This window comes from Nerophis ophidion, linkage group LG10 (genome assembly GCF_033978795.1).
Source record: "Nerophis ophidion isolate RoL-2023_Sa linkage group LG10, RoL_Noph_v1.0, whole genome shotgun sequence".
In the NCBI taxonomy this organism is placed as follows: domain Eukaryota; kingdom Metazoa; phylum Chordata; class Actinopteri; order Syngnathiformes; family Syngnathidae; genus Nerophis; species Nerophis ophidion.
The window spans coordinates 707,654-851,832 of NC_084620.1; the positions used below are offsets into that span (position 1 = coordinate 707,654).

General features: G+C 42.0%; 3 protein-coding genes across 20 annotated transcripts in view; all 3 read right to left on the bottom strand.

Moving 5' to 3' along the window:
• The window catches only part of kdm7aa (lysine (K)-specific demethylase 7Aa), a 36,090-nt gene extending 3,292 nt beyond the window's left edge, over window positions 1-32,798 (bottom strand). The window contains exons 1-17 of the mRNA XM_061911978.1: window positions 32,642-32,798; window positions 19,645-19,730; window positions 19,438-19,555; window positions 16,492-16,652; window positions 15,187-15,328; window positions 14,921-15,107; window positions 14,677-14,839; window positions 14,089-14,176; window positions 13,069-13,175; window positions 12,767-12,942; window positions 12,407-12,694; window positions 7,923-8,056; window positions 7,708-7,850; window positions 7,538-7,635; window positions 7,104-7,237; window positions 6,433-6,773; window positions 1-1,481 (exon numbers count right to left, since the gene is read on the bottom strand). The exon at window positions 1-1,481 is cut by the window's left edge and continues 3,292 nt beyond it. Of these exons, the coding sequence (XP_061767962.1) occupies window positions 1,393-1,481; window positions 6,433-6,773; window positions 7,104-7,237; window positions 7,538-7,635; window positions 7,708-7,850; window positions 7,923-8,056; window positions 12,407-12,694; window positions 12,767-12,942; window positions 13,069-13,175; window positions 14,089-14,176; window positions 14,677-14,839; window positions 14,921-15,107; window positions 15,187-15,328; window positions 16,492-16,652; window positions 19,438-19,555; window positions 19,645-19,730; window positions 32,642-32,739 (2,553 nt within the window). The 5' untranslated portion in view covers window positions 32,740-32,798 and the 3' untranslated portion in view covers window positions 1-1,392. The remainder of the gene's footprint in view (window positions 1,482-6,432; window positions 6,774-7,103; window positions 7,238-7,537; window positions 7,636-7,707; window positions 7,851-7,922; window positions 8,057-12,406; window positions 12,695-12,766; window positions 12,943-13,068; window positions 13,176-14,088; window positions 14,177-14,676; window positions 14,840-14,920; window positions 15,108-15,186; window positions 15,329-16,491; window positions 16,653-19,437; window positions 19,556-19,644; window positions 19,731-32,641) is intronic.
• A 10,335-nt stretch (window positions 32,799-43,133) lies between these two features.
• On the bottom strand, window positions 43,134-103,884 carry si:dkey-97m3.1 (fatty acyl-CoA reductase 1). Of its 9 annotated transcripts, none has more exons than XR_009808364.1 (13): window positions 103,719-103,884; window positions 80,075-80,326; window positions 69,519-69,694; window positions 65,124-65,303; window positions 64,857-65,034; window positions 60,321-60,365; window positions 60,071-60,257; window positions 56,170-56,341; window positions 55,979-56,108; window positions 51,046-51,173; window positions 49,380-49,610; window positions 48,591-48,629; window positions 43,134-43,238 (listed from the first exon to the last, which is right to left on the bottom strand). XR_009808364.1 is itself a non-coding variant. In XM_061911984.1 (13 exons), the coding sequence occupies exons 1-12, from the start codon at window positions 103,725-103,727 to the stop codon at window positions 48,626-48,628; spliced, it is 1,554 nt and encodes a 517-aa protein (XP_061767968.1). In that variant the 5' UTR covers window positions 103,728-103,884; the 3' UTR covers window positions 43,134-43,238; window positions 48,591-48,625. The 9 variants fall into 9 exon arrangements, 6 of the variants coding, with proteins under 6 accessions (XP_061767968.1, XP_061767967.1, XP_061767966.1 ...); XR_009808363.1 differs by having other exon boundaries at window positions 43,134-43,241; XM_061911984.1 differs by having other exon boundaries at window positions 49,518-49,610.
• Window positions 103,885-113,509: 9,625 nt separating this feature from the next.
• magi2a (membrane associated guanylate kinase, WW and PDZ domain containing 2a) overlaps window positions 113,510-144,179 on the bottom strand; it is a 500,346-nt gene continuing 469,676 nt past the window's right edge. For 2 of the 10 annotated variants that reach the window (XM_061911998.1, XM_061912003.1), the window contains 12 exons: window positions 141,832-142,045; window positions 137,047-137,100; window positions 135,307-135,422; window positions 133,694-133,889; window positions 132,202-132,429; window positions 131,953-132,138; window positions 129,869-130,079; window positions 129,530-129,737; window positions 129,299-129,451; window positions 121,760-121,898; window positions 121,504-121,592; window positions 114,546-114,751 (listed from right to left, as the gene is read on the bottom strand). In XM_061911998.1, the coding sequence (XP_061767982.1) occupies window positions 114,695-114,751; window positions 121,504-121,592; window positions 121,760-121,898; window positions 129,299-129,451; window positions 129,530-129,737; window positions 129,869-130,079; window positions 131,953-132,138; window positions 132,202-132,429; window positions 133,694-133,889; window positions 135,307-135,422; window positions 137,047-137,100; window positions 141,832-142,045 (1,851 nt within the window). In that variant the 3' untranslated portion in view covers window positions 114,546-114,694. Of the gene's footprint in view, window positions 114,752-121,503; window positions 121,642-121,759; window positions 121,899-129,298; window positions 129,452-129,529; window positions 129,738-129,868; window positions 130,080-131,952; window positions 132,139-132,201; window positions 132,430-133,693; window positions 133,890-135,306; window positions 135,423-137,046; window positions 137,101-141,831; window positions 142,046-144,179 lie in introns of all 10 variants that reach the window. The other 8 variants (XM_061911995.1, XM_061912001.1, XM_061911999.1 and 5 more) reach the window with 7 other exon arrangements.

Genomic DNA, 144,179 nt, shown 5'->3' on the forward strand with positions numbered 1-144,179 from the left:
CAAAACGCCAAAAAGAGAGCTGCTTAGCAAAAAAGGTGGCAAAGGATGGAACAAACCCCGCCTGCGGGCCGGCTCGCGTTTTGTGTGTTTGTTTTAAAACAAGTCGACATGCAAAGGGGTTTAAAAGTGTTAGGAAAAGGACTCCAAATGGAGGACATGAAAGTCACTTGCAGGTTACGTGCACTTAAACCTGAGCAAAGCTTCCAGAGAAAGAGAGCGCGTGGTCTTAAAGCTACTTGGCATCGCTAGTCAAGTTGGATCATCTCATTAACACTGAGCAGGAAGTGTGATCGAATAGAACCAGGAAGTTGATGTAAAAAAATGGAGAGCGTTCTTTCTGCGTTCACGATGTGGCCGGTGCTTTGTCAAAGGTTCTGTTCATGGCATCATTCCCTGAGAGTGAACAACTGCAAAACACACAGCAGCACTAAACAAAACAAGAACCTCATCACTGAAGTTCCTTTGCGACCTCGGGATGCATCGACCACATGGGCTCAGAATACTAAGTGGCACAAGCTCAGGTGCGCGTTGAGGAAGCCGACGCTTGTCTGTGTTGTTAAATAACGAAAAAAAAAAAAGACCCGTTCTAGTCGCACGCTGCACCAAACCACCGGCTCAAGAGAAGAAAACTAACAAGAAAAAAGATTTTTGCTACATGACAGATGACCAGCACACCAACGCAAACACTTTTCACATTTACAGAAAACAAAAGCAAAGAAACCCCCTTGGGAAAGGAGAAACCTCAGAGGAGCTCAGGCTTGGGGTCCTAAATATAATAAAATTGTATCTCTTCATTAATAAATACATCAGGTTCCATAAAAATAACATTACAAAAAACAAGAACAAAAATCACCGAAAAAAAAAATAAATTAAAATCAATGATTCCTATGTCAAACCAACAGGGGGCAGCAACCTTGGACTAAAGTATTCAAAAAAAGAATAGCGAAGAAAAAGAGAATAGGGGTTCATTATTGCTGGTGTAATCAAGTCTTTTTGGAGATTGGGGCGGGGGGGTTAAAGTACAAACAATGAGCACCATTTTGAAATTTCCGTTCCACCTCCTGGAAGATGGTCACCAGGCAAGCGGCTGAAAATAAAAGCATGACGGATGTGACTCAGTTTCAAAAGGAGTCTGGATCTGATTGAGTAAACCTCCACTCTCCCTAATGCCCACAGGAGCGTCTGGTGCTCCCTGGTGAAGAAGGTCTTCCTCCACCCTACTTGTTCCTGGTGTGCTTGTGAAGTGGTGCATGTGCTTACGTGGAATCCATTACCCTGTCTCCCAAGCATGCACAGGCAACAATGTTGAGCCTCCGTCGGTGGGAGAAATAAAATTAAAAAAAGAAAGAAAAATAGTGAGACGAATTAGCGCCTTATTGTTTTTTGGAGCGTTCAGACAAACACCCGATTGTGTCTGTTGAGTTTTAAAATCTTGCCCAGTCTCTGCTTGGCGGTGGCCATGCCTTTTTTAGGACGCTTGCCTGAAAACAAAGAAAGAAAAGGCACAGGATGAAATTCCACCAGGGGGTTCTCAAACACCCCAAGAAAAAACATTCTAACTAGAAAAGCACTCGGAGAGCACAGACAGGTGCGATCCATCAGTAATAAAATAGGCCTGAATTCACCCCCAAAGTGGCATCACTTGTACACCTCATCAATCAATGCATTATTTTTCAATATAAAACCAAAATAAAAAAAACCCCGACATATTTCAATTTTTTTAAACAAAAACAGTAATAGTTCTTAGTATTTTCGCTTTTGTCCACAGTTGGAAAATGGTCATATTCACTTATTTTTTGCACATCTGTTTGAGACACAAAGTTTACCAGCAAGTAGTTTTATGTGGACTTGGGCTGCAGGTAAACAAACGTAGAAGACAGGACGACCGATGGGTCAAAACCTTTTTTTTCTTAACAACTGTTGGGCTGCCAAAATGATCGGTTTCTCAGCTGTGGTCTGTATGGGCCGCAGCAGTACTCAGTTGTAATACACTTTTCCACCACTTGTGGCAGTAATGGCAATCTCAAACGAACCGAGGAAGTGTGGAGCTAAAGTCATTGAGATTTTTAAGTGCAAAAACTATGATTAAAGGGGTGAAGCTGTATTTTCACTTACACTTTATTTTATTTACGGTTTAGAAATATTAATGTATTTTTTCTTTTTAGGACAATAGAATTGTATTGACATTTATATTTGTCACTTATTCATGAGTTCCTTCCTAATGCAGTACATTTGATTAGTATTTATTTTTCTAATCCGCCTGATCTAAGCCTATGCTTTATGTGTTAAATATATAATATTTGTGATTAACACATGCTTTCATATTATTTGACAAGGTTGTAAACTCTAAGTACCATCCATCCATCCATTCTCTACCGCTTATTCCCTTTGGGGTTGCAGGGGGAACTCTTAAGTACCTTCAATATAAATATTGTGTACCATTAAAATCAAGAGTTAGATTATTCATTTAATGTTAACATATGAGTGGGACCTGTGCCCCTCTGTAGTGGAAGAGTTTGGCCCCTCTGGTCTTTATTAAACCAAGTTACAGTTCTGGTTTGTCTTAGTTTTAAACTGCCAAGCATTGAATATATAGTATAAATACTAAACTGGATAACTTGATTAGTTATGTCAGGCTTAGTAGAAACCACGTAAGGCGAGGGTCTTGTAATAACTATGTTTCTTCCAGGGCGCATCAATAGGCTACTGACCGGTACTTTTATTTAATTGACATTTTTAAAGAACTTTGTTTTGTTCTGGCTAACTTGAAAGTGCACAGCTGTGTGAGCAAGCCACACAGGGAGGAGGAAGGCATTGGGAAAGTGTCCATGCTGCTTATTTACACACTGGTATAAAAGTTACATGGGACTCCAGTCCTGGCACTAATACATGTTCCCTTTCATTGATTTATCTTCATGTCAAAATGGAGTTAGTTGACTACAATTTCCAAGTAGCTTGCCCATTACTGCTATATCTTATTGGCGTAGTGGACCATTTTGCTTTTATTCTTTCAAATTCAGGGTACCGCGCACTTGTGTGCTGTGACAGATACTAACGTGAGCAGTATGAATTTTGCAGAGAAAAAAAAAAAAAAGTCAGATTTCACAATTAAGTCCAATTGTATGTGGCTGTAGATCAGAGACTGCACAATCAGACCCCTTATGTTTTTTCAGCAGGGTACGCAGAATTTAATGAACACAGTATTAAAATTACCTTAGTTTTAATAACTTAAAAACAAAATGTGCCGGCCACGCAAGCTTTCAAAAAAGACTGAGCTACCTTGGCTTGAATATTACAAGAAATATTATATTTGACGTGCATACAAGACTACTGCAATTGTAAAAGGTATTATAGTCAAATGTTCTTTACACTGTACAATACAGTTGACAAATGTTTCTATAAAATTAATCGAACAACAGGCTTCACGGTGGCAGAGGGGTTAGTGCGTCTGCCTCACAATACAAAGGTCCTGCAGTCCTGGGTTCAAATCCAGGCTCGGGATCTTTCTGTGTGGAGTTTGCATGTTCTCCCCGTGAATGCGTGGGTTCCCTCCGGGTAATCCGGCTTCCTCCCACTTCCAAAGACATGCACCTGGGGATAGGTTGATTGGCAACACTAAATTGGCCCTAGAGTGTGAATGTTGTCTGTCTATCTGTGTTGGCCCTGCGATGAGGTGGCGACTTGTCCAGGGTGTACCCTGCCTTCCGCCCGATTGTAGCTGAGATGGGCGCCAGCGCCCCCCGCGACCCCAAAAAAAAGGGAATAAGCGGTGGAAATGGATGGATAATCGAACAACATGATTCAGGTTCGATACCCACGTGCCTACCACCATCCATCTTTTGTATCTATAGCCACTAGTTTAGAAAATAGGTGGCGCTGTAGCAAAAAAGACAAAGCGGTCCTCAAGTGTGGGTCTGCAAACACATGCTTGTCAGTAAGTCTATGTTGACGGCTTGTGTCTTTGAGTGCACTAAACCTGCCACTAAACGTCAGCAGGTAGCTAATGACATGTACTGTACCATCATTAGCAGGTAGCTAATTCCGACCTTTGTAGTCACGCGATATAATTAGTGAATTTAGAATCACTGAGGTAGCAGAGACAAATATGGATAAATATCTGGGAAAAAAATCCTAAAAATTGTAAATTGGGCCGCAAAAAAAACCTGTTTATTTGCAACAGTATGTCTTGTTTCGCACAGTATCACAGCTATCTTTGTACCGCTTCTACATGTTCAATGTTTGACAAGTGGACTTAAAGATTTAGACTCCTTCTCTCCTCCTTTCTTCTCTGCCTTGTTTTTAACTTTGCAAACCCAAGTTTACTTTAAACTACTTCCGGGGAAACTTGGTCTCTCAAATGGATTCGCAAAAATATGTTCGTATGCCCATTATCTGTTTTCCAATTGTGCACAAAGTCTGTTTTTAAATTTTAGGTCAGGAAACAGATATTTTTGGGGAAAAAAAGGTACTTAGTTTTTTTAAAGTTTGGTTTTATATTGAAAAATGAATAAACGAACAATACACAAATGATTGCATTGTGGATATTTCTTTCAGTTTGATGAACCGCCGCCAATAACTTTTTGAGGTATCTTTAGTGGAATGAAAAACAGAATGAACAATCTTGTCTGTCTCCACTGTCTTTGTCCTTGTGCGCCGCTACAAGAAACATAAACTAACACGCACGCATGGTAACTTAGTAGAAAATATTCTGATTAAGCCCAAGATCTAATCACTTATCCCATTTCAGACATTTCCTGAAAGTTACATAAAAAACGGCTACAACTTTTTCATTATTTGTTTTAATTTATTGACACACAAACTAACGCAAACGATTACCGTATTTTTCGGACTATAAGTCGCAGTCTTCTCCACAGTGCAGCGGGGGTGAGATCCAGCCAAACCCCCCCCAAAAAAAAATGTGGTTTTTTTTTTATAGTTTGGCCAAGTCTTACCCCCGGCCAAACTACAAAAAAAAACGCGACTTATAGTCCGAAAAATACGGTACCTAATCTCTGGTAGAGGTAACATTTATTTTTTGGAAAACAACTATTGTGAATTTAATGTACCGGTACAGTATTTTCCGGACTATACGGTGCACTTAAAATCCTTTCCAACATTGTGCCTCATAACGTGGTGGGCCTGATGTACGTATAAATTCTGGTGGTGCTTACCAACCTTAAAGCAATTATATTTGGTTCATAGTGTAATGATAAGTTTGACCAGTAGATGGCAGTCACACATAAGAGATGTGTGGGCTGCAAGTTGACGCCTGTTCAATAAATGATGCTGGCAAGCAACCGTAAGCAACTAACACCAAATCTTTGATGTTTCATTCACAATATAGAACATTACACAGCGCTCAAAAATCAGTCAAAATGTTTTAGTACGACTTTGGTAAACTACGACGCTGCACCAGATTGTTGGAGCATTACGGCTACCGTAGTCAGATGTACTGTGCTTCAACAGACAAGTTTTATTACGGTGTGACCCCAAAATGGCACCAATTAGGAGACTTTATCTGCTTGTTTTGTTTTACAATATTATGCAAAGCCAACTTTTCTTACCTAATGTTACCTGCTGTTGTGTATTTGGGATGTGAGTAAGTCTTAAAAATGTGGGCGTGTCCGCCATTGGAGTCCATGCCACAGTTAATAGCTCCTTTTTCTCTATCCTCTTGGTCCCCCGCTGTTGTCATTTCTAATATAAAGTAGTGTACAGGTCTAACTTATGTAAGCACTAAAAACTACCCGTATAACAATAATGCTGAGGAAAAGACATTGTCCGAGTGGAGCCACATAAATAAGAGCCGCCCACAAAAGTCAGAAAGCGGTTTGAAGATGGTCTGTAAAATAGTCTATGCAACATTTTGACCGCAGAACCACCATTATGTACATGTTATGTCCACCACAAGGAAGTGTTTTAAATGTAGAAAAATAAAATCATAATATGACTCCTTTATGTGCATTCTAATACAGTGCACCTTTTGTATGAAAATAGACCTGACATGACACGCTTGTCGGCAGTGCGCCTCATAATGTGGTCCACAAAATCTGGTAAATATATTTCCTATTAGGAATTACTTCTGTTTCTATTCACCGTCTTGGTTTTAGTACAATTATTCACACGGTAATGCTTATTTAATGTAATTATTCTCTATAAAAAAGTGTTTTGTGTTCATATTTTTGAGTGTCTGGAATGTGTTACTTGGATTTTCATTTTTTCTTGCCTTGGTATTTTACTTGGAACTTTTGGGATTTTTTTTGGACCTTTTTAAACTATGTTAATGAACTTTCTCACTGGGGCTACTAAAAAAAAACTTCCAAAAAGGACCATTTGAACGAAAAGTGAACATGAACTAAACAGAAAAGAATGGCAACCAGTGGATTATAGAATCTCCCTGGTGGAGGTGATAAAAATAATGAAAGTACAGACCTTTAGTGGCTTGATTGCTGATGGGCGGAGGGTTGGGGGCGTGTCTCTTGGAAGGGTGCAGAGGGGGCGACATGGAAGGGTCACAGTATTGGTAGTCGGGCTCGGGGCTGGGGAGCCCATGATTGTCCCAGGCCTCGCTGCTGTTGCCTTGGCTGTCCATAGGGCTGGCGTCCCCCTGGTGCTGGTGTGCCGGCCCCCTTTGCTGCCCCTCCTGGCTGGGGACAGACCACCAGAGCTCCTGGGAGGCGGCCTCCTTCTCCGACTTGGTGGAGCAGAGCAGGCCAGCCATGGACAACATCCCCTGAATGGCTTCTTCTGTGCTGGGTGAGGTAGGACGTTCTCTGCGGACAAGACACACATTTTGTAAATGGGTTATACCTGTGTAAGGACTTTCAACCTTCAATGTACTCAAAGCGCTTCAACTATTTTCACATTCACCCATTCACACACACATTTATAGCTGTCATGCAAGGCCATAATCACGACCCATCAGGAGCAAGGGTGATGGGTCAAGGACAAAATGGACGTGACTATGATGGCGGGAGCCGGGGATCGAACCAGGCACAGCCGCTCCACCAACCGAGCCACGCCGCTCCTATCCCGTCTAATTGTTTTTTTTACCACTTGTGACGCCCTTATACGGTCATCTTCCCCCCATCATTCCCACTTACCGTTTGAGTGGTTTGTGGTGGTGAGATTGGTCCAGCTCGATGGTGTGTCCCGAAGCTTTCTGCCGCGCCGCCTCTTCCTCCTGGGAACTCTCGGAATCTTCATCAGAGGATGATGACAACGGGGACACTTTGCGCTACAATACATTTTAAGTTAGCAATAAAAGGGAAGCGTATTATTTATTTTTTGCTTATTTAATTGATGTATTTGTAGATGCTACTTTGTTTTTGTTTTTCTCTGTTTTTCTTTTTTTGGGGGGTTGGGTGGTATGATGGGTATATAAACAAAAAATACTTTTGACATTTAGGGCAGACAACAGCTATACGATGTATGTGAGTATAATTTAATGGATAGAAATGTCTGATGCTGGATGTCAATAAAAATAAAATGAAAAAAAAAGGGAAGCGGATATTCTTCTAATTCCAAATAAACATACCCGCGTAAGTGCATCGCTGTCCGAATCCACATCTGACATAGAGTCTGAATGTCCTGACGTCTCTTCCCTGAGTTCAGTCTTCACCCTCTGCAGACCCACTGGACCACACAGAGCAGAAGATGAGATGAAGATGGTGATGTCACACTTTGAGAGCAAAGTATGAAACTCACAGAAGAGATTGGCCGTATGAGCCTCGCCGTGCTGCCCTCGATGGACCTGCATCTTCTCAGACTTGTCTGTGGTTTTTGCCTGACCGGTGGCTTGTCTGTCAGTCTCTGTCTTCATTGGGCTAGTGCCGGGCCGCCTCATGACCCTACACAAGCGACGCAGCATTAGTCACGTTCCCCGGTAACATGGAGTACGTGTGTTTCCGTTTCGTGCTTACTTGATGATCCTGCCGTTGACCAGCGTGAGTCGAAGGTGGTTCTCTTCCAAAGACTCGGTGGCGGCGGCGGCGGCTGCTGAGGCCGTCGACACTTTGTTGAGCTTGCCGTGAACCTTCGCACAGAACGCCGGATCCTGTGGAGAGGCAGTCGGTCAGTCCAAAAGTGGAGTTGGGCATATTTACGTTTGTTGTTCCATCATTTTGGATCACAGTTAAAAGGAACTATCCAAACAAGTGATGTGTGGCACTGCACTGATACTGTGTTGGGGTTTCATAATGGTCATTTGCGATCTAGAGGGGTGAAAAAAGTATTGTTTTTAACAGATAGCTGCACAGAAAGGAATATGAGACACGCAACTTTTGTCAATGAGCCAAATAGTAAACAGAAAAAGAAGAAGCGGTTCCCAGTGTATCAATTCCTTGGAATTGCTTGCCATTTTGTCAAGCGATGATCTTATAAATGCTTCCAAGTGGGGATGAAGTCATTACGTAACGTGATTACTGCATAGTGACATCAAGATGGCGATGCCTGCTTGAAACAAACACTAATATTTTACAAGAAAAGACTGCAATAGCGCATTTTATACTGATTATAAGGATGCTATTTCATGAAGAGGACATGCGAGCAATATGTCGAAACATTTGAACAAACTGCAAGCAATAATTATAATTGAAAGTCACGTTTTTAAACACCTATCTAATCCCAGCAGCAGTAATGCTAGCATGTCATCTGAATACAGCAGGTATTAACTCACTACCAATCGTGTTAGCACTATTATTTATTCAATTAAAATTAATTCCTTCTCACTTAGATGAGCATGAGAGACAGATTTTGACTGGCTTTGACGCGGGCAGCCCCAGTTCATGTCTGCCGCTAGACAAATGTCACCAGGCGGCGACTAGGTTTGTGGTCTATTTGCTACAGTAGACATTCCTAATTTTCAGTAGGTGAATGTTCAATTCAGAGAAAAGTGGAACATTTTAGTCCAACCGGATTTTCTCTCAGTCACATTTATACAGCTGAAACTCCAAAAATTTGAATATCGTGTACAAGTCCATTCATGTCAGCAACTAACTTTAAATGTGAAACTAGTAAGTGATATTAACTCACTACATGCAGACAGATATGTCAAGCCTTTATTATCACTTTGATGACCTTGCTTACACTGAAACCCCACATTTTCTGAGATTTTCAATTCAAGGTTTTCCTAAACTGTAAGCCACAATCATCAAAATTATAACCAATAAAGGCTTGACATATCTTACTTTGCATGTAATTAAGTTAATATTACATGTTACTAAATGTTACATTCTTGTGTATTTTCCACATGATTTATTTTGTGAAATTCTACAGAATAATATTAAATGTAATTTTTAAAAAGTACCTTTTTTTCTTCTATTCTATGTATGTGACCTCACTGTAGGCTTTCTAATATGTTACATCTAAATTAAACAAAATTTAGGCTAATTCACTTGTTTTCCCCAAATAACAATCGATAACAAATTGATATGTTGAAGAACTGAATCGAAAGTGGAATTGGAACTTAAAGTTGCCATATGTAGAAATGTCATGTCATCATTAAATGGCCCTGATATGTCAAAATACATGAATAAATATTGTTCTGTTTAAATACCTCAGAAACTAATACAGGTAGTTCAGCAAAGATATTCTCATTGCAAAATTAGATTTACAGCCCCGAAATCTTGCTGTTATTTTTATTTCGATGTCCCGCTCTCTATATCGTTTACCCAATTAGAAAGTCTGTGAGTGTGTCACATCCAGGTAGCCAGTCACCTTCGTCTAGTTACTGGCAATGGTAAAGTTATTAAATATGTCAGACCTTAGTAAATCTAAAATGCTTCGTTACGATTCTCAATCTATTAACGATAAAGCCAGGAACAAAACAAGGATTTGTATCGGGGATGCCTTTGAAAGATGGAGACGATTGAAGGCAGAGATTTTTTCATCCAATGCCAAACTTGCATATTTCTTAGGTAAATAAAACATTTACCTTTTTATTATTATTTGTAATAATAAAAAGGACATTTCATATTTAAACTATATTGTCTAATACAGTCTATGACCTTGTCTAACAAAGCTTGTATGTTCGTGCAACGAATGCTTAGCAAGCTGGCCCGGTCAATGACACATCGACATATAGGCTAACGGGGGAAATATATGCCCGTTAGCCTATATGTCGATGTGTCATCTAAATGACAGGGAAAAGTATATTTTCGATAAATAAAACGTATGTGGATATGGGTACAGCAAATCAGCATTCTCAAAATGCTGATTTGTTGAGAAAATTAGTTCCAATTAAAGTTTCTGGTACTGTATTTGCATCTGGCACATATGGGGTGGTATTTGCTTGGCACATTATAATAATGCATTACATGTAAGGATTATCTACTTTGTGTATTGACATGGTAGTAGGCTATAGTATTTATGCAAAACGTGGTTTTTGCGTAACGTGGGTTGACTCATAGAATCACACTCTGCACTGAAAGTTGGTGACGTGCGTAAATGGAAGAGAATGCAGTGCGTCAGGTTGGATGCAACGTGGAGTTATGCTGAGGGTTGCCATCAAAGTAGGCCTATGCGACATATGATATCCATCCATTTTCTACCGCTTGTTCCTTTTGGGGCCGCGGGGGGTGCTGGAGCCTATCTCAGCTCCATTCGGGCGAAAGGCGGTGTACACCCTGGACAAGTCGCCACCTCATCACAGGGCCTTCACAGATAGACAGACAACGTTCACACACTAGGGCCAATTTAGTGTTGCTCATCAACCTATCCCCAAGCGCATGTTTTTGGCAGTGGGAGGGCTAATATATTTTAATGGTGGTCCGTGCGGTCAAACTAGATATTTTAGCAGGGTAATGCCAACAATCTGTCCCAACTCCTGACTAAAAAATATTGCTGCGTAACTTTACAAATACATTTGGCTAATCGACATCAGTAAAATGTTGAATAATTACTTAGTAAACCATCTTGGAAGAAGCATAAAAAAGAGAAACCTACAGGTTAGAACTCATCGATTGCCATTTGAAGTTCCTTGGAGTAGGATTCGGATTCAGCTGCGTATCTGGCAACCTCAGTCATAAAGAGAGGGAGGGCACTAGAGAATTTTGACTGTGTTTGCAGAACCTTAAGATGTGACTTTAAGGTTTTACTACTTACGAATAAAATACTACACGGTCTAGCTCCATCCTATCTTGCCGATTGTATTGTACCATATGTCCCGGCAAGAAATCTGCGTTCAAAGGACTCCGGCTTATTAGTGATTCCCAAAGCCCCCAAAAAGTCTGTGGGTTAAGAGCGTTTTCATTTCGGGCTCCAGTACTCTGGAATGCCCTCCCGGTAACAGTTCGAGATGCCACCTCAGTAGAAGCATTTAAGTCTCACCTTAAAACTAATTTGTTTACTCTAGCCTTTAAATAGACTCCCTTTTTAGACCAGTTGATCTGCCGTTTCTTTTCTTTTTCTCCTATGTCCCACTCTCCCTTGTGGAGGGGGTCCGGTCCGATCCAGTGGCCATGTACTGCTCGCCTGTGTATCGGCTGGGGACATCTCTGCGCTGCTGATCCGCCTCCGCTTGGGATGTTTTCCTGCTGGCTCCGCTGTGAACGTGACTCTCGCTGCTGTGTTGGATCCGCTTTGGACTGGACTCTTGCGACTGTGTTGGATCCATTATGGATTGAACTTTCACAGTATCATGTTAGACCCGCTCGACATCCATTGCTTTCCTCCTCTCCAAGGTTCTCATAGTCATCATTGTCACCGACGTCCCACTGGGTGTGAGTTTTCCTTGCCCTTATGTGGGCCTACCGAGGATGTCGTAGTGGTTTGTGCAGCCCTTTGAGACACTAGTGATTTAGGGCTATATAAGTAAACATTGATTGATTGATTTCTGGACACATTATTACATCCATCCATTTTCTACCACTTATTCCCTTTGGGGTGGCGGGGGGCGCTGGTGCCTATCTCAGCTACAATCGGGCGGAAGGTGGGGTACACACTGGACAAGTCGCCACCTCCTCGCAGGGCCAATGGCTCCTTAAATGTATTATAGATTGAGGATGGTGACAAAAACAGGCACGCCACTCCTTGACTTTTAGTAGGAGCAGTAACTTCCAGATTAACACATTTTGGCGCTTCTCAGTCAAATGACGAAGTTGCTGTATCAGTCACGTTTTTTTTCTTAAAATGACATACACATCGAAGTACACAGTCTCACTTGTGTTTTTTACAAAGCAGGGATACTTCAATATTGTTTGACCCATCACTAATCCAAACTTTGCATGTTGTTGCCAGTTACCCCACCTAACATTGGTTAGAGTTGATTTTAGGCACTAATAAAACAGACAGTAAGAAGGCTTAATATCAAGCCAAATTATAATTTTCTCTTTGGAAAATTAACTTCAGGCCATCCCTGATGACCAGTCAGCATTAATTATTGTGCTGTGTGTTTCATGTTGCTCACCTCCTCCAGCGGTCCCACCTCCAGTCTCCTCAGCACTTCCCTGGTGTGTTGCTCCAGTATGTCCAGGTTGGACGGCGCTTTGGGCGTGTGCCGCTGCTGCTCCTTTAAACGCCTGGCGGCACGTCTCGCCTGTCGGGCCTGGCATAGACGGTCTAGCGTGGCACGAGTGGAGGAGCATGCATTGGACCCGGTGGGACCTCCGGGGACACTTCCCTGAGATTTGACAGGCTTGGCAACAGCGCTGCTGCTGCTGCTATTGTTGCAGCCACTACCATTGCTCGGTTCTTCCTGAAGAAGAAAGACACACTTTTTTAGAGGAAATCCTCGCCTGCGTTGCGTTCAAAGGTTATGCAAGCTCACCTCCAAATGGCGTATTTCCTTGGTTAGCTCTTTAATGAGATGGTTGGGCCTGATGTCTGGGACCTCGCTGTTGGGCTGCGTCACCTCTCTTTTCAACCAGGTCTTCAGTGCAAAGATTAAAGCCTTCACTCCCTCTGTCAGATAGGTTGGCGGTGGACATGTATCTTCTCGGAGCTCTGATGGGGAACATGATAAATTCACAATCACGACAAGTTAGTATAAATGTAATTCTATTTCTTGAAAAGGAGAAATGCATATAGTTTTTCTAATCCTAATGTCGTCATATTCAACCTTTTCTTTACCTTTCAGAGTTTTTAAGAGGTTCTTGGCCACATACCAAGAGATGGCCTCAAAGTACGGGAACTTAAAGAGGTCTGGCGTTTTCAGACGACGCTCCATTTCGTAACACCTGCAAGCAACAAATGTACTCTTAGTATTCAACCCTATGAAATTGAGTGTTTTTCATTTTAAAACATAAATAGTGTTATGAATTATTCTGCTATTGAAGCTGAACTTAACCTCAAATATTCCACAACTAAATTTTTGGAAAATATTGCAAACAGGGGTTCCGATGTTAAAGATATTAAGAAATTAAAAAGACACTCTTCACTTAGATAAGAAGTTAAGAAAATATTTGAAGTATATATTTCAACCCTTTTCCTGAGCATGTCCATTGGCATTTGAATGTTCAACCAATTGAAAAGGTTCCTTACAGGTTAAAGAATAAAAATTCCAATAATCAATATGTAAATGATAAAACATGAGTTGAGGCAGAAAGTAACAATAGATATTTGTCCGCCGATCTGTGTTTAACACATTTTCTCTATGATCCCAATTCTACAACTGTTTTCAGTAAAAAAACATAAAAACTCTGAATGTGTGTATTTGCCGATTGTTATCAGTGGTCCCTCGTTGTAGCCTCACAATGTCACAATTTTTTGACTGAACATTTTATGTTTATCTGGCCCAAATTAGGTATTTTTTACATCTTATATTTATTAAAGTACAGCATTTGTCTTATTTTCTATTCAGATGTTGTGGCGATCACAGCAGATACTGTATATTCAGCAAACAGAACTTTCGTTTCCAGGTTAAGGGGAACTTCCGTTTCCAAGCTGATGTTAAGTCATGTTAAGCGGAGAGTAAAAGTGTTAATGCCAGTGATCTTTGATGCCTGCCTATCAATAACACATTACAACATTTGGGAGTCGGCAATGACGACATCACTATTGCTGATCAAAATGGTGACAGACAGTTCTCTGCTGCACCTGAAGGGGGACTCACCAGACCTGAGCCGCTGGTTTGAATATAAATGTGTGTACCTGAGTTGCATGCTGATGTTGAGATTGTGCAGGAAATTTCCCCCAAATGCCATGCAATCCTGAGAGGTGAGAACGCCATGGATCCAGCCTGCAGAGGGCACCGCAGCATTGAAATTTTACGCCACCAGTGACATTTTATACAGCAAAAAGTTGACCACAAGAATGACGATGCAGTTATCTTATCCAAACAAATTCCACTCTAGATTAGGTCCAGTACCACAATTACCACTCTCTGAACCAACATCAGGATAAACACTGTTTTTTGAACAACTCAAAGTGAGAGAAAGCAGATTCTAGTGGGGGATGGGGAGTCTGTGATAGAAAGGCCTGATAAATACTGCTTGGCCGATCGCTGAGCTCTCTGACCCCCCCGCCCACCTAATTCCAACCTCTCCACGCCCTCTCAGCTTACTTGGGACAAAGTCCCCCCTGACGCCTGAAAGAGCAATGGAGGAGGACATCCAGGAGTTGACAGGCTGGAATGAAGCTTAGAGCTCATTGACAGTTAGCACTCTAGCATGATGGTGCTATGTGGGGAGCTAAAGATGAGTCATCGTTGGACCCACATTGTGTGTGTACACCACATACCTGTGGGGATGAGCAGGGTGGTCCCCTGGGGCACGACGCACTTGTAACACTTGTCCACTTTGTCCCCAAAGAACACTTCACTCTGATTGGGCGAGGAACTCCATGCCTCATATAGTGCAAGGTTGGCTGGCGTAGGCTTGATCAAGTAGAAGATCTTCTCACCCTGTAGAGCGCGTGAAGATGTTTAACTACATGTTTTCCATTTTCATTTCCTGCAACAAAACAATACTTTATTCTCACGTACCCAGAGAACGTGGTACCAGACGGATGTGCCACCAAAATCGATGTGGAAATCCGTGTAGCTGTCCTTAACGCCCATGAGGCAGTACTTCTGGACAAAAGGCTTAGGGAAGAAGGAGTCGTCCGGCCAGTAGTTCTCCACCCAGGACATCTTCTGGGCCACATCAGGAACCACCACCAGTTCTGACATCCTAAGCAGAAATGACCATGTTAACAACCCTTTCCCAAGAAATGACAAAAAAAGGGCATGCCGAGGCTGACGGGACTCACTTTGTGTCCGAGAACTCCAGGCTGATGAGGTTGAGGACTTTGGGCCGGTGGGGGTTGGTGAAATACTTGATAAACTGGCTGAGCTTCATCTTGCTGTCGGCCTGCCGCGCCACGTCAATCACATCAATCATTTTGTCCCCACCTAAATCGAACGTGAGGCATTACACCACCATTCATTTACTTCCTGTTGCAGAAGTACATGTGACAACGGCTCTTCAGTGAGAGGCCGACAGTGGTAACGGAGTGCTGAGGGGGTGTCGGGGTCACTAGGGTGTTGGTTTTAGACACTGAGCCCTAAGGGGGCACTGAAATGGCAGTCTGTGGGGGAGGGAAGACTTGACTATCAAGTGTGTTCAGAAGCTCCCAAAGGAGGCTTGGGTGGAGGTGCCTAACAGCATGGAGGAAAATACAGATGTGTGTGTGTGTTGAGGGGGCATTGTCAGGCACCACAATAAATGTTAAAATAAAGAACTTGGAAATATCTGTGACATCTGAAGTTACAAGAGTAGGACAGCCGTGCTTTCTTTCTTTCTGCAGGCTTTTCCCCAAATACACATTTTATTGGCCCCCTTTAGGTTCTGCAACACACACAAACATGCACACACATTCGTACACACCCCAGCTGGCCAGCATCTGATGACAGACAACAGCTGGACCAGCAGTTTAAACAAACGCCTCGCTACACGTCTTGCAGGCACTTGAGGTCTTGATGCCAAAATCTCTCCAATACAAACCAAACAAGGCTTCTTGAAAGTGATGTCTTCAAAGACATCACTTTCAAGAATGCTCAACAAGGGTTGAAGATTTAGGTCTTTTTTGGGTTGACGAGACTTCTGCTAGTACATTAGCCAGACATGAGGCAGTTGTGTTGGAAGAAATGTAATCTGACACCGAGTGGCTGCTCACAACACCTGTGCTTGGCTAAGTTTTCAATAGCTGAAGGGTGTTTGTGTTTAGTAGGTGGGAAAGGGGAGTGTTTGTAATCTAAACTTAATGATCAAAACAGCGGCAGGCTTGGTAAATGGGCTTGTAACAGGAGCCGGGAAGTGGCGGTGGGCTGTGGTCAAAAAGAGGGCAGAGAAAGCCTATCAGAGTGTCTTATCAGCTAAGGCCTGATGACTAAGGCGTCGGTTTAGAGCCCCCACCAGCTTGGAAATGTACTCTTATTGATACGCAGATGGCCACTTAGCTGGGTGATGTTAAGTGTTTTTTCGAGAATCACAGCCAATCGAGAAACACAGGAGTGCCTTCTGTCATTTGACACAACATTTGGTGGTGCATTAAGCTTTAGGATGCGTTCCTTACCCACATACTGCTCCACGTCTCTGACATTGAACGCCTGGGGCGGCAGCTTGAGTCCCAGGCCCTCCATCTCCGTGACCATGATGGGATAGTTGAAGCCGTGGCGCTCCAGGTACTTGGGGGTCACCTGCTCGCCTTTCATTCTCATCAGAATCTCTTCACCACTAAAAATATGTTATAGCTGGGTCAGGGCCAGTGATTCAGATTTTTTTAAAAGGTCCAACTCGAGCACTTTCTGATGTTGTAGTCACACAAGGCCAATCGTACCGCGTGTCAGGACACTTTACACTTAAGATCTAAGACATGGGTCCCCAAACTACAGCCCACCAGCATCCAAAATCCGGCCCACGGGAAGTCCCAAGTAAAAAAAAAAAAAAAAAAAAAAAGTTTTCTTTTTATCATAATTTTTTTAAAATCTGTCTATAGTAATCCATTTTCTACCGCTTGTTTCTCTGTCTCCTAGCTGCTCAGGCAAATCACATTGTATAAAAACGCATTTTCCCATCGATACTGTGACATCATCGCGCTCGCGCCACAGTTGGTCGGAGACAGTGATTCAATTAGTGCATACAATTAGTGCGTGAGGAATATATGCAATGCGCCCCCCAACCGCCCGAGTCCAAAAGTTTGGGGACCCCTGATCAAAGACCTTGGCTAGTATAAGTGCTCTTTGGCACAATTGGAAAAGGTGGGCCAGGGCACAGCCAAGTGATAGAATGACTTAAATGTCATTTCCCCTTCCAAGGTTTTTATGGCAACTGACACATTTCATGAGAGAAATAAAACCCGAACACTTTAAGTAATCCACAGTCAAAAATAGACAGTACACTGCAAAAAGAGCTGAAAAAATATAAATAAATAAAAAGCCTAGATTTTAGGTAAAAATACAAAAGACTAGTGAAGTTAAATAGCTGCATGGACAGATGATTGTACTTGAGAATACATCCCAAAGCAAGATTTAGATATTTTTAAAATAGCAGGTCTTTTGACTATTTTATGCTGAAAACAAGCAAGATTCAACTTTTAATTCTTAAATTAAGCGACCTCAAGATGTTGCAGAATCTTTAAACACAATTTTCCATGTGGGGGGGAACTAAATTATCTTATTTGAAAAGTTGTATTCTCAGTTTTAAAATTTTAAACTAACAAAATAAATACAATCAAATTAAGATTAGTCAGTGACTAAAAATAAGTAAATAGCTCTAAACCAGGGACATGTCTATACATTTTTTTAAAGGGGAACTACACTTTTTTGGGAATGTGGAATTGTTATGAAAGACATGACAGCTGGATTTTTAAAAATGCATTCTAAATAACGTAAATAAACTTTAATAAAAGTCTGCTTACAGCAGAGCCAATGGAAGGTTCTCTATTCCGCTTATTACATCCAGTAAATAACAATAAATAAATAAAACCTACCAACAATATTCCATTTACATTTCATGACTTGAATATTAACCAAGTATTAGTGATATTGTTATTATAATCACTAATGCAGATTAAGTAATTTATAGCGACGTCATTATCACGCGCTTCTGTGCCTCTTTTGCTTGGCCAGCTGTTTTCTCGCTTCCTTGCTCGTGGACGTTTATTCTACCTCTTACTTGGATAGAAAAAGGATGAAGACATATTCCAACGACTTCATACACTGTGACAGCCAATTTAGACACAGAATTGGCAAGAAGATATGAAAATAATTGCTTGTTCCACCCCCATTTTCTTCACAAGGATTATGAGTCATTCTACATCTAAATGGGACTATAACAAGATTCTATCGGTCGGCATCCAAATGAGAGTAGACTTAGTACAGTAAGTGACGTTTTATTATGTTTGTTGGCTCCAATGAAGTCTGCATTGAGTAATAATCAGTGATGTAGCCGAAAATAAAGCGAACGTTGTGATGCGTTTTTGAAATTCATGTTCCGAAAATGCTTAAAATGAGCAAAATACGTACATATTAAATGATAACATAAATATGCCTGTTACTACATTACATATATACTTACAGTATGGATTTCAAATCTTAATGGAGGGTTTTGGATGTTTTTGAAGGGCTTTATAGGCAGAATAGTGTGACTCCCATAGGCTCCATTGTAAGGAGACTTTTGATTGCATTTATTCAATATTCAAAATGCATAAAAAAAGAAAAACATGTGTGTTTGTCTTACATAGGGATTGTGAATGACAGGGAAATTTGCCCAAAAAGTGCAGTTCCACTTTATAAATGGACAGGTGGCAAATAATTTGCAGTGCAATACAGAATAGAGGTAACACAAAAGCTTAGTGAGTAAGTCAGCAGGGGCTGGGAGAGTGAGATAGAATAGCACCCAAGTTCATCACAGTGCAAGTGGCCTTGAGCGAGTACGCTTTAAATAATTAATTCCCAACCAATGTGCTGCGGTAAATGATCCATTTCACTTACGTGATCCAAAAATGATGATTTACTCCAAATAATCGATATTTGTTCATCTATCCTTGCCATGACATACAGTAGTTACAGTTTTATTTTTGCCTCATTCCTGTGAGAATCCTGTATGTAACTGAACCATTAGGGAGTGGGACTATCAGGGATTAGCTGCAGTGTGCTCAAGCAACCACCAGGTAGCATCTGTGAGCAAATTATTCTCTATCATCTCTTTTGGATTTATCCGGTAGATAGGGCATTTTTCACACATTCTTAACTCAAACTTAAAGTGAAAGATGTGGCAAAAGTACAACCTTGCCCACAGTACAGTAATCGGCAGATCATTTCAATGCTCTCCCACAAGAGGGGAAAAGGTACATAATTAACCAAATCATTATTTCAGGATATGTAATTTCTGTGCCATTTTGTTTGGTGGCGTGCCACAGGATGTAAAATATGCGCCTTATCTTAATAAAATGTTCAGAAACACTGCTTTGAGTAACTTAAACATCATTACAGTTATTAGAGTCCGACTTGACGTCTACCTTGGAAATGTCCGACTCTGCAGCTCCTTGACGAAGACGGGGGTGCCAGCTTGCACCGGCTTAGCTCCATCATTAGGTTCTGTGTAATCATGGCGGTGCCAGTTGTGGCGCCTTTTCACTGCAGGTGGAAGAAAAAAAAAAGAAAGACACGTTGGAGCCTTCCCTGCGTCACACTTGGACGTATGCAAGATAAGCTGCTATACTCACTCAGGGAGGGTCCGTGTATGATGTCACAGTTGGGACAGTGGTAAACGTCGATGTCCACAGCATGGTGCTCTTCCACCTGAACACAGCTGGACACGACATAGAGAACATTCAGAACAGGATGATTCATGATAGGACGTGAGCACGTTCCAGATTAGATAACGTGCTCTAATATGAGTACAGTGTATTATACGTCAGGTCAACCATTAAAAGGGTCCATTGAGGTCACATACAAAGAAGTGCCTGTGCTCCATATGCCGAATAATTATGTTTAAAATCCATTTCTAAAGGGCTTCACTACACCCGGGGGGTGGGGGGGTGTTTGTCCCCGCTTGACCTAAAATAGCTAGCGAAATTGCCTGCCTACAAGTCAGTTATCTGCAAGGCATTGTGATGAGTGGTAAAAAAAAAATATCAGAACAGTGTCAAACTTGTCCTAGATGTGTTGGCATGTGGTTCATGTTGGGGGATATTCGTAGTCTGCTATCAGCTTTGATCTACTTGGAATGGCAGGAAACTGTAAAAAGGAAATAAAAGTCGAGGGCCGTTAAGTCCACAGGAAGTTGAAGGCTCCTGCGAATTTTTTGCATTTATGCATGCACGCAAGCATCTACAGTTTCCACACTGTGCGAGAGACATGTCCCTAAATGACTCCTAAAAATGTCTTAGGAACAAAACTATTAAATCAACAACATGCGGACTCTTACTGAAGTTTTTTTTTTACTTTTTTAGGGGCTGTATAACAACCAGATGTTGCCTCCCTCCCTCTCCTGCACGTGAGCAAGCAGATGACATAGAACAACAGCAAAGCGCTGTTTGGCAGTAGTAGTGGGTCTAGCTCATGTTTCAGGATTTCCAAAATGTGCTCCTTTAATGGGGGAAAAAGCATGACTCACTGCCTCTGTCCGGAGGTGACCTCGCCGCGCTTTTCTTGACGTAAGGGCACGTCATGGGGGTGGCGTGAGGACACCGAGCCACAAGCGCGGGCATGCTCAGCTGATGCGTCACATGCGACAAAGATTACTTCCAGTAACGACTCGGAGGCGCCATTACTTGTGAAGGGAAGCAGGAGGGAAAGAAATTGAGCGCGAGCTGACGAAGTGAGGGGGAGGCCAAGAATTTCCTGCCTCCCTCACTCTCTCTTAAGATGACGATGTGTTGCATCAGACCTTGGTAAGCCATGTGACGATGTAATCACAAAATCTCAATGTAGTGTGAGACGATTATCTCGTATGTTTATTGTTAGACAATCTGCAAAGCACAAAACATACATTATGTTTTGAAGACCGTCTGTTTGCATATTTGACCATGACGTTTGTGCATGCACATAGTAAAAGACAAATCTTTGTTATTAATTTATCAACATTTCATTTTTTTCTTTTTTTGTTTACATTCCCCTTAACCACCACCACCACCACTAATGACAGTTTTTGTGAGGCACAACAAAGACTACTTTAGTACAAATGATGACCCGGAATATTAGTGACAAAGTCGTTAAATTGGCAGCACTAATCTCTCCCACTACGCCTTTTTATGGCGGTCAGACCAGCTGCGTATGGGCTGATTTAAGATTGTTATGATGAAATATAACACCTAACAAGTAGTGCTAAATCTATCTGTTGGGTGCCGCTTTAAAGGGGAAGTGCATTTTTGGGGAGAATTTTGCCTATCGTTCACAATCTTTATGTGCGACTAAAGCACATATGTATTTTGGGGGAGATTGTAATTTGTAGTACTCTGCTTGTTCTAGTTGGCTATCAATGTACTGTAGCTAACCGGAACAACATATTCTGCCCCTAAATCACTTAAAAATGTATCCAAAAACTACCAGCAATACTTAATTTATGTTCCTTAACCTGTAAAATAACAAAGCTGTAGAAATGTTATTGTTAGAACACTGAGGTACCATTTTTCTAGCATGGTGACACGTCACCTTGCTACGACATTAGCCATATGCTATCTTCTATATCAGCAGCTGAATGGCTTTTGAGTTTGTAATGCACAACACAATGTGTGATAGCACACCCATATGTACTGACTGAAAAATGTGAATAATCACAATTACAGTATCCGTAAAGTATGTATCCACAATTAATGTTCTGTTTATAAAAAGCTAGCTTGACAGTGTATGTAGTAGTAACAACTAGCACGATGTGCTGCATGTATCATGATCAATATTATAGCGACTTACTCGATGGACACTTGTCCGTTTGGTCTAGCTGGCCGGAGAAGTTTTCCAGTTGATTTTGGGTAAGCACGTCATTAATGTCGGCATAGCTTGGCTCTAAGCTCCACATTTAGACTGTCCAATCACATCGGTCCTGACTCTCGAGGCTTCACTCTGCTCTAACGTTTCACCCTCTTTTCGTGCTAGCTTCTATAACCAGTAGTTCCTTCGCCGTACAGTCTGGTTAAAAAATGTAAGGTTTTAAATAACCATCTTCGTTTTCCATTACAAAGTCTGCCATGATTAGAACACGTGTGTGTGTTTTCCGAACACACATTTTTTGATGTAAGTCAACAGTGCGTTGCTATGGGCACGAAAATAAATGCGCCGAAGAAAGAGGTTCTGTTAATGCTTAAAATTTCCAAAATATTGTACATATTAAATATTATGAACTTGTCTGTTATTACACTACCTAAATGTAATTGCAGTGTGTATATAATAAGTTAATAGAGGGTTTTGAAGTTGTTTTAGAGGGCTTTGAAGACTCCAATGGTTACTCCCATTAGCCGCATCTCGCAAACCATGTTATGTCTTCAGAATTCCCTCCCAAAAAAAGACATGTAATTTTGCTCTGTCTCAATCTCGCAGGATTGTGAACGATGCCAACACTCCCAAAAAAATGCAGTCCCCTTTAAATACATTAATGTAATTGGGTGAGAATGGCAACAGCATCTTCAATGGCATGCAAAGAAGTCCTGGACAGCTCATTTTGACTTGAATCCAAAATGTTCGAGGTGGCTGTAGTGGACTCCTGGCCTAGAGGGATATGTTCAGGAATATTTGGCACTGCCGAAAGCCATTCTAGATCTCGTTAAGAGACCTGTGAGCAGAACTTTCCTTCCTTAGAGCGCTTGGATCAACGCCGAGCGTCAGCCGCCTCTTTCCTTCTACTTCCTCTCATCAAGGGCCTCCTTCCTGTGTGGCTGAGTGGGCTTATTCATTAGCCAGTGGCACTGTGAGAAGGGCTTCATTGTCCTCAGTGATCAGTCAAACTACACAAAAGGCTGGAGGCCGGCATGGCCATTATTTTAAGCACGCGGCACAGCCCACATTAGGGACCCTGGTGTACAATGTAGAAAAGATGAGGACAGGCTAGCGTTACGTGACCCAGAGGCCTCCCATTCCTAAAGACACTGCTTACACAAACAGTCCAGCTCGAGGCACTGATTCATGTCACATGGGTTTGGAATATGTGGTTTGATCCACACGCCGGTGACATCACAGCTTGGAGGAGGCTGTTAAAACAACAAAAGCAGATGGCTTTGTTGTTTACAAGGCACTTGGAGAGTCTTAACAGCTTAACTGTTTTTACTGCAGGTTGGGTTACGTCCAAGCCCAGAGCGTTCGAACACACGTCTTCTTCTCAAGGTCTCAGGTTCCCGTAAAAAAAAAAAAAAAAATTACTGCTACATTGTTCGTCTTGTGGCTGTCAACAAACTCACTGGCTTTAGGAAACTGACAGTTGGTTGTTGGACAACTTAACAAGAGCATCACATAAGTACAACAAAGTAACTACTATGCACTGCTTTGTTCATATATATTTGCAGTCAAACTTGTTTATAGCAACCACTCAAGGAAAAACAGCAAAAATGGCCACTAGACAGGTGGCCACTGTTGGAAGGCATTTTGAAAAAGGTTTTGTAGTGGTTAGAGCCACAACGGACTTACACATTGAAGATGGTGACAACAGGAAGCTTTGGATTAGTAAACAAAAGGAGGGACGAGACGTTAGTAAAGACGATGATTCGTTGAGGCTCTATTTGTCTGGCAGTGAGGAAAAAGGAAATGCTGACCTCAAATCAACACCCATCAACCTAAAAATAAGTCATACCGCTGCCGTGCTAAGGAAGGTAAACACAGCTTTTAACAGCAGCCTGACACCTAAATGGACAAACCCGAACTAGTGGTCAACAGTGAGGCTTCCTCTCATCCACTTAACGTAAACACTAAAAAGGCACTCTGCACTGCCAATCCATCTCGCTTTAGTGCGCGACATTGACGGATTACACAATGAACTTGGATGCGCGTTGCGCCCATCAATCACCTCCTCTGTCCCGTCACCGACCCCAATGGACGACACCTAAATCAAGAAGGCCCGCTGAGGGAAGCCCCCGCCTGTGATCCCGCTGATGATTCCCACAACATGCAAATGAACTTTTGAGGGGGAAGAAACTAGGAACAATATGGTTATGTATTGTAATAAAGCAAGCGGGTTTTTGTATTTGTTAGATCAGTGGTTCTCAAATGGGGGTACGCGTACCCCTGGGGGTACTTGAAGGTAAGCCAAGGGGTAGGTGAGATTTTTCAAAAATGTTCTAAAAATAGCAACATTTCAATAATCCTTTATAAATATATTTATTGAATAATACTTCAACAAAATATGTATGTAAGTTCATAAACTAGTGTTGACAGCTAGATTTTTTTGTGGACATGTTCCATAAATATTGATGTGAAAGATTTTTTTTTTGTGAAGAAATATTTAGAATTAAGTTGATGAATCCAGATGGATCTCTATTACAATCCCCAAAGAGGGCACTTTAAGTTAATGATTACTTCTATGTGTAGATTTTTATTTATTTATAACTGAATCACTTGTTCATTTTTCAACAAGTTTTTAGTTATTTTTATATATTTTTTTCCAAATAGTTCAAGAAAGACCACTACAAATGAGCAATATTTTGCACTGTTATACAATTTAATAAATCAGAAACTGATGACATAGTGCTGTATTTTACTTCTTTATCTCTTTTTTTTTCAACCAAAAATGCTCTGCTCAGATTAGGGGGTACTTGAATTAATAAAATGTTCACAGGGGGTACATCACTGAAAAAAGGTTGAGAACCACTGTGTTAGATAAACAAAATAAATAATATCAGCACAGACACAAGCAGCAGTAAGCTTACAAACTTTATTACATCATTAAAGGAATGGGCTTAAAATTGTCCCATTGCTACTATTTTCCATCCATCCATCCATTTTCTACCGCTTATTCCCTTTCGGTGTCGCGGGGGGCGCTGGCGCCTATCTCAGCTACAATCGGGCGGAAGGCGGGGTACACCCTGGACAAGTCATTTTGAATTACTAAGCAGAGGTGCCATAGTATTTTTGATTGAATTATTTTATCATTATTTTAGTCCTGGTGCCCAGTTTAAACATGGGGTGTCAAAACTTTTTCCACCAAGGGCCCATACTGAAAAGTGACAGCATGCAAGGGCCGAGCATTTTTTTTAATTCTCGAAAAAAAAAAAAAAAAAAAAAATCTGAAAATAGCTATTATATATATTCAAACGGTGCTTTAGTTGACAGTTATTGTTTGCATGCTGAAAAAACATTCACACACATACAACTCCACACTAAAAGGTCTTATTTAAAAATGATTCCTAATATTCCGCCATTTTTGGTCCGTCTTCTTCTCCCTAAGTTTTCACCTGATTGATTCAAGTAACTTTTTACTTGTTAGTAGGCAAACGTTTTTAGCCAATTTTGCAGCCGTACGCCTCGGTCTCATAAATCGGTACTTGACAAGTGCTCACTGTTAGCAAGGTAACGTTAACATGCCAACTTTTTGTAGAAATGTTGTATGCGTGTTAGCCTCAGAGTCATTTGGCTTGCTAATTGACTCCTTTGAACTGTTACCTTTAAGTTTGGCTTGTGCACATTCAGCATTCACACCCAATTTCTCCCAAAATCGCATATTCCAGTTAGTTATTAGTATTAAAATATCAGATTTTTTTCATTACATTACATCAATTTACTCTTATCTCTTACTGTTTTTTGTTTGATTTTATTTTGACAATACACTGCGGGCCAACAAAACTTGAACAGCTGGCCAGAAACGGACACACACTTCGGACACCTGTAGTTTAAACGTACATGCTGTAAGCCCTGCTGGGATCACGCCGTTTTGCGTGTTTGTAGCTTTAATGCTAATGAGCGGTGTTTGTCCATGCCTCTCTATGACAAGAGGCATTATGTACACTTTAGCCACCTATTACATAAACAATGTAACAGTCTATATGTAATAAAGGCCTTATGTTACAGACAACAACACAACATTAATACGTACAACAGGAGAACAAACATTGACAGAATTAAATATTAAGATGTGCAGCAAAGCCTGCTCTTATTTTTTAACCAAGTGTTATATTTTTGGACCAAAATACATCCATATCAGGTCATGCTGAATACGTGTGAGGATACAGACAGTAGCACGTTCTCCCCTTCTCTTATCAGAGCACACAACTGCACGTACTTCAAACATGTACACCGTAACAAAATCTGATTAGGAAGCCAAACTGATTACTCGGTGTGACCCAATAGGCTTCACACCAGTTGTGACCTGAAAGCCTGGAATAAACTTGCCTGATATGTGTGTGCCAGTGAACCTAATAATGAAATCCACACACACAATTATATTGCGTAACCACACACGCAATGAGTCACGAAATGGAGGACTTAACAGCACGGGCACGCTCACTCAAAATGACTAACAAGAGAGGTTGGGTGTGAAATTCTTATGGATACTAAAAAAGGACAATAGCGCTAGTGAAAATGTGTATAATATAGCTGCTTGATAATGAGTAAGTGCTATGATATTCCAATAATACCACAAATTAGGGCCGGGCTGATAAAATTATATCAATATATATATTGTGATAGACACGTTATTGATATCAGTAAAAATGCTTGCGATAGGACGTGTATTTTTTTGGGTCGAAAGAAACCAGAGAAAAATAAGTATGGTTGGTTGCATGAACAAAGGCACTTGCAATCTGGTAACCGAGTAAAAACAGGAAGTGATCAGTGAGCAATGAGGGACATGCTGAAAAGCCAATCGCTTAACGGTATCAACTGTCTTTTTGGTTACACGATCTTGCTGTCTCGCTGTGTATTCTCTGCATGGAGTGAAACGAAAAACAAATGCCTCAGAGAGCCAAGAAATTGTGAATAAAACAGGAACTTCACCTCGACATTATGGCAGTGTTTTTTTTACATTTTTTCAAAATGGACAGTAGTCATTTGCCATGCTCATCTTTTTTTTTAAACCCTCGCCCATTTCCTATTTGGATGTACAGAAACAAGTAGGAACTAAAAGTGCAGGCCTGTATAAAATACAAAACAAATAAACAGGCTTCCTAAAAATAACCATTTGGTCCAATTAAATTAAAATAGTAATTACTGCATCGCATAAATTCAATTAGAATAGAATAGAAAGTACTTTATTGATCCCTGGGGGAAAATCAGCATTTCCATTTCCATACCTAAATAGGACTAAATGACCACATTAATAGCTACCTTTAATTGGTAACATTAGTTGTTCTTATTGGGTTTCTCTTTCATACTTTACACTATTTTGTTACATTTTACTAAAGCATGTCTTACATATTCCTTTTGGCACCTTAATTTAAAGACGTTAATAGGTGTTTATTGTGATTTTAGAATTGTGTTTACATTGATTGTTTTCTATGGTTATGGTGACATTTATTTTCCCTTCTGCCTTGATAGTTGAGGGGATTATAATCTGAGGCAGGTTACATTTGAACTACAAATGTTAACATTTACTATATTTTTATTCTAGTCTATATTTTCAATAGGTCATAAAAATACAAATAATTATCAATAAACCGATACAAAACACAGACACTGTAATAGTTATCAGCCATATCGCCCAGCCCGACCACAAATTTACTTTTGACTTTGTAGCATAAATTATTTCAAAACAAGAGTAGTATGAGATGAGCACATATACCGTATTTCCCTGAATTGCCACCGGGCATATAGTATGCGCCTGCCTTGAATTACTGCCGGGTCAAACTCGCTTCCAAAAATAATTAGCGTATGCTTAGTATTACCGCCAGGTCAAACTTGTGACACTTCCCCTGTCATCATTTTCAAAATGGAGGAGGCTGATTTCAATACCGGTAATTTGAAATCGCATAAAGGGAAGAAGATTAAGAGCTATTCATTAGGATTTAAGGTCCAAGCTATTAATTACCGGTATGCTAAAAAGAACAGTAAGCAGTTATGTTTTATTAATATACCTTTGGAGCAGACAGTCCGACAGACAGGCAGGGCACGCTCGAGCCTGGCCCAAGATGGCGGCGAGGAGACCGCGAGCGATCGGAGAGGAGGAGCGAAAGAGGGACCTGGACTGAGGTTTTACTGAAAAATAAACAAAGTCAAACTGCTCAAGCCATGCCCTTCCTTGGTGGTCCTGGGAACTCACAAGACGACGGCTTGAGACCGTCACAATACCGTAGCTGCGTCTGTCAAATATGAGTCATTAAATGACTCCTACCTCCTGGTGGTAGAGGGCGCTAGTGATCCTTTTTGCGACTACTGGGCTGCAGAAGAAGTGAAATGAGTGACGTGATATGTGCTGGAGGAGGTAATAAAGGAAGATCTCCATCGAGACAGAGAGACTTTTAAAACTGAAGAAAGATAAGGAAGACTTCTATAAACAAGTTATCGATGCTTTTGATCAGAAGGAGCTGGCATGGACTATATTTATAAGTAAAAGTAACACCATAATAATGTTTTTATTTATTAAATGTGATTTTCATGATGGTATTATTACATCACACTCAAATTTTTACTGCATGCCTTTGGTAAGTGCCAGAGTGGGAGGAGGTTTTAAAATAATTAGCGCATGCTTACTTTTTCCGCATGCCTTTGGTAAGCGCAGGAGTGAGAAGAGGTTTTAAATTAATTAGCGCCCCGGTGGCAATTCAAGGAAATATGGTATACTCGAACAAAAGGCATAAAACATGTTTGGGAATGTTTTTCCACTCGACTCATAAAGAACAGAACAAAAACCAATACGCAGATCATATTTGGACCAGAGGAGGCGCCTTCAGCCATGTGCATGGCAAGAAGGGGGATTTAAATTTCTCAAGCTGTCAATCAAAAGGGCGACAATAACAAGGTCCTTGTTCTCAAACGTTACCTTTCAAGTCGAAACCAAACAAAACATTATTGACCTATTGTTTTACGAATTGCTACAAAATAACACGCTTTGAGAGGACGTTTGAAGCGCATAAAAAAAAAGATTTGAGTGTAAAAAAAACCTACTGTTTTCATTTAAAAAACTAATCAATGTAAAAAAAAACCTTTTTCTGCAAGTAAAAATATGATTTGAAAGCATAAGAACACATTTTCTCAATTAAAAATAGCGATTGGCAAGTATAATAATTATTTTCAATTAAAAAAAAACGCCCTCTTTGGGGATTGTAAAAGAGATCCATCTGGATTCATGAACTTAATTCTAAACATCCATCCATCCATCCATTTTCTACCGCTTATTCCCTTTCGGGATTTTTCCACAAAAAAAGAAATCTTTAACATCAATATTCACGGAACATGTCCACAAAAAATCTACCTGTCAATACTGAATTTTGCATTGTCGTATTTTTTTTCACAGTTTATGAACTTACATTCATATTTTGTTAAGGTATTATTCAATAAATATATTTATAAAGGATTTTTGAATTGTTGCTATTTTTAGAATACTTTGAAAAATTCTCACGTACCCCTTGGCATACCTTCAAGTACCCCCAGAGGTACGCGTACCCCCATTTGAGAACCACTGCTATAAAACAGCTTCACGGTGGCAGAGGGGTTAGTGCGTCTGCCTCACAATACGAATGTCCTGCAGTCCTGGGTTCAATCCCAGGCTCGGGATCTTTCTGTGTGGAGTTTGCATGTTCTCCCCGTGAATGCGTGGGTTCCCTCCGGGTACTCCGGCTTCCTCCCACTTCCAAAGACATGCACCTGGGGATAGGTTGATTGGCAACACTAAATTGGCCCTAGTGTGAATGTGAGTGTGAATGTTGTCTGTCTATCTGTGTTGGCCCTGCGATGAGGCGGCGACTTGTCCAGGGTGTACCCTGCCTTCCGCCCGATTGTAGCTGAGATAGGCACCAGGGCCCCCCGCGACCCCAAAAGGGAATAAGCGGTAGAAAATGGATGGATGGATGCTATAAAACAGTTGTGTTGGATCCACTATGGATTGAATTTTCACAGTATCATGTTAGATCCGCTCGACATCCATTGCTTTCGGTTCCTCTAGAGGAGGAGGGGGTTGGGGGGTGCCCACATATGCGGTACTCTCCAAGGTTCTCATAGTCATCATTGTCAACGACGTCCCACTGGGTGAGTATTCCTTGCCCTTATGTGGGCCTACCGAGGATGTCGTGGTGGTTTGTACAGCCCTTTGAGACACTAGTGATTTAGGGCTATATAAATAATCATTGATTGATTGATTGAACCCAGGACTGCAGGGCCTCATAATACGAAGGTCCTGAAGTCCTGGGTTCAATCCCAGGCTCGGGATCTTTCTGTGTGGAGTTTGCATGTTCTCCCCGTGAATGCGTGGGTTCCCTCCGGGTACTCCGGCTTCCTCCCACTTCCAAAGACATGCACCTGGGGATAGGTTGATTGGCAACACTAAATTGGCCCTAGTGTGAATGTGAGTGTGAATGTTGTCTGTCTATCTGTGTTGGCCCTGCGATGAGGAGGCGACTTGTCCAGGGTGTACCCTGCCTTCCGCCCGATTGTAGCTGAGATAGGCACCAGGGCCCCCCGCGACCCCGAAAGGGAATAAGCGGTAGAAAATGGATGGATGGATGCTATAAAACAGTTGTGTTGGATCCACTATGGATTGAATTTTCACAGTATCATGTTAGATCCGCTCGACATCCATTGCTTTCGGTTCCTCTAGAGGAGGAGGGGGTTGGGGGGTGCCCACATATGCGGTACTCTCCAAGGTTCTCATAGTCATCATTGTCAACGACGTCCCACTGGGTGAGTATTCCTTGCCCTTATGTGGGCCTACCGAGGATGTCGTGGTGGTTTGTACAGCCCTTTGAGACACTAGTGATTTAGGGCTATATAAATAATCATTGATTGATTGATTGAACCCAGGACTGCAGGGCCTCATAATACGAAGGTCCTGAAGTCCTGGGTTCAATCCCAGGCTCGGGATCTTTCTGTGTGGAGTTTGCATGTTCTCCCCGTGAATGCGTGGGTTCCCTCCGGGTACTCCGGCTTCCTTCCACCTCCAAAGACATGCACCTGGGGATAGGTTGATTCCATCCATCCATCCATCCATCATCTTCCGCTTATCCGAGGTCGGGTCGCGGGGGCAGCAGCCTAAGCAGGGAAGCCCAGACTTCCCTATCTCCAGCCACTTCGTCTAGCTCTTCCCGGGGGATCCCGAGGCGTTCCCAGGCCAGCCGGGAGACATAGTCTTCCCAACGTGTCCTGGGTCTTCCCCGTGGCCTCCTACCAGCTGGACGTGCCCTAAACACATCCCTAGGGAGGCGTTCGGGTGGCATCCTGACCAGATGCCCGAACCACCTCATCTGGCTCCTCTCGATGTGGAGGAGCAGCGGCTTTACGTTGAGCTCCTCCCGGATGGCAGAGCTTCTCACCCTATCTCTAAGGGAGAGCCCCGCCACCAGGCGGAGGAGTGCCATCTCCGGGTTGGGGAGGAGACCCTGCCCCAAGTGGAGGAGTTCAAGTACCTAGGAGTCTTGTTCACGAGTGGGGGAAGAGTGGATCGTGAGATCGACAGGCGGATCGGTGCGGCGTCTTCAGTAATGCGGACGTTGTATCGATCCGTTGTGGTGAAGAAGGAGCTGAGCCGGAAGGCAAAGCTCTCAATTTACCGGTCGATCTACGTTCCCATCCTCACCTACGGTCATGAGCTTTGGGTCATGACCGAAAGGATAAGATCACGGGTACAAGCGGCCGAAATGAGTTTCCTCCGCCGGGTGGCGAAGGGAGAGAAAGAGAAAGGATAGGTTGATTGGCAACACTAAATTGGCCCTAGTGTGTGAATGTTGTCTTGTCTATCTGTGTTGGCCCTGCGATGAGGTGGCGACTTGTCCAGGGTGTACAACGCCTTCCGCCCGATTGTAGCTGAGATAGGCGCCAACGCCCCCCGCGACCCCAAAAAGGGAATAAGCGGTAGGAAATGGATGGATGGATGGATTGATATAAAGAACAGAACAAAAACTAACACGCAGTTCATATTTGGACCAGAGGGGGCGCCTTCAGCCATGTGCATGGCAAGAAGGGGGGATTTAAATTTCGCAAGCTGTCAATCAAAAGGGCGACAATAACAAGGTCCTTGTTCTCAAACGTTGCCTTTCAAGTCGAAACCACACAAAACATTATCGCCCTATTGTTTTACAAATTGCTACAAAATAAGACGCTTTGAGAGCACGTTTGAAGCGCATTAACGAGCCATCCTTAACAATGCGTCAGTAAGTAGGAGAAGTTGCTTGAGGAGGGGAAATACATTTTTTAAGTACAACCACAGCACCTTAATACAATCGGTGTCAGAAAAAGGGTCATGTTTAAATGAGTTCGACATATTAAATGTGAATATAATAATATAAGCTAAACACGCCGCCTTTGTATATGACGAGCACTTACATTACACTGACATCAGCTCGACGAGACAGAATCGGCTCACAAAACTAGTTACTTTCTGTGAAATGTATCTCATTTACAGGCAAACACATAATGAACGCGCACTGTCGTTTCGGTAGAGATTCATTCTGTAGAAATTCAAGGCGGTTTGTCGGAAAAGAAGCCCGCTGTGTGAGATAAAGTGGCGTCAACAGAAGGTTTAAAGACCCCGTCGCCAGTTGTTAGCCGAGCTAACCTAGCCACCGCTCCACAGCCGCCGAGAACCGTCGCCTTTCTCACACAAACCCTGAATGTTTATGGTCTCGAAAACGACCTCCCGGACCCCTCCCGACATACCTGCCGTGGAACCAGTCCTTGCAGATGTCGCACTCGATCATAAACCGGCTCACGTCGTAGGGCTGCCGGCAGACACAGTACAGCGGGGCCGCCGCCATCTTGCTACTGTCCCCAAACAACGCAGGGACGACGAGGGGCGGAGATCGGAGCCCGCTGGCCGGAAATAGCCGGAAATAGCCGAAGTGGAGCCGAGCGCTCGCCAAGCTCCCGGGCCATCTGAGGCAACCCCTCATCTTACGTCACTCTCCGAATGTCTTTTTTGCGCAATAGCCACAAGCTTTTTCCAACGTAGGACTGACACAATGATTAATGCATACACGTATTATAAAATATGACTACCGTATTTCCTTGAATTGCCCCCAGACGCTAAGTAATTTAAAACCTCTTCTCACTCCGGCACTTACCAAAGGCATGCAGTAAAAATTTGAGTGTGATGTAAGCGTAGACCTTAAAGGCCTACTGAAATGAGATTTTCTTATTGAAACGGGGATAGCAGGTCCATTCTATGTGTCATACTTGATCATTTCGCGATATTGCCATATTTTTGCTGAAAAGATTTAGTTGACAACATCCACGATAAAGTTTGCAACTGTCGGTGTTAAGAGAGTTTGGAGTTTGGGAGTTTGCCCAACCAGTCTACATGTGCTTTGTGGACTTGAAGAAGGCATTCGACCGTGTCCCTCGGGAAGTGTTCAGAGGGTATGGGGTACCGGACTGTCTTATCATGGCGGTCCGCTCCCTGTATGATCAGTGTCAGAGCTTGGTCCGCATTGCTGGCAGTAAGTCGGACTCATTTCCAGTGAGGGTTGGACTCCGCCAAGGCTGTCCTTTGTCACAGATTCTGTTCATAACTTTTATGGACAGAATTTCTAGGCGCAGTCAAGGCGTTGAGGGGATCCGGTTTGGTGGCTGCAGGATTAGGTCTCTGCTTTTTGCAGATGATGTGGTCCTGATGGCTTCATCTGGCCAGGATCTTCAGCTCTCACTGGATCGGTTCGCAGCCGAGTGTGAAGCGAACGGAATGAGAATCAGCACCTCCAAGTCCGAGTCCATGGTTCTCGCCCGGAAAAGGGTGGAATGCCATCTCCAGGTTGGGGAGGAGACCCTGCCCCAAGTGGAAGAGTTCAAGTACCTAGGAGTCTTGTTCACGAGTGAGGGAAGAGTGGATCGTGAGATCGACAGGCGGATCGGTGCGGCGTCTTCAGTAATGCGGACGTTGTATCGATCCGTTGTGGTGAAGAAGGAGCTGAGCCGGAAGGCAAAGCTCTCAATTTACCGGTCGATCTACGTTCCCATCCTCACCTATGGTCATGAGCTTTGGGTCATGACCGAAAGGATAAGATCACGGGTACAAGCGGCCGAAATGAGTTTCCTCCGCCGGGTGGCGGGGCTCTCCCTTAGAGATAGGGTGAGAAGTTCTGCCATCCGGGAGGAACTCAAAGTAAAGCCGCTGCTCCTCCACATCGAGAGGAGCCAGATGAGGTGGTTCGGGCATCTGGTCAGGATGCCACCCGAACGCCTCCCTCGGGAGGTATTTAGGGCACATCCAACCGGTAGGAGGCCACGGGGAAGACCCAGGACACGTTGGGAAGACTATGTCTCCCGGCTGGCCTGGGAACGCCTCGGGATCCCCCGGGAAGAGCTAGACGAAGTGGCTGGAGAGAGGGAAGTCTGGGTTTCCCTGCTTAGGCTGCTGCCCCCGCGACCCAACCTCGCATAAGTGGAAGATGATGGATGGATGGATGGATGGTGTTAAGAGAAAAGCCCTGCCTCTACCAGAAGTCGCAGACAATGACGTCGCAAGTGTGGGGGCTCCTCACATCCTCACATTGTCTTTAATGGGAGCCTCCAACAAAAAGTGCTATTCAGACCGAGAAAACGCCAATTTCCCTACTAATTTGAGCTAGGATGAAAGATTCGTGTTTGAGGATATTAATAGCGACGGACTAGAAAAAAAAAAAGATTACAAAAAAATTTAAAAAAAAAATGTTTTTAGAGACATTTACTAGGATAATTCTGGGAAATCCCTTATCTTTCTATTGTGTTGCTAGTGTTTTAGTGAGTTTAATAGTACCTGATAGTCAGAAGGGTGTGTCCACGGGTGTGTTGAAGCCAGTGTCTGATGGAAGTCGACGGCAGCTGTATGGACAACACAAGCTCAGCTGATCTCCGGTAAGTGGCGACTTTTTACCACAATTTTCTCACCGAAAACTGCTGGTTGACATTTGGTCAGGATCCATGTTCGCTTGACCGCTCTGATCCATAGTAAAGCTTCACCGCCGGGAATTTTAAACAAGGAATCACCGTGTGTTTGTGTGGCTAAAGGCTAAAGCTTCCCAACTCCATCTTTCTACTTTGACTTCTCCAATATTAATTGAACAAATTGCAAAAGATTCAGCGATACAGATGTCCAAAATACTGAGGAATATGTGGTTAAAGCGGACGACTTTTAGCTGTGTGTGTGTGCAGCGCTCATATTTCCTAACAGTCTGTGACGTCACGCGTACACGTCATCATTCCAGGACATTTTCAACAAGAAACTCCCAGGAAATTTAAAATTGTAATTTAGTAAACTAAAAAGGCCGTATTGGCATGTGTTGCAATGTTAATATTTCATCATTGATATATAAACTATCAGACTGTGTGGTCGGTAGTAGTGGGTTTCTCTAGGCCTTTAACAGAAATGTGTTTGAATTAAACAAGTTGTTTATTTTCTTGTTATGTCCCGTTACGCCCAAGCAAACAAGGCAACAAGCCCATAAAGACCCCCGAGCACAACAATGTCTCTCCCCGCCCCCCCTTGCTACGTCACCACGGAGCGTGTCTGTCATGCATGCCCTACGTCAGGAGTGTCAAACTCAAATACAGAGTGGGCCAACATTTTAAACTGAACAAAGCCGCGGGCCAAGGTTGAACAAATTAACCTTTTAATAGGGACCCAAACAAGTTTTGCATTGAATATTAAACAAGCGAGACTTATATAACTTTATAGTGACATGCAAAATCGAGTTTCAAATAATACTATCCATCCATCCATCCATTTTCTACCGCTTATTCCCTTTCGGGGTCGCGGGGGGCGCTGGTGCCTATCTCAGCTACAATCGGGCGGAGGGCAGGGTACACCCTGGACAAGTCGCCACCTCATCGCAGGGCCAACACAGATAGACAGACAACATTCACACTCACATTCACACACTAGGGCCAATTTAGTGTTGCCAATCAACCTATCCCCAGGTGCATGTCTTTGGAAGTGGGAGGAAGCCGGAGTACCCGGAGGGAACCCACGCATTCACGGGGAGAACATGCAAACTCCACACAGAAAGATCCCGAGCCTGGATTTGAACCCAGGACTACAGGAACTTCGTATTGTGAGGCAGACGCACTAACCCCTCTGCCACCGTGAAATAATACTAATAATTTAAAAATAGCAATGGCATATCAAATCAAATTTAAATAGAAATTGAATGCTTCTTTTCTATTTGCAGCCTTCTCAGGTAAATATCAAAATCAACTTTTCCCACAGGTTAATAATACATGTTTATATTGTAGCGCCCAGAAAGAGGTAGTACTGCAAGGGGTTCTGTGTATTTGTTCTGTTGTGTTTATGTTGTGTTACAGTGCGGATGTTCTCCCGAAATTTGCTTGTCATTCTCGTTTAGTGTTGGTTCACAGTGTGGCGCATATTTGTAACGGTCTTAAAGTTGTTTTATACGGCCACCCTCAGTGTGACCTGTATGGCTGTTGACCAAGCTTGCATTGCATTAGCGCGTGTGTGTGTGTAAAAGCCACATATATCATGTGACTAGGCCGACACGCTGTTTCTACCTAGTAAAAGCGGACGTGACGAAAGGTTTCAGAGGACGCTTGAGGCAGTGTCTTTAAGGCACGCCCCCAATATTGTTGACCAGGTGGGAATCGGGAGAAATTTGGGAGAAGGGTTGCCCCCTGTGATTTTCGTGAGGGGCACTGAATTTTGGGAGTCTCCTTGGAAAATCGTGGGGGTGGGGGGGGATTAGCAAGTATGAGTATTAACACAGCTCTGTGTTCTTTTATATCCTTCATTTGTGTTCTTTAAGGTTTCCCTCTTGTTTTTATGTGCTTTTACCTTTTGGGTTACCCGTTGGGACATAATTTACACATGATTTCAACTAACTGCTGATTATTCACCGCAGGGCTTCACGGTGGCAGAGGGGTTAGTGCGTCTGCCTCACAATACGAAGGTCCTGCAGTCCTGAGTTCAAATCCAGGCTCGGGATCTTTCTGTGTGGAGTTTGCATGTTCTCCCCGTGAATGCGTGGGTTCCCTCCGGGTACTCCGGCTTCCTCCCACCTCCAAAGACATGCACCTGGGGATAGGTTGATTGGCAACACTAAATTGGCCCTAGTGTGTGAATGTTGTCTGTCTATCTGTGTTGGCCCTGTGATGAGGTTGTAGACTTGTCCAGGGTGTACCCTGCCTTCCGCCCGATTGTAGCTGAGATAGGCGCCAGCGCCCCCCGCGACCCCACAAGGGAATAAGCGGTAGAAAATGGATGGATGGATGGAGTATTAGCGGTGAATGTGGTGTTACAGCGACACCGCCGCTGTATAATGTTAATTTGATATTACCTCAGCTACAATCGGGCGGAAGGCGGGGTACGCCTTGGACAAGTCGCCACCTCATCGCAGGGCCAACACAAATAGACAGACAACATTCACACACTAGGGCCAATTTAGTGTTGCCAATCAACCTATCCCCAGGTGCATGTCTTTGGAAGTGGGAGGAAGCCCGATTCCCACCTGGTCAACAATATTGGGGGCGTGCCTTAAAGGCACTGCCTCAAGCGTCCTCTGAAACCTTTCGTCACGTCCGCTTTTACTAGGTAGAAACAGCGAAACCCACGCATTCACGGGGAGAACATGCAAACTCCACACAGAAAGATCCCGAGCCTGGATTTGAACCCAGGACTGCAGGAGCTTCGTATTGTGAGGCAGACGCACTAACCCCTCTGCCACCGTGAAGCCCTGCGGTGAATAATCAGCAGTTAGTTGAAATCATGTGTAAATGATGTCCCAACGGGTAACCCAAAAGGTAAAAGCACATAAAAACAAGAGGGAAACCTTAAAGAACACAAATGAAGGATGTAAAAGAACACAGAGCTGTGTTAATACTCATACTTGCTAATCCCCCCCACCCCCACGATTTTCCAAGGAGACTCCCAAAATTCAGTGCCCCTCACGAAAATCACAGGGGGCAACCATTCTCCCAAATTTCTCCCGATTCCCACCTGGTCAACAATATTGGCGGCGTGCCTTAAAGGCACTGCTTCAAGCGTCCTCTGAAACCTTTCGTCACGTCCGCTTTTACTAGGTAGAAACAGCGTGTCGGCCTAGTCACATGATATATGTGGCTTTTACACACACAAGCGCTAATGCAATGCAAGCTTGGTCAACAGCCATACAGGTCACACTGAGGGTGGCCGTATAAACAACTTTAAGCCTGTTACAAATATGCGCCACACTGTGAACCAACACTAAACGAGAATGACAAGCACATTTCGGGAGAACATCCGCACTGTAACGCAACATAAACACAACAGAACAAATACACAGAACCCCTTGCAGTACTACCTCTTTCTGGACGCTACAATATAAACATGTATTATTAACCTGTGGGAAAAGTTGATTTTGATATTTACCTGAGAAGGCTGCAAATAGAAAAGAAGCATTCAATTTCTATTTAAATTTGATTTGATATGCCATTGCTATTTTTAAATTATTAGTATTATTTGAAACTCGATTTTACATGTCACTATAAAGTTATATAAGTCTCGCTTGTTCAATGTTCAATGCAAAACTTGTTTGGGTCCCTATTAAAAGGTTCATTTGTTCAACCTTGGCCCGCGGCTTTGTTCAGTTTAAAATTTTGGCCCACTCTGTATTTGAGTTTGACACTCCTGACGTAGGGCATGCATGACAGACACGCTCCGTGGTGACGTAGCAAGGGGGGGCGGGGAGAGACATTGTTGTGCTCGGGGGTCTTTATGGGCTTGTTGCCTTGTTTGCTTGGGCGTAATGGGACATAACAAGAAAATAAACAACTTGTTTGATTCAAACACATTTCTGTTAAAGGCCTGCAGAAACCCACTACTACCGACCACACAGTCTGATAGTTTATATATCAATGATGAAATATTAACATTGCAACACATACCAATACGGCCTTTTTAGTTTACTAAATTGCAATTTAGCTGAGATAGGCGCCAGCGCCCCCCGCAACCCCGTAAGGGACAAGCGGTAGAAAATGGATGGATGGATGGATATTACCTCAAGGGCCAAATGAAAATTTGGCCAGAGTTTGACACCCATGCCCTACGTGCTTGTGCAGGGAATAGCAATGGGGACCACCGTGAACCCACAGCTTGGTCTAAAAAAAAAAAGTGACAGCACCCCCATCCCCCATTCACCAATCTGCGTAGCCCTGCACGGGCGTGCATGCAAGCAAGCTGACTGCATTCATGCATCGCTGCACAGAGAAGACATGTTTATATTTGATGTGATTCTTATATTCACTGTTGCTTCCGGGCCTGCAAACAACCAAAGGCTGCAGTTGTTCAATAATAAGTGACACCCTGGTGCAACTTTTTTAGCTTTGTGTGCACAACCACAGGCCTTTACACACTTTTCAAGATGGTATACATTTGAAAACGCACTTTCGATGACCTGAAAGCAAAGACTTACATCTGCATTAGAAAAACAGTTTTTTTGGTTGTTGTTGCACAACAATCACTTTTTCGCATTCATTAATGCACTTCCTGGCTGCTACGTTCCTTTAAAACAACCCGACTCTCTTTAAAAGGCAAACTAAGCACAATTGGACACGCATGGCATCGCATTCTTTCCAATTGCATCATCGGAGAAAATCGCCTCGGTGTGGCAGCGCCATCTAGGGGGTGAGCTGCAGAACGCTTTTTAATTTGTTTTATTTTCCATCCATCCATCCATTTTTCTACCGCCTATTCCCTTTCGGGGTCGCGGGGGGCGCTGGCGCCTATCTCAGCTACAATCAGGCGGAAGGCGGGGTACACCCTGGACAAGTCGCCACCTCATCGCAGGGCCAACACAGATAGACAGACAACATTCACACACTAGGGCCAATTTAGTGTTGCCAGTCAACCTATCCCCAGGTGCATGTCTTTGGAAGTGGGAGGAAGCCGGAGTTAATTTTTAAAATTTTATAAACCTCTATTTATATTAGGGGCTTCACGGTGGCAGAGGGGTTAGTGCGTCTGCCTCACAATACGAAGGTCCTGCAGTCCTGGGTTCAAATCCAGGCTCGGGATCTTTCTGTGTGGATTTTGCATGTTCTCCCCGTGAATGCGTGGGTTCCCTCCGGGTACTCCGGCTTCCTCCCACTTCCAAAGACATGCACCTGGGGATAGGTTGATTGGCAACACTAAATTGGCCCTAGTGTGTGAATGTTGTCTGTCTATCTGTGTTGGCCCTGCGATGAGGTGGCGACTTGTCCAGGGTGTACCCCGCCTTACGCCCGATTGTAGCTGAGATAGGCGCCAGCGCCCCCCGCGACCCCGAAAGGGAATAAGCGGTAGAAAATGGATGGATGGATATTTATAAATTGCAACATTTACAAACAATTGAGAAAAAATAAAAACCAAAACAAGTACAAAAAAAGCACCAGGGGTTGTAAACTCTAAGTAACTAAAATAGAATGCAACATATATACAAACTCCGTTTCCATATGAGTTGGGAAATTGTGTTCGATGTAAATATAAACAGAATACAATGAAATGCAAACATTTTCAACCCATATTCAGTTGAATATGCTACAAAGACAACACATTTGATGTTCAAACTGATAAATAATTTTTTTTTGTGCAAATAATCATTAACTTTAGAAATTGATGCCAGCCACACGTGACAAAGAAGTTAGGAAAGGTGGCAATAAATACTGATAAAGTTGAAGAATGCTCATCAAACACTTATTTGGAACATCCCACAGGTGTGCAGGCTAATTGGGAACAGGTGGGTGCCATGATTGGGTATAAAAGCAGCTTCCATGAAATGCTAAGTAATACACAAACAAGGATGGGGCGAGGGTCACCAATTTGTAAGCAAATTGTCGAGCAGTTTTAGAACAACATTTCTCAACGAGCTATTGCAAGGAATTTAGGGATTTTACCATATATGGTCCGTAAAATCATCAAAAGGTTCAGAGAATCTGGAGAAATCACTGCACGTACGCGATGATACTACGGACTTTTGAACCCTACTGCATCAAAAACTGACATCAGTGTGTAAAGGATATCACCACATGGGCTCAGGAACACTTCATAAAACCACTGTCAGGTATCCGCTTTCATAAAAACGTTATCATAATGATATTATATGATAAATGGGTACAAAAACTATTTGATGAAGTTGTTATTAAATACTTTTTGGCCCCATTTGCTTTTAACAAAATAAATCAATTATTGTGAGTGTATCTTACCTTTCTGTATTTGCAGCTGAAGCAGCAATAGCTATCCTCCATGAAAACGTACTTCGTATGATCGCATTCATTTTGTCTTAAAGTCCAGTTTAGAGAAGTATTTCATCTTGGATACAGTATATAATCCTCCATATTGGCAGAAACATTCATTTAATTCAATTTCATTCCAAGAAATTAAACAATATATATTTGTATCTGACAAAAACACCCACAAACGCTGGCTTACTCTAATAAAAACGCCATGTTTGTTATAAATACAGTTAAAAAAAGAAAGAAAAAAGGCTGGCTTCCGCTGGAGAGAACTGCGCCTGCTAGCTTGAGCGCCCCCACTGCTCCCCGTGTGGCGAGTCAGAGTACTGCTGAAACATTGAACTGCCAGTTGAAAATATATCGCCCCTACCTTGAGGCAGAGGTACTTGGTGCCTCAAGACCTGCCTTTTCCGCGTGGCAACAAGCATGTGCCCCCTCTCACGCACGCCTAATACACACTACGTGTAGCCGTGGAGGCACCGCCTGTGTCTGCCTCACTTCTCATCTGCTGCATTGTTTTGATCAGGAAACATGAAATTTCCGCGATTTTGACCATGAAAATGATCAAAATATACAGGAACCACACCAAAATCACATAAAAAGCATGAACTAAAAGAGAAATGTTAAAACTTATTTTATTTTATTACTTCGTTTTGGAACATCTCATGGTTAAGCCACCTGGTGGCAGGTGAGGCACTGCCTCACTTGCCTCCCCTGACAGCACGTCACTGCACTTTAGGGAGTTTTGATTGATTTATTAGTAGATTGCACAGTTCACTATATCTTCCGTACAATTGACCACTAAATGGTAACACCCAAATAAGTTTTTCAACTTGTTTAAGTCGGGGTTCACGTTAATCAATTCATGGTGAGTTCCGTCCACTACACCGCCCACCATCACGGAGCATAAATAGTTGCGCGATTGAATTTGGATTTGGTTTAATAAGATGTTAATAACTCGGTAAATGCTTTTGTGACTGTGGTGGAGTAGCATGGGAATAAAGGCTAGTTTTATGTATTTTTGAAACAAAACACAGTTTTATGGTGGACAGCAAACATACATTATAGATACTGAGTGAACTTCACTCAAAGAAAAAAAATGGGTGCTTTATGTTTTTATTTGGAATACTATTAAAAAAATAAAAAAGGTGGCCATTAAATGTCGCCAAAACAATTTAAACTAAACTTCAATTTAAAGAAAGCATAAATACAATACAATTACCATCAATTGATTAACGTGGACCCCGACTTAAACAAGTTGAAAAACTTATTGGGGTGTTACCATTTAGTGGTCAATTGTACGGAATATGTACTGAACTGTGCAATCTACTAATAAAAGTATCAATCAATCAAAAAAAAAAAAAAATGTTAATGTTTTTAATACCTACCATTGTTCTTTGTTTAAGTCCCTCGATATTTTCCACCATTCCAATACCGGTATCGGCCAATACTCAAGACTCCAATATCGGTATCGTATTGCTACTAGTAGCGTAGTAGTGCTAACCATTAGGTGAATATCAAAATGTGGTGCTGTGCAGTTCTACAACGTGTCCGCATTACTTTAGTAGGTTTTGTAAATATTTGGACATTTTAATAATGATTGGTACTTTTTGGGGTACAGATATCCAATTTCAATTAAATACAGGTTGAGTCAAAAGTAGGTACAAACGCTCTGAATCAGACAATATTTTTTTAGAATTATGTTTGATGTTATTTCAATAGTTGATATTAAAATTCCAGTGCCTTGTTAAAATAAAATCTTACACATTTTTAAAGAAATTGTGAATTTAAAACAAATATTTGAAATGTTTTTTTAGATCTTAATTTTGCCTGAAATGTATATCTTACAATTTTGAAGTATTTAACTATTATACACATCCATACATTATTTTTTATTTTAGGTAAAAAAAAAATATTTATAAAGCCCTTAATCACATGTGCCTTGAAGGGCTGCAACAAATACAAATTGTCGACATTTTTGGTATATATTCCATTTTAATGTAAGAGATGTAATATACAGTTTATAATCTGGCCCCCTCAGTGCTGACCGCCATGCAGGTTGGGACCACTCTGCGTTGCCCTGCTGGATGAAAGAAAAAAACTGACTACTTGCAGAATATTGCAAATAATAGGTGTATGAATGAACATTTCATCATAAATTCTGCCGAGCAACAAGTGGCAAACAAGTCCACCCATAAACGTGCGCGTTCTGGATGCAAGAACTTGTGTGATGACCGTATTATGCTGATAGTATATATTTGTACCATGAATTGATTAACGTGGACCCCGAAATAAAGAAGTTGAAAAACTTATTCGGGTGTTACCATTTAGGGATCAATTGTACGGAATATGTGCAATCTACTAATAAAAGGTTCAATCAATCAAAAGAAAAAAAACACTTGTTGACGCATGTCCCTTCTTTGAACACAAGAGGGCAGCATTTCTCCATGTTGCTCGCTACTGCCAAGGCTGACTAATTTTGTCCTTGCAGTAAACATTTGACGTGTTTTTGTCAGATTTTTTATTGTTAATCCATCCATCCATCCATTTTCTACCGCTTATTCCCTTTCGGAGTCGCGGGGGGCGCTGGCGCCAATCTCAGCTACAATCGGGCGGAAGGCGGGGTACACCCTGGACAAGTCGCCACCTCATCGCAGGGCCAACACAGATAGACAGACAACATTCACACTCACATTCACACACTAGGGCCAATTTAGTGTTGCCAATCAACCTATCCCCAGGTGCATGTCTTTGGAAGTGGGAGGAAGCCGGAGTACCCGGAGGGAACCCACGCATTCACGGGGAGAACATGCAAACTCCACACAGAAAGATCCCGAGCCTGGATTTGAACCCAGGACTGCAGGAACTTCGTATTGTGAGGCAGATGCACTAACCCCTCTGCCACCGTGAAGCCCTTGTTAATCCATTATACATTATTTTTCCCAATATGTTTTTTTATATATTAAAACATTTCTTTTGTAGGTATAGGATACACTGACAGTTATTCAACATTACTGCAAAGTCCAACAGGACATGTAAGTCCTTCATTTTTCAAAGGGAAGAAAAAACAATTTGAATTCATATTTATTTAGATATTTTCTGACTATTTTTTTTTTTTTTGCTCAAATTTCCTAAACAAAAATACCAAACATGCAATGTTTTTTTTTGCATGTTAACAATTTGAAGGACTTTTGATCAAATTACTTTTAATTAGTATAACATTCATGCATTTAGAATTTAAACCTGGTTTATTTGTTTAGGACTGAAATTTCAGCAAAAAAAACCCAAACAAACAATACTCAATGTTTTTACACCCTTACCTTACAGTCTTTTGTGTCTTATTTGGCATTAAAGATGATAAAAATTAAATATCACCACGTTTACATGAATTGGACTACAATAAAATTAAAAAAAATAAAAACTTGTAGAAAAATAGAGTATAAAACACTTTAACAGAATGTAGTACAACTACAATAGTTTTATGATGTAATGTAATAATAGTTTAGAACATTTACCTTGGAGAGCAAACTCCTACAGTACATCCTTGCAGCTACTTCTCTTTATTTTTATGGATAAACATTCTTGGTTAGTGCTATTGATTACAAATGACCAAGTTGGCTAGCGACACACTCTGTCATGGTTCTGATGATTTCTTTTTTTGAATTCAGTGAATGGTAACCATTTCTTCTTCCCAGCACTATTCTTCACTCCCTTTCTTCCTTCCAATGCTTGGAAAAACAAAGTTATGTCCATCCCTAGCTATAAACTAATGCTAGTAAGATCAGATGTTCTGCTCGGATCTTACTGGGTTTAATGCGACATTTGTTACACATTCAACTTTTGTAAGGAGGCTCATTATAGTGCAAACAACTTGTAAGATGGCACCCGTGTCATCTTAGTGGTGCCAAATTACCACGATGTATGCAAATTAGCGTGGTAAAATATTTACCTAAAAATATTCAAATAAAATATATGCATTTGTAATATTATTTATAACTTTGTGGATATGTTTTACTTCTCAGAACAATGCAATTAACTTCTACTTGAGTGTTCTTGTGAAGAGGAAACCCTACTTTTACTCGCTACATTTATGTCATCGTCACATTTGTTTATAATTGATAATTGCTTGCAAAGACAAATTCAGTTGGCTTGTTAAAAATGTCTTCCAGCAGACACAATGGAGTGAAATTACTGCCAAAACCCCACAAGCACACACAAAAAAATGGTTCTACTGGGGCCGATTTACAAGTTAAAAAACACATTTTTTCAATTAAAAACAGATTTGCAAGTAAGAAAAAATATATATATTTTCTGAAATTAAAAAAACAATTCACACGTAATTTTTTTTCTTCAATAAAAAACCCCAACTAATTTCAAGTAAAAAAAAAACAATTTTCTGCAAGGAAAAAAGAAAGATTTGAGAGTAAAAAAAACATTTTTTTTTCAATTAAAAATCTAATCAATGTAAAAAACAAAATTTTGTGCAAGTAAAAATATGATTTGCAAGTATAAGAGCGCATTTGCTCAATTAAAAAAAGCGATTGGCAAGTACAATAATAATCTTCAATTAAAAAAACGCTTCGCAGGTATAAAAACAATTTTTCTTCAAATAAAAAAAACTTAGTCTGTAAAAAAACAGTTTTCTTCAATTAAAAAAAGATTCTCAAGTATAAAAACAGTTTCCTTCACTTAAGAAAAGGTTCAAAAGTATTAAAAACTGTTTTATTTAATTAAAAAAAACAACAATTCGCAGGTACAGAAACTGTTTTCCCCTTAAAAAAACGATTCAAGTGTAAAAATTGTTTCTCCATAAAAAAAAAAAACAATTCCTCTTTTAAAAAAAATTCGCAGGTACAAACACTGTTTTCCCCTTAAAAAACAATTCAAGTGTAAAAATTGTTTCTCCATTAAAAAAAAACAAAACGACTCCTCATTTAAGAAAAGGTTCAAAAGAAGTAAAAACTGTTTTATTTATTTACAAAAAAAAAAAAAAATTCGCAGGTACAAAAACTGTTTTCCCCTTAAAAAAACAATTCAAGTGTAAAAATTGTTTCTCCATCAAAAAAAAACAAAACGACTCCTCATTTAAGAAAAGGTTCAAAAGAAGTAAAAACTGTTTTATTTATTTACAAAAAAAAAAAAAAAATTCGCAGGTACAAAAACTGTTTTCCCCTTAAAAAAACAATTCAAGTGTAAAAATAGTTTCTCCATTAAAAAAAAAAAAAACGATTCCTCATTTAAGAAAAGGTTCGAAAGTTTTAAAAACTGTCTTATTTAATTAAAAAAAAAAAAAAAAAATCGCAGGTACAAAAACTGTTTTCCCCTTAAAAAACAATTCAAGTGTAAAAATTGTTTCTCCATTAAAAAAAAAACGATTCCTCATTTAAGAAAAAGTTCAAAAGTATTAAAAACTGTTTTAATAAAATAAAAAAAAAAACAATTCGCAGGTACAAAAACTGTTTTCTCCTTAAAAAATAATTCAAGTGTAAAAATAGTTTCTCCATTAAAAAAAAAAAAAAACTATTTGCAGGTATATTAACAGTTTTCTTCAATTAAAAAAAAGTATAAAAACAACTTTTAATTAAAACAATTTGCTAGTAAAAAATAAATAAAAAAATTCTTCAAGTTAAATATTTTTCCAGTAATATTCCACTCTGCACGATCCACACATTTTCACTTAGAGCACCCGTAATTAGCACAATACGACCACAGGTGGTGCTGCTGAATCAATCTACGGGTGTCAGAGCTACTGTTTTTTGCGCATGGTGCCGTCTGCCGAAAATAACAAACAAGTAGCAGGGTGGGGAGTAAAATGGCGACAGAAAATAGGGGAAACAAGCTCCACCTGTAAGTTAACACATTTATCTTACTACCCCCTCTAAAAATCATGCAAGGTTTTTTTTTTATGAAGGCCTCCATGTTATGCTGTCTGGTTAACTGCCAAGACAAGAGAGATGGCCTTAAATTGACGCAGCAGCACCACCTGTCGTTGTATAGAGTGCTAATTACAGGTGATCTGCGCACAAGTGTGTGGATCTGTGCGCAGGGTGGAATATTACTGCCAAAAGTTTCAACCTGAAGAAAATTGCTTTTATACTTGTGAATTGTTGGGCACGAGTGAAAAAATATTTTGTGTGTTTGTGGACTTTTCGGCTGTCATTCCACTATAGGGACACGGTCACATGACTCTTTCACCAATCCCATGTAAGCAAGAGTGACATTTGACTCCATTTCACCGATCAAAACTGCTGTCATACTTCACACTGTAAAAAGTGCCCAGATGCTAAAAATAATAATAATAAAAAATAAAAAAAAAACATTTATATCATGCGCTGTCATCTGTAGCATAATACATTTTCACATTTAATTAAGCCGACAAGACATCCACTTCCAATAGTAGAAAACATGTTGCAGTAAGTTGTATATTTTTACTTTTGCATATGCTAACATTAGCAGCGTTATAACAGGACTGTAAAAATAATGTAGTAGTAGTCCATGCTTTAGTAAGATTTGAAAGACTACATTTTACTTTTACTAGAGTGACACTACTCTTTAAACATGGCTGTCCAGTATTTTTGAGTTGGGGGCCGAAAGCCGACTGCATGTAAAGTAACTATTATATATATATATATATACATGTATATATATATATATATACACACACATTGCCTAGACATATACAGTATGTGTATGAAAGTATATATAAATATACACATACGTGTATATATATGCTCAAAGTTTCTGTGGTTTATCAGTTATACAGTGCTCAATACCGGGGTAGAGCAGAATATACGTTAGGTCAGGTAAAAACACAGAGGCTATATCATCCCTACAAGTCTGTTTCGCAGGTTTCCCTGCTCGTCAGGAAAAAAACAGAGGCTATATCATCCCTACAAGGCTGTTTTGTAGGTTTCCCTGCTCATCAGGGGATTTATTCAATTTTATTGAATTTATTCAATAAAATTGAAAAGGGGAAACCCGCAAAACAGGCTTGTAGGGATGATATAGCCTCTGTGTTTTTTCCTGACCTAATATGTAAAATAAAATTAACACGATTCACTTTAGCCACCAGATGGCAGTAGAGTGCTGGCTATCTTAAAATGTGTTTTCTTTTGTAGGCCAAATGCATCCCTTCCCTACTGGAGTGGGGGTCCCCCCCCCAAAAAAAAGGGTGGTGGACAGCAGACATGCACGCTCTGGTCTGGTTTATTTCACACTTGAATGAAGCATGGAGCAGACGCACTCAAACATCAGATGGAATGAGATAAAGTCATTGGTCGCGTTTGTCGCAGTCGACGACGCTAACGAGGTGTTTGGCCATCAGCACACGAGATCACCGCAGCTGCGAGCTCGGGATCCAAACACACACCACCGGTGGTGACAATTAAGAGGGCGAGCCCTCGGAAATAGACTTTGCATAAATATTTTGTACCTCTTTTTTTTTTTTCTGAATGGCTCATCACTGTTTTACCTATGAAAGAGAAAGAAATGCAGGTTAGACGCCTTCAGAGCAAACTCCCTTTTTTGAACGAACGCTCAACTATTTACACAGCTTCCAAATCAAGAACACGTCAGAAGCAGGTCCTGGCCAACGAGTAGTACAAATAAGTTAATAGAGGCGTCCCTCAGGGATGTGTACTTAGCCCCTTTGCTCTTCCTCAATACTGATCAGCTCATGATGATTGGGCGTTGAAATGATCGTGTGCTTAATTTAGGCGGGGGAGGGGGGGAACAGGAAGTAGTTGTCAGAAAAAGGTGGCCTCGCTCGGTTATTGACACGAACTGTCGCGGCACTGAGCTTTGAGCCAAGTACAAAGATGAAAAAGTAGTAAACGCAGTGTCAGTACAAACCGCTGCACAAAGAGCGGCGGGGTCGGCATCCGCGCGGCCGATGCTTCCATCTTGAAAAAAGGCAGTAGAGTACGAGCACAAGAAGACGTGCAGATATCCAAATCACCTGAAAGATAACTTGGGTATCCTCTGGTTTAAAAAAAAAAAAAAAAAAAAAAAAAAGTCCTCAGTTGACGCGTTTCAAGTAAAAGAAGCAGAAGGCAAGTATGTAGTTACCATGACGACGGCGAGGAATAGTTGCATATCTTAAGAGAGGGAAACAGGGTATCGAATCGATAACACTTTTTTTTTTCTTTGTTGACGACATTTGGTGCTTCTGTGTCATCCTGACGGCCCCCCCCCTCTCCTCTCCTCCTCCGTACACGCCCACCTCCCTTCCTGAGCTCCTCCCCCGCTTGTCCACCTTTCACGCGAAAAGTCCGGCGGCAGGAAGACTCGTCAGTTGGTCAAGGTGCTGGAAGCGCGGAAGTAGGAGAGGAACTTGAAGCACAGGCTGACCACAAAGTACCAGATGTTCCTGGCCATCTCCGAGCGGGCGATGAAGACCCTCCAGATGAAGACCACCAGCACGGTGTTGAAGGTGTAGCGGATGTTCCTCAGCCTGTAGGACGCCATCAAAGAAGCACACGTGAAAACCCCAACAAAGATATGTCAAAGTTGAAGTGTCAGCGATTTGGTGAGACATTTCGAATAAATAAACTTTTCTACATATACAGTGGGGCAAGTAAGTGTTTAGTCAGCCACCGATTGTGCAAGTTCTCCCACTTAAAATGATGACAGAGGTCTGTAATTTTCATCATAGGTACACTTCAACTGTGAGAGACAGAATGTGAAAAAAAAATCCAGGAATTCACATTGTAGGAATTTTAAAGAATTTATTTGTAAATTACGGTGGAAAATAAGTATTTGGTCAACCATTCAAAGCTCTCACTGATGGAAGGAGGTTTTGGCTCAAAATCTCACGATACATGGCCCCATTCATTTTTTCCTTAACACGGATCAATCGTCCTGTCCCCTTAGCAGAAAAACAGCCCCAAAGCATGATGTTTCCACCCCATGCTTCACAGTAGGTGTGGTGTTCTTGGGATGCAACTCAGTATTCTTCTTCCTCCAAACACGACGATTTGAGTTTATACCAAAAAGTTCTATTTTGGTTTCATCTGACCAAATGACATTCTCACAATCCTCTGCTGTATCATCCATGTATCCATTTTGATATAAACTCAACTCATCGTGTTTGGAGGAAGAAGAATACTGAGTTGCATCCCAAGAACACCATACCTACTGTGAAGCATGGGGGTGGAAACATCATGCTTTGGGGCTGTTTTTCTGCTAAGGGGACAGGACGATTGATCCGTGTTAAGGAAAGAATGAATGGGGCCATGTATTGTGAGATTTTGGGCCAAATCCTCCTTCCGTCAGTGAGAGCTTTGAATGGTTGACCAAATACTTATTTTCCACCATAATTTACAAATAAATTCTTTAAAATTCCTACAATGTGAATTCCTGGATTTTTTTCCCCACATTCTGTCTCTCACAGTTGAAGTGTACCTATGATGAAAATTACAAACCTACGTCATCATTTTAAGTGGGAGAACTTGCACAATCGGTGGCTGACTAAATACTTTTTTGCCCCACTGTATATATGTATGTATATACACACACACACACACACACACACACACAATGTTTCACAGGTTAAATTGCAGCAATTACATTATGAGACATTGATGGCAGACTAGAGTTTACGACTTGTTAGTGGCCAGCAGAGGGCGGAGTTAAGTCAGACTACTTTAAAATAGTCGACAGAAAAATGCTTACACAATTATTAATTTTATGTTAAACATGTCACTACATTATATTCCTACTGTTTTTTTTTAAAGAAGATAGTTACTGTTTAATTATTTGGGGGAAATGTCATTTAAAAATCTTTATATTTTTAAATGACCATTATTGTACTCTAATCTGACCAAAAAGTGCAATGCATATTGAATATTATTCTTTTTCTACGTGACAAACTTTCTTCGCCAACTTACTTCCTGAGGTGCTGCCTGGCGGCAGGAATGTCAGACATGTCCTCGTTCAGGACATACTTCTTGGTGCCGATGCAGTAGTTCTCGATGTACTCGGGCCAGTTGAGCTGGCGTACGTCAAAGTTGAACGTCTGCGAAACACGACAAACAAACAACAAGACGGTTGACGCTTGAGAAGATCATCCTTTTGGAACAAAGCCAAAACATTTCACTTGAATTCACAAGGTGGGGCAAGACACTCGCAGTGCCTAGACCAGGGGTGGGCAAACTTTTTGCCAGGAGGGCCACATTGGGTTCTAAGATTTGACAGGGGGGCCGGGCCAGGAACAGATGGATAGAGCGTTTGTGGGAAATAATATAAATGACATGTAAAAGCCAGTACGTGAGAGGATTTGGCCTACAAACATGTAACATATTATGAGTAGGCAGCAAGGCTCATTGTACAGTTTTTTTTTTTTCAAATGCATTAATTTCATTTGATTAAGAATAAACACAGTAGAGAAATTCACAGTATACATTGGATTTACTTGAATTACTTACATGTGATTATCACAGAATAACAGCAGAGAAACTCACGGTTTCAGTGGGAACAATGTTGTTGATCTCCCTTTTTGGCCAATGCATCAACGTCTGGAGTGAGTTTGTTTGTGGCAATTCTCAGAATAGCTCCGAGATGCTGGTCAGTTAAGCTGGATCTGTGACGGGATTTGTTGATGTTCATGACGCTGAATGTCTGCTCACAGACTTAGGTCGAGCCAAACAAAGTTAGCATCTTCTTGAGCAAAGTGGCGGCTGATATTGTACTCTTTGTAAACCGCGACAGTTTCTTGGCATATCGGACACAACCTTTAATCGGACTTCAGTAAAAAAATATTTCGTTGTCCACTCTGCATTAAATACTCGGCACTCATTGTCCACTTTTCTTTGCTTTGATAAGCTCATTTTTACAGAGGGGCTCACAGAACAAAGCTAAAGAGAAGAAGGGAGTAATATCCCACAGGCTAAGAAGGTCAATGAGCGCCATGTAGTGGGGAAACGCTGTATTACAGGGATATGGTGAAACGAACAAGGTTTACCGACGATAATAATATGAAATGTAATTTAATAATAGAATTTAATGGGTGGCTCCTCCTTAATGATAGTCAAGCGCTGAAGACGCATACGGGAGGCAGAAGCCTGAACATTGATAAGAGTTTTTTTTTAAATAATTTGGACAAGTTCCGCGGGCCGGATTAAAACGTTCAACAGGCCGTATACGGCCCGCGGGCCGTAGTTTGGCCATGTCTGGCCTAGACACTCGCGGTGCCTGGACACTCGCGGTGCCTGGACACTCGCGGTGCCTGGACACTCGCGGTGCCTGGACACTCGCGGTGCCAGGACACTCGCGGTGCCAGGACACTCGCGGTGCCAGGACACTCGCGGTGCCAGGACACTCGCGGTGCCAGGACACTCGCGGTGCCTGGACACTCGCGGTGCCTGGACACTCGCGGTGCCTGGACACTCGCGGTGCCTAGACACTCGCGGTGCCTAGACACTCGCGGTGCCTAGACACTCGCGGTGCCTAGACACTCGCGGTGCCTAGACACTCGCGGTGCCAAGCCACTCGCGGTGCCTAGACACTCGCGGTGCCTAGACACTCGCGGTGCCTAGACACTCGCGGTGCCAAGACACTCGCGGTGCCAAGACACTCGCGGTGCCTAGACACTCGCGGTGCCTAGACACTCGCGGTGCCTAGACACTCGCGGTGCCTAGACACTCGCGGTGCCTAGACACTCGCGGTGCCAAGACACTCGCGGTGCCTAGACACTCGCGGTGCCAAGACACTCGCGGTGCCTAGACACTCGCGGTGCCTAGACACTCGCGGTGCCTAGACACTCGCGGTGCCAAGACACTCGCGGTGCCTAGACACTCGCGGTGCCAAGACACTCGCGGTGCCTAGACACTCGCGGTGCCTAGACACTCGCGGTGCCAAGACACTCGCGGTGCCAAGACACTCGCGGTGCCAAGACACTCGCGGTGCCAAGACACTCGCGGTGCCAAGACACTCGCGGTACCAAGACACTCGCAGTGCCAAGACACTCGCAGTGCCTAGACACTCGCAGTGCCTAAACACTCGCAGTGCCTAGACACTCGCAGTGCCTAGACACTCGCAGTGCCTAAACACTCGCAGTGCCTAGACACTCGCAGAGTCAAGACACTTACAGTGTCAAATTTGAGGGTGGAAAACACCCTGAATATTCACTATAATTATAACAATTTAAGATAACTGAATAAACAAACTATTTGTGAGGACTGCTTACTGAAGCATCTTAGGGCCGCCTCTGAGTTTTTTTAGTGTTTTTATCAACATTTCAACTTTCACATTAGTAAATGTAAAAGAAAAAAAAAAAAAAAGGATCCCAGGTTTCACATTGGGCACCCCTGGTTTAAAGTATTGGTTTTTAAGTAATAATGTAAAATAACTTATTTTGTTTGTACATATTTGTATAGATTAAATCATATATATATCATATAAATCATATATGATATATATTTATATATATACACACACACACGCACACACACAAAAGAACCTATTATATTGACATAATGAATATATAATTGGATATTAAGGGTATGTGAAAGTTGGACTACTAACTTGTTTACTTCCATGACAACCTCAAAGTTTTGTAATCAATCAGAAATATCAAGCAGCTAAAATGCACCAATCATAGGTAAGGGTAGAGAGAGTGTTTTGCATTTTTTCCATCATGATTTGTAGGGAATGAGTGTGATTTTGATTTTTTTTTTTTTTATGGTGCTTGGACGTTTTTGTGTAAAATCCTCAAATTGTGTTATTTTGTGTTATGTGTGACCATGTCTGTAGGCATTTTGCATTGTTTTGATAATTTGATTTATTTTTTTGCACCATGACTAGGGAAGATGGGTTCCATTAGGTCAGGGGTCGGCAACCGTTTGTATCTGAAAAGCCATTCGGGCCAGTTTCCACCAAATCAAAAGCCCCTTGGCGCTAGAAAATCTATTTGATCACTATAATGAAGGTAATGCTACATATACGGTGCCCTTTAATGTATTGTCACATTTTTTTCCTGTCCTGTTCTTCTTTCCCCCCATACTTTGCATGTTCTTTTGTTACTGGTTTCTTTTGTAGTTTTCCCCCTTTAGTTTCCCTGTAGGTAAAGACCAACATCTGTCGCCACCTGAGAATTAGCCAAGATCCAACTTTGCTGGATTTTTGTTTTAGGTTATAACCAGTTTTAAGCAAATTACTTTGAATAATAAATTATAGTTAATACCCTAATTCCCCTTGAGGGGTCATCTCCAAGGGTTCTCATAGTCATTCACATTGACATCCCACTGGGTTGTGAGCTTTTCCTTGCTCTTATGTGGGCTCTGAAATGTCGTTGTGGCTTGTGCAGCCCTATGAGACACTTGGATTTAGGGCTTTATAAATAAACATTGATTGACTGATAATACAGCGATTGACTATGCTTTGGTGGCTGTATCTCTTGCGGACCCCTGCATTAGGTTAAATGATGTAAATACTGCGCTGAGTTTCATTCAAAGCATACTGGTTATTGACCTGAATCACTCATTCTGTCCACAAGATGGCGACATAGCAGCATATAAAATGTCTATTACAATCAAATCTCCTTGCAGCTGGATTCCTTATTATATTCATGTGGTCTCGTGGGCCAAATTGAAGACGCCGGCGGGCCATGGTTTGGACAGCCCTGCTCTACGTGATCCGTGAGGGACCCCGTTTTTCGTGAAGAAGCGCATGTAAAATGTCAATTGATCAATCAATCAATCAATGTTTATTTATATAGCCCCAAATCACAAATGTCTCAAAGGACTGCACAAATCATTACGACTACAACATCCTCGGAAGAACCCACAAAAGGGCAAGGAAAACTCACACCCAGTGGGCAGGGAGAATTCACATCCAGTGGGACGCCAGTGACAATGCTGACTATGAGAAACCTTGGAGAGGACCTCAGATGTGGGCAACCCCCCCTCTCTAGGGGACCGAAAGCAATGGATGTCGAGCGGGTCTAACATGATACTGTGAAAGTTCAATCCATAGTGGCTCCAACACAGCCGCGAGAGTTCAGTTCAAGCGGATCCAAGACCGCAGCGAGAGTCCCGTCCACAGGAAACCATCTCAATTGATGAGTGACTCATGTCAAATTTTAACAGCAAACAAATTCGTAGCTGCTTCCTGCTCTCTGACTGATAAGAATATGACAAATGTCCCCACACAGTCCGACTGGTTACTGAGCAAAGACTGAAAGGCAGTGTGGCGCTCTTATAACATCTATTAAAAAAATACTTACGAAAAATGTATTTCCATTAATTAGTTTTAGTGTGAAGTGAAGTGAATTATATTTATATAGCGCTTTTTCTCTAGTGACTCAAAGCGCTTTACATAGTGAAACCCAAAATTTAAGTTACATTTAAACCAGTGTGGGTGGCACTGGGAGCAGGTGGGTAAAGTGTCTTGCCCAAGGACACAACGGCAGTGACTAGGATGGCGGAAGCGGGAATCGAACCTGCAACCCTCAAGTTGCTGGCACGGCTGCTCTACCATCCGAGCTATACCGCCCCTAAACATGCCCCTAAACATGCATCAAATTAAATTCAAGTTTGATTAAAAAAGTATGAATATAGTTTAGCATAAATAAAGTGTTTTCTAATGTCAGAGTAGGGGGGGTAATGTGGGCCTCCCCAAAAAATTTGCTTCGGAAGCTAATAACAGCACAGCACACAAAGTAAGAATAAAAAAACTGCATCGAAAACAGCTGAAAAAATGTAATAATGTGCAGAAGCCCCCCCCCAAAAAAAATAATTGCACATTTTAAGTACAATAGGGAAGAAAGTGCTGAGAAAGGGCTCAGCGTGGTCATTTGGCCAGCGTGTGCACAAAGAACAGTACCTTGCGGTCCTCCGGGCTGAGCTGACCCAACAGCATGGTCATGTTGTCCGAGTTCCACTCCCAGTCCTGGCTGCTGAAGTATTCCAGCAGGCTGATGGCCTTGTGCAGCCGGTTGAAGATGCGCATCATCCTGCACAGAACGGAAAGGTCAGAACCTTTGCTGGGTCGTCGATCAGCGCCGGGAAACTTACTGCGGCTTCTGTCCGGTGAGACGTAGGAAGAGGTCGTAGATGAGGGCGGGGAACTTGTGGCTGACCAGGATCCAGTACTGGTAGATGAGATAGTTGGACGTGATGTTGGCGTTGGGCCTGCGGAAGGCCTGCTCCAGCGGGTTCCTTTTGAAGGTCGACATCACGTGGTGCTCTAATTTACACAATGATAGGTTATTATATAAATTAAAGTTACAACAATGAACATCACATGTGTTCACACAGTCTCCTTGCCTCAGCAATTACTGCTAACTTGTTTACTTCCTGTGTTCAACATTCCTCCATTTTATAACAGGGACAGAAAATAGAAATTGCAGGATAAACTCAAGATACATGATATCACACTTCAATTAAATGATAAGTGACCCCGAAAGAGACAAGCGGTAGAAAATGGACGAATAAAATGATGACAAATTATATCAGACACTGGCATTCGGTTGATAATGTATGAAATAAATAAGGATCCATTATATCAAATGCTTCAGCATTCATTAGATCAGTGGTTCTCAACCTTTTTTCAGTGATGTACCCCCTGTGAACATATTTTAAATTCAAGTACCCCCTAATCAGAGCTAAGCATTTTTGGTTGAAAAAAAAGAGATAAAGAAGTAAAATACAGCACTATGTCATCAGTTTCTGATTTATTAAATTGTATAACAGTGCAAAATATTGCTCCTTTGTAGTGGTCTTTGGAAAAAAAAATATAAAAATAACAAAAAACTTGTTGAAAAATAAGTGACTCAATTATAATTAAAGATTTCTACACATAGAAGTAATCATCAACTTAAAGTGGCCTTTTTGGGGATTGTAATAGAGATCCATCTGGATTCATCAACTTCATTCTAAACATTTCTTCATAAAAAAGAAATCTTTAACATCAATATTTATGGAACATGTCCACAAAAAATCTAGCTGTCAACACTGAAAATTGCATTGTTGTATTTCTTTTCACAGTTTATGAACTTACATTCATATTCTGTTGAAGTATTATTCAATATATTTATAAAGGACTTTTGAAATGTTGCTCTTTTTAGAATATTTTCAAAAAAATCTCACGTACCCCTTGGCATACCTTCAAGTACTCCCAGGGGTACGCGTACCCCCATTTGAGAACCACTGCATTAGATAAATCATATCAAACACTGGCATTCGGTTGACAATGTATGAATTAAATAAGGATACATTATATCAAATGCTGCAGCATTCATTAGATGATAAATGATATCAGACACTACATAATGATTCATGAATGAACTCATGAAATATGCTATCAGACACTGTGCTTCAATTATATAACACATGAATGAAATGATGATATATGATATCAGACTTTTTGGCATTCAGCAGATCAGTGGTCCTTAACCTTTTTGTAGCTGCGGACCGGTCAACGCTTGATAATTTGTCCCGCGGCCCGGTGGCGGGGGGAGGAGGGGATTCTTTTTTTTTTTGTCATGAAAAAGGGAGTTTTTGGGGGGTTTGTTGCACTAATTTTAAGTGTATCTTGTGTTTTATGTTGATTTAATTAAAAAAAAAAAAAAAAAATTCATAAAAAATTATTCTGCGGCCCGGTGGTTGGGGACCACTGCAGTAGATGATAAATGATTGATATCAAGATAAATGATATCCAACCCTGACATTAATTTGATAAATGAATGAAAGACGGATAAACGATATCAGATGCCATGGCATTCATTAGAAAAAATATATGAAAAAGTATACATGATATCAGAAAGTGGCATTCATTAGATAAATTAAGGCAGGATGAATTATTTCAGACGGCGTGGCATTCATCAGATAATACAATAATGAAATGAGAATAAATGATATCAGACACTGGCATTCACTGATGACCCATGGTTAAAATCCGGATAGATGCTATCAGACACTGACAGTTACTTGACAATAAATTAATACAATGAATAAATGATATCAGACGCTGTGGCTTTCATTAGATAATGTATGAACGGAATGACGATAAATGATAGACCCTGTGACATTTATCCGATAATACATGAATAAGATTGGAATAAATGACACTGTGGCTTACAATAGATATGAAAATAAAATAAGGTTAAGTGATATCAAGTGCGGGCTTCACGGTGGCAGAGGGGTTAGTGCGTCTGCCTCACAATATGAAGGTCCTGACTAGTCCTGGGTTCAATCCCGGGCTCGGGATCTTTCTGTGTGGAGTTTGCATGTTCTCCCCGTGAATACGTGGATTCCCTCCGGGTACTCCGGCTTCCTCCCACTTCCAAAGACATGCACCTGAGGATAGGTTGATTGGCAACACTAAATTGGCCCTAGTGTGTGAATGTGAGTGTGAATGTTGTCTATCTGTGTTGGCTCTGCGATGAGGTGGCGACTTGTCCAGGGTGTAATCCGCCTTCTGCCCGGTTGTAACTGAGATAGGCAAAAGCGCCCCCCGCGACCCCAAAGGGAATAAGCGGTAGAAAATGAATGGATGGATGGATATCAAGTGCTGTGGCATTCATTATATAATAATGAATAAAATCAAAATAAATGATATCACACTGTAGCTTTCATTAGATGATAAATGAGAATATATATTATCACACACTGTGGCATTTAGTAAATGAATGAAATGAGGATAAATGATGTCGGACAATGGCATTCATTAGATAAGAATAAAACAATGAATTCAGTATAATTGATATCAGACACTGTAGTTCACAGCATTTTTTTTTTCCAACACCATGTTTGTAGTGTTTAATACATAGGATGATATTAGCACTTTGTTTGACTTCCTTTCCTAATTTTACTCCACAAACCGATATGATTAAAGTGTTTAGTGTACTAATAGTATTTGTAGTATACTAATGTTATTAATATTTGCTTTTGTTATATTGAGGAGCAGGTTGTTGTTTGCATGATGCACAATTTTGTAGCAGTGACGTTTAGCCATCAAGCTAACAAGCAGAGCCTACTTTAGCACAGCAGCCGTCAAATACATTTGCGTCAACTTCCTGCTACCAAGGCGGCTACGGCAGGATAACGAGGGGCCGCCGGACTTGCCCCGCCTCTCGACATACAGAAAGAAAGGCGTCACGTGATGCCGACATTACGTCACGCACATACACAGCACGCAACATGGGCCTCTGTTACCATGGCAACAGATGTCTGTGGCGGCTGCAGGGAGGGGGGGGGCGGGCGAGCAGAGATGACCAGATGCGAGGTGACAGCAGGCTGGAGGCCCTCCAAGATGTTTAAATGAAAGAAGAGGAAAGATGGCGGGGCTGAAATTAGCTCCATTGCTGGCCAGTGAGTTTGGAACACGGGGAGGTTAGGTTGAGAGCGGGGTGGATGGGGGGCATCTTTCATGATGATGATGATGTGGCCTAATCCCGCCCTGCAGGAAGCCATCTGGTAGCAATTTCTAGCGCGCTCGCTAATCTGACAGGAAACAGGAAGCGATGGCTGACGTCCTGACAGGCGGATATCTAATCCACAAGCAGCCTTTTCTGTCTGAAATGACTCCTCCAACCTTCCGCAGAATCCTCCCAATCTACCCCATGAGACTGAACCACCGCTGAGCAGCAGAGGGCAGCGAGTGCCCACAATGCAAGGAGCTGTAAAATGAGCACCATGATGGCGGTCGAAGTTGGTAGAGTGGCTGTGCCAGCAATCTGAGGGTTACTGGTTCAATCCCCACCTTCTACCATTCTAGTCATGTCCGTTGTGTCCTTGGGCAAGACACTTCAACCCTTGCTCCTGATGAGTCCTGGTGAGCGCCTGATATGGCAGCTCCCACCATCAGTGTGTGAATGTGTGTGTGAATGGGCGAATGTGGAAATACTGTCAAAGCGCTTTGGGCTCCTTAAAAAGGGCTAGAAAAGTGCTATACAAGTACAACCCATTTACCTACCGATCTCGCCCCAGTGGAACGGGTTAATGCCGCCGGTCGTGCAGTTGTACACCAGTGCCTTCTTAGGCCTGTGCACGGCCGTGTACCAGCCTGCAGCCAGCATCAGGTTGATGACCACGTCCACGGGGATCAGGTCGGCCACAGCGTCGTTGTTGGCCCGCATGGTGCGCAGAATCCCTTTCCCAGCCTGTCACGTTTCAACAATAAGATGTCAAATAGTGTGTGTGTGTTATGTAAAAGTCCTACTTACAGCGATAAAGACTCCGCTAGGCCCGTTGAAGTTGTCAATCCAACCCTGCGGAGAGGACAGATCTTTAAAAAGGTGCAATAACAGCCAAAAAGGCATGTCAACAGCAGCACGTATGTGTGTGTGTGTGCGTGTGTGTTGGAATCAGGTTACTTCCTGCGGCGAGAGCAAATGTAGTTGCAGTGATTGGCAATTAGACGGCATTAAAAATGCATGAAGGGAACGCTATGAGTAGCAAAGTGTGCCAAGTCTAATAATTCCATGGGAAAAGCCGACGAGGCCTCACATCAAGCTGAAGCAGAAAGCCGATGCAAACACAAGACCGCAAACAACACATATTAGATTTTTCTTTTTTTTTTAAGTGCGACTTTTTAGTCGGTTTTAGAGTGCAAGTTACTGGACATAGTAATGGAAGTTTATGTTTGCAAAGGGGAGGGGTGTCCCGATCCGTTTTCACTTCTATTGAGCTCATGACGCAGGAAGTTAATAACAACAATATAGTACGATCAGTGCCAGAGCTTGGTCCGCATTGCCGGCAGTAAGTCGAACACATTTCCAGTGAGGGTTGGACTCCGCCAAGGCTGTCCTTTGTCACCCATTCTGTTCATAACTTTTATGGACAGAATTTCTAGGCGCAGTCAAGGTGTTGAGGGGTTCCGGTTTGCTAACCGCAGGATTAGGTCTCTGCTTTTTGCAGATGATGTGGTCCTGATGGCTTCATCTGACCGGGATCTTCAGCTCTCGCTGGATCGGTTCGCAGCCGAGTGTGAAGCGACCGGAATGAGAATCAGCACCTCCAAGTCCGAGTCCATGGTTCTCGCCCGGAAAAGGGTGGAGTTCCATCTCCGGGTTGGGGAGGAGACCCTGCCCCAAGTGGAGGAGTTCAAGAACCTAGGAGTCTTGTTCACGAGTGAGGGAAGAGTGGATCGTGAGATCGACAGGCGGATCGGTGCGGCGTCTTCAGTAATGCGGACGTTGTACCGGTCCGTTGTGGTGAAGAAGGAGCTGAGCCGGAAGGCAAAGCTCTCAATTTACCGGTCGATCTACGTTCCCATCCTCACCTATGGTCATGAGCTTTGGGTCATGACCGAAAGGATAAGATCACGGGTACAAGCGGCCGAAATGAGTTTCCTCCGCCGTGTGGCGGGGCTCTCCCTTAGAGATAGGGTGAGAAGCTCTGCCATCCGGGAGGAACTCAAAGTAAAGCCGCTGCTCCTTCACATCGAGAGGAGCCAGATGAGGTGGTTCGGGCATCTGGTCAGGATGCCACCCGAACGCCTCCCTAGGGAGGTGTTTAGGGCACGTCCAACCGGTAGGAGGCCACGGGGAAGACCCAGGACACGTTGGGAAGACTATGTCTCCCGGCTGGCCTGGGAACGCCTCGGGATCCCCCGGGAAGAGCTAGACGAAGTGGCTGGGGAGAGGGAAGTCTGGGTTTCCATGCTTAGGCTGTTGCCCCCGCGACCCGACCTCGGATAAGCGGAAGATGATGGATGGATGGATGGATGGATAGTAGATTCATACAACGCTTTTCAAGACACATCAAAGCGCTTCACAGAGAACTAGGAACCCATCATTCATTCACACGTTGTGGTGGTAAGCTACATGTTTAGCCACAGCTGCCCTGGGGTAGACCTATGGAAGCGCAGCTGCTAAATTGTACATTCATACACCAGTGGGAGCACTGGGGACTGGGAGCAAGGGTAAAGTGTCTAGCCCAAGAACACAACGGCAGGGACTAGGATGGCGGGAACTGGAATCAAAACAGGAACCATCAAGTTTCTGGCACGGCTGCTCTACCCTCTGCAACACGCCGCTCCCAGTCGAGCGATGCGGACATTTGTTACTGGATACTTTCTAATATGCTTCCCCGGCCATGGAAACTATGTGTAAGTCATATGCAACTGTAACTATTGGAGTCCTGTTTGTATTGATACATGTTTTACATTGCAATATTGTTCAATAGCTCATGTGTTAGTGTGTGCTTAGCTGTTGTGTAGCTGCTAGCTTCTAGTAGTCTATAGCCTACGATGTTTACCTTTTGTTAATGACTTTGCAAAAATAGAAGGAAAGACTTTGGACTCAAGGACTGCTTTTATCATGAGATTATATTCAACATTTTTCATGCAATTCCATGATTTTTTTGTTGTTGCTGATATTGGACTGATATCAATTTCGTATCGGTACATCCTGTGTAAAAAAGTCCTCACACTTGGCCAATTACACCATGCTTGGGTACATTTGTGGTCAAACTTCATTCCTTCGGCGCGATTGAAGACGTGGGCATGGGCATGGCTCGCATGCAGAAAAGTCGAGTCATGGAACAACTGTGATGCCATCACTCCTTGCAGGTACTTCTTGATAAACCGCCCAACTCCCGCGGAAATGATCAGGAATACCGTATTTCCTTGAATTGCCGCAGGGCATATAATATGCGACTGCCTTGAATTACTGCCGGGTCAAACTCGCTTCACAAAATAATTAGCGCATGCTTAGTATTACCGCCTGGTCAAACTCGTGACGTCACGAGTGACACTTACCCTGTCATCATTTTCAAAATGGAGGAGTCTGATTTCAATACCGGTAATTTGAAATCGCATAAAGGGAAGAAGATTAAGAGCTATTCAGTAGGATTTAAGGTCCAAGCTTACATCACACTCACATTTTTACTGCATGCCTTTGGTAAGTGCCGTAGTGAGAAGAGGTTTTAACCTTCCTCTTGTGTTAGCTTTCTGTTACCATCTCTTATGTTAACGGGTCGGTTTTGACCCATGTCTTAAATCAGCTGTAAAATACACTAAAAACAATTATCTATCATCCAATTTGTTTCTCGTCTCTTGGTTACCTCGTTAGGCTTCCTTATCCTTGAAAATATTGGTTTTAATATTTTTGGTTTGGGCCATTGGGCCTTTTTTTGTCAGTATACCCCTCGATTTCAATTTTTAAAAATGGTAAAACGAACCTCAAGAGAATCATATAAATTAAAAAAAGGTTGTTGTGTTACCTAACTATTACTAAGGGGTATTAGAACACATCTCTTAAATAAATGTGTTTTATTCATTTTTTCATTTTAAGAATTTTAACTATAGTAACATCTATGGTGTTACGGGTCAATTTCGACCCATATATATTTACTTCAAGAAAAAGGCTAAAACGTATTTTTTTCAGCAACAGAAATCCAACATCAAACAAACAACAACCAACAACCAATCAAACAAATGAAACCAAGAGAAATAGATTACTAGTTCCAAAACTAATAAAATAACAAAATCAGAGTGGCAAAAAGTGACACTTTTAGTGTCCGTCTTTTGTTTGTTTTTGTACAGGATAACAAGGTAAAATGAGAATCCACTAAAGCTCACATGATTGGGAGAGGAGCTGGCTGTCAGTGTGTTCAGTTTTGGCTCTTATCATTGCTTTATCATCTTATTTTTATAACCGGGTCGAAACCGACCCTAACAACACCAAGGGCATAATTTCTACCAGAGCATTTTATAATTTAGTGAAAAAAATTAAAATGTTTTATTTTGTTGACAAAGAGGTTCCTGTAAAGTCAAAAAGCTTTGATGCAAAAAAATAAATGTATGTGGTGTTTTTATGCATTTAAAAACTAAAACGGGTCGGTGCCGACCCTAACACAAGACGAAGGTTAAAATAATTAGCGCATGCTAACTTTGACCGCATGCCTTTGGTAAGCGCAGGAGTGAGAAGAGGTTTTTAAATTAATTAGCACCCCGGCGGCAATTCAAGGAAATACGGTACTTAAAGTAATCCAAAAGTCAAAACCTCATTTGTGACTCCATTGTTATGCCTTAAAAAGAGTATAAAATGGGTATGTGTATAAAAATATGATCGCTCCTTCAATAAGTAAATAATTAGCTGCCATCTTGCACAATAGAAATAATTAAAATGACAAAAAAAAAAGGAAATATTCCAGCAAATTTAAGGAAATTGTGTTGTAGCCAGGGAAGGGAGGAGCATAGTGCGAGTATGCCATTCGAGTGATGAACTTGTGGTTAGGAGCGTCACAAGGAAGAGCACCTAAAGTTTGCAGGGTCGGTCTATGACCTGAGTTTCTTTGATACAGGTCAACATGAAAATGAAGACCCAGCTGATGTTTTGCTTTCGAAGCGTGCTCTTGACTAGACGGGTATGCTCCTCACTGTCACTCTCCAAGTCCAGAGAGGATTGGAAGCGTAATCCTGGCCGCAGACAAACAAGCTCCTTGCGGATGGAGGGTGAAGATGTCTGGCGACATGAAAGCAGCTTAAAGCTGTCGCGCTCTGCTTTTAGCACCCCAATCCTCCTCGCGACCCCTCCGACGGCCTTTCAGTGAACTTTCTGGCCTTCCTTTGCCGCCGTGACATTCAGTTTGCCGACATCTCTAAAGCCTACTTCTCTTTTTGCTGCTCTCCATCCCAGATGTGAACCAATTAAAGCCCTAATCCTTTCCCGCCATGTTAAGATAAACCCTGTGTAGGATTACGGCGTCGATATCCACACCGTGCGAGAGGTGGGCGGGGTCACGCTAGGACTCACCGGGAAGGGTTCCTGCCAGCTGGCTCCCACAATGGAGGGCCTGATGATGCCGATGTTGAGCTTGTCCTGCTCCTGCTGCACCACGTACTCGGCCAGGGCTTTGGTGTACGTGTACGTGTTTGGCCGGTCGCCGATGAGCCGCGGCGTGATGTCGCGCACGATGCTGTCGTCCATCCACCTTGGGGTACGAAAGACCGGCGGGGTCAGCGGAAGTACAGTGCTAAAAAACTTTTCCCGTTTCGCTTCCAAATAAAAGCGCTTGCTCACTCGAGGGATTCGATGAGCTTCCAAGGCTCGACGGGCGGCGGGTAGATGACCTCGTCGATGTGCTTGCGGTTGCAGTTTGCATAGGCGGTGGAGATGTGGATGAAGGCCTCGAGGTGGCGCATGCGCTGGGCCAGGTTAAGGAGCTGCTGGGTGCCGATCACGTTGAGCTGCAGGGCGTGTCTGCAAAGACGGAGAAGGAAGGGATGGTCATTGCTTTCTATTTTTCCACTTACACTTCCTCTTATGTTACTGCTACCGTGTAGTAAGAAGGAAGTGTTTATTGTTTGACACTTCCTCATTTATTACCGCACCAGCTTCCTCTTCACTGCTTGGATTTCTCAAATACCCCCCAATGGTAGCGTTAAGGTGTCAAGGGGGGTTGCTAGCAGAGGCGGAGACTTAGGCTTGTACAGTATACCGGTACCAATGAACTAAAACGATATTATACTGCCGTTGGAAAATACCGCAATTTTTTTTCTCATCCGCATCCCGCCATGCAACGGTCACCTACATTTCCGAGGCGTATGATGTTGAATGTGTCAAAACGCACATACAAAGCGCCTACAAGCAGAAACTATGGAGAGGGAAAATGTCAATTCTACTGGTTAATAAAGACAGTTCATTAAGCGCGATATGGGGGTATTTGGGCTTCAAAAGTATCGGTAAAGGTGAACGCTTTAAACACGGAGGCGCTGCTTTAAAATACACTATTACCACCTTTTGTTTAAAACATTTAAATAAACATTCAGATTTGTCCAAGGAGTTTAAAGAGTCACTGGTAATATATAGCACTAGCTCCCATGCTGTGCACTTTCAGGTATGTAGGCGCACACACAGCTGGTTGGCTTGTTGCCAATTAGTAGCACGGTCCAAACCGCCCACGTTGCGTAAATTAATGCAAGGAAAATAACTGAATTTTGTGACTAATTCCTACAATTTGTTTATCTTCAATTGTGGCTTCACGGTGGCAGAGGGGTTAGTGCGTCTGCCTCACAATACGAAGGTCCTGCAGTCCTGGGTTCAAATCCAGGCTCGGGATCTTTCTGTGTGGAGTTTGCCTGTTCTCTCCGTGAATGCGTGGGTTCCCTCCGGGTACTCCGGCTTCCTCCCACTTCTAAAGACATGCACCTGGGGATAGGTTGATTGGCAACACTAAATTGGCCCTAGTGTGTCAATGTGAGTGTGAATGTTGTCTGTCTATCTGTGTTGGCCCTGCGATGAGGTGGCGACTTGTCCAGGGTGTACCCCGCCTTCCGCCCGATTGTAGCTGAGATAGGCGCCAGCGCCCCCCGCGACCCCGACCGGGAATAAGCGGCAGAAAATGGATGGATGGATGGATGTGTGTTTTACTTGCTACATGTTTCATTTTTGTAGGGTAAGCCATTACAATTTGGTAATTAATATATTTGTCTTCAAGGACAGACCGAGAGTGTCAACCATAAATGATGAAGCCTTTAATACAATGTCAATAAAGCTTTCTATTCCATTCTAATCAAATTCAGGCTAAACGTAATATATAAAATTGTAAATGGTTATGGGCGTGCACTTAGTGCAATGAGAAAAATCCAATGTATTTAATGCCTTTTAATTGGTATTAAAAGGGGGGGGTTGCCCACATCTGAGGTCCTCTCCAAGGTTTCTCATAGTCAGCATTGTCACTGGCGTCCCACTGGATGTGAATTCTCCCTGCCCACTGGGTGTGAGTTTTCCTTGCCCTTTTGTGGGTTCTTCCGAGGATGTTGTAGTCGTAATGATTTGTGCAGTCCTTTGAGACATTTGTGATTTGGGGCTATATAAATAAACATTGATTGATTGATTGATATTTTAATATTCTAAAATTGTTCTTTGACTGACATAAGAAACATCAGTTTTATGTATCATAAGATTTTCTGTTAAAATTAAAACAATATACCATTTCTTTGTGGTCTCCTTTACTTTAAAAAGTATTAAAATACATTTTGGTACCGGTACCAACATATTGGTATCGGGACAACCCTCATGTTTATACTTTAGTTTTGATGTTAGAACGATACACTAAATCTTATCAGCAGATTCCCTGCTGTACCCAGTAGGAGTGTGTACACAGGAAAATGTGTGCAGAGCTAACAGAGACAAAGAAATTGTTTCCTTTATGGCCCTGGTAAATAAATACAGTACAACAAAATGTAAATTAAAGCACAAAGTAAAACCATTTCAGCATATATAATCAATAATTACTGAGAAAATTAATTCTACTTTATTTTCTACTTCACATTCACACTACCAGTACCATGAATTGATTAATGTGGACCCCGACTTAAATAAGTTGAAAAACTTATTGGGGTGTTACCATTTAGTGGTCAATTGTACAGAATATGTACTGTACTATCTACTAATAAAAGTTTCAATCAATCAATCAAAAACTACACATGACAAGCAAAAATAAATTATGTTTTGAATAACTTTGTGACAGGAATGAAAAAAAGTAATTTTCAGTAGCATATATAATAAATATTGGAACTCACACAGTCTGTAATACAGATAAATGAATAAATATAATCAAGTTTTTAAAGGGGAACTGCACTTTTTGGGAATTTTGCCTAACATTCAAAATCCTTATGTAAGAGAAGCGCACATATGTTTTTATTTTTTTAGTTTCTAACTAATGAAGTGAAGTGAATTATATTTATATAGCACTTTTTCTCTAGTGACTCAAAGCGCTTTACATAGTGAAACCCAACATCTAAGTTACATTCAAACCAGTGTGGGTGGCACTGGGAGCAGGTGGGTAAAGTGTCTTGCCCAAGGACACAACGGCAGTGACTAGGTTGGCAGATGCGGGAATCGAACCTGCAACCCTCAAGTTGCTGGCACGGCCACTCTACCAACCGAGCTAAACCGCCCCTAGTAGCGTATGTCGCTCTATTCTGCCTATAAAGCGTTTCAAACTCATCCAAACACTTCCATCAATGTTTTATATACACGCTTTAAGTATATACGTAACGTAATAACCGGCACATTCATAGTAAGATGTAATATTTACGTATTTTGATCTTTTTAAACATACAGCGGTGCATTAAATTTCAAAAAGGCAATTGCTTTTTCCTTCAACAAAAATCACTGATTACTCTACTCACAGACTTTGTGAGAGCCAACGAACATAATAAAACATCACTTACTGTAGACTGTCAGCTCTTACTAGGATGTTGATATATTCCCATCTAGATGAAAAATTACTGTTTTCAGGTAATTTTTGGCCATTTAAAAGTTAAAGTTAAAGTACCAATGATTGTCACACACACTCTTGGTGTGGCAAAATTATTCTCTGCATTTGACTTATCACCCTTGATCAACCCCTGGGAGGTGAGGGGAGCAGTGGGCAGCAGCGGTGCCGCGCCCAGGAATCATTTTTGGTGATTTAACCCCCAATTTCAACCCTTGATGCTGAGTGCCAAGCAGGAAAGTAATGGGTCACATTTTTATAGTCTTTGGTATGACTCGGCCTGGGTTTGAACTCACAACCTACCGATCTCAGGGCGGACACTCTAACCACTAAGCGGCCTGTCAAAGTTGACCAACTTCTCATTTTAGGTCTTCATCATTTTACTACCAAGGGGAGAGGCATTATTTATATTTTAGAATAAACTTTTACGAGGTACGAGACGAAAAAGCAGCTCACCAGTTCATGATGTCAACACAGTTAACTCTCTCTGATCAGTGCGCATACTAAATGGAAGTCCTTAACGCTAGGGCTTATAATAACAATATCACTCATACTTGGTTAATATTCAGGTCACGAAATGTAAAAAGAGCTTTGATGGCAGTTTTTGGATGTTTATTTATTAGGTTTTTTGCTTGGAATAGACACAATAATGTCATGGCTCCTGTTGGCGTCATTGTGAGCAGACTTTTATTCACGAGTTAGAATGCATTAAAAAAAAGAAAACGTGTGTAACTGTCTCTCATAATGATTGTGAATTATAGGCAACATTTTGAAAAAGTGCAGTTCCCCTTTAATGTGAATTATATTTATATAGCGCTTTTCTCTAGTGACTCAAAGCGCTTTACATAGTGAAACCCAATATCTAAGTTACATTTTTTTTTTTTTTTTAAACCAGTGTGGGTGGCACTGGGAGCAGGTGGGTAAAGTGTCTTGCCCAAGGACACAACGGCAGTGACTAGGATGGCGGAAGCGGGAATCGAACCTGCAACCCTCAAGTTGCTGGCACGGCTGCTCTACCAACCGAGCTATACCGCCATCAAAACTCTTTTTACATTTAATAGTGATTCAATTTAAGGGGATCGCGTACATTTTTGTCTCCCATAGGTTCACGACGGAAAATAAATGAAAAGCACCGCATGCCTCAATCATGAAAAAAAGATTGACACATTGAAAATTTAGCAAGAGTTCCTTACTTGAGCGGCTCGTCAAACCGGATGGTGGCGGCGCAGTGGAAGACGATGTTGATGCGGGCGGTGAGCTCGGCGACGTCCTCCTCGCTGATAGCGAGGCCCGGCTGCGTCAGTTCGCTGCTGACAGGTATGACCTTTTGGTGGAAGTCCGGGTCCTCTTCCCGCACACGGTCATAGAGCTGCAAGACAAAAGAAAGAATGGAATGAGCTAGCGTGCAAACCTAACCTTAAGCGACGGGGATCAGTTAGCCGCCTAAATGGGCTGCCAAGGATCTTGATATCGGGGGTATTATTAGTACATTATAAAATAGCTACTCCTTCGGGCTCCAGGTTCAAAATCAGAATCAGAATTAGAATAGTTTTTATTTGCCATTGTCTGAGAACGGGTTCACAAACTGAATTTTTCTTGGTGCAATCGTGCAACATAAAACACATAACACAGAATAGGTAATAAAGTGAGCTGTGCCTGAGCTATCAGATCTTATTGTTCATGTGCCTAATGGCCCAGGGGGAAAAAACTGTTCAGGTAGCAGGAGGTGTGGGTCTGGCTGGACTCAAGTTAGTACGGTAATTTCGATTAAAACAAACTCAATGCTACTTTATTGGGTGAAAAAATCTGTTATCTCATGTTTAAATGCCTCAATGTTAAAAAAAAAAAACATGCTTAGAAGGTCATAAACAGTTTTTTAATGCTCCAACTGAAAATATTTGATTTAATAATAATCATACTTGCTGGAAATGTATTTATTGCCATCGGGCCTGGAACCAATTAATCCGCAATGAACAAGGGACGACTATCGCCATATCGCAATACTGTATTGTACCGTGAAGAAGTATCACGCTTAATTGCACAGGTGGAAATATCCTCGATTATCCGCCTTTAGCTCATTCTGAAGATGCAGCGGCCTGCCTAAATGGGCAGCTGCAGAAAGGATGTGGATTGGTTGACCAGGATACGCAACGTTGGACAAACTACCACATTTCCTCTCGATACGCTCAGATTTCTTAACGGGAAGCCTCGATTTTAGTTTATTTCTCTTTATTCACTTCCAGGACAATTTGCTTTTGTGTTCAGGTAGTCTTTGAACACCAAGCGTTTGCTTGTCTAGTTGGCATTGCTCAACCCGAGTCTCAGGTATGCAGCGGCGGTTCGTCAGTGGGGGCCTTCCGTGAGGACTGCGAGTTCAGCACGTACTGTACAGGTGCGTCAGCATCTCTTTCACGTCACTCCAACCTCCCCTCGCACTGTTATTAACTCATTCCTTTGTAATTTTGAGTTCCACTGGCGGTTCAGCAGGAATGGAATATTTCCAGAGCGACTGCACCTGTTTACGCCTGTGCTGGCTGACCTGGCGGCGACATTCCGACACACAGAGAGGGATTAAGTGAACCGTGATTGCACACAACACTGATAAGAGTTGTATTGTTGTGTCGGCCAAGCCAGCAGTGCGTGCAGCTCGGGTTGCTGAGGGCGACCAGGAAAATAAGAGCACCAGTAGGATGTTTCCCTGCTGCTGCAGGATTATGACATTTCCTCCCTGCCTTTGTATGTGTGTGTGTGTGTGTTAGCCGTCCCGCTAAGCGCTGACGGGGGTCAGATGCGGACCAGGACAGCTGTTTGCCTTCGTGCTCAGGCGTCCGTGTCCATCTCCCCGCTTCTGTGATGCCTCCCTCCCCGAAGTGTGTGTGCAGTTACAGTAGTAAGGCCATCCCCTGGAAACCAAATGGGATGAGAGGGTTTGGGGGGAGGGGGTGCAGCGGTACAAGGCGGCTAAGCGTTATGTAATGCGTACAGCAAGCCAGCAGCTGGCACCGACGCCGGCCGGCAGTCTGGGGCGGTGTCGTTTGAAGCGCCCAAATGGATCCAACAACTAGAATTGTGGATTCTCTGCAGCCTGTGTCTGTTCTTCTTGTGGGTGTTTTGCTTGGTAACGACAACTCCGCATTACCCACAATTCCTTTGGGAGGATGTGGCCACTCTCTTTGGGGCAAAAGTACACTATTGCTACTGGGTTACCCTTACAGGTTCAACTTGTGAACATACTTGGACCTTTTTGGAGAAATTTTCAGTGAACTAGCATAAATGGTTGATAGATAGACATAAAGACATATGCAGTGGGGCAAAAAAGTATTTAGTCAGCCACCGATTGTGCAAGTTTTCCCACTTAAAATGATGACAGAGGTCTGTAATTTTCATCATAGGTACACTTCAACTGTGAGAGACAGAATGTGAAACAAAATCCAGGAATTCACATTGTAGGAATTTTAAAGAGTTTATTTGTAAATTATGGTGGAAAATAAGTATTTGGTCAACCATTCAAAGCTCTCACTGATGGAAGGAGGTTTTGGCCCAAAATCTCACAATACATGGCCCCATTCATTCTTTCCTTAACACGGATCAATCGTCCTGTCCCCATAGCAGAAAAACAGCCCCAAAGCATGATGTTTCCACCCCCGTGCTTCACAGTAGGTGTGGTGTTCATGGGATGCAACTCAGTATTCTTCTTCCTCCAAACACGACGAGTTGAGTTTATACCAAAATGGATACATGGATGATACAGCAGAGGATTGGGAGAATGTCATGTGGTCAGATGAAACCAAAATAGAACTTTTTGGTATAAACTCAACTTGTCGTGTTTGGAGGAAGAAGAATACTGAGTTGCATCCCAAGAACACCACACCTACTGTGAAGCATGGGGGTGGAAACATCATGCTTTGGGGCTGTCTCTCTGCTAAGGGGACAGGACGATTGATCCGTGTTAAGGAAAGAATGAATGGGGCCATGTATCATGAGATTTTGAGCCAAAACCTCCTTCCATCAGTGAGAGGTTTGAATGGTTGACCAAATACTTATTTTCCACCATAATTTACAAATATTTTTTTAAAAATTCCTACAATCTGAATTCCTGGATTTTTTTTCACATTCTGTCTCTCACAGTTGAAGTGTACCTATGATGAAAATTACAGACCTCTGTCATCATTTTAAGTGGGAGAACTTGCACAATCGGTGGCTGACTAAATACTTTTTTGCCCCACTGTATATTGTTCCATTATTTCTTAGTTGCAGTTGTTGGATTAATTGTAAATAAGTTATCTCATTTTTATTCAAATATGATTGTTTGCTTATTCATTGTGTTAAACAAACTGAAAAGAACTTGGCGTTAGATTGAACTTAGGTTGACCTGTCAACCGCAAAGAGGAGTTTGCAGATGAGAGAGAGCAACACAGGAAATTCACTCTCCTCGTACGAGAAAAGCAATCACTGGTTTGTCTTCTATTCTCTGTTTCTGTGTCTATGTAATGTCTCATGGTATTTGACCCTGACAGTAGTCATGTTGTCTTGCTATAATATTCTAAAGCAGGGGTTCTTAACCTTTCTGAACACAGAGCCCAACTTTCCACGACAGAAAGGCCCAGGGCACACTCAAATATTGACACTGAATTAATAATCTTATTCTTGATTTTAATCATACTCAATAAGCAGGGTTTCATCTAAACTGCCAAGATCCCTGTGGCGTTGGTGCTGTGGTTATGTGAATGGTCACCATGACGTCATCCAGTAATTTGCAATGATATGATTTTCTTTAAAAAGGCTTAAAAAATGTATACACATTTAAAACAAATACGTTATTAAGTAGTAGTAAATAAACATTTTTTCATCGTTTTGCCATATTTTCAATTGTTTCTGCTTTTTGTAAAAAGGGACTTTTTCAAGCGTTTCCAGACTTTTGACTTTTAAATTTTTTTTTAAAAAAGCATCTTCTTCTGGTGTTATTATAGAATGTACGCGTGTTTAGAAACTACTTCTGTCGAGCGAGCATGTTGCTCGAGTTTGACTTCCTCTTCTTAAAAGTTGCCACTGTCGTCTTAATATTTGCACATTTTGTAGATGGCTATCCATGGGTATATCTGCAATATACATAAAAATCACGTCCACATCACAGACATTCTGAAAACGCTCCAGACAATGGTGGGCGTTTTGTTTACATTTGTGTTGGTAGCGTGGTTTTTGGTGATCAAAGTCTTTTTTCGGTGGTCGAGTTTTTTTATACCTCACTCGTCAATAGGATATATATATATATATATATATATATATATATATATATATATATATATATATATATATATATATATATATATACACACACACACACACACACACACACACACACACACACACACATATATACACTCATTGTAACGACCAGCTGGTATTCATATTTTATGTGTTGTGGTTTGGATATGATGTCACAGTGTTTTAATGGGAGGTAAAATCTGTTAGAATTGTGCCATTTCTTATCATAGGATTGGTAATAAAAGTTAAAAATAGTGTCGGACATTGCGATTTTTTTCTGGGGGCTACAATATATTACTTTAATTTTTTTGAAGTAAAAAAACCCCAACCCTAACTTCACGGTTTGGCGGTAAAGAAAAACCACTATTGGCTCTGATTTAAACCTTTTGGTTTTGTGTCTTGGAGCTTTTTTTCCTGAGTTTTTTTCAGAATCATTAAACAAGATTTTTCTTATCTTAACTTAACTGTAATCTGACAATATCCAGTAATAATACTTGTTTCCCTTTTCTTTTAATACATATAAATATCTATAATGTAGTCAACCGTGATAAATATATAAACAAATGCAACTATTTGCTCTTATTTCATGAGTTTTGAGTTTGTATACTATGACAGAACGGACAAAATTTTTTGATCTAATCTATACTGTGTATGTTTACTGTCGATAATTGTGTTGATCTGCCCGCCCTTCTTCCATTGTGTTGTATGGGAACATGTCAAGTTCAGACTACAGGTTTTAAAAAGTTTGTCGTCTCTCTGCCTAAGGGCAACACATAAGCAGGTAACAAAGGGACAAAAAAAACAGAAAATGTAGCGTTTCCCGAAATGCTGGTGGCATCACATTCCACTGTGAGATAATTTTGAACATGCAGGTGATGTGAATCCCACTTGTTGGGGACTTAACCTCTTTACTGTTTTTTATTGATCGCAAAATAATCCACCGTGGGAGCAAAGAAAGTTGCAAATACCAGCACTTAATTTATTAAGGTGTGAAACACTATTAAATTATATAAATATGCCGAGAGCTCTAGATTAGCAGTTAGCATGGCTTATTGTATCATCCAAATTGCATATAGCTCAGCATGTTTAGCTATTCCTTGCCCTCTAGTCATCCAGTGATAATGTTACTTGTAAGAAATCTTATTTATTTGCTGCAAAGGAGGTGAGCGAATTGTAAATTATATTTATATAGAGCTTTTTCTCAAGTGGCGAAGATTAGTGATTAAGAGCTGTACTGTGGAGGGACATTAGCCGCTACGCCACATTTGCGTTGAGGGCGCCTTAGATTGCTTGTCGCTGTCGAGTTTTGAGGACAAAGCCAGAATGTGTCATCAACATGCATTATCACGACAGGACTATAGGAACAAAAGCTGTATCCTTGGCCCAATTTTTATCTTTTATATTGTTTGTATTATGGAAATCTAACCCTTACAAAATGAAACCTTGAACGGATAATGTCAGCCTGTTGTTGTTTACCAGCCGCTCGCTTATCAGCTGCTTCAAGTCGTCTAAAACCTTTCGGGTGCTCGCTTTTAACCCAGTCGCTCGCTGTTACAACGTCAAGGCGAAGACAAGCAGCAGTAGGAAGGTCGTTTGCAAAGATAATGACGCGTGGCGCTTGGGTCAGCTGGGTCGGGCTGCGCCGCTTCAACGGTGCTCTTTGTGGCGTCCCAAAGGGGACGAGGAGGATACTGCGGGACTGTGAACCGGCTCTTTGGTGCCAGTCAGTATCGCTCTCGGGTAACAATAACCGTTAGTGTGACTTTCCCCGGCATCACAGTCAAGCATGGAGACGTTTGTCTTTTCGGTCTTGTCGCGTTCGCCTGCCCGGCTTTCAGACACCCGACACCTCACGATACGCCAGCCCGGCAACCCGAGACGCCGTGGGAGCCGCAGCCTTTCCTCTCACTTTTGACTCCCCCTGGAAAGAAGTGACAATTTAATGACAACTTCTTAGAACGGGACAGAAAGGTGGAACTGGAACACTTTAACAGAAGATGAAGGGATACAGGCTTTTAGGGATGTTCCGTGAGTTACCTCGTCAGAACAGGCGGGGTGGTGTTAAGTCGTCATAACGGCTTCAAATCCACCATGAATCATTTTGACAAAAGAAGTTGTCAAACAAAACTTAAGTTGCGAGCACACAGAACAAGTTTTTCCTCTTGTTGCTCACTCGCTGTCTTTGTCCTCGGCCTGTCATCACCACCCTACCAACCGGTTATGGACGACGCTCTACGTGACGCCAACCCATCAGCAGGTCCATTGTGTCGTATGGGAACATGTCAAGCTCGGACTTCGGGTCTTAAAAAGTTTGTTGTCTCTCCGCCTCAGGGTTACAGATACCTGTTGCGTAAACAGAAAATGTAGCATTTCCCGAAATGCTGGTGGCAACACATTCTACTGTGAGATCATTTAGAACAGGTGTCTCAGACACACGGCACGGGCGGGAGACGTTATTTTGCGACCCCCACCTTAGTATGAAAGTGTAATGTTAGTGCGGCCCGCAAGTTTTATATGAATGGCGCTTGACAGCGTTGTGTTACTTGGGAGGTTTGGAATTTTAAATAATTTATTTGTATATTACGGTGGAAAATAAGTATTTGGTCAACCATTCAAAGCTCTCACTGATGGAAGGAGGTTTTGGCTCAAAATCTCACGATACATGGCCCCATTCATTCTTTCCTTAACACGGATCAATCGTCCTGTCCCCTTAGCAGAGAAACAGCCCCAAAGCATGATGTTTCCACCCCCATGCTTTCAGTACTTTTTGAGAACATTCAACAATAACTTTGAAAATGTTGGTCATTACAAGTTTATTTAGCCATTTTTTTTATTGTTTAGTTGTGTACAATTGGGCCTTCCTCACCCCCTCTTTAACAGAGACAAAATCTATTGTATTGATTGGGTTGTGATTTTTATTTAAGCGCAAACTTTTGCTAACATCCATCCATCCATTTTCTACCGCTTATTCCCTTTTGGGGTCGCGGGGGACGCTGGCGCCTATCTCAGCTTCAATCGGGTGGAAGGCGGGGTACAACCTGGACAAGTAGCCACCTCATCGCAGGGCAAACACTAACAGACAATATTTTATTTTTATTTTTTGTTTGTTTTATTAAACTTGGATATGTATGAGTTTACATTCCAATTGCAATGTTAAAATATATGACAAATACACATTTATAGCATTTGAAAGGGTACACCTGAACTACGCATTATTACATCATTATCAAAATATTGTTGGCAATAATATTGTTTATTGTCAATAATTTGTTGGTCAAAATATCTTTCAGCAAAACTTGTTATCGGCCCAGGCCTATGTTTATACTGTAACTATTGTACTTATGACACACTCGCTACTTGATTGTTCAAAATTATCAAATTTGGAGGTGTTGAAATCGCCATGTAAAATCGCTAATGCTAATCGGTAGCATGTATATGGAAAATACAAAGTAAATTAGCTTTGAGATAGAGCACAATTTGAAAAGTGTAGCATTACAGTACTTTCAAGTGCTTTGAAAGTACAGTTGGTAATGAAAATTGTAACGTTACACAGAGGCAGTGCAGCTGAGTCTGATCCGAGTGCTTGTTTCCCCGCCAAGTAGTTGAGCTGGTGCCTAGTCAGCAACTGTACATGACGAATGACAAAAGTTATGAAAATATGGTACCGTTTGCTTTTACGTGCTCTGTGGTACCTGGTAGTACCAAAATAAAAGTACCAATTTGTACCCATTCCCAATTTAATATACCAGTAGTTATCTGCATTTAAAACTAAATTCTCTATAAAGTGTCTTGAACAGATTAATTGGATTCACATTATTTCTCATGGTTTTTTTCTGACCTTTTAGAATGGCTTACTGACAAAAAGCGGAGGTACCATTGTAATAGCAAGATGAGCGAGCGCAATAGCGTCTCAAGCCCTCTGAGTCCAGATAATGTGCCAATTTGCTCCATAAACTGGAGATAATTTGCGACCTAATTACACAGAAACATCAGGATCCCTTTTGACTGCCTCTCCAGGGAGGAGCTGCTGCCTGAAAGCTAGCGTCAGCGCACACAGCCTCTCAATCGTCACCTGGATGCAACAGCGGCGGTGTCTGTGCACAAAGTATTGTTGAACAACACCGACATCCTTTTGTATGGCTTGTAGTGCTTGAACCTCCCCGTAGCCCCTCTAACACGCAGAACGATGCATTATTCAATGATAGCAGAGCTCTTCAGGAATACATGATCTTCAGCATGGTGAGGGAGGGTGGCGGAATCCAAACATGATGGTGGAATAGCGTTTAGCGCTACGTGAGAATGTGAAAGCGGCGCCATTCAACTGGTGGCCTGCGTGCTAAATCCAGCCAATGACATCAGAGTCCAGGTCTAAGGGCTTCAAAATGTAGTCAGTCTTAAAAGCAGCAGCACACTGCAATCATACAGCGATGAGCTTTAACTAGCTTTTTTTTTTTTTCAGCTCTAAACCAGTGGTTCTCAACCTTTTTTCAGCGATGTACCCTCTGTGAACAAATTTTTAATTCAAGTACCCCCTAATCAGAACAAAACATTTTTGGTTGAAAAAAAAAAAGAGATAAAGAAGTAAAATACAGCACTATGTCATCAGTTTCTGATTTATTAAATTGAATAACAAAATATTGCTCATTTCTAGTGGTCTTTCTTAAACTATTGGGGAAAAAAGATATAAAAATAACTAAAAAACTTGTTGAAAACAAGTGATTCAATTATAAATAACGATTCCTACACATACAAGTAATAATCAACTTAAAGTGTCCTCTTTGAGGATTGTAATAGAGATCCATCTGGATTCATCAGCTTCATTCTAAACATTCCTTCACAAAAAAAGAAACCTTTAACAATATATACTTTTTTTTAAAAAGTATTGCTGAACGTGCGCATAAAGTAATTGTACACAGTTTTTGAAGAAGTATAGCTCGGTTGGTAGAGTGGCCGTGCCAGCAACTGGAGGGTTGCAGGTTCGATTCCCGCTTCCGCCATCCTAGTCACTGCCGTTGTGTCCTTGAGCAAGAGACTTTGCTCACCTGCTAGCAGTGCCCCCCACACTGGTTTAAAAATGTAACTTAGATATTGAATTTCCCAATGTAAAGTGCTTTGAGTCACTGGAGAAAAGCACTATATAAATATATCTCACTTCACTTCATCAATATTTATGGAACATGTCCACAAAAAAATCTAGCTGTCAACACTAAATATTGCATTGTTGCATTTTTTTCACAGTTTATGAACTTACATTCATATTTTTGTTGAAATATTATTCAATAAATATATTTGTAAAGGATTTTGGAATTGTTGCTATTTTTAGAACATTTTTAAAAAAATCTCACGTACCCCTTGGCATACCTTTAAGTACCCCCAGGGGTACGCCTACCCCCATTTTAAAACCACTGCTCTGATCAATAACCAACCAAATCCCCCTCCATTCACACTCCTACCTTATGCACAAGCTCCGCCCCCTTCCCGCAGAGTTCCACCACCATCCAACACAGGGCCTCCAGTGTTTAGACGGCAAGTCGAAGCTCTGCAAGTGGGCGGGAAAAAGGCATTCGGCAAAGCAAGAAGAGGCCCAGTGTGCCCGGACGCCTCCTCCATCAAGTGTCCTTATAATAAGTGTCCATCTGTGACGGTTACCTAGCAACAGGTGCTGCGGAGGGATGCTTGACGAGCGGCGTGGATGAAAGGGCTACCACTTCATGAGTTATCTCTCCCATCTGGCGCTTGATGCTCGGCCGTGGACGTTTAAGCACGTCATCGGGGGAAAAGGTGGGCCGCGTAAACGTTTGGGGAATTGAAACCACTTCCTGTTTGGAGAGCAGGTGTCTCTCGAAAGTGGAAGATTTTCAACCTTTAAGGCCAGCATCAGCACCACCGGGTTGGAGTAAAGCAGGCTTCACTACACATCATTCAGGTTTTGTGAATATGTGAGTGTGGTGTTAACATATACGAGACACACCCTCATTAGCATTAAAGCCGCAGACACGTTAAAACGCCGCCATCCCAGTCAGACTTAAACACGATGAAAGCGGAGGAGTTTGATTGTCTGGCTGACAGTTTGAGGTCATAATCAGTACGCAGCCAGTGTGTCGCCATTGTTAAGACGTCAGGCATCCGGATGAGTCGTGCTTCGAGGGCCCCACCCAACTCCTCCGCATCAACTCCCTCCCGCCCTATTCCTAGGTGCCCTTGTCCCGTCAGAATACTCATGTCTTAAAAAAAAAAAAAAGAGAGAGAACATATGGTCGCCATGGCAACAGCTGCTTATTAGCGATTAGGTATAATTTTTTTTTACGACTTATTTAAAAACTAACGGCACACGTTTTATTTGCACAACCGCCCAAAATATGACTGGAGGGCGAACGCTCGTCAGTTTTTCCGTGAGCTCAGCACTCGAGGCGTCAGGTATGCGACTCGGACGCGGGTATTTTTGGACCGGCGGCCGGCGTGCTTACAAGGCGCCGTCCCTCACCTTGCACTTGAGCATGTCGTCCACCCTCTGCTGCATGGACTGGCCGGCTTTAGGTCTGACCAGCAGGAAGAGCGCTCGGACTTTCGGGCAGCTTCTCAGCAGCTTCTCCACCAGGACTTTGCCCATGAAGCCCGTGGCTCCCGTGATGAGCACGTTTTTGCCGGCGTAGTATTCCGCTACGGACGCCATGGCGCCGCTGCAGGGGTCCGACGGTCTGGTCTGCGCTTCTTGGACCCGGCCTTCACATAGATTCTGCAGGCGAGAGCATTTCAACGTGAGGACCACACACAGACAGTTCAGTTACAAATGTTCCAAGTTCTCACAGTAATGTGTGTCCCGAAAACCGGTTTATTAGCACCAAACGTGAGAAAAATATATCACATTCTTCACCTGTTCAGTGCACAAAGATTCACTTTTCCAGTTGCGGCTTTTCAAAACAACTTGAAGGAAAATAACTTCCATCCTTATGGACAGGATACCACAGTGTTCTGACCCGCCTCGTGTAAAGGGATTGACACCTTTCACATTTTAACCGATACATTACCAATTGGTACCTGTGAATCCATGCAGGTACTAAACAGTACTAATTTTCTATGAAATTGTGTGATCATGTAGTAACAAATGTTAATTTGTGTAATAATAAACGCTATTTTTATGTGCCATTTAACAGTGACCTGATTATAGCTGCCCTGTCCAGTTGTTACATCTTGTTTTCTTACACTTCTGAGTCTAATTTGCAAGTACAGTATCCATTCATTTCAGTGTGTTGCCATAGTCAGGGAGTAGTCTTTGCCATTAAGTTGAATGTGCCAGTCTTGTCTTTTGTTGAGTCCTACAAAAAGGTGTTATACTGCAAGTATTCTACTTATTACACACCAGCTGTTTGATTGTAAAGATCAACTTAGTTGTGATTTTATTACCAAATTTGGAGGTGTTGTAATTGCCATGTAATGTTGCAAATGTTAATCCGTAGCATGTATATGGTATATCCAATATCCATTGGCATCAAGCTAGTGCATTTTACAAGTGAGGCTTTACTTTTGAGCACTTTCTATCAGGCATGAAATATCGTTACATCTTGTAGGGATGTAACGATATGCAAATTTCATATTGCAGAAATCGTGACCATAATGATTATGATTACTACTATCGCAGTATTTATATCGTGGGGTGGTATAGCTCTTCGATCCCTGCTTCTGCCAACCTAGTCACTGCCGTTGTGTCCTTGGGCAAGACACTTTACTCACCTGCTCCCAGTACCACCCACACTGGTTTAAAAATGTAACTTAGATATTGAATTTCCCAATGTAAAGTGCTTTGAGTCACTAGAGAAAAGCGCTAAATAAATATATGCTTTTTTTTTTTAAAAAGTATTGCTGAATGTGCGCATAAAGTAATTGTACAGTTTTTGAAGAAGTATTTTTTCTTCAAATAACTAAAATACATACACACACTGGTAGAAAAACTACTGTGTTTTGCATGCTTTGTGTTCAGTGCTTTAATTTTAGTATTTCATTTGTTTTAATGGCTAAGCTTTTATTGTTTTAAATATTGGTTTACACTATAACACTTAGATTTATCAAAATAAAAACTGAGTAGCAATTAAAATCTTATAAATTTTACTGGTACTATGTTCAGTGGTCCTAAACGGACCAATAAAAAATACCTCCGTCTTTTTTCCTTTGATTTTTTTCTCTGAGTAAAGAACAATCACCTGAAGCGACAGAAAGAGATTGTAATGTTTTTATGAGTTTATATAGAGGTATGTTGTTTCTTAATAAAGAAAGATGTTAATGTCTCTTGTATTCATGTCAGCATTTAAGCTAGCGAGCTGGTGCCAGTCAGTCCGTGAGCTTATCAAAGTAAAGTTATCAATGATGGTTTTTGGATCATTTTAATTTCAAATGGTAATACTAACCATAGTTTTATCGCTGTTTTTACGACTGTTTATGGTTACATCCCTAACTTGTTGAGATGGGAAACTGCATTATTATGAACATAGCAGTCCGCTAAGAATAGACCTGTTTGCCCGCCAAGTGCTTGAGACGTCACACGCAACAAAAGGTATGACATAAGGTACTTTTTGATTTTACATGAATCAATATTAGGTAGTATCTGCGGAATTCAGACCTGTAAAAGTATACAATTTGATACCAGTCCCAGCCAGTGTATATGCCCACCACTTGACAGAGGACAGCTTTGTAATGAGGGGGAAAAACCGGCTTCGCTACACATCTTAAATTCAAAGCCAATGTAATTATGCGTCTATCTACTACAGATGTGGGGGGTTGAAGATTTGATTTCGTTTCCTTTAGCAAATAGATAGATAGATAGATAGATAGTACTTTATTGATTCCTTCAGGAGAGTTCCTTCAGGAAAATTAAAATTCCAGCAGCAGTGTACAGAGTTGAGATCAATTTAAAGAAAAAAGTAAAAAGTAAATAATGGGGGTTTAAAAGGAAACAAAATAGAGAAATATTACAAAAAGAATAAAAACAATGGGAATAACAATATAACAGTAAAATAAGAATATAACAAGACAAAGAAGGAAGTAGGAATATGCTAACATCACATGATGTTGAGATCATGCTAGCCCTCGCGATACCACACGTGCTACATAACACAATATCTCCATGTGGTGATGGGACTGGAACAAAAACATTAATTCGATTGTTTAAATTTTGCAACTTAACTTAAGTACAAACAGCAATCAAGCAAAACCAATGACGCTGCTTTGGTGCGACTTAACTAAATAAAAAGGATTGACTTGTGCTCTATTCTACGGCAAATCCATCCATCCATTCATCCATTTTCTACCGCTGTCCCTTTCGGGTCGCTGGAGCCTATCTCAGCTGCATTCGGGCGGTAGGCGGGGTATACCCTGGATAAATCACCACCTCATCACAAGGCCAACACAGATAGACAGACAACATTCACACTCACATTCACACACTAGGGCCAATTTAGTGTTGCCAATCAACCTATCCCCAGGTGCATGTCTTTGGAAGTGGGAGGATTGATTGATTGATACTTTTATTAGTAGATTGCCCAGTTCAGTACATATTCCGTACATCCATCCATCCATCCATTTTCTACCGCTTATTCCCTTTTGGGGTCGCGGGGGGCGCTGGCGCCTATCTCAGCTACAATCGGGCGGAAGGCGGGGTACACCCTGGACAAGTCGCCACCTCATCGCAGGGCCAACACAGATAGACAGACAACATCCACACACGAGGGCCAATTTCGTGTTGCCAATCAACCTATCCCCAGGTGCATGTCTTTGGAAGTGGGAGGAAGCCGGAGTACCCGGAGGGAACCCACGCATTCACGGGGAGAACATGCAAACTCCACACAGAAAGATCCCGAGCCTGGATTTGAACCCAGGACTGCAGGACCTTCGTACTGTGAGGCAGACGCACTAACCCCTCTGCCACCGTGAAGCCCGTACAATTGACCACTAAATGGTAACACCCGAATAAGTTTTTCAACTTGTTTAAGTCGGGGTCCACGTTAATCAATTAATGGTAAGGAAGCCGGAGTACCCGGAGGGAACCCACGCAGTCACAGGGAGAACATGCAAACCCCACTTAGAAAGATCCCGAGCCCGGGATTGAACTCAGGACCTTCGTATTGTGAGGCACATGCACTAATCCCTGGTCCACCGTGCTATTCTACAACAAAAAAACAAAAATGGTTTGATAACAGTTCAGAACTATGAGGAGTTCTGTACAAGTTTATTTACATGAATAAAACAACTCAGTATGCCAAATAACAATACTTATGAAAGGTATTGATAATCCCAAAGTAACATTAAATATCGTGATTGTTCACTAATAGCTAGCATTTAGCTAAAATAGCTGTGTTCGTTTTCCTAACGTTTGTGTCATCCTGTCCCACTCCTTGATGTTATGTTGTTGTACGTGATGTTGGGGCCCAACTTTAGCTCCAAAATCACAAATGAATCATTCACATTTTAGTTTGGAATCGGTGTGCTTAGGTTGACCTGTAACCAGGCAAGACGAGCCTGCCCATTACTACACAGTTCTGGTGATAATAATAAACAAAGAGCAGGCTTCGCCACACATATTGAAATTAAGCCCTGCCCACAACCCAGTGAGCATTGACAAGTGAGCTGTGAGCTTTTGTTTCGTTTGTTGTGTTTTATGACTGTAATGTCTATTTAGCCAACATAGCTATGCTAGTGTTGCTGACATGTCGACTTTTGGCACTTTTTATTGCTACATTGTTGAGAGTTACAGTGCAGCCTTGTGGTTAGAATGTCCGCCAGGTAGGTCGTGAGTTCAAACCCCGGCCGAGTCTTACCAAAAGACCATAAAAATGGGACCTCCCTGCTTGGCACTCGGCATCAAGGGTTGGAATTTGGGATTAAATCACCAAAACGATTCCCGAGCGCAGCCACCGCTGCCGCTCACTACTCTCCTCACCTCCCAGGGGGTGGAACAAGGGGATGGGTCAAATGCAGGGTGAATTTCACCACACTTAGTGTGTGTTTAATAGGGGTGTGGGAAAAAATTGATTCGAATACGAATCGAATCGTTTACGTTGTGCGATTCAGAATCGATTCTCCTTTTTCAAAAATCGATTAATTTATTTTTTAATCAATTCAACAAACCACTACACAGCAATACCATAACAATGCAATCCAATTCCAAAACCAAACCTGGCCCAGCAACACTCAGAACTGCAATAAACAGAGCAATTGAGAGGAGACACAAACACGACACAGAACAAACCAAAAGTAATGAAACAAAAATGAATATTATCAACAAAAGTATCAATATTAAATATAATTTCAGCATAGCAGTGATTAAAAATCCCTCACTGACATTATCATTTGACAGTTATAAAAATAATAAAAAAGTGGCTTACACTTGCATCGCATCTCATAAGCTTGACAACGCACTGTGTCCAATATTTTCACAAAGATAAAATAAGTCATATTTTTGGTTCGTTTAATAGTTAAAACAAATTTATATTATTGCTATCAGTTGATAAAACATTGTCCTTTACAATTATAAAATATATATATATTTTTAAATCTACTACTCTGCTAGACTGGGGTAGATCCTGCTGAAATCCTATGTATTGAATGAATACAGAATCGTTTTGAATCGGAAAAATATCGTTTTTGAATCAAGAATCGAAAAAAATCGATATATTATCGAATCGTGACCCCAAGAATCGATATTGAATCGAATCGTGGGACACCCAAAGATTCACAGCCCTAGTGTTTAACAATCAGTGGTATTTCAACTTAAGATGTAAAAATGATAAACAGTTCACAATCGCGCTCTGTGGAAGACAAACAGCTAATTAGCTGATTAAAGACACAAAACAGCGATTTCCCAGTAAGACTTAATACAACTGTCTGACTGCATTTGTTGTTATTAAAAACAAAAAAATATGTTTTCTTCAGCTTGTGGCAAGAAGCAGACGTCAAGGTGGAGTCGGTGAATGTCTGACTTTGGCTTTTACGAGCCGTTTCAGTACAGCAAGGGCTGCCAGCCGTTCACCCCGTATATCTCATCACCGCGTGACTTTGGCAGAATTTGGTGCCATGTGACCCAGATGTCCCTTTCTTGTCTATCAATAATGACACGCCACGCACCCTCGTCTCACGGCGACTTAATTAGATCGCTTCCCACTGTAATGGAGCGTGTGCGATTATTTGGGCCAACTCGATACGACGAGTAGTGGGCAGATTGTACGGGACGGTTTCTACATGGGGATGGTTGTGGGACGTAATAAGTCATCCAGTGGTCGCAAAACGAGGCAGTTGTTTTATATTGTGAATGTTTGAACACACAAATGCGGAACTGTTCAACAAAATGGCCAAAAAGTAAAGCTTTATTACGGGTGTGGCTGCTGGGTCAACAAACCGCACTCATGTGACTTCAGGAACGCTACAGATGCTCAATAGTGGTCGCCATGGCAGCGGGGATACATCGAAGGCCTTAGCCAGCATCCGGGGATATTTTTTGGCAGCGGAGGCGGCGCCACATTTCTCCCAGGCCGACTTGACATCAGCACGTTTGTCAAGTTGTGGGCGGCACACAGGATCCGTCCTTGCAGATTCCTGGCAAGGCGGTGTGAAGAAAACAAAAATCCGACAGAGCGGAACTAAACAACGCCGTGTTTGCTTGCTCGATGAAATAACACACAAAGTGGAAATGATAAAAAGGGGTGTGTTTGATTTATTCACCACGGAAGCTTTTGTTTACAGCAAACAGTTTCCCTTTATCTTTGAAGTAGCGGTAAAAGTCCTCAAGACGGTGCAGCTGTTCAAAGCCAGGAAAGTACATGCGTGTGTGTGTGTGTGTGTAATGATGGATTAGTGCCCGACAAATCAGACGAGACTAAAACGCAACCAGGCTGCACAAGCCTACAACAAAATAAATTATAATTTGTTTGCTTAAATTTGAGATTGCATTTTTTTTTTTTTTATCTCACACACGCACACACTCACACAATGTTCAAGGACATGCGCTTTTGTTTAGTGTTCATCATTATTGTTATGCTTATTAGACTCCACATTGTCTCGTTCGGCCTTACAGAATATTTCCATGGTCTTACATTCCTCTCCTAATGGGAAGCCCCGGAAGGACAATACCGTTTTTGGAAATTTGAAATAAATTGAAAGACAAAATAATTTTTTACATCAATACATTCATGCATAGGGGATGTAACGATTTGAATATCTTATATCACGGTTATTGTGACCAAAATATTACTATCATGGTATTGTTGAATGTGCTCAAAACTTACTTGTACACGCACTGAATCATATGAACCAAGTGGGGGGGAAAAAAAAAAAAAAAAAAAAAGACCCCAAAATACTTTCTTGGCAGAATAAACATTAAAATATTGTTCCAGTTTCATAAGAACTATATTATTTGTATTTAAAAGTTTACAGCAGGGGTGCCCATTACGTCAATGTTCACTATGACGTTAACTTAATCACTTGATTGACATTCACAGCGCCTGAGGGTCTCGTGAGATGTGAAGGAAAAAAAGACGCTCAGGAAGGCGAGAAACTGTTTTTAATTCAACCGTACCTGCCGTCAAAAGACTAAAGACTAACTACACAGTTCCTGTCTTCACAATAAAAGCGCTGCTCCATCCTGCCTGCGCTAACAAAATAAGAGTCTCCGAAAGATAGCGCAAAAAAGCTAGCAAGCCACGGAGTTTGCCACGAATGTCCCATCCATCCATTTTTTACCGCTTGTCCCTTTTGGGGTCGCGGGGGGTGCCGGAGCCTATCTCAGCTGCATTCGGATGGAAGGCGGTGTACACCCTCGACAAGTCGCCACCTCATCGCAGGGCCAACACAGATAGACAGACAACATTCACACACGAGGGCCAATTTAGTGTTGCCAATCAACCTATCCCAAGGTGCATGTCTTTGGAAGTGGGAGGAAGCCGGAGTACCCGGAGGGAACCCAGAAAGTCACGGGGAGAGCCTGCAAACTGTATTTTTTGTAAAGTGTATTAAAAAAAAAAAAAAAAAGGAGTATGGAAGCTAGACAAATAAAATACCAAAAACCAACCACTTGAATGTGGTATTGGACAGAAAGGAGTTTTTTTTCCTCCTTCACAATGTAAAATTGAAAATATGGAAGTTGTCAGCACTACTGTGAATCTTGTCCGACTCCAATCAATGCAAGTCATCAGAATCAGGTAATACACCAACTTATATTCTTGTCTTCGTGAAAGAAAGGAATCTATATGTTAAACTTGCTGGTATTTTGTACACCTTTAACATCTGAACAAAAACAGCCAAATTAAATATATATATATATATATATATATATATATATGTATATATATATATATATGTATATATATATATATATATATATATATACACATGAGGTAGTTCAGCTCGACTTGGTCATTTAAAAAGTAGCTCGCCTGCTGAAAAAGTGTGGCAACTCCTGGTTTACAGATTAAAACGGAAAAGGATGGACACATCCAAAGGTTCGAGAATGTTTTAGAATGACTTAGGTAAAAAGGAAAAACGACAGCTGTGCACTTTGGTTCCTGTTTATGCGAGGTCACGCAAGTTCACTTCCTGTTGTAGACACCTCAGAGTCATATTCCTATCACTCTCAGCCTGTAGCTTCAATGAGCACAAATGAGTATCTTAGTTGCTCAGACAGTAATGTGTTTATTCAAGTTCAGATTGTGGTATGTCCTTGTAATAAAGAAAGGTTGTAGTGCCTCGTATTCATGTTAGCGTTAACTTGCTTCCCCAGTAATTGAGCGATGAGTGCCACTGATTTGTGAGTTTAAAAACGTGTGATTATCAATCACAGTTTGATAATAATTTTATCTTAAAATTTTAACAACTGTCGGGAGATTTAACCCCGTTGATCATTAATTAAATTTATTACATCCCTAGATTGGTAATAATTGATTTGTAATAGAAAACAAGGTTAATGTCTTGTATTTATGAGACCATTTATGGTGACTAAGGAGTAGCGTGCTAACTTTCCTCTAGCAAATTGACAATATAACAACTAGTTAGTGATTTTGTCAAACTGCAGTTTTAAGGAACTTTATACGATGATTTCAATTTGAATAATAACCTCCCGTAATTTTACATACTTTTATATTATTACCGTTTTATCGTTACATCTCTAGATTGGGGTATGACGTTTGTAATAGGGAAATATGTTTTGTCTTGAATTCATAATGGTGCACTAGCTTTCCTCTTTAAGAAATGGTCAAAATCACTGGTTGGTGAGTTTATCAAGATGCGATTATCAATCAGATTTACGATAATCTTAATTTGAAAAAGTAATAATAATTTTAAGAGTTTTACCACAGTTTAACATTGATACCGCTTATCATTATATCCCTAAATTGGGGTATGACTTTTGTATTGAGGAAAAACGGTAATGTGACTTGTTTTGAAGGTCGCATTTAAGCTATCTAGCGACAAGCGTGCTAGCCTTCCTCTCGGAAATTTACGAAGTAATTGGTTAGTGAGCTAATCACAGTACAGATCAAAACATGTTTGCGACAATTTCATTTCGTAAAAGTCATAACAGTCGGTAGTTTTACAGCGGTTTATCATTAATATCTTTAATCATAACATCCCTAGATTGGGGTATGACGTTTGTAATAGGAAAAGACGTTTAAGGCTATCATGAATACAAGACATTAAGCTATCCAGAGAGTAGCGCACTAGCTTTCCTATCGAGGAAATGGACAAAATCACTGGTTAGTGAGTTTACCAAGGTGCGGTTATCAAGCAATTGTACGATAAGCAACAAGTAATGATAACCTTTGGGGGTTTTACCACAGTTTATCATTCGTACCATTTATTGTTGCATCTATGGAGGTTAATTTGTGTCTGTACTACAAAAACTTTTTTGACACAGATTTTATGCAACATTTTTTTGTGTTTGAATTTTGTGAACAGAATTTTTTTAGATCAAATTATACTGACAATTCCATTGAAAAATAAATCAAGTGTTTAAAAATTCAGTGCATAAAAATTCAGTGTCGAAAAATGTGCTGATTTGAAATGCAAGACTCACTTGCGGTAAATTAAGAATGAAGCAATCCATCACGTCTCAGAACCCGCCAATGAGGTGTCAATTTTGAAGTAATGTGACACGGGTCTTGCAAAACAGCATAAAAAAGCAGTTAACTGGGCTACCTGGGCATATTACAACATAACTAACATTTGAATGCAACCAGCTGGATATTTTTAAACTATAAAAATGATTGCAGTGGTTGAAATCTGCCCTTTTGAATGGCATACGAAGCTCTGCTTTATGCAGACTAGGCACAAACGTGGGGGGGCAGAGTGGGCGGGGCTTGTTTACATGGCTGCTAGTGTCAGCTGGAGGCAGCGTTCAGCAGCAAAGTTCTGCAAAACACTGACCCTTTGCATTTATTTTGCCGTGTTTGTTGCATCTTTGTTGTTCTTGCTCATTATAAAAGATGTGATCAAGGAAGGTGGTCTGCAGTAGAGGATCACACATTCATACATACTCAATATTCAGTGTTTCATTATTAGTATTATAAATCCCACATTAAGTATTTTCATGTACATTCTGAATGTCTTCAATAAAACACTAAAAAGACCATCACAAAAACAGAATTAACTTAATTTTTTTTTACTGAATTATAGGACACTCAGAATGTACATACAAATATAGAATGGGGGATTTACAATATTAGCTAGGATCAATAAAACACTGAATATTGAGAATATATGAACGTTGCTCCTCTATTTACCCGACCACCTCCTTGTTCGACAGTTTATAATAAAACAAAAGCAACAAAGATGCAACAAACAACGCAAAGTAAAGGTAAAAGGATAAAAACATCCACTTCTTTTATATAATATCCGCTGTTCTGCAGAAATTTGTTGTAGAAAGTGATATTATATTGAGGTCTGCCCCATCCTTAGTCTGCAGGAAGCAGCGTTTCCTATGGTTACTCTCGTGTTTGGTTAATTTATTAATAAACAACCTTTTGTCTGGTGGACTATGAGTTTACGCTCAAACATTTATTCATCCCTCCATGAATGCATCCAGATGTATATGTATGTACAGTATATACATACATACAGTGTGTGTGTGTGTATATATATATATATATATATATATATATATATATATATATATATATATATATATATATATATATATATATATATATATATATATATATATATATATATATATATATGTATATATTTATTAAATACACACATACACACACATTAGGGCTGGGCGATATACACGATATATCGCGGGTTTGTCTCCGTGCGATATAGAAAATGACTATATCGTAATATTCGAGTATACGTTCTCACGCAGTCGCTTTTAGCTGCGGGCATTACTACAGGCTCTTCTCACGCTTTCCTGTCTCTCCTCACAGACAAGCAGGCGCACATTCTTACATACGTCACATACTGTCACGTCATACGTCACATACAGTACGTATACGCCCTTGCAGAGCAGAGAGGTAGCAGACTAGGCTACGTTAGCTGCTAACGTAGCCGTACGAGAGAAAGAAGGTGCGGATCTGGTAACAAATGAAGGAAGACTTAATTCCCAGTAAAAACAGCAGGGTTTCCATCGTCCGGCGGTGGTTCGGCTTCAAGCGGGAATATGTCGAATAGACAACTTTAATTTGTCAAGTGTGGGGCACAAGCGTTGCTACCAAAAGTAGCATTACTGCTAATATGTAGCATCTTTTGAAAAGTCACTCGCTAGAGAATGAAGAGAATTTCATAACCTTAGTAACATACCACATAGTGAAGGACGAATACTATTTGATTTCCTATAATACAGCTAATTTTTATTTGACACTTAAAATGTCTCTGATAATTTTGCACTTTATGTTTTGGAAATGACTTGAATTTTTGTGCCATTGCTTAATAACTTTAATAAATACACTTTTGTTCAATTGACTTAGTTGTGATTTCCCTCTCTGCATGAAAGTTTAAAAGTAGCATATATGAATGCAGTATGAAGAAGAATGTTTTAATGTAGACACATAGAATCATCATAGTGCTGTGATTATATGCATCAAGTGTTCATTCAAGGCCAAGGCAAAATATCGTAATATATATCGTACATCGCGATATGGCCTAAAAATATTGCGATATATATATATATTGCAATATTTTTTTTAATATTGTATTTATTTATATATATATATATATATATATATGTATATATATATATATATTTCATGAGGGGTTCCCTCAATCATCAGGAGATGATTGAGGGAACCCCTCATGAAACAGTTCTGTAGAGATGAAGTAATCTTGTGATTTTTTTCCCACACCTACATATTGCGCTCTACCACGGTATCGAGCACTATTCTCTGGATAATCCAATCAAGATATATATATATATATATATATATATATATATATATATAAATAAATACACACATACCCCCACATACACCCTTGTCTTCTTTGTGTAGTTTACCTGAACATCATCAGCCAGCACGATTCGCTGGTCATATTGTGTTACAGTCAGTTTAACTGTATATCATGACACGTACTAACTCATATGTCACGCAAAAGTGCAGCTTTTAACCACTGGAATCCTTCCTATAGTTGGAAAAAAATCTAGCGGTCCGCATTGAAATGTTTATTATGTTGAATTGCGCCAAGATAGCCCAGTTAAGTTCAAATGCAAAAAATTCAATTACATAAATTTAGTGTGAATTTTTTTTTTTCGTAATAAAGACAAATTAACCTCCATAATCCCTCTAGATTGGAGTATGACTTTTGAAATGTGGACACATTTTAATGTATCTCGTATTTATGTTAGCATTTAAGCTATCTATAGAGTTGTGCACTAGCTTTCCTCACTAGGAGATGGACAATATCCCTGGTCCCTGAGTTTATTGGATCACACTTTCAGTATTTTAATCCAAAACCGTAATGATTTTCATTAATAAAAGAAGAATGTGTGTGTGAGATCAATTCTCCCACAAACCTAAAGGTAAAAGTGAGGTCAGGGTGAGTTAGCTCCACTGCCCTGGTTGACAGGCAGTGAATGGGGAGGATTGATTAATTGATTGATTGAAACTTTTATTAGTTGATTGCACAGTTCAGTACGTATTCCATACAATCGACCTCTAATTGGTAACACCCGAATAAGTTTTTCAACATGTTTAAGTCGGGGTCTACTTTATTCAATTCATGGTAAGGACTTGTCGACCACATGCTAAAAACCTTGTCAATGATTATTCGTGGAATGAGACAATCTTTGGGGGAGAGATGTCAGGACATTGTTCGAAGCAGACTATAAGTCTATAGAAACCAGTCTGGCAAGGCGGTCGTTCACCAGTGCAACTCTATTGGGACCAATGAATAGGGAAAGTCCACATTTAAAATCTAAGGTTCTAAAGTTCAGTTGACTTGCTTAAACCTTTGTGGATCTGTCACATAAATTATATTTGACTAGCAACAAAGTAAACAAACACAGGAGAGCTCTCACATATTCACAAAGTGGCAGGTAATGCCACGCCCCTACCTATTACAGTATGTCAATTAAACCTGCTTAGCGAGAGCTCTCACATATTCACAAAGGTGTTCATTCTCAAAGTGGCAGGTAATGCCACGCCCCTACCTATTACAGTATGTCAATTAAACCTGCTTAGCGCCAAAGTCACCCAGAGGTCGTTAAAGTTTAGAGACGCTCGAGCTGCTGGCGCTCTAGCGGCGGGATGCTTTAAAAGGCAGCTCTGCCCGCGGCCCTAGCAGCGCTTGCACAAACCCTCCATTAGCGGGTCAGCGGCGCTCTGACGGAGAAGCGGGCGAAGGCTGAGCTCAACAGATGCGCTGCAGCTGAGAGCATCACCGACGCACAAAAGGGGGGAGGGGGGGGTGATGGGGGGTAGCAGGAAACACTCACACGTTAGTCCACTTGAAAAGCAAGGCAAGTTGCAGCTTTAAGTCAAGTGGACAAGAAAAACAGCATTTAATGCATGACCGGGTCCAACATGGCGGATGCAGCATCAGCGCTAACAGTTCACTTGCGTTGGCATGGATACCGATTCACTTTAGCCAGGAATGGGTAGAATACTTCCATTAGACTTGTCTGGAAGAAACTGTGAAATGTCCTGCATTACTTGATGCAACCAGCAGAGGCGCTGTTGTCATAAACGCTTAATTGTGGACACAACAAGAGCAAAAACACACTTCCTGAACATTCATTATTTTCCTGAACATTTGGTCATTTTTTTATTGTGTAAAAAAATAATAGTTGTTATATAAATTGATTGATTAATATATATTTTCAAAGCTTGTCCTGATAGCCAAAGGAAATTCTGGATTTTTACAGAAGCAGCTAAAAGGTTGATCAAATTAAAAAATATTAATTTCAGATGAATTTTCATTTCTGTCAATTGTAAGGAAATACCTGGATTCATTGTGTTTTGAAGCAGCTGAAGCAAAAAGGGGAGCACTACTCAATGCAACCAGCAGAGGTGCCAAGCAAGTCAGAAGAAATGTATTCTCATATATATCCATTCATTCATTTTCTACCGCTTGTCCCTTTTGGGTTACGGGGGGTGCTGGAGCCTATCTCAGCTATAAATTTACAAAAAATTTAAATAAATGATACTTTATAATATATATAATATAATATTATCGGTCATCAAAACACACACATGCACACACACACAATTTTTTTTAATCAAATGTTTTTTAATTTAATATTTTCCCCAAAAATGTTTCCACAAATGTATATATCTTTAAATAGTCATTAACATTGATCCAACACACTGTATGTAGTTTAGAAATAGCAGCCAACTCGTTGTACTGTAAAATAAAAACATGAATAATTCTATTTCTATATTTAGCATTATAGTAGCACGCTAGTTTACAGTTAGCTATTAGCAGCACTATACTATTGTATTATGTTAGTATCGCACAAGGACGTTTATGATCAATTCAATTTAAAACCCAATTTTATACATGCTATCTGTATATTCTGTAAGTAGGGGTCTCCACTCCTTCTCTCCATCAGTTTGAGGTCCCTGGCCAGGAAAACCTCCTATTATAAGTAGTTTATATCATTTTGTATTGCATTCAAGCAGTAGAAAATGGATGGGTACATAATATAAAGTGGTTCTTAAATTTAAGAGTGTTGGATAGAAGAACTGTCTCTCAGCTAATTGCCATGTTTTAAGTTTAAAAAAAAAAAAAAAAATTTAAATTACAAGCGTTAACTCCTTCGGTTGGCGTGGTAAATGTCACAGTGAACCACGGTCTTACTTGCTAGCATTGACTTATAGCTAGAGATTGACATAACTTTGTTCTTTCAAACAGGGGAGGGAAAGAAGTGAGTGCCACTATTAGTTTGCATCATCCTGAAGAAGAGTGAGTCAACATTGCCAGCCAAGAACATTCAAATATATCTTAAAATGTATCAATTAAATTATAGAGAAACTGCTGATGGTGTGTTTGACGGAGAGGCAGCGTAGAATCCACTCTCCATTACTTCACAACTTGTTAAAATGTGTGCTGTTTCGGTGGGACAAGCACATATTTAATTGATTTCAATTCATTTCAATAGACGGCATTGATTTTAAATATGAAGGTTATGAGTTTAGAGCGCTGTAACAAAACCAATTAATCTCGGAAGGGACAGTACTGCTGTATGATTTAAAAAACATTTTTTTAAAGATTTTTCTTCACTATTTTTTCAAGATTGTCAAAGGCCAAATTCTTAGATTTCGAAATGTTTGCAAAGTTGACGACAGAAAACTAAAAGGTAAAAGATTTCCTGCTGGTAAAAACCAACATTAAGAAACCAGCATCATGTTTTTCAGGGCTTTTATCTCATCTTCAAATTTCCGCAGACGCAGCTAAAAGGCTAATTAGACTAGAATGAATCATATTAACAGCAGCTTTCATCTGCAGGCTTGCTAGTGACGTGAAGTTGAGTTTGTTTACACAGTGTCAGACAGCGGACAGCTTCTGTAATTACACTGGCTGCTCACGGGTGTCACCCGGGTGTCCTTTTACGCCTGGCAAGCAATTGACACCTGCCACCAGGCCTAATTCTCTAAAAGAAGCCTCTAAATTCATTCAGTTGGCCTCCTGTGCTTGACTTTCCTCGACGCACTAAAGAATCCTTCTGGGGATGAAGACAAATCTTTACATTGGGGTCAGGCTGCAGTGCGGGACTTTGGCAAGGTGGCCATTGCAGTCATACTTTGAGTGGTGGTCATTGGTCCCATCGGGCGTCGACGCCTCTAAATCCTCTCCATCACTTGCAGGTGACACGCTATTAGCGCCGCGCTCTTCTTCGCCAGGGTTCAAAGTCGTGCCACCCATGCAGCCAGTTATTAAAAGCCCACATAGCGGAGGGCGTGGGGGTTGGGGGTAGACGCAAGGAGGGCCAGGATGGAAGAGGCGGCGCAAGGTGACCAGCGGGACTTTTTTGTGTCCAGTGCTGCTCTCAGAATCAGCAACCTCTTTGAGAAGGTTTCTTAGACTGCAGATGGTAATGCGGTGGTTTGGTGCATTCATTACCATCCTTTTTGCTGCTACTTTGTTTTGGTAAGTCTTAATTAGCGGCCAAAATCCAGGCTTTCACAAGTAATAGGACACAAATTGCCTAGTGGAAAGTTTTTTGAGCCACCACAGAAACTATTTGGTACTCGGAAGCAACAATGCCTGTGGTCATATTCTGTTAAAGGGGAACTGCACTTTTTGGGGGGAATTTCGCCTATAATTCACAATCTTTATGTAAGACAAGAACACAAACGGTTTTCTTTTTTATGCATTCTGAATAGTAAATAAATGCAAGCAAAAACCTGCCTACAATGGAACCTATGGGGGTCGCTCTATTCCCTCTGTAAAGCGCTTAAAAAACATCCAAAGACTTCCATCATTGTTTTATATGAATGCTGTAAGTATATACGTAATGTAGTAACATGCACATTAATAATCCATCCATCCATGTTCTACCATTTGTCCCTTTCGGGGTCGCTGGGGCCTATCTCAGCTGCATTCGGGCGGAAGGCGGCGTACACCCTGGACAAGTCGCCATCTTATCATAGGGCCAACACAGATAGACAGACAACATTCACATTCACATTCACACACAAGGGCCAATTTAGTGTTGCCAACCAACACATTAATAATCCATCCATCCATCCATTTTCTACTGCTTATTCCCTTTGGGGTCGCTGGTGCCTATCTCAGCTACAATCGGGCGGAAGGCGGGGTACACCCTGGACAAGTCGCCACCTCATCGCAGGGCCAACACAGATAGACAGACAACATTCACACTCACATTCACACACTAGGGCCAATTTAGTGTTGCCAATCAACCTATCCCCAGGTGCATGTCTTTGGAAGTGGGAGGAAGCCGGAGTACCCGGAGGGAACCCACGCATTCACGGGGAGGATATGCAAACTCCACACAGAAAGATCCCGAGCCCGGGATTCAACCCTGACTACTCAGGACCTTGGTATTGTGAGGCAGACGCACTAACCCCTCTTCCACCGTGAAGCCCACATTAATAAGAACACTCGATATTTACATATTTTGATCATTTTAAGCATTTGGCGGTGCATTCATTTAAAAAAACGCATTACGACTTTCACTCTTTCCTTCGACAACATCACTGATTTTTACTTCCTGCAGACATCACGAGGCAACAAACATAATAAAACATCACTTACTGTACAATGTCTGCTGTCACTGGGATGCAGACTGTGAGGATTTTCATATATTCCTGTTTAAATGAAGAATGACTCTTAATTCTCGCAAAGAAACAAGCGTCTTTGTGTCTCTTTCTCGCAATTTTCGGGTCTACATTCGATGCCAAAGTGTACCAAATTCACGGATTATGTTCTCATCCTTTTACTATTAAGGTGGTTGACATTATTCATGATGTAAATTAAATTTACACAAGCTCCAAGGCGAGAAAGCAGCACACCAGCCGATGACATTCATATAGCCAAACAAGCTCTGTGTGACAATGCGCTGCTTAAAATAGTTTGTCTGCGTTAGCGCTTATAATAACAATATCACTAATACTTGGTTAATATTCAAGTCACAAAATGTAAATAGAGTATTGTTGGCGCTTTTTGGATGTTTTTTATCAGGGATTTAAGCGTGGAATAGATGACCTCTCATTGGCTCCATTGTAAGCAGACTTTTATTTACAAGTTACAATACATTAAAAACTACATCTGTCGTCTTATCCCCCATGATGATTGTGAACGATAGGCAAAATTCCAGAAAAGCGCAGTTCCTCTTTATGGCTAGAGATGTCAAAAGTTAACACGATAACGTGTTAACTATAAGTTCATTTAAGGGCTCAATTTTTTGGACCCGCGATTAATGCACACGCATCCTTTTTGACCCTGGGGCCCTTCCATAGCATGGGAAAATGTGTAGCTGCGTTCCCTTGTTGCTGATGAGCCAAAAGCAGGAAAATATCGAACAGAAATGGAGCAAGAAAAAGGGTGCATTATGCTAATACCAGGTCGAAAGCCATGGCAAGTCGTTCTCCCGACAAGATAAAATCGCAGTAAGCGGTCTCATTGGACAAAATGTCTGCAGGAGAAAATGTCTGCGGCCACGCGGACATTCAGAGAGGTGGGAGGAGCTTCACTTCTGTTATGCTTAAAACTAAGTACATCAATAACCAAAAATGTAGATTGTTACTGTAAATACTTTAGTAAGATGACAAAGCTCAGCAGAAAGGGAAGACGATAGCCAGGAAGTCTCAAGTTACTTCTTTATATTTTTTACTCTTGTCATGTTGTCAAAAATTGTCATAACACGTCTTCTCAAACCAATCACACACATCTAGCCGGCTTCACAATAAAAGCACCACGTGTCACATCCAACTACTGTACCAAAATGAAAAATGTCTCACGTTACGGTCACGCATTGTCAAAGATGTTTTGTAATGAAATCTGTGACATTTCTACTCGAATAAATGCTAGTACATCAGTTGAGTAACATAAAAGGGGACATTTTTTGGCAGATTGAAATAAAGTGTATAATCTTTTGTAAAATGTTCTGTTTGATAGTCCTCAATTATTAAAAGATTTAGCAGGCGGAATAATATACTTTATTAATAGAGAAAAGTCATGCAGAGATATGAATACCATTAACTTGTACAACATGTAATGTTCAGAATATCCAAAACTCCTATTTAGTTTTTTTTTTTTAAATTGTCATTAAAGCATGTCTTCTTTTTGTGTTGAGCCTTTTTAAAAAAAATCAGAATGTTTAAACAACATTTTATTTTAGGGTGCAATTATAGATGCAATTGATTTTGAGTTAACTATGAACCACAAAAGGCAAAGCTCTCAATTTACCGGTCGATCTACGTTCCCATCCTCACCTATGGTCATGAGCTTTGGGTCATGACCGAAAGGACAAGATCACGGGTACAAGCGGCCGAAATGAGTTTCTTCCGCAGGGTGGCGGGTCTCTCCCTTAGAGATAGGGTGAGAAGCTCTGCCATCCGGGAGGAACTCAAAGTAAAGCCGCTGCTCCTCCACATGGAGAGGAGCCAGATGAGGTGGTTCCGGCATCTGGTCAGGATGCCACCCGAACGCCTCCCTAGGGAGGTGTTTAGGGCACGTCCAACCGGTAGGAGGCCACGGGGAAGACCCAGGACACGTTGGGAAGACTATGTCTCCCGGCTGGCTTGGGAACGCCTTGGGATAGCTGAATAGAATAAAAGAAAAGAAAAGAAAAGCTGAAATTAATCCATCCATCCATTTTTCTACCACTTATTCCCTTCTGGAGTGGCGGGGGGCACTGGTGCCTATCTCTTTACACTACTTTTACAAAATATTCAATGTTTTGAGTGTCACATCTGTGTTGGCCCTGCGATGATGAGGCGACTTGTCCAGCGTGTACGGCGCCTTTCGCCCGATTGTAGCTGAGATAGGCGCCAGCACCCCCAGAAGGGAATAAGTGGTAGAAAAATGGATGGATGGATTCATTTCAGCTTTTCTTTTCTTTTCTTTTATTCAGCTATCCCAGCACACACATACACACAGTGACCTATAAACATAATGCACACAGAGAAAAAAAGGCCACTTTTCCCTGCACACCTCTGTGTTGCTATTTAAAAACAATTTTGTTGAAAAGACTTCAACACTCCACGAAGCAGGTGGGGTCAAGGTGGACATGAAAACTAAACCCACTTCGGGATTTGATAAGAGGGTAAAAAAATAATTTACCAAATAATTCATATTTTCATTACGGCGATTCAATTTAAAATAATAATTGTTGTAAGACAAAGTCACTGGGATGCAGACTATGGGGTTGAGGGTTGGACTCTGCCAAGGCTGTTCTTTGTCACAGATTCTGTTCATAACTTTTATGGACAGAATTTCTAGGCGCAGTCAAGGCATTGTTGAGGGGTTCCGGTTTGGTGGCCGCGGGATTATTAGGTCTCTGCTTTTTGCAGATGATGTGGTCCTGATGGCTTCATCTGGCCGGGATCTTCAGCTCTCACTGGATCGGTTCGCAGCCGAAAGTGAAGCGACAGGAATGAGAATCAGCACCTCCAAGTCCGAGTCCATGGTTCTCGCCCAGAAAAGGGTGGAATGTCATCTCCGGGTTGGGGAGGAGACCCTGGCCCAAGTGGAGGAGTTCAAGTACCTAGGAGTCTTGTTCACGAGTGAGGGAAGAGTGGATCGTGAGATCGACAGGCGGATCGGTGCGGCGTCTTCAGTAATGCGGACGTTGTACCGATCCGTTGTGGTGAAGAAGGAGCTGAGCCGGAAGGCAAAGCTCTCAATTTACCGGTCGATCTACGTTCCCATCCTCACCTATGGCCATGAGCTTTGGGTCATGACCGAAAGGATAAGATCACGGGTACAAGCGGCCGAAATGAGTTTCCTCCGCCGTGTGGCGGGTCTCTCCCTTAGAGATAGGGTGAGAAGCTCTGCCATCCGGGAGGAACTCAAAGTAAAGCCGCTGCTCCTTCACATCAAGAGGAGCCAGATGAGGTGGTTCGGGCATCTGGTCAGGATGCCACCCGAACGCCTCCCTAAGGAGGTGTTTAGGGCACATCTAACCGGTAGGAGGCCACGGGGAAGACCCAGGACACGTTGGGAAGACTATGTCTCCCGGCTGGCCTGGCAACGCCTCGGGATCCCCCGGGAAGAGCTAGACGAAGTGGCTGGGGAGAGGGACGTCTGGGCTTCCCTGCTTGGGCTGCAGCCCCCGCGACCCAACCTCAGATAAGCGGAAGAAGATGGATGGATGGTAGACTATGAACAAAATGCAAATAATAATGATTAAATATTTTAATCGTTTGACAGCCCTAGTAAAAGACTATTGAATATTGATTTATTTATTCTCATTGACCTGGGAAGTTTTTAAGGCTTTTTCAAGTATACACTGAGGACTATTCCTCCCTTTATTTTTCTGCGTTTAATGGCTATTGGTGAGCGTCTTAAAACAAAAATTGCAAAAAAAGAACAACAATGCCAAACACATCCCCCGGGAAGAGCTGGACGAAGTGGCTGGGGAGAGGGAAGTCTGGGCTTCCCTGCTTAGGCTGGTACCCCCGTGACCCGACCTCAGATAAGCAGAAGAAGATGGATGGATGGATGGATTGTAAGACCAACTTTTAAAAAGAATATTAGGACTTCGCCACTTCCGGAAATGCTACCAGCTTGCTCACCAAGTCGTAATTTCCACTGGATAATCGACACACAACGAATATATGTCAATGGCATGTGTTTTTGAATAATCTATGTCATGGGTGTCAAACCGTGTAATTTAATTTGGCCCTTGAGACAATATCAATTTAGCATTAGAGCTGGCCCGCCGGTGTTATACAGCGTCGGTGCCGCTGTAACACCGCTAACACTCATACTTGCCAACCCTCCTAATTTTCCAGGTAGACTCCTGAAGTTAAGTGCCCCTCCCGAAAATCTCCCGGGGCAACCATTCTCTCGAATTTCTACCGATTTCCACCTGGACAACTATATTGGGGGCGTGCATTTAAGGCACTGCCTTTAGTGTTCTCTACAACCTGCCGTCACGTCTGCTTTTCCTCCATACTAACAGCGTGTCACATAATATTTGTGGCTTTTACACACACACACGCACAAGTGAATGCAAGCATACTTGGTCAACAGCCATATAGGTCACACTGAGGGTGGCCGTATAAACAACTTTAGCACTGTTACAAATATGCGCCACACTGTGAACCCACACCAAAGAATGACAAACACATTTTGGGTGAACATCCGCACCAAACAAATACCCAGAACCCCTTGCAGCGCTAACGCTTCCGGGAAACTACTTACGTATAAAATACTACACGGTCTAGCTCCAGCCTATCTTGCCGATTGTATTGTACCGTATGTCCCGGCAAGAAATCTGCGTTCAAAAGACTCCGGCTTATTAGTGATTCCTAGAGCTCAAAAAAAGTCTGCGGGCTATAGAGCGTTTTCCGTTCGGGCTCCAGTACTCTGGAATGCCCTCCCGGTAACAGTTCGAGATGCCACCTCAGTAGAAGCATTTAAGTCTCACCTTAAAACTCATCTGTATACTCTAGCCTTTAAATAGACCTCCTTTTTAGACCAGTTGATCTGCCGCTTCTTTTCTTTCTCCTAAGTCCCCCCCTCCCTTGTGGAGGGGGTCCGGTCCGATGACCATGGATGAAGTACTGACTGTCCAGAGTCGAGACCCAGGATGGACCGCTCGTCGGGACCCAGGATGGACCGCTCGCCTGTATCGGTTGGGGACATCTCTACGCTGCTGATCCGCTTGAGATGGTTTCCTGTGGACGGGACTCTCGCTGCTGTCTTGGAGCCACTATGGATTGAACTTTCACAGTATCATGTTAGACCCGCTCGACATCCATTGCTTTCGGTCCCCTAGAGGGGGGGGGGTTGCCCACATCTGAGGTCCTCTCCAAGGTTTCTCATAGTCAGCATTGTCACTGGCGTCCCACTGGATGTGAATTCTCCCTGCCCACTGGGTGTGAGTTTTCCTTGCCCTTTTGTGGGTTCTTCCGAGGCTGTTGTAGTCGTAATGATTTGTGCAGTCCTTTGAGACATTTGTGATTTGGGGCTATATAAATAAACATTGATTGATTGATTGATTGATTGAAACTTCCAGCAAACTGAACAATAATTAACGTTTCATTCAAGCATTTTCTCTTGCTACTTAAACGCTTGACTGTTTGGTCCATTCATTATTGTTATTTTCAAATGTATTATTAGCCTGTGGAAAAAATTGGATATTTACCTCAGAAGATTGTAAATAAAAAAAGGCATACCATTTTTTTTTTAATTTAAAATTATTATTATCATTATTTGAAACTGGATTTTGCATGTCACTAAAGCGCGGTTTAGCTCGGTTGGTAGAGTGGCCGTGCCAGCAACTTGAGGGTTGCAGGTCCAATTCCCGCTTCCGCCATCCTAGTCACTGCCGTTGTGTCCTTGGGCAAGACACTTTACCCACCTGCTTTCAGTGCCACCCACACTGGTTTGAATGTAACTTAGATATTGGGTTTCACTATGTAAAGCGCTTTGAGTCACTAGAGAAAAAGCGCTATATAAATCAAATTCCCTTCACAATTCACTATAAGCCTTGCTTGTTCAATATTTAATGCAAAACTTGTTTGGGTCCCTATTAAAAGGTTAATTTGTTCAAACTTGGCCCGCGGCTTTGTTCCGTTTAAAATGTTGGCCCACTCTGTATTTGAGTTCGACACCCCTGATCCATGTAGTAATCGCTAAGCCTTTCTTGGTGTTTTGAAAATAAAATTAAAGCGTAAGTTTAATTTGAAGGGAGCGCTTCCGGTATGTCGGCGCTAACCGGCTCCGAGCTAACCCGCTCTCTGGCGTCCGCGTCCCGGACACCAAATGCGGCGACGCGGGAGCTCCACACTTCGGCTCCCCTCCTCCATGTTAGCTACCTCCATGGTTTAAAAACGAACACAAATGGGGTCATAACCAGGTGCTTCACTCCCAGACCACGTTAGAACCAACAAACAGCGAAGATGCTCCGGCGGAGTGGAGCCATTGAACGCCGCCGCGTCCCCTCCCTCATACACGGTTCCCGACCACATGTCAACCGGCAGGAAACGGTGAGAAAATACTGTTAATAAGTGTCCTCTTACCGTAGACATGAGCGAAGAGCTTGCGTTCCTCCTGCGCCTGTCAGAGAGGCAGTGCTGTGCGGCAGCTGCGGACTTTCTTGCCTCCTCCCACCGGCCGCTTCCACCGTGGAGGAGGGAAAAAAAAAAAAAAAAATCTCAGCCCGGCCCCACCGGCCGCCTTCGCCTCGTCGAGAAACGTGGCTTCCCTCGGCGGTCGCCACACCCCATAGCCACACCCCTCCGGCTTTTTTCTTCTTCCTCTGCTGTGCCAAATTCCGTTGAAAAAAGTGCCAGGTTTACGTCACTTTCTGGCCTCACACTATTGCAGGGGTAGGGAACCTATGGCTCTCGAGCCAGATTTGGCTCTTTTGATGACCGCCTCTGGCTCTCAGATAAATCTTAGCTGACGTTGCTTAACACGATAAGTAATACATAATTCCGCTGGTAATCGCAGTGTTAAAAATATCCATCCATCCATCATCTTCCGCTTATCCGAGGTCGGGTCGCGGGGGCAGCAGCCTAAGCAGGGAAGCCCAGACTTCCCTCTCCCCAGCCACTTCGTCCAGCTCTTCCCGGGGGATGTGTTTGGCATTGTTGTTCTTTTTTTTGCAATTTTTGTTTTAAGACCCTCACCAATAGCCATTAAATGCAGAAAAATAAAGGGAGGAATAGTCCTCAGTGTATACTTGAAAAAGCCTTAAAAACTTCCCAGGTCAATGAGAATAAATAAATCAATATTCAATAGTATTTTACTAGGGCTGTCAAACGATTAAAATATTTAATCATTATTATTTGCATTTTGTTCATAGTCTACCATCCATCCATCTTCTTCCGCTTATCTGAGGTTGGGTCGCGGGGGCAGCAGCCTAAGCAGGGAAGCCCAGACTTCCCTATCTCCAGCCACTTCGTCTAGCTCTTCCCGGGGGATCCCGAGGCGTTCCCAGGCCAGCCGGGAGACATAGTCTTCCCAACGTGTCCTGGGTCTTCCCCGTGGCCTCCTACCAGCTGGACGTGCCCTAAACACCTCCCTAGGGAGGCGTTCGGGTGGCATCCTGACCAGATGCCTGAACCACCTCATCTGGCTCCTCTCAATGTGGAGGAGCAGCGGCTTTACGTTGAGTTCCTCCCGGATGGCAGAGCTTCTCACCCTATCTCTAAGGGAGAGGAAACTCATTTCGGCCGCTTGTACCCGTGACCCTTTGTGAGCTTTGTGTGAGCTTTGTGTCATGACCCTTTCGGTCATGACACAAAGCTCATGACCATAGGTGAGGGTGGGAACGTAGATCGACCGGTAAATTGAGAGCTTTGCCTTCCGGCTCAGCTCCTTCTTCACCACAACGGATCGATACAACGTCCGCATTACTTAAGACGCCGCACCGATCCGCCTGTCGATCTCACGATCCACTCTTCCCCCACTCGTGAACAAGACTCCTAGGTACTTGAACTCCTCCACTTGGGGCAGGGTCTCCTCCCCAACCCGGAGATGGCACTCCACCCTTTTCCGGGTGAGAACCATGGACTCGGACTTGGAGGTGCTGTTAAAAATGTGTGTTAAAAATAACGTTCCAAATATAAAACATTCTCATGCATTTTAATCCATCCATCCGTTTCTATCGTTCAAGAAGTCGCATTAATGGTCAAAAGTCTTTTTTTTATTATTGGTTACCTTTAGAGCAGGGGTGCCCATTACGTCGATCGCGAGCTACCAGTCGACCGCGGGGGGTGTGTCAGTCGATCTCCAGCCAGGCTTTTAAAAAAAAAAGACCTAAAAATTAGTGATCATCAATCTTCAACAAGTCCAAGTCCAAGTCCAAGTCCAAGTCCAAGCTTGACAGTCATCAGGGTTTGAACCTGACAGTTATGTTCAGTGTTCAAAATATTATACGGATCTCACGGAAATACATTTTAAAATATTTGCCTTTCATGGCTCTCTCAGCCGAAAAGGTTCCCGACCCCTGCACTATTGAGTCGTTTCCCAGAAATGCTGCAATAAATATCATACATTTGACCAATTCTACATAAGCCAAACACGGATTGGATAAATCTAACATGATATATGTTTGATATCGGTGTTTAGTTTTCTTCAAGTGTCAAATGATGATCGATTAACACAGGGGTGTCCAAAGTGCGGCCCGGGGGCCATTTGCGGCCCCCAGCTAATCGTTTACCGGCCCGCCACACATTCGGCAAAAATGGCAAAATTGATGCTATTGCAAAAAAATAAAAAAGTGGAATGAGGTGAAATGTAATGAGAAAAAGTGGCAATGTTGACACAAAGTTGCCATGCAGGCAGTTTTTTTCCCTTTTGTCTTTATTTTATTTTTTTCCATTGCTCAAAAAAAAAAGGACAAAAAAAATCTATGTTCTGATGAATTATTACTTAAAAATGATCACTTTAAAATGTTTTATGTGGTAAAAATATTGTGTGTGGTTGCCATTTAAAAACATCAAAGTTTTGACAAAAGAGCATAAAACAAACAAAATAATAGTTCAAACTTAAAATCGACAGATATATCGGAAGTTGATATTGATATTTAAGTGTTAAAAGTAAAAAAAAAACTAATAAAAATGTATCACATTATGAGTGGGGAACCTTTCGGATCTAAAATATATTTAGTAGGATTTCACGGTGGCAGAGGGGTTAGTGCGTCTGCCTCACAATACGAAGGTCCTGCAGTCCTGGGTTCAAATCCAGGCTCGGGATCTTTCTGTGTGGAGTTTGCATGTTCTCCCCGTGACTGCGTGGGTTCCCTCCGGGTACTCCGGCTTCCTCCCACTTCCAAAGACATGCACCTGGGGATAGGTTGATTGGCAACACTAAATGGGCCCTAGTGTGTGAATGTGAGTGTGAATGTTGTCTGTCTATCTGTGTTGGCCCTGCGATGAGGTGGCGACTTGTCCAGGGTGTACCCTGCCTTCCGCCCGATTGTAGCTGAGATAGGCGCCAGCGCCCCCCGCGACCCCGAAAGGGAATAAGCGGTAGAAATTGGATGGATGGATGGATTTTATTTAACTTTTCACTGTGATTACTCAAAAATATTAAATAATAAAATCAATGTTGTCCTGCATTATTCATCTTTGAGGGCTTTAATTGCTAAAAAAAGAAACTCTCCTGAATGAATCAATAAAGTACTATCCATCTATCTATCTGTCTAGCCATCTAAATACTGCATATTTCAGTTTTACTATAAAAAACAAAGTTGTCTTTGACAGAAAAGGCATAAAACCTTATTTTTTTAAACTTTATATCAACTTCAAGTTGATATAGACATTTACTGTAAGCATTAAATAAAAATAAATAATAATAATTTGACTTATTTTTAACATTTTAGAGACTGAGAACCTCCTCTATGCTCCCCAGGTGTCCTAAGGATAAAAAAAAAAAAAATCCATCTATTTTTTTATGGTTTGAAAATGAGAAATATCAAAATGGCCCCCGCATGCTTAAATTTTACCGTGTGCGGCCCTCTGTGGAAAAAGTTTGGACACCCCTGGCTTAACATATGTCTGGAATGTTTTAGCAAACATACAAACCCCGTTTCTATATGAGTTGGGAAATTGTGTTAGATGTAAATATAAACAAAATATAATGATTTGCAAATCATTTTCAACCCATATTCCGTTGGATATGTTACAAAGACAACATATTTGATGTTCAAACCTATAAACTTTATTTTTTTATTTTTGCAAATAATAATTAACTTAGAATTTCCCGGCTGCAACACGTGCCAAAGTAGTTGGGAAAGGGCATGTTCACCACTGTGTTACATCACCTTTTCTTTTAACAACACTCAATAAACGTTTGGGAACTGAGGAAAGTAATTGTTGAAGCTTTGAAAGTGGAATTCTTTTCCATTCTTGTTTTATGTAGCGCTTTAGTCGTTCAACAGTCCGGGGTCTCCGCTGTCGTATTTTACGCTTCATAATGCTCCACACATTTTCGATGGGACACAGGTCTGGACTTCAGGCGGGTCAGGAAAGTACCCGCATTCTTTTTTAACGAAGCCACGCTGTTGTAACACGTGCTGAATGTAGCTTGGCATTGTCTTGCTGAAATAAGCAGGGGCGTCCATGAAAAAGACGGCGCTTAGAAGGCAGCATATATTGTTCCAAAACCTGTATGGACCTTTCAGCATTAATGGTGCCTTCACAGATGTGTAAGTTACCCATGCCTTGGGCACTAATACACCCCCATACCATCACAGATGCTGGATTTTGAACTTTGCGTCGATAACAGTCTGGATGGTTCGCTTCCCCTTTCGTCCAGATGACACAATGTCGAATATTTCCAAAAACAATTTGAAATATGGACTCGTCAGACCGCAGAACACTTTTCCACTTTGCACCAGTCCATCTTAGATGACCTCGGGCCCAGAGAAGCTGGCGGCGTTTCTGGATGTTGTTGATAAATGGCTTTCGCTTTGCATAGTAGAGCTTTAACTCCCCCTACAGATGTAGCGACAAACTGTATTTAGTGAAAATGGTTTTCTGAAGTGTTCCTGAGCCCATGTGTTGATATCCTTTAGAGATTGATGTCGGTTTTTGATACAGTGTCGTCTGAGGGGGTCGAAGATCACGGTCATTCAATGTTCCCAATTAGCCTGCACACATGTGGGACGTTCCATATAAGTGCTTGATGAGCATTCTTGAACTTTATCAGTATTTATTGCCACCTTTCCCAACGTCATTGTCACTTGTTGCTGGCATCAAATTCTAAAGTTAATGATTATTTGCAGAAAAAAAAATGTTTATCAGTTTGAACATCAAATATGTTGTCTTTGTAGCATATTCAACTGAATATGGGTTGAAAATGATTCACAAATCATTGTATTCTGTTTATATTTACATCTAACACAATTTCCCAACTCATATGGAAACGGGGTTAGTACATAATCACGTACACTGCTAAAAAGAGCTAAGAATAAAAAAAAACAAAAACCCTTCCATTTTATTTTTAAACTTGTGAAATTAACGAGCTGCAAGAACAAATGATTTTACTTAATAAGACTTCTAAATCTTGAAATTAGCAGGACTTTTATGATAAACATCCATCCATCCATTTCTACCGCTTATTCCCTTCCGGGTTACTGGTGCCTATCTCAGCTACAATCGGGCAGAAGGCAGAGTACACCCTGGACAAGTCACCAAAATAACTTCATTCATTCATTTTCTACCGCTTATTCCCTTTTGGGGTCACGGGGGGCGCTGGCGCCTATCTCAGCTACAATCGGGCGGAAGGCGGGGTACACCCTGGACAAGTCGCCATCTCATCGCAGGGCCAACACAGATAGACAGACAACATTCACACACTAGGGCCAATTTAGTGTTGCCAATCAACCTATCCCCAGGTGCATGTCTTTGGAAGTGGGAGGAAGCCGGAGTACCCGGAGGGAACCCACGCAGTCACGGGGAGAACATGCAAACTCCACACAGAAAGATCCCGAGCCTGGATTTGAACCCAGGACTGCAGGAACTTCGTATTGTGAGGCAGACGCACTAACCCCTCTTCCACCGTGAATCCCACCAAAATAACTTCCATCCATCCATCCATTTTCTACCGCGTATTCCCTTTCGGGGTCGCGGGGGGCGCTGGCGCCTATCTCAGCTACAATCGGGCGGAAGGCGGGGTACACCCTGGACAAGTCGCCACCTCATCGCAGGGCCAACACAGATAGACAGACAACATTCACATTCACACACTAGGGCCAATTTAGTGTTGCCAATCAACCTATCCCCAGGTGCGTGTCTTTGGAAGTGGGAGGAAGCCGGAGTACCCGGAGGGAACCCACGCATTCACGGGGAGAACATGCAAACTCCACACAGAAAGATCCCGAGCCTGGATTTGAACCCAGGACTGCAGGAACTTCGTATTGTGAGGCAGACGCACTAACCCCTCTTCCACCGTGAATCCCACCAAAATAACTTACAATTCTTAAATCGAGCATCTTCCGGATGTTGCCGGATCTTTAAATAGGATTTTCTGCGTGGGGGAAAAAAAACTAAATAACTTATTTAAGTTGCTATTTTCTCAATTTTAACATTTTGAAACTAGAATAGACTACATGCTCAAATTAAGATGAGTCAATTACTAAAAAGAAGTAAAAACCAGGGACATTTCCGGAAATCAAATGTTACATCTTGGCATTTTACATAACACAAGGTAGATACACTTTGTCTGATGTCATTAAACCCATCCTTTGCAGGAAGTGAGCAGTAGCCGAGCAGCATGTGGTGCAACAGGCCGAGTAGCCATGTCTGGAGAATGTCAAGTATGTGTGCAAGCATGTGCCACTTAGAAGTGGCCAGGTAAAATATCTGCAGGAATATTCATAGATGTGACGTGTGGAGAGCAAGTCACTCATGTTGAGGGTGCACCCTGAACTACTAAAGTTCCTTAAACCTTGAAACAAACACCTGAATCACAGCTACACAATTAATGCTGACGTGCTAAGTTCCAATGGTGTCATGCAGAGAGGTATTATTCGTCACTATTATCTTTAAAACAAGATCTACACACCCTGTGAGTCACTTTACATGGGAACTCGGGGACAAGTGCGGACGAAAGTTTCAGCTGGGGTTTGCCGCTTTTTCCACATACATATGGGGAGTTTTATTCACATAGTTGACGGACCAATCCTAGCATATAGAACAGGGGTCAGCAAGGCGTTGCCCGCGGGCACCAAGTAGCCCGTAAGGACCAGATGAGTCGCCCGCTGGCCTGTTCTAAAAATAGCTCAAATAGCAGCACTTACCAGTGAGCTGCTTCTATTTTTTAAATTGTATTTATTTACTAGCAAGCTGGTCTCACTTTGCTCGACATTTTTAATTCTAAGAGAGACAAAACCCAAATAGAATTGGAAAATCCAAGAAAATATTTTAAAGACTCGGTCTTCACTTGTTTAAATAAATCAATACATTTTTTTACTTTGCTGCGTAAAATTTTCAGAAAGACAATTTTACAGAAAAAATACAACCAACAAAATGATTTTAGGATTTTTTAACACATATACCTTTTTACCTTTTAAATTCCTTCCTCTTCTTTCCTGATAATTTAAATAAATGTTCAAGTATTCTTTTTTATCATTGTAAAGGATAATATCCATCCATCCATCTTCCGCTTATCCGAGGTTGGGTCGTGGGGGCAACAGCCTAAGCAGGGAAGCCCAGACTTCCCTCTCCCCAGCCACTTTGTCTAGCTCTTCCCGGGGGATCCCGAGGCGTTCCCAGGCCAGCCGGGAGACATAGTCTTCCCAACGTGTCCTGGGTCTTCCCTGTGGCCTCCTACCGGTTGGACGTGCCCTAAACACCTCCCTAGGGAGGCGTTCGGGTGGCATCCTGACCAGATGCCCGAACCACCTCATCTGGCTCCTCTCCATGTGGAGGAGCAGCGGCTCTACTTTGAGTTCCTCCCGGATGACAGAGCTTCTCACCCTATCTCTAAGGGAGAGCCCCGCCACCCGGCGGAGGAAACTCATTTGGGCCGCTTGTCCCCGTGATCTTATCCTTTCAGTCATGACCCAAAGCTCATGACCATTGGTGAGGATGGGAACGTAGATCGACCGGTAAATTGAGAGCTTTGCCTTCCGGCTCAGCTCCTTCTTCACCACAACGGATCGGTACAACGTCCGCATTACTGAAGACGCCGCACCGATCCGCCTGTCGATCTCACGATCCACTTTTCCCCAACTCGTGAACAAGACTCCTAGGTACTTGAACTCCTCCACTTGGGGCAGGGTCTCCTCCCCAACCCGGAGATGGCACTCCACCCTTTTCCGGGCGAGAACCATGGACTCGGACTTGGAGGTGCTGATTCTCATTCCGGTCGCTTCACACTCGGCTGCGAACCGATCCAGTGAGAGCTGAAGATCCCGGCCAGATGAAGCCATCAGGACCACATCATCTGCAAAAAGCAGAGACCTAATCCTGCGGTCACCAAACCGGAACCCCTCAACGCCTTGACTGCGCCTAGAAATTCTGTCCATGAAAGTTATGAACAGAATCGGTGACAAAGGACAGCCTTGGCGGAGTCCAACCCTCACTGGAAACGTGTCCGACTTACTGCCGGCAATGCGGACCAAGCTCTGACACTGATCATACAGGGAGTGGACCGCCACAATAAGACAGTCCGATACCCCATACTCTCTGAGCACTCCCCACAGGACTTCCCGAGGGACACGGTCGAATGCCTTCTCCAAGTCCACAAAGCACATGTAGACTGGTTGGGCAAACTCCCATGCACCCTCAAGAACCCTGCCGAGAGTATAGAGCTGGTCCACAGTTCCACGACCAGGACGAAAACCACACTGTTCCTCCTGAATCCGAGGTTCGACTATCCGGCGTAGCCTCCTCTCCAGTACACCTGAATAAACCTTACCGGGAAGGCTGAGGAGTGTGATCCCACAATAGTTGGAACACACCCTCCGGTCCCCCTGCCTTAAAGAGAGGAAAAACCACCCCGGTCTGCCAATCCAGAGGTACCGTCCCCGATGTCCACGCGATGCTGCAGAGTCTTGTCAACCAAGACAGCCCCACAGCATCCAGAGCCTTAAGGAACTCCGGGCAGATCTCATCCACGCCTGGGGGTAAAGAATAATACATACATTTTAATTTAATTCTTCATTTTAGCTTCTGTTTTTTTGACAATATTTGTGAAATATTTCTTCAAACTTATAATGATTAAAATAAAATACAAATATTCTGGCACATCTAGAAAATCTGTAGAAACAAATTTAAATCTTACTTCAAAGTCTTTTGAATTTCTTTAAAAGAATTTGTTCTGGAAAATCTAGAAGAAATAATGAGTTGTCTTTGTTAGAAATATAGCTTGGTCCAATTTGTTATATATTCTAACAAAGTGCAGGTTGGATTTTAACTTATTTAAAACATGTCATCAAAATTCTAAAATTACTCTTAATCAGGAAAAATGACAAATGATATTCCATAAATTATTTTTTTCAAAAAGATTCGACTTAGCTAATTTTTCTCCATTTTTTTTCGGTAGAATTTTGAATTTTAAAGAGTCAAAATTGAAGATAAACCATGTTTAAAAATTTCATTTTCATTTTCTTCCTGTTTTTTCCTCTTTTAAACCGTTCATTTAAGTGTTTTTTTCATCATTTATTCTCCACAAAAAGCCTTCCGTAAAAGGAAAAAAAATGTACGACGAATTAACAGACAGAAATACCCATTTTTTAAACATATACATTGATGTATTTATTAAAGGTAAATTGAGCAAATTGGCTATTTCTGGCAATTTATTTAAGTGTGTATCAAACTGGTAGCCCTTCGCATTAATCAGTACCCAAGAAGTAGCTCTTGCTTTCAAAAAGGTTGGTGACCCCTGATATAGAATATCCATCCATCCATCCATTTCCTATTGCTTGTCCCTTTTTGGGGTTGCGGGGGTGCTGGACCCTATCTCAGCTATTAATAATTTTTAACAATAACATATTTGGCTTACTATTGCTTTATTTCTTTCAACTGATAATATGGTATTGAAGAAGCTATTTATATTTGAATTGTGATTTTTTTTGGTGTTTTCGAAATAAAATGTGAACGAGGACTGTATTACACATCTGACGGGGTACGCTGCCCTCTAGTGGCCATGCAGTCGGAGCGCACACGTGGACCCACTGATGGCGAACATTACGCCCTCACGCGGCCGAACGTTGTCACTACAAGAACAAATGAAGGCAAACAAGCGCCCTCTTGCGGCTGAGTATTGTCAGTACAACAACAAACACCAGCCGCGTGATTCTGTAACCACTATATTTACATTTTAGTTAAACCCAGAAGTGAAAACTAGCAGCGTATTTCGTGTCAATGTTTTATTTGTCAGATTATCATACAAGTAAACAATATTTCTGAAAAAAACAAACAAGTTAATATATCTATAGTGCTGCATTTCATCATAAAAATACTTGGTGACCACCGTGAGAAGTCCCTTAGGTCGTTTTTTTTAAATTTTCTATTTTATACACTACACAGTGATTCTGAGCCGTGTGTAATCAACACACACATACACACACACACGCGCGCACACTCACGAACACACACATACATACACGCGCATGTGCACGCCAACGTGCACGTTTTGGTTTTTGGCGGCCAACAGACGAAGACGAGAGAGAAGTCCTGTCCCGGGTTGTGCTTTCAGGTCCGACACGTCGCCATAGCAACCGCGATGACAGCGTATAAAAACGTTGAAGATGCTTCCGTGGAGAACCAAGTTAGGCTTTTTTTTTTTTTTTTTTTTAGAAATAATAACGGAGCTGTGGTGAAATAACAAGTGTATTCCACAGTTGAGTATCTTCAAAGCAGCCTTTGAACATGGAGTCCCTCTAAGGCACTCTCTGCCACGTCCTCCATCCTCCTATGTACATTTCTTCTGATTGTGGGCCCACGCGGTCTCCTTAAGGCAACGTCCAGTAGTCCTACAACACAATCCACGCTGTCGTCACATACATGACGCCCAACCACAGGTGCTGATTGGTTCGGAGTTCGGCTGTGGTTTGGTCTCCAAACGAGGAAGATGACTCCAGTTTTTTAAGGTGGTGGGTGTCAAATAATTTAGCGAAGAGTCTGATAAATAAAACGTGGATTTGATGCGGGGAAAGTGGGTTATCTGCTGAGCGTGGACGCTCCTGCTCGCAGAGTGCTGGGCAGCTTGTCCGATCCCGGGATCTTCCAGGGTCCAGGAGAGACGGTGGACTTCCTTGCCGCTCCACCGCCGCTCTTACCGGACCAGGTCTCTGCCGAGTCCTTCGCTTTAGGTCTGGGCTCCGTCTCTTCCTTGCTGCTCCCATTGGCATGCAGATGTTTGAAAGACGTGGCGTGTTTAGGCCCCTCCCCCTCAGGAGGGGGCAGCGCCCTGTGCCCCACGGGGGCGGACCTGCCTCCTTCCTCCATGAATCTCCTGACGGGATCATCTCTCTGGCGCAGCTCGGCCGGGTGGGATGATGAAGGCGATGTCGTGGAAAGGCCGCCAGGAGGCGGGGCTACTTCCGACAGGCTTGGGGAGGCTGCAGGGTGAGCATCCCATGAGGTGTTATTGTCTGAAAGACACGCGGGCGGAGTTAGTGAGCATGTAGGCGACGCACGGCTGCTCAACGCATGCCACTGCACAACCACACATGCCTTCAAAATAAAAGCACCGGCGTCAACATCGTCGCCTGGCAACCTCATCCGTCCATGCTGAAGTGCGGCTTCCTCTAATTACCATAGCAACCTACAGCACACACACCACTGGACGGTGGACATGTTCCATATCACACTGGAGGACAAGGACATATGTGCAAAAGTATTGGGACACACCGCCATCACACCGATGGAAAAAATCTGGTGGGTGTCTCATTACTTTTGTCATCATGTGTATTTCTTTGTACGTATATACAATATACGTATTTGTTTATATGTATGTATACATTTCTATTAGTGGTGTCCCAACTTGCGATACGATACCAATGCCGTGCGGCCTTCAGTATTGGCTGATATTGATCTGTTACGATATCAACAGGAATCAAGCATACTTTTATTTTATAGTGTGGAATGTTAGCAAAAGGTTTGATCAAGTGAACTAAAGTATGTATTATCAAATGTCCGGAATTTGAATTCAGGTTGTCTTTAAGTTGAAGTGGAGTGGTAATTGTCCTTTTTTATTTTGGCAACACAATAATTAATTCAATAAGTTGAATGATGCGGACACGTTTGTTACTGGAAACTTCATAAAACGCTTCTGCCTTGGTGACTTTGTATGTGTAGATAATTATTTGATTATTTTATTGCAATGTTATCTAGCTCAGTGTTTTTCAACCACTGTGCCGCGGCACACTAGTGTGCCGTGGGAGATTATCTAATTTCACCTATTTGGGTTAAAAATTTTTTTTGCAAACCAGAAATTATAGTCTGCAAATGATGTGTTGTTGAGTGTCGGTGCAGAGTAACCGTGTAATACTATTCCATATCAGTAGGTGGCAGCCGGTAGCTAATTGCTTTGTAGATGTCGGAAACAGTGGGAGGCAGCGTGAAGGTAAATAGGCGTCTAATGCTTAAACTAAAAATAAACAAAAGGTAAGTGCTCTTAAGAAAAGGCAATGAAAGTTAGGGAAGGCCTTGCAGAACAAAAGTACAACTGAACTGGCTACAAAGTAAACAAAAACAGAATGCTGGACGACAGCAAAGACTTACTGTGGAGCAAAAACGGCGTCCACAATGTCGTACAAATCCGAACATGACATGACAATCAACAATGTCCCCACTAAGAAGGATAAAAACAACCAAAATATTCTTGATTGCTAAAACAAAGCAGATGCGAGAAATATCACTCAAAGGAAGACATGAAACTGCTGCAGGAAAACACACACACAAAAAAAAGAGAAAAAGTCACCAAAATAGGAGCGCAAGACAAGAAGTAAAACACTACACATAGGAAAATTGCAAAAAAACCTCACAATAAGTCAGGACGTGATGTGGCAGGTGGTGACAGTACACCTACTTTGAGACAAGAGTTATAGTGATGCATGCTTTGTTAGGGTTTAAAGTCATATCCAACAATTGCGACAACAACTTTTTACTGTCAACTGAGTTTCATTTTTTAATGATTTCTGCTGGTGCCGTGCCTACAGGTTTTTTTTCAACGCAAAAAATGTGCCTCGGCTCAAAAAAGGTTGAAAAACACTGATGTAGCTTGTGTGCTTAGGTGCTGTGTAGCTGCTAGCTTCTAGTAGCCTATAGCATACAATGTTTACGTTTGGTAAATGACTTGACTAAAATAGAAGAAAAGACCAACCTTGTGTGGAAGACATTTAGATGCCAACTGGCTGTCCAGCTTTTCACAAGTAAACATTCTGCAGGACTGCCTGTATCGGACATTTCGCATGCAATCAGACCGATATTTGATATCAACCCCGGTTTGGGACACCCCTAATTTCTATGTATGTATACCAGTACATACAAACCCTGTTTCCATATGAGTTGGGAAATTGTGTTAGATGTAAATATAAACAGAATACAATGATTTGCAAATCATTTTCAACCCATATTCAGTTGAATGCACTACAAAGACAACATATTTGATGTTCAAACTCATACACTTTATATATTTTTTGCAAATAATAATTAACTTAGAATTTCATGGCTGCAACATGTGACAAAGTAGTTGGGAAAGGGCATGTTCACCACTGTGTTACATCACCTTTTCTTTTAACAACACTCAATAAACGTTTGGGAACTGAGGAAACTAATTGTTGAAGCTTTGAAAGTGGAATTCTTTCCCATTCTTGTTTTATGTAGAGCTTAAGTTGTTCAACAGTCCGGGGTCTTGTTGTCGTATTTTAAGCTTCATAATGCGCCACACATTTTCAATGGGGGACAGGTCTAGACTGCAGGCGGGCCAGGAAAGTACCCGCACTCTTTTACTACGAAGCCACGCTGTTGTAACACGTGGCTTGGCATTGTCTTGCTGAAATAAGCAGGGGCGTCCATGATAACGTTGCTTGGATGACAACACATGTTGCTCCAAAACCTGTATGGACCTTTCAGCATTAATGGTGCCTTCACAGATGTGTAAGTTACCCATGCCTTGGGCACTAATACACCCCCATACCATCACACATGCTGGCTTTTGAACTTCGCGCCTATAACAATCCGGATGGTTGTTTCCTCTTTGTTCTGGAGGACACCACGTCCTCTGTTTCCAAATATAATTTGAAATGTGGACTCATCAGACCACAGAACACTTTTCCACTTTGCATCCGTCCATCTTAGTTGAGCTCGGGCCCAGCGAAGCCGGCAACATTCCTTGGTGTTGTTGACAAATGGGATTGGCTTTCAATATTATAGTTTTAACTTGCACTTACAGATGTAGCGAGCAACTGTAGTTACTGACAGTGGTTTTATGAAGTGTTCCTGAGCCCATGTGGTGATATCCTTTACACACCGATGTCGGTTTTTGATGCAGTACCGCCTGAGGGATCAAAAGTCTGTAATATCATCGCTTACGTGCAGTGATTTCTCCAGATTCTCTGAACCTTTTGGTGATTTTACGGACCGTAGATGGTAAAATCCCTAAATTCCTTGCAATAGCTCGTTGAGAAATGTTGTTCTAAAACTGTTCGACAATTTGCTTACAAAGTGGTGACCCTCACCCCATCCTTGTTTGTGAATTACTTAGCATTTCATGGAAGCTGCTTTTATACCCAATCATGGCACCCACCTGTTCCCAATTAGCCTGCACACCTGTGGGATGTTTAAAATAAGTGTTTGATGAGCATTTCTCAACTTTATCAGTATTATTTGTCACGTATTGCTGGCATCAAATTCTTTAGTTAATGATTATTTGCCCCCAAAAAAATGTTTATCAGTTTGAACATCAAATATGTTGTCTTTGTAGCATATTCAACTGAATATGGGTTGAAAATGATTTCCAAATCATTGTATTCTGTTTATATTTACTTCTAACACAATTTCCCAACTCATGGAACGGGGTTTGTATTTATGCACGTAGATACTTAGTGATATTATTGAGAGGTACAAAAAGCAAACACAATCGGCATGCAAAAGTATTGGGACACACGGCCATCACGTTGGCAGGAAGTGACGCTGGAAGCAGAGCCAGATTTTCTCAGAATTCAGAGCTTGTTTGTGTTCTGTGGATATTTTGCAGGTCTGCAAAAGGGATGGTTGATATGGGTAAAATCTATATTGTGATATATGTTGCAACCTCTTGCGATAACGATTAACAGTCTACTGTGATTATGTTATTTGGCATAAAAATGATAATATAATCGCTTCAAAACGAGTTACAAAGGATTATAGTTTAGCTGTTAAAATTGTGGAAATGTTATTTCCTCTTGTATCTTCTCCAAACTATGATTAATCTACTTGCTAATTTACTGTTAAAATATGGTTACTTTATTTTGTAACATGTTTTGATCTACAGTTTTATTTAAAAAAACACTTATTCTTCTGATGTTTGGATACTTTACATTAGTTTTGTGCGATACAACAAATTTGGGTATCGACGCGCTACTAAGTAGTTAAAGGGGCAGTATCGGCCGCACCAGTGCTGATACTAACACTTTTAATCAGACACAAGTACGGGAGCACTTTAATTACGTACAATATTTTGACCAAAATAAAGTCAAAAAACAAATTTGCTATTGGCTTTTATTGAAATCCTTTTTTTTTGCCCGTAAATCCTTCCTGTCTCCTTGGAATTATTTCCTGAGTTTGTAAACAATAACAAAAAATTATTTTGTGACAATGAAACATATCGATCGAATGACCATATACTTCATATCGTTACTGTCAATATTTGCATTGATCTCTCCACCCCAGTGCACATCTAATATTCCTAGCTTAGCATTTAGCATGGTGTCTTGGACACTTTTGCAGTCTCTATTATGTAGCATGTGTAGCTATTCATCTTTCTCCAGTCCTCCAATGATAATGGTACCTGTAAGAAGCATACTTTGATTTGCGGCCTTGGAGGCGAGGATTAGTGACTTAAAGGGGTCTTTGCACTGTGGAGGCACGTTAGTGGGAACTTCACATCAGTTTTGTTGCAGTAAAATTTACAGTAGACAGTTAGAATGTGTCATAGACATGCATTATGACAATAATATTTAAATCTCTATCGTTGGCAAAACTTATATCATTTATACCAGGAAATGTTGCAAAATCAAATTTTGTTAAAGGGGAACATTATCACAATTTCTGAAGGGTTAAAACCAATAAAAATCATTTCCCATTGGCTTATTTTGTTTTTCGAAGTTTTTTTCAAAATTTTACCCATCATGGAATATCCCGAAAAAAGGCTTTAAAGTGCCTGATTTTCGCTATCTGTAAATCCAGCCGTCCATTTTCCTGTGACGTCACATAGTGATGCCAATACAAACAAACATGGCGGATAGAACAGCAAGATATAGCGACATTAGCTCGGATTCAGACTCGGATTTCAGCGGCGCAAGCGATTCAACAGATTACGCATGTATTGAAACGGATGGTTGGAGTGTGGAGGCAGATAGCGAAAACGAAATTGAAGAAAAAACTGAAGCTATTGAGCGAATAGCTATTGACGCTATTCGGCGATCGCCTTCTAACAAACGATTGCATCTTTTGACCATTGGAGCAACTTAAATCCATCGATTGGTAAGTGTTTGTTTGGCATTAAATGTGGGTGGAGGGCAAGGCTGGATGCAAATATTGCTACAATTGTACATACAGCTAGCCTAAATGGCATGTTAGCATCGATTAGCTGGCAGTCATGCCGTGACCAAATATGTCTGATTAGCACATAAGTCAACAAAACTCACCTTTGTGATTTCGTTGATTTTATCGTTGGAAATGCATCTGCTTTGAGTGTCACAGGATATCCACACATCTAGGTCGTAGCATAGCTGTCATCGGTAAAATGTGCAGAACAAACGAGGGACTTTCGCATCTTTTGACACTGGTGTACTTGAATCCGTCGATTGGTATGTGTTTGTTTGGCATTAAATGTGGGTGGAGGGCAAGGCTGGATGCAAATATAGCTACAATTGTACATACAGCTAGCCTAAATGGCATGTTAGCATCGATTAGCTGGCAGTCATGCCGTGACCAAATATGTCTGATTAGCACATAAGTCAATAACATCAACAAAACTCACCTTTGTGATTTCGTTGATTTTATCGTTGGAAATGCATCTGCTTTGAGTGTCACAGGATATCCACACATCTAGGTCGTAGCATAGCTGTCATCGGTAAAATGTGCAGAACAAACGAGGGACTTTCGCATCTTTTGATTACTGGTGTACTTGAATCCGTCGATTGGTATGTGTTTGTTTGGCATTAAATGTGGGTGGAGGGAAAGGCTGGATGCAAATATAGCTACAAATGAGGCATAACGATGGAATATGTACATACAGCTAGCCTAAATAGCATGTGAGCATCGATTAGCATGCCATGCTAATCGATGCACATTCCACGTAAGTCAACTAGAATACGTCCCTGATCGTGTTGTTACACCCTCCAACAACACACCGACGAGGCATGATGTCTCCAAGGTACGGAAAACAGTAGAAAAAACTGAAAATAACAGAGCTGATTTGACTTGGTGTTTGTAATGTGTTTGAGAAAATGGTGGATTGCTTCCCGTTGTGACGTCACGGGTGAAAGGTCATCGCTCCAACAGCGAACAATTGAAAGGCTAGTTTAAATCGCCAAATTCACCCTTTTAGAGTTCAAAAATCGATTAAAAAACATATGGTCTTTTTCTGCAACATCAAGGTATATATTGACGCTTACATAGGTCTGGTGATAATGTTCCCCTTTAAATTTTTGGCTTGCTTCATTGGCACTTTTAAGGTTCAGGGGGAACGATAAACCTCCCAATTTGCCATAAAGCGACAATATATCGTCCAAAAAGTCTTGGTAAGACAAAGTATGGAGATTGTAAGATCCCTCAATTGGTGACTTGATGATAAAATGGTAAAGGTGTGTCTCAATACTTTTGTCCATGGTGTAGTATTGACAACAACTCCTCCGCATGCATACGCACAACAAATATGATGCAGCATTAGCACGCCAACGCAACAAAGCCACATTAACAATCAGCGCAGGCGATTTGCATAACGTTCCGGTATGCAAATGAGCGCAGGACGACACCGGCGTCACGCTGAGAGCCGCTTCTAATATTCTGCTTGCCTGGAGAGCGTCACGCCATTAGAAATAGGTCTCACAGCACACAAATCAAGCACAACACAGTGAGCGTCAGTCAGGGGGCGGGGTTACGCGGAGAAGAGAAGAACGTCGGCGTGGTCACAAACCGTGTCCTTAGCGTGGCCCATTAGGACGAAATAGGGGGCGCCATGCGTGTCACTTTTCATGCACATGGAGTGACTGGACGAAACCATTCCTAAAGAAGGGGAAGTAACAACCTAGAGCAATCAATTAGTGACACCTCACTGCAACGGACAGCAGATAGAACCCGTGTTAGTGGACCTCAGGGGGATTAGAGACACGTCGTCCATGTTGTCAAGGTGATGTTAGATGAAGACTTAAAGGACGCCAGCAGGGACTCACCGTACTCTGGCACCTGGCCCGTGCCCCTCTTCAGGAGGAGACGCACCCGCCGGCCCCCGGACTTGATCAGCTCGATGGCGCGGCCGTGCGTCATGTCTCTGGTGGTCTCGCCGTTGATCTCAATGATCTGGTCTCCGACCTGGACGCCACAGGGAGACAGAAAGGGGGAATTGGGAAATGAGAGAGACAACGTTTATTTTGTGGGTAATTATGGGGCTCATTGTGAGGGAAGCAGTCAGTAAGGGAACAATGATGATTCATTCTTTTAACGACTTCCTGTCTGGGTTTATTAATGCAGCTGAAAAAAAGAGGTCGAGTCAATATGATTTCACATAAACATTGCGCTCTGTGTTAGATAAGATTTTACGATTTCCATTCAATTTATGTTGTGAAATTTTAATTGTGGATATTAAATGCGTCTTAAAGGGGAACTGCACTTTTTTTGGGGAATGTTGCTTATCTTTCACAACTACTATGAGAGACATGACCACGGATGTATATTTCTTAAGGCATTCTTAAAGGCCTACTAAATTGAGATTTTCTTATTTAAACGGGGATAGCAGGTCCATTCTATGTGTCATACTTGATCATTTCGCGATATTGCCATATTTTTGCTGAAAGGATTTAGTAGAGAACATCGACGATAAAGTTCGCAACTTTTGCTCGCTAATAAAAAAGCCTTGCCTGTACCGGAAGTAGCAGACGATGTGCGCGTGACGTCACGAGTTGTGGAGCTCCTCACATCCTCACATTGTTTACAATCATAGCCAGCAGCAGCTAGAGCTATTCGGACTGAGAAAGCGACAATTTCCCCGTTAATTTGAGCGAGGATGAAAGATTCGTGGATGAGGAAATTTAGAGTGAGGCCTAGAAAAAAAATTTAAAAAGTTAAAAAAATAAAAAAGGTGATTGCAGTGGGAGTGATTCACATGTTATTAGACACATTTACTAGGATAATTCTGGAAAATCCCATATCTGCCTATTGTGTTGCTAGTGTTTTAGTGAGATTAAATAGTACCTGAAAGTTGGAGGGGTGTGGCCACAGGTGTGTTGATGCCAGAGTCTCTGAGGGAAGTCACGCAGCTGCAGCAGGACGGAAGCTCCGCTGATGTCTCCGGTAAGAGGCGACTTATTACCACCATTTTTTCACCGAAAACTGCCGGATGACATGTAATCGGGATCCATGTTCGCTTGACCGCTCTGATCCATAGTAAAGCTTCATCTTCGGGAATTTTAAACAAGGAAACACCAGCTGTGTTTGAGTGGCTAAAAGCTAAAAGCTTCCCAACTCCATCTTTCTACTTTGACTTCTCCGTTATTATTTGAACAAATTGCAAAAGATTCAGCAACACGGATGTCCAGAATACTGTGTAATTATGGGATTAAGTCAGACTACTTATAGCTTGGATCGGGCTGGAAAATAATGTCCGCTACAACCGGTGACGTGAAAAACACGCGTCATCATTCCGCGACGTTTTCAACACGTAACTTCGCGGGAAATTAAAAATTGCAATTTAGTAAACTAAAAAGACCGTATTGGCATGTGTTGCAATGTTAATATTTCATCATTGATATATAAACTATCAGACTGCGTGGTCGCTAGTAGTGGCTTTCAGTAGGCCTTTAATCGTAAATAAAAGTCCGCTTACAATGGAGCTAATGGGAGCTCCTCTTTTTCTGCCCATATTTCCCTCTGAAAAAACATCCAAAAAGTGCCAACAATTCTCCATTTACATTTCGTCACCTTAATATTAGCCAAATATTAGTGATATTATTATTACAAGCGCTAACGCAGAAGAACTATCTTTAACGTCACATTGTCGCAAAGAGCAAAAAGCTTGTTGCTACTATATTGACATCATTGACTGGTGAGCATACTTGCCAACCTTGAGACCTCCGATTTCGGGAGGTGGGGGTGGGGGGCGTGGTCGGGGGTGGGACGGGGGCGTGGTCGGGGGTGGGACTGAGGCGTGGTTGGGGTGGGGGGTGTGGTAAAGAGGGGAGTATATTTCACCAACTCGAGTATTTCATATATATATATATATATACATATGTATGTATGAAATACTTGACTTTCAGTGAATTCTAGCTATATATTTATTTATTTATATATATATAAATAAAAGAAATAGTTGAATTGCAGATGGCACCTATCAAAGACACAGTAATAAAAACACAGTTGTTCTACTAACTGTACTGTGCTTGCTGGTTACTAAAATAAAACCAACAACAACACTTACCTTTCACTATTTGAGTTACCTTTGTTCTGCCATTTGCGTACTGGCGAGAGTCACTTAATTGCCGTCAGGTGCACAACACCACGTAAATCGTTGGCCAATCAAAAAGCAACCCCATAACGCTATAGCCAACATTCACCAGGAGATGGCGACAGACAACATAGGATCACTATTACAGACGGCGTTGCCATGGCTGTAACTTCCTCGTTCTTCTGCTTCGTCTCCTTGTGTGTGCAGTTTTTTATTAAAAATCCGTAGATGTTGTAACGTGATTGGGCAGGCAAGCTGTTTATATAACAGGAAAGCGGGCGTGAAAACAGGCTGTCCCCACTCAGGTCCGCATGGAGCTGGAGGGGGCGTGGCCTCCAGCTCCGCTAAATTTCGGGAGAAAATTTCTTCCGGGAGGTTTTCGGGAGAGGCGCTGAATTTCGGGAGCCTCCCGGAAAATCCGGTAGGGTTGGCAAGTATGCTGGTGAGGTGCTTTCTCGCCTCGAAGCTCGGGGAAGTTTACTGTAAATTATAAATCATGTCCCTCACCTGGATAGTAAAATGATGAGGACAGAATCAGACAAATGTGCCAACTTTGGAAATGGTGAGAAAAACATGAAACCACCCATTTTCTTCGCAAGGATTATGAGTCAGTCTTCCTGTAAACAGGAAAAGATGAACATCCTAACAGTCGGCATCCCAGTGAAAGCAGACATCGTACAGTAGGCGCTATTTTGGTGTGTTTCTTGGCTCTCATGAAGTTTGCAGTGACTAATAATTAGTGATGTTGTTGAAGAAAAAAGCCAATGTTGTGATGCGTTTTTGAAATGAATGCACCAATGTATGCTTAATATGATAAAAATATGTAAATGATATCTGATTATAAATGTGCCCTTAAGTACATTACATAAATACTGACATCATGTATATAAAACCTTAATGGAGGTGTTAGGAAGTTTTTTTAAGCACTTCATAGGAAGAATAAACCAGCTACCATAGGCTCCACTGTTAGCAGACTTTTGATTGCATTTTTTTATTGGTTAGAATGTATTAAAAAACACAATATTTGTGTGTTCTTGTCTTATATAAGGATTGTGAATGATAGATAAATTCTCAAAAAGTGTAGTTCCCCTTTAAAAGGACTACAAATGGAAATTAGCATGGTGCTAAATCTGGTGCAGACATCCTTTTAATATAAATGCACGTTTTAAAGTGAATTATATTATATTATAGTCGCACCTCGGATTCAGGAGGAGCAGTGTGGTTTTCGTCCTGGTCGTGGAACTGTGGACCAGCTCTATACTCTCGGCAGGGTTCTTGAGGGTGCATGGGAGTTTGCCCAACCAGTCTACATGTGCTTTGTGGACTTGGAGAAGGCATTCGACCGTGTCCCTCGGGAAGTCCTGTGGGGAGTGCTCAGAGAGTATGGGGTACCGGACTGTCTTATTGTGGCGGTCCGTTCCCTGTATGATCAGTGTCAGAGCTTGGTCCGCATTGCCGGCAGTAAGTCGAACACGTTTCCAGTGAGGGTTGGACTCCGCCAAGGCTGTCCTTTGTCACCGATTCTGTTCATAACTTTTATGGACAGAATTTCTAGGCGCAGTCAAGGCATTGAGGGGTTCCGGTTTGGTGACCGCGGGATTAGGTCTCTGCTTTTTTTAGGTCCTGTTGGCTTCATCTGGCCGGGATCTTCAGCTCTCGCTGGATCGGTTCGCAGTCGAGTGTGAAGCGACCGGAATGAGAATCAGCACCTCCAAGTCCGAGTCCATGGTTCTCGCCCGGAAAAGGGTGGAGTGCCATCTCCGGGTTGGGGAGGAGACCCTGCCCCAAGTGGAGGAGTTCAAGTACCTAGGAGTCTTGTCCACGAGTGAGGGAAGAGTGGATCGTGAGATCGACAGGCGGATTGGTGCGGCGTCTTCAGTAATGCGGACGTTGTATCGATCCGTTGTGGTGAAGAAGGAGCTGAGCCGGAAGGCAAAGCTCTCAATTTACCGGTCGATCTACGTTCCCATCCTCACCTATGGTCATGAGCTTTGGGTCATGACCGAAAGGATAAGATCACGGGTACAAGCGGCCGAAATGAGTTTCCAGGGCTCTCCCTTAGAGATAGGGTGAGAAGCTCTGCCATCCGGGAGGAACTCAAAGTAAAGCCGCTGCTCCTCCACATCGAGAGGAGCCAGATGAGGTGGTTCAGGCATCTGGTCAGGATGCCACCCGAACGCCTCCCTAGGGAGGTGTTTAGGGCACGTCCAACCGGTAGGAGGCCACGGGGAAGACCCAGGACACGTTGGGAAGACTATGTCTCCCGGCTGGCCTGGGAACGCCTCGGGATCCCCCGGGAAGAGCTAGACGAAGTGGCTGGGGAGAGGGAAGTCTGGGCTTCCCTGCTTGGGCTGCTGCCCCCGCGACCCGACCTCGGATAAGCGGAAGAAGATGGATGGATGGATATTTATATAGTGCTTTTTCTCTAGTCACTTGAAGCTTTACATAGCTTTATGTAGATCTTTAAGGTATATTCAAACCAGTGTGGGTGACATGGGGAGCAGTGTCACAGCCATTGTGTCTTGCCCAGGGACACAATGGCTATAAATACAAGAGTGAAGCGGGAATCAAACCTGGAACTCTCAAATTAACACTGTTTGTTTTTACCCTTTTTCCGTTTCCATATAAGTTGGGAAATTGTGTTAGATGTAAATATAAACGGAATACAATGATTTGCAAATCCTCTTCAACCCATATTTAGTTGAATGCACTACAAAGACAAGATATTTGATGTTCAAACTCATAAACTTTATTTTTTTCTTGCAAATAATAATTAACTTAGAATTTCATAGCTGCAACATGTGCCAAAGTAGTTGGGAAAGGGCATGTTCACCACTGTGTTACATCACCTTTTCTTTTAACAACACTCAATAAACGTTTGGGAACTGAGGAAACTAATTGTTGAAGCTTTGAAAGTGGAATTCTTTCCCATTCTTGTTTTATGTAGAGCTTCAGTCGTTCTGCTGTCGTATTTTACGCTTCATAATGCGCCACACATTTTCGATGGGAGACATGTCTGGATTGCAGGCGGGCCAGGAAAGTACCTGCACTCTTTTTTTATGAAGCCACGTTGTTGTAATACGTGCTGAATGTGGTTTGGCATTGTCTTGCTGAAATAAGCAGGGGCGTCCATGAAAAAGACGGCGCTTAGATGGCAGCATATGTTGTTCCAAAACCTGGATGTGCCTTTCAGCATTAACGGTGCCTTCACAGATGTGTAAGTTACCCATGCCTTGGCCACTAATGTACCCCCATACCATCACAGATGCTGGCTTTTGAACTTTGCGTCGATAACAGTCTGGATGGTTTGCTTCCCCTTGGTCCGGATGACACGATGTTGAATATTTCCAAAAACTATTTGAAATGTGGACTCGTCAGACCACAGAACACTTTTCCACTTTGCATCAGTCCATCTTAGATGATCTCGGGCCAATAGAAGCCGGCGGCGTTTCTGGATGTTGTTGATAAATGGCTTTCGCTTTGCATAGTAGAGCTTTAACTTGCACTTACAGATGTAGCGACGAACTGTATTTAGTGACAGTGGTTTTCTGAACTGTTCCTGAGCCCATGTGGTGATATCCTTTAATGATCGATGTTGGTTTTTGATACAGTGCCGTCTGAGGGATCGAAGGTCACGCTCATTCAATGTTGGTTTCCAGCCATGCCGCTTATGTGGAGTAATTTCTCCAGATTCTCTGAACCTTTTGATGATATTATGGACCGTAGATGTTGAAATCCCTAAATTTCTTGCAATTGCACTTTGAGAACCGTTGTTCTTAAATTGTTTGACTATTTGCTCACGCAGTTGTGGACAAAGGGGTGTACCTCGGGAAAATCCTTTCTTGTGAAAGACAGAGCATTTTTTGGGAAGCTCTTTTTATACCCAATCATGGCACCCACCTGTTCCCAATTAGTCTGCACACCTGTGGGATGTCCCAAATAAGTGTTTGATGACCATTTCTTAACTTTATCAGTATTTATTGCCACCTTTTCCAACTTCTTTGTCACGTGTTGCTGGCATCCAATTCTAAAGTTAATGATTATTTGCAAAAAAAAAAAAGTTATCAGTTTGAACATCAAATATGTTGTCTTTGTAGCATATTCAACTGAATATGGGTTGAAAAGGATTTGCATATCATTGTATTCTGTTTATATTTACATCTAACACAATTTCCCACCTCGTATGTTTCATGATCCGTAGTCTGGATCATGTTTAGTTTAGTTATTTTCTGTTAGTTTGGACGCCCTTTGTTGTTTGTGTACCTTTTTGTGAGTCAGTTTGGTCACCATGGCAACATATTAATTTCACCTGCTAAGGGTTCCAGACGCACACCTGTTTTTGTTAATTACTTCCTTATTTAAGCCTGCCTTGTCCCGTCAGTCGGTCTTGGTCCCTTGTTTGCGGTATGCAACTGTTTCGTTGGTAATTCTAGATTTCTTGTTACCTGATCCTGTGCTAGTGTTAGCATTAGCTTCTGTGCGTTTCTTTTCGTCTGTTTTTGTACCATTGTTTTGTTATTAAATCATTCTTACCTTTTAGTTGTTGTCCGGAGTGTCTATGTTTGCGTTGGAGGAACGATCCCGCATTAAAATGCGACCCGCACGTGACAGTATGGAAACAGGGTTTGTAAATAAAGCAGTTAATCTTTAAAATGGCAAAAAAAAAAAATCTAATAACAAAAGGTAATGTACTGAATTGCACAGCACATCATCATTTTTATCATAAAACTGTGTGTGTGTGTGTCAGTATTACTGTACAATATGTCTTCGTTTCGATTATAACATCTATTATATTGAGTAAAAAAAGAGTGTAAAGGTGACTATGGGGATGTTATTTCCGGTCTAGAGGGCTTCTCTAATGTTAAAAACACATTTCGAAGGTTGTAAACAAATTGATCTAATTATAAAAATATTATATTTATAAATAAAAAATCCAGTTAACAGTGACGGATGAGGAATGTCTGTACTTTTTTTTTCTATTTGCCGTTGAAATCCAATCCAACTATCTCGGACATTTTTGTAATTCCTGGCTGCAGGGAAAGTTCAAACATAACAAATAGTAGCTCGTAGTCGACCACAACGTATACCAATGGGCTTTTTTCTCATGCACTAAGGTCATGTCGTTGTAGTTTGTACAATATTTTACTTTTAGTGCCAATCTTCGTAATATGGAGGGATCCGAAATATATTTTCAACGGATTTAATGGATTACTTCAATATGTGGAGTAACTTGTCACCTCAAATGCACCGCCAGAGGACGATGGCGACCTACCCTCATCCTCCCGTTGCGGACTGCCGGCCCGTCCTCGGCCAATCTGAGGACAAAAAGGTCCATCTTGTACTCCCGACCTCCTCGGATGCTAAACCCGAAGCCTTTGACGCTCTTGTCCAGCTCCACCGTGAAGAAGTCAAAGTCTTGGGAGAGCTGCAAGCAGGACCAAGCAGGTCAATAACAAACTAGACAAAATGGCTCCCAGGACCGCACCTGTTAAAACACTCTTACTTGAACCGGCGGTATCCTGTAGTCCGGGACGGCAAACTGGGGCCGATAGTCCAAGAGCGGTGGGTGCCTGTAGTCCAACGTGGGCGGCGCTCGGTAGTCGGCCACTGGAGGGTGCCGGTAGTCCACTGGCGGCTGGCGGTAGTCGGTGAAGGGAGGCTGTCGGATGTCCGGTTTGACGTCCTGCCTGGCTTTGACCTCTGACCTGTAACTGAGAAGAGGCGAAATGAAAGACGGGAAAGTACAGAGGCTGGTAACCATGGCGATAAACGACCGTGTCATCAAATATAGGGGGAAGAAAATGTTGTTACGTGACAGCAAGATTGGCATTGAGGCTCCTACCTGCCCTCATGGGCATAGGTGGTCTGAGGCGGGGGGACGGGCAGCTTGGTGACGGGACTCTGGTGGGACTTGGCATTGGACTCAGGAGTCTGAACACCCGGGCCGGGCTGTAGGGGGCCGCCAGCGCCGGGCTGCTGCGTCATGGGGCTGTGCTGCTGTGTCAAAGGGCTCTGCTTCTCAGAAGTGGGAGCTGAAGGAGGGTTGATGACCTCTGGGAATGAAGCAAATAATTACGCTACAAAAGAACTTCAAATTTTGGGGAATTTTTGCCCTTCATCCACAATCCTTATGTGAGACAAGAACACGTCATTCCATTTATCGTCTACTCTAAATAGTGAAAAACTGCTAGCGAAAGGCAGCTAACAATATGGATAAAGACCATCTAAAAACCTCTAACACTGTTTTACAAACATAATGTGAGTATGAATGCAATGGCACACATACTTGCCAACCCTCCCGGATTTTCTGGGAGACTCCCGAAATTCAGGCGGAGCTGGAGGCCACGCCCCCTCCAGCACCATGCGGACCTGAGTGACCTTGACGTGTATAAAGAGCGTGTCTGCCCAATGACGTTATAACTGTAGAATGATCGAGGTCGAGTTCTTGGTTTCTTATGTGGTTTTATTGTTAAGCAGTTTCATTAACGTCCACCCAGCGCGGTAAAACAACACACAACAACAGCAGTCCGTTTTCGTCTACCGTAAAGCAGTTCGTCTGCCAAACAGCAATGTTGGGACACTCTTAAACAGGACAATACTGCCATCTACTGTACATATGGTTAGAAAAGAAAAACAAGGATGGACAATTCAACCCTTAACTCAACAATGAGTGTTGTGTGTGTGTGTAAATGTGTAAATAAATGAACACTGAAATTCAAGTATTTCTTTTATATATATATATATATATATATATATATATATATATATATATATATATATATATATATATATATACGGTGGCAGAGGGGTTAGTGCGTCTGCCTCACAATACGAAGGTCCTGCAGTCTTGGGTTCAAATCCAGGCTCGGTCTCTTTCTGTGTGGAGTTTGCATGTTCTCCCCGTGACTGCGTGGGTTCCCTCCGGGTACTCCGGCTTCCTCCCACTTCCAAAGACATGCACCTGGGGATAGGTTGATTGGCAACACTAAATGGTCCCTAGTGTGTGAATGTGAGTGTGAATGTTGTTTGTCTATCTGTGTTGGCCCTGCGATGAGGTGGCGACTTGTCCAGGGTGTACCCCGCCTTCCGCCCGATTGTAGCTGAGATGGGCGCCAGCGCCCCCCGCGACCCCAAAAAGGGAATAAGCGGTAGAAAATGGATGGATGGATGGTATATATATATATATATATATATCTATATATATATATATATATAGATATATATATATATAGCTAGAATTCACTGAAAGTCAAGTAATTCTTATATATACATAAGAATTACTTGACTTGGTGAATCTATGAATCTAGCGGCAAATATACTCCTCTCCTCTTAACCACGCCCCCGACAACGCCCCGCCTCCCGCCCCCGACAACGCCCCGCCTCCCGCCCCCGACCACGCACCAACCTCCCGAAATCGGAGGTCTCAAGGTTGGCAAGTATGATTGCACATTCATTATAACACGTAATACTTACAGTATTGTGGTCATTTTAAGCATGACTAATAACTTCTTTCATGGGCGCATTGTTTCACAAAGCTTATAGCTATGAATACTACTTCTGTCAACAACATCAACATATCAACATATCAATATCCTCATCCACCTATCTTTCATCCTCGCTCAAATTAATGGTGAAATTGTCGTTTTCTCGCTCCGAATAGCTCTGGCTGCTGGAGGCTCCCATTAAAAAGGACGTGAGTTGCCCTCACCCTTGTGCAAAGGCGAGGCTTTTTTATCAGCACCGAAAGTTGCGAACTTTATCGTCGATGTTCTCTACTAAATCCCTTCAGCAAAAATATGGCAATATCGCGAAATGATCAAGTATGACACAAAGAACGGAGCTGCTATATAAGGAAATCTCATTTCAGTAGGCCTTTAAATAAGTAAAATTTGGAACAGAAATATGACAAATCAACAATAATCCTACCTTCCTGTGGAATGATCCTCAAGGTGACGCTGAGTCCGGCATCCTTGATCAGCTTGACGATGTCTCCGTGCGGCATGCTGACGATGGACTGACTGTTGACCGCCAGGATACGATCTCCCACTTTTAGCTTCCCGCAGCGGTCGGCCGGGCTTCCCTCGATGATGCGTCCAATCTTGTGTGGCACCGCTGTGGGGACACACAGATCTGTTGACGTGACAACACGGCCCACGCCGGCTTCGCTTGTCTTACGGTTAGCGGCAGGCGCTTCGGGCCGGTTGAGTGAGCTGATGATGACGAAGCCGAAGCCCTCGCTCTCTTTCCGGTGGATGAGGACGTCGCTCGGTTGGGCATTTGCGTCGGTAGAGACCCCTGCCTGCATGGTCCCGGTGCTGTTGGCGTACGTCAGGTCGCTACGCGGCGAACTGTGCTGCGTGGACGCCGAACCCGAATGGCGACCGTTCTCCTGGCAGGAGTCGCCTGTAAGTAGAGGTAAAGAGCTGATGTAACAACTCTAACATTTGACAACCAAACAATTAAACAAGGCGACATGGTAAAGAATCTGGGTATTATCTTCGACCCAACTCTCTCCTTTGAGGCACACATTAAAAGCGTTGCTAAAACGGCCTTCTTTCATCTCCGTAATATCGCTAAAATTCGCTCCATTCTGTCCACTAAAGACGCTGAGATCATTATCCATGCGTTTGTTACGTCTCGCCTCGACTACTGTAACGTATTATTTTCGGGTCTCCCCATGTCTAGCATTAAAAGATTACAGTTGGTACAAAATGCGGCTGCTAGACTTTTGACAAGAACAAGAAAGTTTGATCACATTACGCCTGTACTGTATATACCTTTATATACATATATACATACATATATACCTGTACTGGCTCACCTGCACTGGCTTCCTGTGCACTTAAGATGTGACTTTAAGGTTTTACTACTTACGTATAAAATACTACACGGTCTAGCTCCATCCTATCTTGCCGATTGTATTGTACCATATGTCCCGGCAAGAAATCTGCGTTCAAAGGACTCCGGCTTATTAGTGATTCCCAAAGCCCAAAAAAAGTCTGCGGGCTATAGAGCATTTTCCGTTCGGGCTCCAGTACTCTGGAATGCCCTCCCGGTAACAGTTCGAGATGCCACCTCAGTAGAAGCATTTAAGTCTCACCTTAAAACTCATTTGTATACTCTAGCCTTTAATTAGAGTCCCTTTTTAGACCAGTTGATCTGCCGTTTCTTTTCTTTTTCTTCTATGTCCCACTCTCCCTTGTGGAGGGGGTCCGGTCCGATCCGGTGGCCATGTACTGCTCGCCTGTGTATCGGCTGGGGACATCTCTGCGCTGCTGATCCGCCTCCGCTTGGGATGGTTTCCTGCTGGCTCCGCTGTGAACGGGACTCTCGCTGCTGTGTTGGATCCGCTTTGGACTGGACTCTCGCGACTGTGTTGGATCCATTATGGATTGAACTTTCACAGTATCATGTTAGACCCGCTCGACATCCATTGCTTTCCTCCTCTCTAAGGTTCTCATAGTCATTATTGTCACCGACGTCCCACTGGGTGTGAGTTTTCCTTGCCCTTATGTGGGCTTACCGAGGATGTCGTGGTGGTTTGTGCAGCCCTTTGAGACACTAGTGATTTAGGGCTATATAAGTAAACATTGATTGATTGATTGATTGATAACACTGCTTCACCAGGCAACAAATACTACTACTCATAATACTACAAATAAGTTACCCGTGGCCTGGACCCTCCTCCTGATGACCAGATTGACCTGACCGTTGCGTGCCGCTCCGTGCATCAGGTCGATGACGTAGCGATGCGGCTTCCCCACCACGGGAATGCCGTCCACAAAGAGGAGCTCGTCGCCGGGTCGTAGTCGTCCGTCCAGGTCCGCCGGGCTCTTTTCGATGATGGCGCCGATTAATATCTGCTGTAAAAAAAAAAATAAAAAAAATAAAGTTAACACACAGAAAGTACTGAAGACTCACGCAGTTTGTCAAAGTGGCGTCAAACTGTAGTAAAGATAACACTAATAAAATGATGATTCAATTTGATTGAATAATTTATTTCTTATCTATTATCATTAACCTGTCAAGCCTGATATTTATGTTGTTTCTTTTACTATACTCACAATACTAGTGTATACTGTATATTATTCCATAGAATATGAAATCAATGATAATAGTTTGATATATACAGTGGGGCAAAAAAGTATTTAGTCAGCCACCGATTGTGCAAGTTCTCCCACTTAAAATGATGACAGAGGTCTGTAATTTTCATCATAGGTACACTTCAACTGTGAGAGACAGAATGTGGAAAAAAAATCCAGGAATTCACATTGTAGGAATTTTAAAGAATTTATTTGTAAATTATGGTGGAAAATAAGTATTTGGTCAACCATTCAAAGCTCTCACTGATGGAAGGTTTTGGCTCAAAATCTCACGATACATGGCCCCATTCATTCTTTCCTTAACACGGATCAATCGTCCTGTCCCCTTAGCAGAAAAACAGCCCCAAAGCATGATGTTTCCACCCCCATGCTTCACAGTAGGTGTGGTGTTCTTGGGATGCAACTCAGTATTCAACTTCCTCCAAACACGACCAGTTGAGTTTATACCAAAAAGTTCTATTTTGGTTTCATCTGACCACATGACATTCTCCCAATCCTCTGCTGTATCATCCATGTATCCATTTTGGTATAAACTCAACTCGTCGTGTTTGGAGGAAGAAGAATACTGAGTTGCATCCCAAGAACACCATACCTACTGTGAAGCATGGGGGTGGAAACATCATGCTTTGGGGCTGTTTTTCTGCTAAGGGGACAGGACGATTGATCCGTGTTAAGGAAAGAATGATTGGGGCCATGTATCGTGAGATTTTGAGCCAAAACCACCATAATTTACAAATAAATTCTTTAAAATTCCTACAATGTGAATTCCTGGATTTTTTTTTCACATTCTGTCTCTCACAGTTGAAGTGTACCTATGATGAAATTTATAGACCTCTGTCATCATTTGAAGTGGGAGAACTTGCACACTCGGTGGCTGACTAAATACTTTTTTGCCCCACTGTATGTTATTTTATAGATTTTTACAATATAGACAGCAACATTTTTTGGTGAAAATTAATGATTTAATCAATGAATATCTGATTTAAAATTCACACACATTTTCATATTTTTCTGATCATATACTGTAATATTGTTTGAATATTTTGTAATATTATCTAATCATTGAAGTTTTTATGTCCATTCATAATGCAGACAAAGCATCAGTCGGCGGGGGTCAAAGGTCAAGAGTGAGTGTGTTAGAGTGGACACAACGCTAAAGTTCCATTGCCATACGAGCCTTCTCACGTGTCTCCGGACTCACAGGCTGCCCCGGCTCTTCCCCGCCCAGGACCCTGAACCCGAACCCGGACTTCTGTCTCCGCAGGTGGACCTCCATGTCCTGGTACTCGCTCCCTGTGGGACGGACATGAATGTAACACAAATGCTAATACAAACCCCGTTTCCATATGAGTTGGGAAATTGTGAAAGATGTAAATATAAATTTGCAAATCATTTTCAACCCATATTCAGTTGAATATGCTACAAAGACAAGATATTTGATGTTCACACTGATAAACATGTATTTTTTTTGCAAATAATTTGATGCCAGCAACTGACATGACAAAGTAGTTGGGAAAGGGCATGTTCACTACTGTGTTACATCACCTTTTCTTTTAACAACACTCATTAAACGTTTGGGAACTGAGGAAACTAATTGTTGAAGCTTTGAAAGTGGAATTATTTCTCATTCTTGTTTTATGTAGAGCTTAGACGTTCAACAGTCAAGGGTCTCCACTGTCGTATTTTACGCTTCATAATGAGCCACACATTTTCAATGGCGGACAGGTCTGGACTGCAGGCGGGCCAGGAAAGTACCCGCACTCTTTTACTATGAAACCACAATGTTATAACACGTGGCTTGGCATTGTCTTGCTGAAATAAGCAGGGGCGTCCATGATAACGATGCTTGGATGACAACATATGTTGCTCCAAAACCTGTATGGACCAATCAGCATTAATGGTGCCTTCACAGATGTGTAAGTTACCCATGCCTTGGGCACTAATACACCCCCATACCATCACAGATGCTGACTTTTGAACTTTGCGCCTATAACAATCAGGATGGTTATTTTCCTCTTTGTTCCGGAGGACACCACATCCACAGTTTCCAAATATAATTTGAAATGTGGACTTGTCAGACCACAGAACACTTTTCCACTTTGCATCAGTCCATCTTAGATGAGCTCGGGCCCAGCGAAGCAAGCAACATTCCTTGGTGTTGTTGATAAATGGGTTTTGCTTTGCATAGTAGAGTTTTAACTTGCACTTCCAGATGAAGCGACCAACTGTAGTTACTGACAGTGGTTTTATGAAGTGTTCCTGAGCCCATGTGGTGATGTCCTTTACACACTGATGTCGGTTTTTGATGCAGTACCGCCTGAGGGATCAGAGGCCCGTGATATCATGGCTTACGTGCAGTGATTTCTCCAGATTCTCTGAACATTTTGATGATTTTACGGACCATAGATGGTAAAATCCCTAAATTCCTTGCAATAGCTCGTTGAGAAATGTTGTTCTAAAACTGTTTGACAATTTGCTTACAAAGTGGTGACCCTCGCCCCATCCTTGTTTGTGAATTACTTAGCATTTCATGGAAGCTGTTTTTATACCCAATCATGGCACCCACCTGTTCCCAATTAGCCTGCACACCTGTGGGATGTTTAAAATAAGTGTTTGATGAGCATTTCTCAACTTTATCAGTATTTATTGCCACCTTTCCCAACTTCTTTGTCACGTGTTGCTGGCATCAAATTCTAAAGTTAATGATTATTTCCACCCAAAAAAATGTTTATCAGTTTGAACATCCAAATATGTTGTCTTTGTAGCATATTCAACTGAATATGGGTTGAAAAGGATTTGCAAATCATTGTATTCTGTTTATATTTACATCTAACACAATTTCCCAACTCATATGGAAACAGGGTTTGTAGTAGCTGGAGAGCAGCAGCTTGTTGTCAATGCTAGGACGCACGCCTACCTGAGGCTGAGGAGGAGTCGGCGGGGAAGGTTGTCCTCGGAGGGCCCGCTTGTTCTGGCAAGACCAAAAAAAAAAAGACGAAGAAGTGCTCCATAAACAAGAAATATTGATGATGAGGCGGTGAGGGAACTTGGCTCAGCGATAACATCGTTGTGAATCATCCATAAAAGTCAGGAAGTGCTTACAGCATGTGATAAAAGTGGCATATTCACGCTGATGCGTGATGAGGAACCAAGTTGTCATGACGACAGACCATATCATGCTTTTTGCAGCGCAACGCCGCCTTGTCCCCTTTTGAAGTAGATCTCACCGCATCAACAACAAGACAGCCATGTTAGAAGACAACTTCAAGCGATCCTAGTGGATTTTTTTACCATGCAATACAATACATTAGAGCTTAAAAACAAACACATCCATCCATCCATCCATCCATTTTCTACCGCTTATTCCCTCAAAGTAGACCAATATCATGTCCCCCGCCTACTAAACACCACACATACAATAGTTGTGAAAGTTTCAAAAAGTGTACACCAACTTTGAAATATATATGGACCAGTCCGCCGAATCATGTCCCCGGGAAATGCAATAAAATAAAAGTAAAAAATTCAGAATCCAGAGGTGATCCAAATCGGCTCAAAAATCACTTGCTCCTTATTCCATTTCTGACATTTCCTGAATGTTTCATCAAAATCTGCTTACAGTTTTTTGAGCCATCTTTAGCGGAATGAAAGAAACGGACTGAAGGCTCTTGTCAGTTTTCGACTATCTCTGTGGGCGGAGGCAGGGCAGCTAGCATACACACACACATGTTCAAAACTGTAACATAAACGTCAGTGCAATGAATCTTTGGGCACCAAATGATTTGATTCTTGGGGGTAACGATTCGATTCAAAATTAATACTTTTAAAATAATATTGGATTCCTGTCTACGATTAACTACATTCTTCCATAACATAGATAAATAGTTCTGATAAATTTCTGTATTACTTAAAAGAAAACTGTTTTTTTTTTTTTTAAATAAAATGATTCCCAAACATTTAATAAAGTCAAATACAAATAAGGCAAGTATCTCACACTTCTCTTTTCCAAAGTAAATCTGTACAGCAGATACGGGCATCTAGATCATCAATATGATTTGTCAAAGTAGCTGGACAGGAAAGATTTCAAAATATATATGTATTAGGTTTTCGTCCTGGTCGTGGAACTGTGGACCAGCTCTATACTCTCGGCAGGGTTCTTGAGGGTGCATGGGAGTTTGCCCAACCAGTCTACATGTGCTTTGTGGACTTGGAGAAGGCATTTGACCGTGTCCCTCGGGAAGTCCTGTGGGGAGTGCTCAGAGAGTATGGGGTATCGGACTGTCTTATTGTGGCGGTCCGCTCCCTGTATGATCAGTGCCAGAGCTTGGTCCGCATTGCTGGCAGTAAGTCGAACACATTTCCAGTGAGGGTTGGACTCCGCCAAGGCTGTCCTTTGTCACCCATTCTGTTCATAACTTTTATGGACAGAATTTCTAGGCGCAGTCAAGGCGTTGAGGGGTTCCGGTTTGGTGGCTGCAGGATTAGGTCTCTGCTTTTTGCAGATGATGTGGTCCTGATGGCTTCATCTGACCGGGATCTTCAGCTCTCACTGGATCGGTTCGCAGCCGAGTGTGAAGCGACCGGAATGAGAATCAGCACCTCCAAGTCCGAATCCATGGTTCTCGCCCGGAAAAGGGTGGAATGCCATCTCCGGGTTGGGGAGGAGACCCTGCCCCAAGTGGAGGAGTTCAAGTACCTAGGAGTCTTGTTCACGAGTGAGGGAAGAGTGGATCGTGAGATCGACAGGCGGATCGGTGTGGCGTCTTCAGTAATGCGGACGTAGTATCGATCCGTTGTGGTGAAGAAGGAGCTGAGCCGGAAGGCAAAGCTCTCAATTTACCGGTCGATCTACGTTCCCATCCTCACCTATGGTCATGAGCTTTGGGTCATGACCGAAAGGATAAGATCACGGGTACAAGCGGCCGAAATGAGTTTCCTCCGCCGGGTGGCGGGTCTCTCCCTTAGAGATAGGGTGAGAAGCTCTGCCATCCGGGAGGAACTCAAAGTAAAGTCGCTGCTCCTTCACATGGAGAGGAGCCAGATGAGGTGGTTCGGGCATCTGGTCAGGATGCCACCCGAACGCCTCCCTAGGGATGTGTTTAGGGCACGTCCAGCTGGTAGGAGGCCACGGGGAAGACCCAGGACACGTTGGGAAGACTATGTCTCCCGGCTGGCCTGGGAACGCCTCGGGATCCCCCGGGAAGAGCTAGACGAAGTGGCTGGGGAAAGGGAAGTCTGGGTTTCCCTGCTTAGGCTGTTGCCCCCGCGACCCGACCTCGGATAAGCGGAAGAAGATGGATGGATGGATGGATGGATATTAATATTAAAAAAAACTTTTTTTGGACAACCCTAGTAAGATAAGGTAGTAGAAATAATCTAAATCAGTTCCAAAATCTAATCACTTGTTCCTTATACCATTTTGAAAATTTGCTTCAGAGTTTCATTAAAATCTGTGGACAACTTTTTGAGTCAAATACAAAAACATGGTATGCTATATGGTACTAAGAGCTAGCAGCACTTAATAGCACACAATCTTGAAATACGTAATAAATGTCCTTAATTGAAATTGATATTTGTCAAAACAAACAAGTATCAAATAATTATAATTATAATTGCATATTGCTTACAAGTACAAAGTCTCCAAGGCAGAAGTGTATTAGAAAATATTTAGTAATAAATGTGTCCGCTTCATTCAACTTTCTGCGTCATTAGCTTTATTTACTGAATTATTGTGGTCCCTAAATATTACCACTCATAACTAATTGTGTTATTTGACTCACTAACTACCTAATTGACAGACAAACCGACGACAACGGTTGGATTGAATTGTACTTTAAATGATAGTTTTACCTGTTTGAAAACTAAAAAAAAAATTTTTTTTTTTACTGCTAATCCCAAATACAACGAAGTTTATTTTTTGACAAAACAACAACGATTGAGTTAAAATTCACACTTCGGTCGTATCGCTTTGTCTTCACTCAGTCCTGTTACCCTCTGTGAATTTTCTTAAAATAACGTTTTTGTCGACTCAATGTAACAGGCAAAAACTGTCAACATGCTATTAGCCAAACCATTTGCTAGCTCTATTCGAAAAACTCGCTCCTGTTACTTTCAGCTCTGTTGTATAAATGAGTCATCTTCTGCTATGGAGACTTGTACAAAAATTAAAACAAGTTACCCGAGATGGGCGAATGCACATTTAGTTATTGCTCTGTAATTATTAGATTTGAAAAATGTTAAAGCGTTACTAAAACGGCCTTCTTTCATCTCCGTAATATCGCTAAAATTCGCTCCATTTTGTCCACTAAAGACGCTGAGATCATTATCCATGCGTTTGTTACGTCTCGTCTCGACTACTGTAACGTATTATTTTCGGGTCTCCCCATGTCTAGCATTAAAAGATTACAGTTGGTACAAAATGCGGCTGCTAGACTTTTGACAAGAACAAGAAAGTTTGATCATATTACGCCTGTACTGTATATACCTTTATATACATATATACATACATATATACCTATACTGTATATACCTTTATATACATATATACATACATATATACCTGTACTGGCTCACCTGCACTGGCTTCCTGTGCACTTAAGATGTGACTTTAAGGTTTTACTACTTACGTATAAAATACTACACGGTCTAGCTCCATCCTATCTTGCCGATTGTATTGTACCATATGTCCCGGCAAGAAATCTGCCTTCAAAGGACTCCGGCTTATTAGTGATTCCCAAAGGCCAAAAAAAGTCTGCGGGCTATAGAGCGTTTTCCGTTCGGGCTCCAGTACTCTGGAATGCCCTCCCGGTAACAGTTCGAGATGCCACCTCAGTAGAAGCATTTAAGTCTCATCTTAAAACTCATCTGTATACTCTAGCCTTTAAATAGACTCCCTTTTTAGACCAGTTGATCTGCTGTTTCTTTTCTTTTTCTTCTATGTCCAACTCTCCCTTGTGGAGGGGGTCCGGTCCGATCCGGTGGCCATGTACTGCTTGCCTGTGTATCGGCTGGGGATATCTCTGCGCTGCTGATCCGCCTCCGCTTGGGATGGTTTCCTGCTGGCTCCGCTGTGAACGGGACTCTCGCTGCTGTGTTGGATCCGCTTTGGACTGGACTCTCGCGACTGTGTTGGATCCATTGTGGATTGAACTTTCACAGTATCACGTTAGACCCGCTCGACATCCATTGCTTTCCTCCTCTCCAAGGTTCTCATAGTCATCATTGTCACCGACGTCCCACTGGGTGTGAGTTTTCCTTGCCCTTATGTGGGCCTACCGAGGATGTCGTAGTGGTTTGTGCAGCCCTTTGAGACACTAGTGATTTAGGGCTATATAAGTAAACATTGATTGATTGATTGATTAAAATTTATGCTCCAGAGCCACAGGTTGCCGACGCCGATCTTGAACATTCAACACTGTTATTGCCGTTCTTGTCTAATTCCTACCCAAATCTTGCATGGAACATGACTGACTGTGGCTTACCATGAATTGATTTACGTGGACCCCGACTTAAACAAGTTGAAAAACTTATTGGGGTGTTACCATTTAGTGGTCGATTGTACGGAATATGTACTGTACTGAGCAATCTACTAATACAAGTTTCAATCAATCAATCAAACAGCCATTAAAAACCGTTTCTATTATTATTACTATTATTATTGATATTAGTGTTGTCATAATGTTAGTGATCCACCTCAGGTACCTACTCTCATACAACGCCTTGGACTTCTCATACACGGCAAAAAGGTCTGCTTGCTTGGACAGAGCCTCAGAGGCAGAGTCCGAAGGCACTGAGGGTCTGTGGAGGAGGTGGTGTTGGTGCTGCTGGGGGTAGGGGGCGCTGTTGGAAATGACAGAGGCTGACAGGCCGGTCTGAGCGGGGCTGCTCAGGCCCTGCTGGGTTTCCCACTGCTCCGACACCTGAAAAGCACAGCGGCACGAGCCTTATACTTGCATGTTTTGCTTTTTAAAAACAAGGAAAGAGCGTAGGAGGAAAGAGCGAGAAGCTTTTTTTTAACCATCGAAGCCATTTCACACATCAAGTAACACTTTTTTTTTTACCCGTAGGTCCCAAAATGGTTTGTCACATTAGAATGGCTAATAAATATTGATTTCACTTTAGAATGAGTAAAAAGACATGTAAATATTATATGATTACCAGCTTGACAAGGTAAGTGACGAAGAACATTTATTCTGACGCATTTTTGTTTCTGGTGGTTATTCAAATAAAGTTACGCTTTTTACCATTTACATCCCAAAACAGGCTCTCTAATAAACTGTGGTATAAAAATATTTTTAGGACTTTTTGCATAGAGTCTTTCCAAATTTAAACCCATAAACATTGCTTTTTTTTTCTTTTTTTAAAGTAAAACACAAATAATTATATTAACACTAGGACCTGACTTTATTTAATAGGGAATATTGACAAAAATGTAGTGAAAAGTAAGTCAAAACAGACCCGCTCATAGATGTCGTACTAAACTATAATCCAGTGGTCCCCAACCTTTTTGTATCCGCAGACAGGTCAACGCTTAATAATTTGTCCCGCAGCCCGGGTTGGGGGGAACTGTTTTTTTTTTTTTTCTTCTTTGTCATGAAAAAGGGAGGTTTTTGTGGTTGGTGCACTAATTGTAAGTGTATATTGTGTTTTTTATGTTGATTTCATAAAAAATAAATAAATAAATAAAATAATTTTTTTTTTAAATAAAAATGAATACAAAATTCTTCTGCGGCCCGGTGGTTGGAGACCACGGCTATAATATATATATATATTTTTTCACTTTCCATGCATAGAATTTTTCCAATTTAAAATCTGACCATTTACATCATGTATTTTTAAAGTGAAGAAAACATTTTTTTATGAATCAAAAATAGTGATAATGTGTACCCGAATGCAGCTGGCATAGGTTCCAGCTTCCCCCCTGTGACTGCGAGAGAGACAAGCGGTAGATAATGGATGGATGGACTATAGCAGTGGTTCTCAAATGGGGGTACGCGTACCCCTGGGGGTACCTGAAGGTATGCCGAAGGGTACGTAAGATTTTTTTTAAAATATTCTAAAATTAGCAACAATTCAAAAATCCTTTATAAATATGTTTATTGAACAAAATATGAATGTAAGTTCACAAACTGTGAAAAAAAATACAACATTGCAATATTCAGTGTTGACAGCTAGATTTTTTTTGTGGACATGTTCCATAAATATTAATGTTAAAGATTTCTTTTTTTTGAGAAGAAATGTTTAGAATGAAGTTCATGAATCCAGATGGATCTCTATTACAATCCCCAAAGAGGGCACTTTAAGTTGATGATTACTTCTATGTGTAGAAATCCATCCATCCATCCATCCATCCATTTTCTACCGCTTATTCCCTTTCGGGGTCGCGCTGGCGCCTATCTCAGCTACAATCGGGCGGAAGGCAGGGTACACCCTGGACAAGTCGCGACCTCATCGCAGGGCCAACACAGATGGACAGACAACATTCACACACTAGGGCCAATTTAGTGTTGCCAATCAACCTATCCCCAGGTGCATGTCTTTGGAAGTGGGAGGAAGCCGGAGTACCCGGAGGGAACCCACGCATTCACGGGGAGAACATGCAAACTCCACACAGAAAGATCCCGAGCCTGGATTTGAACCCAGGACTGCAGGACCTTCGTATTGTGAGGCAGACGCACTAACCCCTCTGCCACCGTGAAGCGAAATCTTTATTTATATTTATAAATAAATATACATAGAAATCTTTATTTATAATTGAATCACTTGTTTATTTTTCAACAAGTTTTTAGTTATTTGTATATCTTTTTTTCCAAATAGTTCAACAAAGATGACTACAAATGGGCAATATTTCGCTCTGTTATTCATCCATCCATCCATTTTCTACCGCTTATTCCCTTTCGGGGTCGCGGGGGGCGCTGGCGCCTATCTCAGCTACAATCGGGCGGAAGGCAGGGTACACCCTGGACAAGTCGCCACCTTATCGCAGGGCCAACACAGATAGACAGACAACACTCACACTCACATTCACACACTAATGAAATTATATTTTTTTTT

Excerpts from the sequence above, each read along its gene's own strand:
- si:dkey-97m3.1 (XM_061911979.1), bottom strand. Across the intron at positions 65,304-69,518 it reads CGGTTTGACGAGCCGCTCAA|ACACGCCCTGCAGCTCAACG; the intron begins GTAAGGAACTCT and ends CCGTCTTTGCAG. Across the intron at positions 56,342-60,070 it reads GTTCCACTGGGGCGAGATCG|AGCACCACGTGATGTCGACC; the intron begins GTAGGTAAATGG and ends TGTGTAAATTAG.